The sequence below is a fragment of the Enoplosus armatus genome, chromosome 12 (genome assembly GCF_043641665.1).
Source record: "Enoplosus armatus isolate fEnoArm2 chromosome 12, fEnoArm2.hap1, whole genome shotgun sequence".
Taxonomy (NCBI): domain Eukaryota; kingdom Metazoa; phylum Chordata; class Actinopteri; order Centrarchiformes; family Enoplosidae; genus Enoplosus; species Enoplosus armatus.
Window position 1 is genome coordinate 16,793,047 of NC_092191.1, and position 141,175 is coordinate 16,934,221.

The 141,175-nt window shown below is 41.9% G+C and overlaps 9 protein-coding genes across 15 annotated transcripts; 7 read left to right on the forward strand and 2 right to left on the reverse strand.

The window, feature by feature from the left end:
* The first annotated feature begins 7,154 nt into the window (after positions 1-7,154).
* LOC139294533 (opsin-5-like) lies at positions 7,155-14,050 on the forward strand. The gene is made up of 6 exons (XM_070916445.1): positions 7,155-7,293; positions 9,636-9,841; positions 11,877-11,976; positions 12,992-13,096; positions 13,190-13,413; positions 13,580-14,050. Exons 1-6 carry the CDS (start codon positions 7,155-7,157, stop codon positions 14,048-14,050), a joined length of 1,245 nt encoding a protein of 414 aa, XP_070772546.1.
* Positions 14,051-15,612: 1,562 nt separating this feature from the next.
* vit (vitrin) lies at positions 15,613-34,321 on the forward strand. The gene is made up of 23 exons (XM_070915812.1): positions 15,613-15,682; positions 19,665-19,755; positions 19,995-20,060; positions 20,538-20,694; positions 20,786-20,919; positions 20,996-21,073; positions 21,469-21,654; positions 22,283-22,327; positions 22,729-22,767; positions 22,865-22,915; positions 23,934-23,996; positions 24,535-24,597; positions 26,611-26,685; positions 27,482-27,547; positions 28,010-28,072; positions 28,871-28,933; positions 29,101-29,148; positions 29,791-29,856; positions 30,366-30,513; positions 30,598-30,701; positions 31,532-31,758; positions 31,840-32,353; positions 32,671-34,321. The coding sequence occupies exons 2-23, from the start codon at positions 19,722-19,724 to the stop codon at positions 32,847-32,849; spliced, it is 2,469 nt and encodes an 822-aa protein (XP_070771913.1). The 5' UTR covers positions 15,613-15,682; positions 19,665-19,721; the 3' UTR covers positions 32,850-34,321.
* A 569-nt stretch (positions 34,322-34,890) lies between these two features.
* LOC139294053 (striatin-like) lies at positions 34,891-62,277 on the reverse strand. 2 transcript variants are annotated; one of them, XM_070915825.1, is made up of 17 exons: positions 61,975-62,277; positions 49,902-50,005; positions 47,257-47,330; positions 44,995-45,073; positions 43,944-44,114; positions 42,920-43,055; positions 42,661-42,823; positions 41,677-41,787; positions 40,269-40,412; positions 39,998-40,134; positions 39,162-39,337; positions 38,478-38,525; positions 38,266-38,387; positions 38,002-38,169; positions 37,769-37,909; positions 37,171-37,359; positions 34,891-36,499 (listed from the first exon to the last, which is right to left on the reverse strand). In XM_070915825.1, the coding sequence occupies exons 1-17, from the start codon at positions 62,185-62,187 to the stop codon at positions 36,330-36,332; spliced, it is 2,346 nt and encodes a 781-aa protein (XP_070771926.1). In that variant the 5' UTR covers positions 62,188-62,277; the 3' UTR covers positions 34,891-36,329. The 2 variants fall into 2 exon arrangements, with proteins under 2 accessions (XP_070771926.1, XP_070771927.1); XM_070915826.1 differs by having other exon boundaries at positions 37,757-37,909.
* A 262-nt stretch (positions 62,278-62,539) lies between these two features.
* heatr5b (HEAT repeat containing 5B) lies at positions 62,540-80,590 on the reverse strand. Of its 2 annotated transcripts, none has more exons than XM_070915650.1 (35): positions 80,465-80,590; positions 80,170-80,381; positions 79,346-79,454; positions 79,018-79,167; positions 78,153-78,324; positions 77,889-78,046; positions 77,549-77,798; positions 75,761-75,916; positions 75,373-75,623; positions 75,120-75,231; positions 74,872-75,024; positions 74,680-74,779; positions 74,414-74,523; positions 74,161-74,324; positions 73,838-74,013; positions 73,535-73,640; positions 73,250-73,440; positions 72,862-73,021; positions 72,459-72,648; positions 72,044-72,213; positions 71,811-71,949; positions 71,531-71,710; positions 71,007-71,258; positions 69,897-70,078; positions 69,711-69,779; positions 68,703-68,882; positions 68,363-68,603; positions 67,945-68,181; positions 67,430-67,557; positions 66,472-66,616; positions 65,969-66,235; positions 65,432-65,642; positions 65,182-65,362; positions 64,826-65,039; positions 62,540-63,782 (listed from the first exon to the last, which is right to left on the reverse strand). In XM_070915650.1, exons 1-35 carry the CDS (start codon positions 80,588-80,590, stop codon positions 63,475-63,477), a joined length of 6,150 nt encoding a protein of 2,049 aa, XP_070771751.1. In that variant the 3' UTR covers positions 62,540-63,474. The 2 variants fall into 2 exon arrangements, with proteins under 2 accessions (XP_070771751.1, XP_070771749.1); XM_070915648.1 differs by having other exon boundaries at positions 65,182-65,333; positions 65,418-65,642; positions 71,531-71,751; positions 71,807-71,949.
* Positions 80,591-81,476: 886 nt separating this feature from the next.
* gpatch11 (G patch domain containing 11) lies at positions 81,477-83,908 on the forward strand. 4 transcript variants are annotated; one of them, XM_070916273.1, is made up of 8 exons: positions 81,477-81,578; positions 81,857-82,083; positions 82,172-82,217; positions 82,316-82,432; positions 82,566-82,656; positions 82,855-82,965; positions 83,083-83,164; positions 83,636-83,908. In XM_070916273.1, the coding sequence occupies exons 1-8, from the start codon at positions 81,529-81,531 to the stop codon at positions 83,689-83,691; spliced, it is 780 nt and encodes a 259-aa protein (XP_070772374.1). In that variant the 5' UTR covers positions 81,477-81,528; the 3' UTR covers positions 83,692-83,908. The 4 variants fall into 4 exon arrangements, with proteins under 4 accessions (XP_070772374.1, XP_070772376.1, XP_070772375.1 ...); XM_070916275.1 differs by having other exon boundaries at positions 82,172-82,213; positions 82,318-82,432; XM_070916274.1 differs by having other exon boundaries at positions 82,175-82,217.
* Positions 83,909-84,960: 1,052 nt separating this feature from the next.
* On the forward strand, positions 84,961-92,297 carry eif2ak2 (eukaryotic translation initiation factor 2-alpha kinase 2). 2 transcript variants are annotated; one of them, XM_070915686.1, is made up of 19 exons: positions 84,961-85,136; positions 86,480-86,606; positions 86,729-86,883; positions 86,970-87,093; positions 87,242-87,312; positions 87,412-87,561; positions 87,678-87,810; positions 88,082-88,149; positions 88,235-88,325; positions 88,742-88,773; positions 88,855-88,891; positions 88,986-89,065; positions 89,221-89,343; positions 89,497-89,625; positions 89,877-90,093; positions 90,179-90,322; positions 90,481-90,576; positions 90,673-90,735; positions 91,070-92,297. In XM_070915686.1, exons 1-19 carry the CDS (start codon positions 85,030-85,032, stop codon positions 91,205-91,207), a joined length of 2,085 nt encoding a protein of 694 aa, XP_070771787.1. In that variant the 5' UTR covers positions 84,961-85,029; the 3' UTR covers positions 91,208-92,297. The 2 variants fall into 2 exon arrangements, with proteins under 2 accessions (XP_070771787.1, XP_070771788.1); XM_070915687.1 differs by having other exon boundaries at positions 89,224-89,343.
* A 626-nt stretch (positions 92,298-92,923) lies between these two features.
* On the forward strand, positions 92,924-99,792 carry LOC139294183 (interferon-induced, double-stranded RNA-activated protein kinase-like). The gene is made up of 17 exons (XM_070916007.1): positions 92,924-93,145; positions 93,982-94,117; positions 94,236-94,390; positions 94,474-94,597; positions 94,734-94,807; positions 94,885-95,031; positions 95,174-95,306; positions 95,594-95,658; positions 95,738-95,825; positions 96,185-96,243; positions 96,338-96,457; positions 96,554-96,691; positions 96,777-96,984; positions 97,945-98,088; positions 98,457-98,558; positions 98,716-98,778; positions 99,182-99,792. Exons 1-17 carry the CDS (start codon positions 93,033-93,035, stop codon positions 99,314-99,316), a joined length of 2,004 nt encoding a protein of 667 aa, XP_070772108.1. The 5' UTR covers positions 92,924-93,032; the 3' UTR covers positions 99,317-99,792.
* Positions 99,793-100,409: 617 nt separating this feature from the next.
* On the forward strand, positions 100,410-108,521 carry LOC139294608 (interferon-induced, double-stranded RNA-activated protein kinase-like). The gene is made up of 16 exons (XM_070916531.1): positions 100,410-100,596; positions 101,622-101,748; positions 101,871-102,025; positions 102,112-102,235; positions 102,760-102,818; positions 102,904-102,994; positions 103,174-103,205; positions 103,287-103,323; positions 103,420-103,505; positions 103,609-103,731; positions 103,864-103,995; positions 104,081-104,288; positions 104,944-105,090; positions 105,388-105,489; positions 105,849-105,911; positions 106,247-108,521. The coding sequence occupies exons 1-16, from the start codon at positions 100,490-100,492 to the stop codon at positions 106,379-106,381; spliced, it is 1,728 nt and encodes a 575-aa protein (XP_070772632.1). The 5' UTR covers positions 100,410-100,489; the 3' UTR covers positions 106,382-108,521.
* A 1,067-nt stretch (positions 108,522-109,588) lies between these two features.
* On the forward strand, positions 109,589-114,430 carry LOC139294609 (interferon-induced, double-stranded RNA-activated protein kinase-like). Its single transcript, XM_070916532.1, has 12 exons — positions 109,589-109,698; positions 110,398-110,530; positions 110,674-110,786; positions 110,873-110,981; positions 111,730-111,806; positions 111,927-112,046; positions 112,166-112,294; positions 112,374-112,593; positions 112,679-112,825; positions 113,264-113,365; positions 113,536-113,598; positions 114,149-114,430. The coding sequence occupies exons 1-12, from the start codon at positions 109,589-109,591 to the stop codon at positions 114,284-114,286; spliced, it is 1,461 nt and encodes a 486-aa protein (XP_070772633.1). The 3' UTR covers positions 114,287-114,430.
* The last annotated feature ends 26,745 nt before the right edge of the window (positions 114,431-141,175 follow it).

Genomic DNA, 141,175 nt, shown 5'->3' on the forward strand with positions numbered 1-141,175 from the left:
TTGCACCCAAAGCTCTAGCTGTTAGCATGCTGCTAACACTCTTTAACACGTGTCATGCTGGCAGAGAAGAAGAGATTAACTGTGGTCAGATTAATTACTGGGCTGATGTAATACCAGGGGGCATTATTTATGGGACATGTGCCACTGCGATCCTCAAAGGACGAGTACATTTATTGTATGTTTCCTCACTCTCCTTTCATCACTCAGATTTATGACGGCTCAGATTTTGTATGTGGTGTTACTTTACCGATTAATGGGACAGGTAAATTTTAACTGGATTTCAAAAACGGATTGTGAGGAGAAATGGTGAGACAGATTTGACAGTACAGTATCTATTTGATCTGTTGGCTCATCTGTTCTATCAGAGACAGACACTGTTAACATACAATACCATGTGGCTGGTATTTTACGTGGAATCCAAGATCTTACCAGGTGTCCTACAGCTGGGCGTTGAATGCTTAAGTGAGTCACTATACAAACTGTCTGGTATGTTGTCCAGGTGGTCACGAAAGCGCTTCCTTTTAAGTGAAACCAAGCTCTGGAAGGTTAAACCTTCACATATGGAAATGAAGAACTTGTTCCCCTACATCCACCATGTACTTTGTGGATCTATCCATCTTTTTACATCATCCACATTTATTACCACCTGGCTTGTGTATAGTCCTGCACATATCACTACTAACCAGTTCATATTCAGAAATAAAAAGTGATCTGATAACAACAAGAACTAACAATGCAGCTTTGTATAGCAGCTTACAAAATGCATGTGCATGTTTAAACATATTTTCATGCCTAATCCTATCAAATTGTATTCACTAACCTGACAGTGCACAGTTGCATCCATTCATCTAAATATGGAGATTTCTTTGCACATCATGTGTACATGCTGTGAATTATATATTATTTGAATTTAAATTAGGCTCAATATGTCCTTTGGTTATGATTATTTTTGCATTGTTGTCACTGTTTTGTATTTTTCTAGTGTCTACCTCTGTCACTGCAATGACCTATTTTCTCCACAGGGATCAGAGGACCTTTGTGTGATCAATAAACAGAAATCAAAATGTATTGGGTTTTCCGTGATGCAACACAATGGCCTCATGGTTAGCTTGTTCTGGTTTGCATTTGCTTCCAGATTCCCAAAAGATGAAAGTCAGGTAGACTTAACACTTAACAACAGTTTGATGCTTAATACGCTATTTTTGCTTTCTTGCCAAGAGTTACATGACAAGATCAATACCACTGTCTGTACATAAGATGCTAGCTTAGCTTAGCATAAAAACTGGAAACGGGGAGAATGGCCCTGTCAGAAGATGAAAAAAATCAGCCTACCAGCGCTCACTAATTAATACATTACATCTCATTTATTTAATCTATAAGAAAAACAAAGTGACAAGTTGAGGTTCAACGTGGGGGTTCTGTGCCGGACTATATCTAGGCCTGGCACAGCGAAGTCCTGGAGTCTCTGCTGGTTCTCTGGCAACCGCTTATCATCGGACTGAGCTAGGTGTTTCACAATGTTTCCAGTCTTTTTGCTAAACTAAACTAACCAGCAACTGGCTGTACCTTCATATTTAGATGTACAGCCATCCTCTGTGATCCTCAATGTGAATAAGCACAATGTGTAAATGAATGGACTTTCTAATAGTATGGGTAGGGTGATTCAGTTGGTCTAGTGCATCCACATTTCTATAATGTTCTCTAAGCATTTAGAATTACATCTGAAATTCAGTAATTGATAAACAGAGGCTTTAAAGGGGCCTTGAAGGGGCCACATTCACCCAGCGGTCAGCAGGTCAGCTTGAAAGTTATTTTGTTCCTTCTTAATTAGGCTCTAACAGGCATGTGTCATGGGTCATCAGTTGTAGCAAGAGTGTCATCTTTAAAGATAACAAGTTTTTGCTGAGGGAGAGGATAATGGTGCGGCCCACTAACCTCCTGTCACACACGGCTCAACTCACCGACCCTGATGGGGCTTCAGGACAGCTGAGAACATCTATGTAGTTAACGGGGTCACGCTTTTTAAGGAAATTTGAAATGCTTGTTTGATGTGACTTTGATCCTGACTGACAGTTTCAAGCTTGTTTTCTCCTTTCCGCTATTGTCAGCGGCGCCCATGTGTTACAACACATCGGGCTGGGGGACAGGTGGGCTTCCATCGAGAAGTCCATAGAGATCTGCCGCCTGATAGGTTGTCAGTTTGTCAGGCTCCTGCAGCTGTAGCTACTCAGAGGAGCTAGGTCACTAATCTCCTCAATCCCCAGAAGGCCAGAGGAGAGTATCCAGGGTCCAGTGTCAGAGCACAAACCTTTTACTTAGACCAAGGAGGCTGATGCAAAGAGCTATCCGTACTCTCTCCACTGTGCCAAGCAGGGCCACAAGGCTGTCAGCTACTCCAGGTAAGCTTCAGTGGAAGCAGAAGCCAGAAACAGTCAGTTGGCCAGGCAGGCAGAAAGGGTGTCAATTAAAGATCCTTGGAAATCTCTGAAGGTATGAGTGTGCGCTTTAGTTCTTCTTTGGAAAGGATCCACATTTTCTGCATCTGATTGTGTCCATATCTCAACAGGATGTAGAGTTTCATTTGCGGATTTACGTTTCCGCATCCATATTTTGGGAAAATATCCCCTCATGTCAAAACTGATGTGCAGACCCCTTTGGGAAAGGCGTGTGTTCAACCCTCAATAAGACCTACTTACATAAGTTACCTGCTTAAACAAACAGACTCTGGAGGAGAAATTGCAAACTGGACCCAGTGCCCAAATAAATGTTTGCATGTGGTTCAGGGCCAAAGATCTTGAGCCACAAAACCAATCCACATCGCTCGTTGGGTTCGACACAGAGCCTGTGTTCACTTGCTTTTAAATGAATACTGAACCATTCATCTATTCTTTTCCTGTGGGGTTTATTATGGGGTATTATGCAAAAAGTATTTCAGACAACAGTGCAGCCCCTTTCTCCTGAATATAATAGTTGCAGATAAGACCAATAATACAAAGTGTTCTTTTCCTGTATTGAAGTTCAACAGAATAACAAAACAAAAGCTCTGTAACACCATGCAGTTGTTTTTAAGTATTATTACATTTTAAGTAGTAACACAGCTGCTACACGCTTGCTGTTGCTGTTGTTGAACTGTTTTGGTGCAGGGCGAAGAGAAAAAAAACAGTCCAGTCTTTGTACTTGTGGTAAAGTCACGGCATGAACTGTGGGCTTCACTGAAGAGTTTCAGAAACCTTTGACTTACGAGGAGAATTTCACAAATCTAAGAGATGTGCCATGAATCTCTGGAGTGGGGTTATCACACTGTCCAGGTCATATAAAGTCTAATATCCATATCTCATCCAAATTACATCAGCGGACCCAATAACTCAAAGGAATGTAGACTTTCCTGTAGACTTCAACATCATGCATGTGTAGTATTAATGTATCATCAAGCTTACACAGTAACGTGAAATAACAACACGTCTGTGAACCAATATTTCTCCTAAGAGATTCAAACCCTTTGAGAGGGAGGTGTGAACATGCTGTGGGCAGTCAGAAGTGGTTTATAGGGTTTTGTTACTGGACCTATGCCATCTTCACCTGTACGCCAGCTGGATGCTCCTTTAAATGAGTCTGAAAATAAGCAACAAGTCTCTATTATTGTCTCAATATTATTATTCTAGAATTGTTTTATTCATTAAGTCATCTTATCTGTCTACCCCAAGTCCATCAGTCATAGAGGCAACATATAGAAAAGGCCAGATTTTGACAAACCTCCTTGAACAAAGTTTGTCACAGATTTCCTCTTGACAACTGTAGGCCATGTTGGCCAAAATCCTGTGTCTTTAAATAGCTGCGAACTAAAAGGAAGTATAGAAAAATGTACCGCTGTGAAGGACGTACTTTACCAATATCATGCACAGATTGACCCAAAAAAATGACAGGCAAGCCATTTACCTCCATACTGTGTGGAGCCTTCATACAAGCAGTCCCTGTGTCTCTCGCTTGGTGACAGGGAGAGAGAAAGTGTGTGGACCTTTTTAAGCAGATCCTGTATTGGTCTCTTGACCTGGTGTATGTCCTCCCTGAAGAGAGGCTTTGTTGCCCTCAGACAGCTCGTAGCCTTTAACACACACCTTCATAATAGCATCTGTGTCTGTGATTTTCCATTTGGAAAATTGTGAGCTTTTAACCTCACATCCCAGGCTTCGCTCGACAGAGAGAGAGAGAGAGAGTAATCATCATAAGCCTAATGATACAGTGGTCCACTGTGGCTGCACTGTGATCGCCAAGCTTCACACACACACACACACGTGCCAAAGCATACAGACGAGAGTTAAGCTAATCTTGATTTCATCCTGTAACGTGCTAACACCGGAGCATTGTACAGTGTGCGGTACATGTCACTGCTTTGTACTTAGCTAAGCAAACCATATGTAAAAATGTAGGGATGCTTTTTTCCCTCATCAGAGTATAAATGTCTGGATGACAACAGACTGATTGCAAGATCCTGCCTTCACACACTTGTCTCATGTCTGCCTTTGACAGTCACAGATGTTTTTTGTTGTCCTTAGCACCTGCTGAATGCAGGTTCTTCCTTGGCCTTTGACCTGTTAGCTTAGCAGCAGTGTAATCTCAGTTGCAGCTGTCCTTTGACACTGAAGGCACGACAAGCGCTGCTCACTTGCTGCCTGACATTCAAATCTCACTTTCACTGTAAGAGGATGACATCCCTAACTACTGTAGGTGTGAAGTGATTCATGAAAATGACGCTAACAATCATGCCATGACTTCCCATCCGAAACAAAAACACTTGCAGTAAAGACCAGCACCTTAACATCTGGCACTGTTGGCTATGTTGTGCCTCCAGGTTTCTGCACGATGCCTCCCACAACCATTATCACATTATCCACTTTAACCAGAAGACTCGTACCACAGAGGCATCAGAAAGCCTCCTGTCTCTCTGGGCTGCACACACAGGGATCGCTGCAGAGCTGAAGCTGTGTCGTGTGGCGTCTCTGGATGAAGGCAGGGGTGAGCGATGACTGGGTTCAGTGTTTGCTGCTGGATGGGTGACAGTTGGGGTCAGGGGTTCACTTTCTCCTCAGCTCCATCACTCTCTCCAGACTGGCTTTCAGAGGCTCAAAGAAAGGGCTTGATGAGGAGGACTCAGAAGCACCGAGGCATCTGGCAGCAGCAGCGGCAGCCCTTCCCTCCACATCCTGAGGGCCAGCAGAGCTGCTCTGTGGCGGCCAGAGGAGGGAAACAAGGTGCACACTGTGATCTAAACACAGACTGAGGGGGGCGGTTCAGGTTACCCCTTTCGGTAGGTGTGTTGCCACAGAGAAGCTCACTGTGAAGAGGAGAAGGGTGGAGGAGGGGAGATGTGACGCAATTGTAAGTTTACACAGAACAAAAGGATTTGAATCAATAAAATTGGGTAGTACATGTGTTAGTGAAACCCCCAAACTCTCCCCTAATAAATGGCTTGTTTCTGAGTGTAATACTAAATCATATGGGAGGTGCCAGATACTCTCACACTGACATCAGAGCACAGTCAATTTGTCAGTGCACGCATTAGCTCATACTAACTTAATTATACTTCATACGATACTTCTGGCCTCAGTGTACATTTAGATGAATGTGCTCTACATTTTAGCTAAGTGCAGTCACGCTGGCAGGACGAAAGTCATCACCTGCACGACCCTTTTCTAAATGGAAGTGATTAGTAAAAACTAGAACACGTCTCTGGAGAGGAGGTGCCACTTCATAGTCATTGGTGCAGTAGATTTGTAAGTACAAAGGGATTTTTGTGAATGGTTAGGATGATGTAAATTGTTGCCAGACCATGTACAGTACAGCTTGTACCCCTACACTGTTACACACTGCCTCCATAATCAGACGATATAACGTGACGAGATGTTTCCTCATGTTGGTCTGTAGGGCCGGTGTTTGAATAAACAGTGTTGGTGAGATTTGGAATAGACATTTTGGGAAATACACTTTCTTGCAGAGAGTTAGACGAGAAGATCGATACCAGTCTCATATTTGTACGGTAAATATGAAGCTACAGCCAGCAGCCGATTAACTTAGTTTAGCATGAAGACTGGAAACAGCTAGACTGGCTCTGTCCAAACAGGAAACAAAACCAACCTACTAACACCTTTAAAGCTCCCTAATTAACATGTTATACATTGTTTGTTCAATACATACAAAAAACTGAAGTGTAAAAACAAGAAACCAGTTTTATGGGGAGTTTTGTGTGGGACTATTTCTTGACCTAGTGCAGTAACTTTATGGAGTCTTATCATCACTAATGCAACCATTGCTAGAAAGCAAATTTTGTTACCTTTCGACAGAGCCAGGCTAGCTGTTTCCCCCCATTTCCAGTCTTTGTGCTAGGCTAAGCTAACTTGCTTGTGCATATTATTGTATTTATCAAAATACATTGTAGTAACCCAAGTATCAATGCTTAATTACCTGATAATAAACTGAGCTAAGCTAAAATAACAACAACAACATTTCATGTGCCACAAATGATGAATTATTTAGTTGGAAAGAATGTTTTCATCAATGTTTTTGTTTACTTTTAGATCATTAGTATGTTACAAATGGATTTGGTTGAAAGTTGGACATACTGTATAACTTTAATCCTTATTCTGTGTTTATGTGTTGGTGGAAAAGTTCCACATCCAACTTCCGAGTTGGCCACTAAACAGGAATGTATCCACATAAAATATTCTGGGGAAACCGCAGCAGGAAAATAAATGATTAACAAATATTAGCAATTGCAGAGAAGGCTATTTGTAATTTGATAAATTGTTCAGCATTGGTGCAGGTTTGGACTCTGCTGCTTAAGTCTTGAGACTTTAATTCATTTAAGCTACAAGGAACCCCTCCAAACATTACTTCCATTAGTGGTCTTCATTTCCCTCTTGGCTAGGATTTCCACCCAAAATCTCTATCTGCTTAGTTGTTAAGAAATAGATAGGATTACAGGTGCAATCATTTGGACAGTGAGTGGTGAGGTATTAGTCACTGCGTCTAAGCTGGATTTAAAATGAACTGACCGGTCATCCCTACTAGTGTAACAGTAGTGTCTACTGAAAGCAGAAGAGAGCAGAGCTACTGTAGAGGACAGCAAGGATTCATGCCTTGGCATCGAAACTCAGGCAATGGAAATAACGCTAAAGAGTTTTCCTGTGAAGGTAGTGAATATTCCATGGAGGAATAATAACCTCAGTACTCTGCATACAGACGCTCCTCTGTCCGAACAAGGAGAGACCGTCATTGGAGTCTACCTGTTAGTGTTGGGTGAGTCAACCATCATATACTAGAAGATAATACAACTTGAAATGTAGGCTTGTATGCTGTGTGTATTCCCATATCAAAAACATCCATTGTGCATTATACAATTGAAAAGTACCCCAGATTAATGTCTATGAAATAACATACATGCTTGAAATATTTAGTTTCAAACTTGTTCTGACTTCCATAACTCTGTAGTGCAAAAAATATAACCCCTCAGAAATTGTTTTGTTCCTTTGGCCGAATTCCAGCTAAATGGAGTCACACACAACAAAAACAACTGTTGTTCCTCATGTTTCCAAAGGCCAGTCCGCCGCTGACACAGACAGTTTGGTTTGTGTTGGTGACACTGTTTGGCTGATAGTCCTAGTCAACTAATGCGGTCGAGGGATTTTGTGTAACACAGAGACGGAGTTATAAAAAGACAAGGGAGTCTCTTGGCTTTTTGCCACCGACTCATCTGACTACAGAGTAAAACGATTTGACTCTGAACTTTCTCTTTTCTGCCTGCTATTCCAGTCTCTGTTCTATAATCATTAAGTTTTACTTAGTAGTTCAGCAGCCAACACAATGATAGAGGAACAGTATGATGCAAGACAATAAAACACTCTACTCTAGTCTGTCATACTATGCTCTACTTAACTCTACTCCACTCTTCTGCACTATGCGCTACTCTACTGTGTTCTATTATGCTCAACTGTACTGCACTCTCCTCCACTATACTCCACTCTTTTGACTCTATACCATCCACTCTGTTATACTCGAATCTACTCTATACACTCTTACTACTACACTATACAATACTAAATTATACTTATTTTTTTGTTTATTGAGATATAGCACATAGGGAAATCCACTCTGGGAACAGGAGTTAGTCAGCAGGAATGAAAAAAGGACAAGAAAAAGAAATTTAAAAAAGATAATAGTAACATAAATACACAAATAAAGAGGAAAAGTACAAAATAAAGACAAAAAATAATAATATACAAAAAAGCTTTTTTTCAAAAAGCCCAAATAAATAAAAACAATAACAAGTCCATATACATGTACTTGGCCCATAGTACTAAATAGAAAGGGTTATGTGAAAGGAAATGAGGCCAAGGCAAGGCTAAAGGTTGGGTTTAGTTAAACCCCTGTATGATCTCGATAGCTTTAGACCAGATAATCACAGTATCAACTCTAGCCCCATTAATTCTGGCAGTACACCTTTCAAGTAAACCAACATATGAAAATAAAGTTAACCAGATTCAAACCAATTCTTAATTATGGTTTTGTTAGCAGTAGTTAATATATTATCTGTTTCTCCTGAAACAATAGCAATGTATTCGGATTATACCCAATAAGATAAAGAGCAGGAAGGACTTCAACTATCAATTATAGCTCCAACAGTCTTATTAATATATTCCCAAAAAGGTTTGATAGTAGAACAATACCAAAACATATGTAAGTAGTTTCCTCTACCAGAGCTCGGAAATTTTAATGCATAAGTCACTGCCAATTCCAATCATGGTTGAGCGACTGAAAATCTTTTCCCCAACTTTTTTTTACTGGGAGTGGTTTGGTATCACGAGCAGAAAGTTTGTTACAAACCAAAGTTACCAGTTTGGTAGTAATTGGTGCTACCAAGGGGTGTTGGGGTAGTGTGAGTGCGTGGCAACAAAACTGGTCTGATCTGAGTGAATCAGAGAAGTAACGCGGGAATCCAACCTCCTTGAGTGTACAGTTCAGAATTGATCATGGGTGGTAACTGGCCCACTCTACTGGGTCCTTGTCCCTTTTTAAAAGAAGAGAGATAAGTCCATTTTTTTTTTTTTATCTCTATGGAATGAACCCACCTTGAGTGAGACGTTAACAGAGTCAAGGAGGATAGGACCCACCATGTACCATAACTCAGAGAGCAATTCAGGAGGAATTTCATCCAGGCCGAGAGATTTAGTTTTTGGCATTGAATTAATTAGCATCTTTCTTTTTGTGCTATTTAAGGTAATAGGGGCATCTAGTTGGGAAGACTACATAACTGAGAGAGAAGGTAGGAGTTCAAACACTCCACTATATCGTGACAGTCTTCTGGGGCTTCAGATGTATATATGTTAGAATAAAAAGAGGTGAAGGCATGATTAATGTCAGAGGGAAGTGTACATAAGACACCTTTAACATTTTTGACACAGTCTATGGACATTCTGTAGTATAATAAACGCTTCTCAACTCTACTATACTAAACTTGTATACTCTAATATACTATACAATACTTTACACAAATCTACCATACTCTACTATACTATACTCTGCACAACTCTACTCTGTTCTCAGCTTTTCACTGAATATACTGTATGTTTGACTCTCTGTAGGATGGCTGTCCTGGTTTGGAAACAGTTTAGTGATGTTTGTCCTGTACAGACAGCGGGCCTCGCTTCAGGCAACAGATTTCCTCACTTTAAATCTTGCCATCTCTGATGCCAGCATCTCCGTATTCGGCTACTCCAGAGGGATCCTAGAAATATTCAATATCTTCAGGGATGATGGGTATTTGATCACCTGGATCTGGACCTGCCAGGTAAAAGCCCCACCAACACAATACTTGATTTCACAGTTCAAGAGTCATTTGTTTCCTTATTAATAATATTATGTACACTATGTCCTGCCCTAGTACAATTCCCAGCATTAACAATTAGTCAAATCCCAGGATGGTTGATTTGAAATGGCCTGAATGTGATGGCTGTTGCAAAAAACACATACGTATGCATCTGCTCTCTTGGGCCAATCCCAATTAATGAAGTTCATTAAAGGAATCTGTGGAAGACTTACAATAAAGTTAGTATGCGTGTGTATGTGCAATGGATTATGCTCGTAGCCATGTGGGCTGGAGGTTAAATCTGTAATAAGATTACCACTGTGGAGGCCTTTAAATGGGGGAAACTCTTCGTGTGGCATGGCACCAGTCAACAACCAAACAGGAAACAAATAAGAGCTGTAGAGAGGACATTTGTTGCTAAATGTAACCACATGCTCTCATGTTGCAGAGCTTTGACAAGTAATTTGAATTAAATTAAAAGATGAGTTGTGTGTAATGCCTATGATGTACTGTTCATTTCTTTGTTTTCCTCCTCCCACAGCCTCAGCTTGCAATGAAATAGTTGTCATACTTTAGCTTGGAATTCATCCAGGGTATTTTTCTTGCTCAAGGCTAGCTGTGGTGGAAACCGTGATATCCGTGCTTCAGTGAGTGAACGAAAACAAGCTGGTGTAACCAGAACACTTTCAGTCTCAGAAGCGTAAAACCCCAACATCTGAGCGGGAGAGACATTGTGAATTGAGGTCTGCTGCCTTTTAGCACAGCCACTAAGATGATCTCATCTCTCAGACCTCCAGTCTCAGGTTTTCAGGTGAAGGAGAAATATTGGGATAGCAGTACGCCCCTCTCATTTCACTCTCCCCCGAGAGAGGTGGGCTGAGAGAGGGAGCGTCGGGAGTAAATAAGGGAAACGTAAGAAGTGACAAAAATAGAAGAGGGAAAGAACAGGAAGGTGAAGGAGACAGGCATGTGAGAAGCATTAGCAGATTACTGCATGGAGCATGATGGGACATGAACTGTTGCAAGCTGGGCCAGATCCCTGTGTTTTGCACCCTATGGGACAGGATATTATTGAATATGATAGAGCCTTATGGAACCCTTTGATGTTGCAGAGGGGAATACAGAGAAAGGATTGTCAAAGCAGTGTACAAGCTGTATAAAAAATCCTACAGTTATAGTTCTATGATCCAAAATTCAAGACGTCTTTTCTTATGAGCCAAGACAGAGGCAGAACACTATACTGTGAGATGAACTGGGAGGATCAAATAATATTATATTATATATAGATATTGTATATAAATAATCACATAAATTCAAGGAGCCATCGTCTTAATGCACCTGGTCCTTCATTCTTATAAAAACAGAAAATGTGCAATAGGCTAGTGCTGAATTAAAATCATAGTAGTCTAGACGTTGGCTGTCCAGCCAAATGTGAGGGGAGGGAAAACGTGATGACCGACAGTAATAGGATTAGGACTAAGGAAGATCAAGAAAGTAATCAGTGAGAGACCTTAACTGATCCATGTCACCTGGAAGTGGCACAGCAGGGAGCTGGGTGTAGCACAGTTGGAGCCAGACTGAAACAAAGTAGCATAATTCCCTTTAGCAAGAGCTGTGATTAAAGGATCATCTTTCCAAACAATGGACTGCACGCTAAAAAGCTTCATGGTTTAGTGCATTTGGCAGGCATTGAAATTGATATTAGTGGAAATCAAGGTAAGATCTATGAACAGTTTCCATTTGAATTCGCCATTGCTGAACCTGCGAGTTAAAAAACGTGCAGCTCACGTCAGCTGCTCTGGGTCTGGAGCATATTGGCAAAAAGGGCAAGAAGAGCTCTTCAGCTGTGGCGTCTCTATCTGATAAAGTCCAAAGCAAAACAGACAAAACAGACAAAGGTCTGGGACAATTAGGCAGGCAATGGATTTACGCCCCGAGGCTTCAGTGAGCAAAATGAGCAGACATTCTAAAGATGTCATGTCATGATTCACCAACCCCTCGCTCTGTTTTCTTCCAGGTAGATGGTTTCTTCACCTTGCTCTTCGGCCTTGCAAGCATCAACACCTTGACTGTTATCAGCATCACCAGATACATCAAGGGATGCCACCCAAACAAAGGTCAGATCTAACCTCCCCGAATTCAAGTGAGAGAACCTCAAGGAAGCTTCAGACCAGCGTCACTGTCTGCCTCACATTCCAGCAGCTCTTATCTGACAGAAAAGTGTTTTTTTCAGTGCTTATGAAACCTTATTACCAACTTCAGCTGTGGAAATGACTACCACTTGTCTCCAGCAATTTCATTTACATTTCGCCAGCATGTCATTATGTAATTTGAGGTGACATTTTCTATTTTCAGGTGTAACTGATGCTGAAGAATGTCTTAATTATATGGAAACTAGGTTGAGCAACTGCCTCTGTTGTCAGCATGGGATAAGAGTTTTTACTGCCTTTGTGGTTGTTCCTAAAACACAAGCAATATAAACCTGTGTGTGGGTTTTTTTGGTGGTTAAACTATGAACATTAGTGGTGCAGGTAGGATATCATCAACTGTATTACATGCCAGAGTACAGCTGCAACTGCAAACAGCAAGAGATGTTGCTCTAAATCAGAAAATCCCGAAAATGCAACATGATTTTAGGTCCAAATGAAATGAATTTCGGCCAGTGAAACGTGTGCAGGTATCCAAGCAACAATATAAAGTAATTCAGCATAACAAAACTGAGTTACCCATGGCAACACTGACTGTACTGCCAAACCTCTCTCACTGAAGTGCACTTATCGTATGGTATATAGATATAAGATACGTGAGCAGACCTATTGATTTTCTTTCTTCCTCTGAATACAAAGCTGTGTGGCCTTTGTCAACAGAGGTTCTTTTCAGTTGCAGATGTTTGCAAAGGCTGTTAATATAAGAAAAGACTTCATTGTTCAATAAATGTCACAATCTTGACATTCATAACAAGTCAAAGAAGAAGAAGAATGCTGCATCTTTAAGTGCCTCTCACTTTTTCTGTCCTGTGTTTGCCAAAGTCATGACATTTAACCTTTTCAAACTGCAAACAGTCTGTTCCTTCCTGACTTGGGAATATTCTGCTGTATTCATGTGACGTTTCCTTGTTGTGTGTTTTTGCAGCTTACTGTATCAGCATTAATACCATTGCCGTATCACTCATCTGCATTTGGACTGGAGCGATGTTTTGGTCTGTTGCTCCGCTGCTGGGCTGGGGCAGCTACACAGGTCTGTTCTCACACACTGACCGAACAGAAGAAAGGAATATAAGACTTTATTTTTAAAAGGCTTGATCTGACCTCTGTGTCTTGTGTTCCTTAGATAGAGGTTATGGCACATGCGAGGTGGACTGGTCCAAAGCGAATTACTCCACCATCTACAAGTCCTACATCATCTCCATCCTCATCTTCTGCTTTTTCATCCCTGTGATGATCATGCTCTCCTCCTATATCTGCATTATCAACACGGTGAAAAGCACCAATGCCATGTCAGCTGATGGTTTCGTCACCTCTCGTCAAAGGAAGGTGGAGAGAGATGTCACAAGGGTAGGCAAATAGGAAAAAGTTTATTTCTGAGGTTTTTCTTGGCTAAGACTTGATTGGTAAAGTAAAAAGAGACTCTTCAAAGCTCTACTTAAAAGTGCCCTGTCTGTAATAAACCTCCTTCACATTATTCCAGTCTTGACAATTGTTCCCTCATGCTCCTCTCTAGATTTCCATTGTAATCTGCACAGCTTTCATCATGGCCTGGTCGCCATATGCAGTGGTGTCTATGTGGTCGGCCTGGGGTTTCCATGTGCCAAGCACGACCAGCATCTTCACCCGTCTCTTTGCCAAGTCTGCCAGCTTCTACAACCCGCTCATCTACTTCGGCATGAGCTCCAAGTTTCGCAAGGACGTTGCCGTGCTGCTGCCGTGCACACAAGAGCGCAGGGAGGAGGTGCACCTGCAACAATTTAAAAACATCAAACCCAAGGCTGAGGCCACGCCCCCACCTGCGTCACCTCCTGCCCAGAAGCTGGAGGCAAAATACACAGCGGCAAAGTTGAACCAATCCAGTCCTGACAGCGACTCAGGGGTCAACAGCCCTCCTCAGACGCCTCCATCTGACACACAGGAGGTCTTCCATGTTGACCTGCCCTCCCACATTGAAACATCAGAGTACTGGTGTGACAGGCTCTGAAGACTGTTTCCATTTTACTTGAACCAGTACTTGAATCACAAGGGGAGATTGAGAGTATTTTTTGTATTTTTTGGTCTTACCCATGTTAATAAACGGTATGTGTAACCAATGTTAATAAATTATTTTCTGAAGCTCAAGTGGGATTTCACACCTGTTTTCATTTCCAGCTCACAAAGGCTTTTTTAGCGACTGTTCAATCCAAGTTCAATGCAAAACTGACTCTTGTGTGTCTCCAGCTGATGAAATGTGCAGTAATGTAGCGAGGCAAGAGACGAACGATAGCATCTGGAAACACTGAACCGTCCTCAACTCAACCGAAGCATGTGATGGCACTAAATTCTGCCGTTTCCCCAGCTGCCCCTGAGAGCACTCGTGCCATCACATCTCCCTTATATCTCACATCCCCTGAGCGATGCCAGACTACACTCTGTCAAGTCTGCCTGTAGAAATGTCTCATTTTATATCTCCATTCGCTGAAGCATCATTGTGCCAGTCAACCAAAATCAGGTTGGAGCAAAGCTTTTCATTAGAGGAAGCAGGGTGGCTCTATGTTTACAGCTCCAGTGCAGTGAATTAGGAAAACTTTTCTCTGTTGACAAGCTTTCAAACTAATGGCACTGTTGAAAGAGAAATGAGTAACCCTGAAATAGCGCCTGATCTTCAATGGGCAATTATCTACTTGAGTCATGAATGTTTAATCTAAAAAAAAAAAGAAAAAGTTGAGGTGGTTTCTGCAAAGACCATAATCACACGCACAATGCGCTCTTTTACAGCAGCCCTTAAGACCTCTGAATCAAAATGGCAATCAGCTTCAGCACAACCGTCCATATAGTGCATAATAACAGCAGCTTGTGTGCCAATCTGCATAAACCAACAGGCTCTCCCTGTTAGAGCAGTTGAGGTTGACATATGCGTGTGTGTTAGGAGGGGCTGCGGGGGTGCACATGTAGGCTACTGTAGAGCACAACAGATAAAAGCAACAATCCCCAAAGTGACAGTGGATGTGACTTGAAGTGTCTGTTTGACAAACAGGTGATGATTGGTTTATTTGGTGGAGGAGGAGTGATTGCTCTGGTGAGAGTTTACACTCTCCTCTTGGTTGTTTTATTTTCCAGTCAGATGATAGGATGGCACTGCAGATAACCAGAAACACAGCTCAGTTTTTCTACCTTTCATAGGGGAGAAAAAGATGCAGCCTGAAGTGCCAGTGCAAAGTAAGCCTCTCCTTGGGCATGCTAAGACCTAATGAATACATGTGCTGGCTTCTTCTGTCCTAAAAAAAAAAAAACCTGTCAAACAAACAAAAAGGATGCCTGCACTGCTGTGTTGCTCGGTTCCAGGTCTTTGCATCCTCTCCTGATGGCCCCGGGTTACTGATCCTCTCCTGCCTGGGTGAAAAGCTGGGTGCCTGAAGTGGGACGGGCAAAGAGGAGAAACTCTGGCCCCGTCCCGTTCTCCACTTTTAATGAGCGCTCCGATCATGCAGGAGTAAAAGTCCAGGTGGAGCAGTTCAGCGCTTGCACGCACGCCCGCTGGTCCAACATCGCCTTTCAATGAAAGAGTAAGGATTCGGGAAAAACTGCGCAGGGAATTACTGTCTTTAACGCCTGGAGGACTGTTTCACCTTCTCAGGTAAGTCAACCTTCACTGCTCTACGGAGATGAGGGTTTTGATGAGAGAGCAACAAATTCAGCTCCACATGTAAAGTGTCGATTTTGAGTTTGCTGCTGCGTGGCGTGAATAAATTATCCACTTTTGAAATCGTGCGTAATTGCGCGTAATTGATTGCGTCCAAGCGAATTTTAGTACATTTGATAATCAGGTCTGTTCGGAATTTTAAACAACACTACGCAAGTTGTTTTTTTGGGGGCGTTTTTTACGTTTTATAACTTTCTTGTTTTGCAGTTTATGACTCTGGTTCATTTCAACTGAGCTCGTGAGATTTGACAGGCTGCCCAAATAAGCGCACCGCTGCTTGAATTCAATGTTTGTTTTACTTTCTGTTTATTTTTCTGAATCTTTCCTTTTTTTTCTAGTAAACACCCCCTTCCTCTCTCCCAAAGTGAGGTTTTTAGCTGAATGAATTCAGCCATGTCATGATCATTCATACTGTAGCCTACAAGCTCGTAATTCTGATTATCGAAACGATCTGTGGAAAATGATCCAACTTTTATTTTCTTTCTAAGCTTTTATTTTGAAATGACTCATTTTGCCAGAATAATAAGCAGCAAACCTGAGAAGCGAATTCTTCAGCTTTCTTGTATATTGCGTTTGACATTTCCTTGTGTATTCTTTCTGACATGTCTGTACGTTTTGAAGGAGGCTGATTTAGCACAGGTGGTCTCTAATGTGTCCAGCAGCAGACTACAGGCTGTGGCTTGCGCTGAAGCCAGTGCCAAGAATTAAAGTAATTCAGCCTGTTCTTTGTTCGATAAACAAATACTGTCCCGGGAGCAGCAGCAGCCCAAAAGGCTACAGAATGACCTTGTAGAGACATGTTGGCTTTCCTGTGTGTCTGATCTCTCCCCTGGTTCTGTAGTTGGCTTGTTGTTACAACACTTGGCACATCTAACATGCTTACAGTACATTTCTGACACCTGTGAATGCTGGGATTTAACACTCCCTCGCTCTGGGTGTGTGTAAGTACTGTCTCACTTCGGGCATGCCATCACTCAGGTACACTGCAAAACCAAGTTCAAGGCTGGTCATGACACCCAAATAAGCCTCATTCCCCTTTAGTGCTCACCCTCGTTGCATTTACATTGGCCACCCCAGACAAGGAATGTGGGTGCTGCTGACACGGAGGAAGATTGAAATACAGTCCTTGTGTTCTGCATGGCCCTAAAGTTCACCATTACTGATGGGAAAACTTTTAGAGAGAAAATGGGAAATGATGACATTTTCAGTGTATTATCAGTGCTTATCAGCAACTGCCTTCAAACACTTCTAACACTGTAGTGCAGCAGTCACAGGTGTGTGTGGTCTGCCCATGCTATGAGAACCCATTGTGTGCTGGCCTTTGAAATAGGCACAGATAGCCACTGTACATCCTGTTTGCATTATAGCCACTGTATACCTGTGACACTCCTGCCAGGTGTGATTTTCATCCTGCATTATCAGATTTCTGATGCTTATGCATCAAAAAATGGCCGGGAATTTGCCTGCAGGACCTGAAAATTTCACTGCAACAGCAGACCAAGGGGCTTTACGCGAAACAGCTTGGCCTTGTGTAATCTCAGTTGAGGTTGCTTTGTGCATGTAATCCACATTGTATTAAGAATGTTATCCCAAATTTTAATTGCGCTTTAATTCCTCAAACTATGTGACCTGTCTGAGCTGCTGGGTTGTATAGTGACTGAGGCTCCTGCGCAGAACCTTTCATCTTTTGTTGTGGCTGTGAAAAATGGCTTTGCTTGTTTTTTTGTGCAGTTTCTTATCGTTAATTTGTCAGCAGCACGTTGGCGGTTTGTTTGATTTGTGTCCCCACCCAGCAGAAATGAGGTGCAGGAGATGTCCAGTTTTTTGAGAAATTAAAGCATGATGGCACTGCAGAGGTACCACCCAAGTTTATAAAGATATACAGCACCTCCACAGAATGTCACCCTCACTGTTTGTGATTTATGGTGGTGGTGAGTGATGAGTGTTAAAGCCCTCACATACCGTGGCCTTCTCCAAAGCTATGTGAGCATATGATAAGTTCTCGGTCTCTGTTTATTTTTGATTCTTTAGTTGAATGCGTGTGTGTGTGTGTGTGTGTGTGTGTGTGTGTGAGAGAGAGAGAGAGAGAGAGAGAGAAAGAGAGAGATTGTGTCTCTGCAAGTCCCCTCAGGATCTATTATCTACTGTACAGGAAACTCCCCACAGTGTTTGTCAAAGGATATCATTTGCCCTGTTTTTCATTGCTTGGAGAAGGAGGTATTTAGAGGCTCACACTGAGGACACAAATTAAGATGTCTGAAATTATTGTCATTTTTTTGCACATTTAATTTTTTCCAACAATGATGTCATGCCTCTCTTAAAGAACCCTTCAGAGTCGCTGAACGAAGGCTTATTTTGGAGTATGCATACGCTGAAAGTAGCTCTACTGTACATTGGGGAACATGGTGCCCACGGTTTAGATTTCCTCTCAGGTGTGTGACAGATCGGTTTCGTAGTTTGCATTATCCAGTGAAGTGTGCTGACTCACCTCTCACATGCTGCAGGTCTGTCTCCTGGGCCGTAGACGTGCATATCTGTCCCAGCTTGTTCCCAGCCTCAGCTTTCTTCCCCCGCGAGGACAAATTGTAGCCCTGACTGTGCAGCAGTGATCTACCTGCCTGTCAAAGCACAACACAGTGGAAAAATCATGTCAGTGCTCATGAACGTCAGATAAAAATGTAGAGCTGCATTAGGGAAAGTCCTATCACTGCCAACTGCAGCCATATTCATTTTTACCTCAACATGGTTATGTTTGCGGTGTGTATTCACGCTACAACTGCCATCATTACGTGAGACATCATGCACTTCAGTGTGCAACAAGCTCCGATGATCTTCTAGTCACAAATCCACTTCTCGGATACACGTCAATCTGAACTGCACCACATCTGACCCTGCCTCAGAGGCCACTGTATGCTCACATGGTCAGATTGAACCTGCTGGTGTGTGGCAGCGAGTGACAGACGTGACATCGCTCTCGTGGGAGGTTCAGCATTCCTCTGTTAACAGGGAGGCCTCGGTCATCACCTCCCCAGTAAGGAGCTCCATCTCTCCGCCTCGGCGCAGAGCAGGGACTGGGGCAGCTCTCGCATTTAGTTCATCTTCCAGCCCGTGTAAGACTTTCTCAGGTCACACATTGCAGTTATAGTTTTCACCAGCGTTGTCATTACTACAACAGACCTGCAGTGTCTGGAATGATGTCTTGGCTACCCACTTCTGTTCCTGTTAACACAGGCTTCGACCTTCATTTATGTCTTTACATCTGTATAACTTTTGAATCTGAATGACAGACACAGAGAAATGTTCTGTGTCTACTGTAAACAGACTGTATTTCAAACTGGGATCCAGCTTGATGTGGTTGTTAGTGCCAAACAAAGAAGCCATCTGATTGAGCGCAGTTCCCCATTCCTTACACGTTATATTATGTCTGTGTGTGTGCTCTCTAATTGAGTCTGACTCCATTGATAGAGGGAGGACTCTTACACACAGTTTCATGTCAGAGCCCAGATGTTCGCTGTGGAGCTTCTGATTACTTTCAGCCTTTTGTAACCCCAAATGATTGGAACAAGAAACATTGACCTACGCTGAAATACAATCCTTATTTCATCTGATTGAGTTTAGAAGCAGGCACGACAATGTTACAATAAATGTTTTCAAAATGTTTAATTGGCTTTATGGGCGCTGGATGAATCACTCAGCTCGTTACAGTCTGTCTGCTATTTATCCAAAACATCTCTGGAAAGTGTATCTCAGTGTCACAAGTTTACTCTGTCTTGTTTCCAGCTGACATCACTACACCCTTCACACTCAGAAATGTTGACTAAAGTGTCCAAAGTTACTTTCAGCGGGTAAGCAGGAAGGAGGAAATGGGTTTCAGAAGGTAACAGTGAAATGCTGCTGCTTTTCCTCTCTCTCGAAGGTTGGGAGGTTATACAAGGACACCTGGCTGACCTGCTGAACCAGCACACCACCCATCATGATCAGAGCATCGCTCACTGCCGTCTGCCTCGGTGAGCAACCCGTCTGTCTCTCTGCAAGAGTACGCTGGTTTTAAATATATCATCTTTGACTAGAATGTTTCCTGTTTCCAAAAATACTCTGGGTGCTATCTCCTTCTGAATCAGCTTTCTGTGCATTCACACCATCAAACAGCGGCATCCTCATAGAAGTCTTGTGTGTACAGTAAACACACTGATGATTATGTTACTTTGTCTGCTATTATGTGAAACTCCCTCTGCCTCACCCGCAGCGCTCCTCCTGTCCTGTGCTTGCTGTGTCAAGCCTAACGGATCAAAGAACAAGAAGCCAAAGCAAGGTAGACATCACCGAAAGCAAGCCTGTAATCTCCGTCAGTCCCAGTGTTACTGTCTCCACTGCAGTCTCTTTTCATTCACTTATTCAAAAAATGTTGGACTTCTAAATCATAATGTAAAAGCTTTCAATATTTATTTAAAAGCTGGAAACAAAAATGTAAATCTTATAATAAGATGTAATGATAATTATGATCTTTATTTTTTTTTACATATCTATTGCTTCAACAGCATTTCACTGATTCTATTTTAACGTGAAACGTGCAACTAACATCAGTTAATCATTTGGTCCATAAAATGCCAGTGAATGTGAAAAATGTCTTAAGTCCACAGTGATATCATCAAATTGCTTGTTTTATCTAAGCAAACTCTTCAAAACTTGATATATAAAAGATATTCAATTACTTGATTATCAACATAGTTGTATTTTTCTGTCAATCATCTAATCATTGAATAATTACTTCTTCTTCTTCCCACCACAGTTGTTCCTGCCATAGAGTGTGATGTCAGAGCAGGGAAGATCAATCTCCCAGAGTTCATAGCCAAATGTCCCGCCAACTGTAAAGAGACAAAGCAACAGGTCTATGGGACGGGCGTGTTCGCCTCCATCTCCAGCATCTGCAACGCAGCCATCCACAGGTTAACAGTGGAGTGATAAATGTGACATAAAGCTTATGTCAGATGTCTAATGTATATATAGTTATATCGGATAAAAATGTTGTGTCCACAGTGGCGTCCTCACCAACACAGGAGGGAAGGTGATAGTGAGGAAGATGGCCGGGCAGAACATCTACAAAGGCAGCAACTCCAATGGGGTGCGCTCTCTGTCTCTACCTAAGTGGAGGGAGTCGTTCGTCGTTTCAGGTATTAATGATGAAGTAAACAATGTTACACTATAGAATTAGCCCTCCAGCTAACAACTGACTCTGTTGTGTTTCAGTGGGGAAGCCCAAGAAAGGAGTGATCTATCCATCCACGCTGGACTACGTCCCTTCAAGACCAACCTACGTAAAAACAAGTGAGAGGAGTGTTATTTTTACACTCCCATCATGCATCTTATATATATGTGTTTCACAGTGTTTCACAATGATAGGACAATTGGATTGACTATATTGACTATAAGGCTGTTGAAACAAAGGTTATATGTTAGATGTCTAGACATCTTTGGCCAACAAATCACCAGATCAGTGCGTTCTGAGACAAGATTGAGGCAAGAAAAGGTTACTAGATAGACAGCCCTGCGCTCGACGCTGGCATGTTGAACTACGCTCAGGTTGAATGAGGAGTCGGAGCGCTGCAGTCTGGTGAAGAATGTCAAGAATGCATTACTACACAGCGGTTTTACTGTAGACGCTCTTCCTCCCAGTCCATCTGTCTTGTACATGGCCGCCTTCATCTGTCATCTCCTTTCAGGTCAAAAGGAGGCCAAATCCCCAGCGGCCACCACAGCGCTGCCTACGACTACGGCACCTGAACCCACCACAACGACAACTCCTGAACCCACCACCACCGCACTGGCTCCCACCACCACCACTACACCCCCACCACCACCCACTACTACCAAGGCCAGAGCTGCTGTCCATAAAGTCAGGGATGCAGGTGATTTAAACAAACACACACTTAACTCATACATCATTTTTGCATACATACATGTACAAAAAGCTCATTCTTTCTTCTAAATCAATGGATCCATGTATGTTATGCAGAGGATTGTGTATTTACTTGGATGCAGGATGCTGTTAATGATCCAGTAATACCGATCCACACAGAAGATCCACTGCAGCCAGTGTGCCGCCTAGCCAATATCTAACTAACATTAGCAGCTTCTAACTGGAAATGCTGTTTGCCAGAACAAGCTTTCATTTGTGTGAAACTGAGTGATGAAGACTGCAATTATGACAAATTACAGTTGGTCTGTGATGAAGTTACAGTGCTGTTCGGTTTGCTTGACTGGCTGACTTAACTGTACACTTGATCACCAGACCGTTCATCGCTCTTATTAAATGAAAACATTATCAGACGGTGATCACAGTGAGTCATCTGCCCCGTGTTGAGATAGAAATGCAGCCACAGTGAGTAGACAATGCTGCAGTATCTTAAGGTATGTGTGTAAATGAGATGGGCCGTGTGCCAGACAACCTCCCAGCAGTTTCTCTCTCCTTCATTTTCTGTAACATTATCTCTCCCTTCTCCATATTGGCACCCCATTTGTCTTTCTTCTATCTAGGCAGCAGTCACCCATACCTTGCCTCTGTGGCAGCCGCAAGTTCAAGTAAGTGAAGCAAAGCAAACAGGGGTCCACACTGGTTTTTTTGGGGGGGTGGGGGGGTGGCATGACGGGGTGCGGTGGTGTTGCTTTACACTGGGATGAGCAGGAACATGTGTTTACATCAAGCATGGGGTGCTTCAAATCCCCCCACTGGGAATAGTGTGCATCGGGATTCATCATGTATTCTGTACTAAAGGTGTTGGCGGTCCTGTTTACAAAGCAAGTTTGTCTTTATCAACGGCACAACTTGTGTATTTAATTAGAGAAATCTCGCTTGTTTTAAGCCAAAAACTTAAAACAGTAAGGCCATGACCTGGGCTACTTTTTTATACTAAATCCAAAACTATGTTGAATTATATTTGTCTAAATTTGCCCACACTTTGTTATTCTCAACACTGGAATAGGACAGTCACAGAATGGTCAAGGAAAGAGTCTCGGCCAAGGTAGGTCGATACTCTCACTGATTCTGCAGCTCTTGGAAAGACCTGTACACCACATATAACAATTCAAGTTTAACTAAACCGTGGCATTTCTTCAAAGTATTCAGAGGAAGTGCCTATCCGAATAGATTCCCACAACGTGCCAGCGCAGGTAAACCAAGCTTTAATCCTCCTGATGTGTCTTCTTTCATTCGTCTCAGCATTTGCTCTTTGCTCCATCTTTCTTTTGTACTGATATACCTAAACTCTGCATGGCATCTCTAATCTATATGGGCACAGCTGCTTTAAAAGACTTTCACTCGTCCTCTAACTCAGGGCCGGACCAGATTGTTTTGGAGAAGCCCAACTTCTGTTTTGTTGTCTTTCAAATAAAATACCACTCAATTACGAGGTTCAACTATGTTCACTCTGTATTAGCAAGCATGTGTTACCCTTTTCTCTCCAATATAATATGATGTTTCAGTGGGAATGACTCTTTAACAAAAGTGTACAGCCATGATAGCGGCTCTGTGAGGCTGTCGTCTACTTGGGCATAGCGGTGCTTCGGGCTAAATGCTAACATTGACAATGCTAATATGATGATGTTTAGCAGGTAATGTTTACACACTATAGCACAGCATATAGCACCAATGCAACCATAACCCACCATGAATTTCTTGACCAAATTTAATGGCAAGCCATCCAAAAGTTGAGACATTTCACAAAAACATTATGGTTCAGGGACTGAATTCTCTTGGCAGTCCACCCAGTAGTTGTTGAGGTATTTCAGTGGACTGTCAGACCATCCCTAGGGCCAAATCTGAGAATCTGAGAAATTCCATAGATATGGGAATATTTTCTACTTCAGAAATATTAGTGCTACTGTACTGCTATCCTCAATAATTGTTGAAGGAGAATATCCAGCCTGTTAATCTTGAAGTCATCACTGATCACATTTGCTGCACAGGTCTGATTTATACTTTTGTTCATCAATACTAAAGTGAGTTGTCTCGGCTATCTGACAAGCTGGTATCATTTTCTCTTTTCTCCATTACAAAACGAACACAATGTATCACTGTGAAATACGGTCATCATACAATAGACAGTCTTTTATCTGCCAGTGCAGATAAACAGAAGAATGTTATTTCATGTTGTCTTATAATACATTTGTCTCCAAATCTGGGTCCCAGGCCTGCGTAGACCAGAGGCAGGGTCAGCTATCAGGAGACAGCCATCCTCTCCAGTCGGCCCAGGTCAGCCTCACCATTAACACACACACACACACATACAAGGTGACAACAGGTAGACATAGTGGGACTGACAGGGAATGCGGGTCAAGGGCATTAGGGGGAACTGATGTCTTTGTTGGAACAAGAATCCAGGAGACGTAGGCCGCTGTAAGTCTGACCCTTGTATCCACACCCATAAGCCCCTGTGATCTTCACCCCAGGGTCGCCACTAATCCACTCCATCAAGCATCTCAGCTAACATTCCTTTCACAATAACCGCTGTTCTCTGTCATCAGGCACATCCTCTTATTCACAGTTTCATTTTCCGAGATGAAAAGCGGCAAATGAAGCCGAGTGAAGGCCTGTAAATACGCCCAGCACATATCCCTTTGTTTTTTTGGTTATCATGCTGCGGGGAAAATGCCTTCAACTTCACTCGAAGCAAAACAGCTGGGCTGCATTTGTGGATGGAGCACCCGACCTGAAGCTCTCTTCTGCCCCGCCTTTCTCTCTCCTTTTCCCTCTCTTATTCTATCTGCCTGTTTCTCATTGCTACAAACAGCTTTTAACAGGGTTCAGCCAGCCCCACCCGAGCGAACTCCAACCATGAGCCAGTCCAACCCCGGTAAGTATCTCCAGCCTTGGAGCGGCAGTCCTCAAAACTGCACTAGCAGACACACTCACAGACGTAGATAAGTAGACCGGTCTGATCAAACAGGGGAAAGACTGGGGCAATAAAACCCTGAAATGTTTTATGAAGCAGCACTAATGTTTACCCTCTGTGGGATGCTGTGGTTCAATGTGTGGCCAGTCCTCTGTAAACGACGGGCAGAAACACAATTACAACTTGCTGCTATGGTGGAGTATGGTGATACAGTGTGATATCATTGTTCTAAACTCATCTTGTGTAGTATCTCCACTATCTGGAGACAGCAGCGAACTCTCAACTTTCTCTTTTAGATAAACCCACGATGAGAAACGCGTTCTGTCAGTGCTGTAATAACATCTTATGACAGATCCCATCTGGTCTGGCCTCTTCCGCCCTCCCTTGTAAATGCTTGTAGAGAGTGAGACAGAGGGATGAAAGCAGCAGCAGCAAGTGGCCCAAGTGCTGCTCCCAGAGAGACGCATGACCCAATCCACAGCGCAGCAGGATCTGGGTCCACTCTCCAGCCTGTCAAGAATAGAAAGCTCTCGCCATTCAAACCAGGCTAGGTTTGGCTCGCTGAGGAATGCGCTTCTGTTTTCGCTTCTGTGGAATGCAAAACCATGGATCCCTAAAATAAGACACAACTATATCCATTTAAATGATGGTTGATTGTATGATATGATTTCTAAAACGCAGCGTGAGCAGTTTCAAGCCAGTGCATCATTTGTCTGACTCACCCACTTCTGCTGAGACAGCGTGTAAACTATCTGATCAGTGCAGAGAGGAGCTATTCAGATCAGCAGCTTGTGGATAATAATGAGATACTTTATTGATCCCCTTAGGGAAATTCTTTAAGCTGGAGGTCAGAAGTCAGAGGTCAGAATCAGCTACACAGCAGTGCCCCTGGAGCCGGCAGGGATTCAGGGTTTTTCTCTAGGACACTCCAGCAGGGTGGATGCTTGCAGACATTTATGAGTTGGTTTTCTCCCCACTCGCTTTGCCACTCCGCTGCCCCAAACAGATGCTCGAATTTATTGCTCAGCTTTCTGGAAATGTTACGATCCAGGTCAGCCCACTTGACAACCACAAAGATTCATGAAAAACTCTCAGTAGAAGATGTCTGTGTTGGTGTTAAAATGCAATCAAATCCTGCTCTGACCTTCTGGCCGCAGTGATCACTGAGGTGGCTATGATCTGGAGAGTTAAATTCAATCCTTTTAAAGCACCTGTTTCATCAGAAAAAACAACACTACTGTCTGCTGTACAGCACTGTGCCTTTGACCAGCAGCAGATTAGGCTAATCTCTGCGTCCCACTATCTACACTGTCCCTGGTTTGACACCAACTTTAGAATAATACTCCCACGCTTCGCTGGGCCGCTGGCTGGACTCTCCCAGCCCGTCCCGGTCAACAAAGGCCCTGCTCACTAGCTGCCACTGGATGGGAACCTCAGAGCCCAGGCTGTGTGTTTGTGTAAGCTACCCATCCACCACAGGGAGGGGTTAACTGAAGTGTGTTGTCATGGCTCAGTCAGTTTAGACAGATGTGATGCACTGTTATGGTTTTGCTCAGCTGTTTGGGCTTCTAGTGTTCAATCACATTTCAATTAACCTTGAGCCATGCAAGAGTCTGGCTGATTACACTGTTTTTTTTTGCCACGTTATAAGTTACAACTTTGAGTCTGTGTGAGCAAATTGTGATGCCAAGAGGAGCAAGTGGAAAACAGAAAAATGAGAAACACATTTTCTCAGAGGGCTTCCTCTGTCTCTCTACCCTGCAGGTAGAAAGAGTAAGGCTAACCTTCACTAAAACAACCTCTAGTCGCTCAGTCACCGTCTGTCTGAGTGACTACTGTATATTTAGCGCCTCACTCAAGGCTGAACATCTTGTGCATACCCCACTAATTACGTGGCAGGTTTAGTGGAGGTCACAAGTATGCTCCTCCTTGTTGCTTGTCCTGAACACAGCTTTCTAATTTTCCCCTGCACAGCTTTTCCCAGAAGGGATTGGGCGCCCCCCTCCTTTCCTCGTCCTGATTGGTTCCCTGGTGCTCGACGACCAGCAGGTACCAAATACAAAATAGACCATCCTTCTTTAACAATTCATGAACATATCCTAAATATAATAAAATGGTTTCTGTTAACGTAGTTATTACAGTGTCAGTGCTTCAATCTTTTAATTAATTAATCCAACTATGTGGCCTTATAATACAATACTTATAGTATAATACATTTTTAGACTTTTCGTTTATAGAAACACTTTTGTAAGAGTTAGTTTTGTCTCGTAGCTTACTCTATGGTGATCAATAAATGTGAACCGGAGAAGAGTTGAAAGTCAGTTTTGCAATGATGCACTTCAGGTTGCAAATAAATGACAAGTTATCTTATTTCTGGTCATTCATGGTTCCAAATATGTGTCGTAACTTACCATTAGAATAAGGTGTCAAGTTAAATGTGGGTGACTGTGATTGTATTAACTTAACCTCTACTTCCATGTCAGTCAAAACAACACTAAGTGTCTACAGCCATGCTAGCGGCTCTATGAGACTTATACAAAGCAGTGCTTTGAGCTAAATGCTAACGTCAGCATGCTAACATTTTCACAACATGATGATGTATTAAGAGAGATTCTTCTTATAATACATCCATCTTTCACAATGACAATGCTAACATGCAGGTATGATGTTTACCATGTTCACCATCTTAGTTTACCATGTTAGCATGCTAACATTTGCTAATTATCACTAAATACAAAGTGCAGCAGAGGCTGATGGGACTGTCATTTCTTTAAGGCAACATTAAGCACCCTAAATGTAACACTTGTAGTTGCTGATTCCTCCACCTTCTCTGCTGTACATTCAGATGTTAGTTATGCAGCTCCAGACTCAGGATACACGTGGAGCGAGACGGACGCACCTGAGATTACAGGTAAGTCAACCTCCCTCGAAGGCAACACAACACAACAGTTTGTGCTGCCCCCCTCCATAGCGTAAGGTTGCTACACCTTATATCCATTTGTGTTGCATGTCCAAACACAGCATGCTTGTGTGACTGATACAGTTTGGTATCTGCTGACCATGTATGTGTTGAATTGGCTCCATCTGTAAGTACATGCAACGTGTCTCTCAAGACATTGTGTTAACATGCCATCTGCCTGCCATATGAGAGAAACCTGTGAAGTGTGGAAGAGAGGATCATAGGGCAGGTTTATTGATTGTGCATGCGAGAGAGAGACACTGTGAGGTGATAATTCTGCACAAAGCCGCTGTTTTCACTGGTCTGGGATTGGTCGGGAAGAATATGTGACCAATCCCAACCATGGAAATGTGTGCTTTTCCCTCTGAAGTTCATTGTGGGAATACTAACAGGTTTCACAACATCCTCCTCTAGCTCGGGATCACAGGCCTGATATCTCAGAATATGAGCGCTGGTTTTATAACTTTGGACCGTACCGTAAGTGTATTTCTATTCTATTTATTGGGAACTAACAAGTCCTGGGGTTCAGGTTTAGTATTGTCATATGTAAGGATTGATTGACTGTTTTCTCTCAGTGACACAACACTTCATGCAACTTCCCAGATACATTTTATTTTTCATTTTATTCCCATTTTATTTTCTGGACACAGGACTGCTTTTATTTCCTGTTTCATTTAGTGTTTAAATGAAATGGGTTGTGTCATTGGCATTTTGACTTTTGAGGTGAGATGTCCCTTGGCGTTTCTTTGTCTAACCTGCACATTGCCTTATTGAGTAAGTTATATGGAGAATATACCCTCAAGTAGATAATAAAAGGAATTGAGAGAGTGGTATCGATCTTCTCATCTAACTCTCAACAAGAAAGTGAATTAAGCAAAATTTCCCAAAATGTTGAACTATTTCTTCCTAAGTTCTCTAAAAGGGAAATGTATTTGATTTGTTTTTAGTCACAGCCTTCACACTAAAATATACAAACCATTTACAATATGGCCCATTGACAAGACACAAAGGGGCATGCAAAAAGCCCTCACTTTCAGATTACAGGCCATGGCTCCATTTGTTTGATGACAGCCTCCAAATCTAAGTAGAAGGGACATGGTTTGGAAAAGAGAGTGGCTGTGCCATTTCCGGCGTGCACCACAAAAACACCACCACACATCCAACCCAATGAAACATGGAGCCGGTGGGAGCGGGCTGTGAGGCTATGGTGTCTTTACATTTGTTTCACGTGTCGTGTGTGTCACAGTCCGTCATCACTGATGTCTTTACTTTTAGTGCCTCGCTCCACTGACTCAGATGGCAACCGTAAAATGCCATTGGATACAACCCATACTAGAGGTGAGCAGTGGTTAATATGAGTGGCGCTGAAAAATTAAACACAGTATTTTATTATTTATAAAGAAAGCTTTTTTTGTATCTATAATGATGGGTGATGTTAATTAGTCACTTGCTGCTTTGTGGTAGAAATGTGCTAATGCTGAGCTTGTATGATATCATCTATGCAGTGGAGCCAGTGGATGCCTGGAAACCAGAGGCAAACCTTTATGAATCAGGTGAGATGGCTTGCACTACTCCTTTTTCTGTCCCCAAATGAGCCACTTTGCCAGTAAGTCCTCAGTTCTGACTGTAATAACCAAACCAAACCAAGGCCATCCAGGGAAAAGCATCTGGGTTTCTGCTCAGCCTGTAATTGTAGTGATTTGGGGTCAAAGTCAAATGGCATGGTTGCTTGAAGATAAAATCAGTTCCTGTTTGGCATAGTTTTTGCCACAACAAATACTAGTTATGGTTTGGGATCTCTGGAAAGTGGACAGCTGCAAATGTGACGTGTTCAATGGAAATTTTACCAAACAAACTTTCAGGTTGATGAAGCAAACATAGACCTTTGCCCTTGCTCTGTAGTATGAGAGTAGAAAACTGAGGAAGAAATATTTCCATGACAACACATGATTGATCAAATAATATTGTCAATTTAATTTTTCTGTCCACCATCCCATATGAATTCTGCATAATTTATTAGGATGGAAGTGAGTTTTTTTTATAATTCTGAGATTGCATATGTCAGTGATTATTAAACGACAAAAAGTTCAGTGAAATGTATGAAAAGTGTTCTTTACAGTACAAAGCCTAAAGAGTAGATTTTAACAAGGCAGCAGAATTCTGCTTTAAAGACTTGTGTGTTTCTTGATTTTCAGGCTTCAACGTGAGGGAGCAAGAACCTGTACCCAGAGCACCCGAGCCTGTGTCACAGGGAGACCCAAGTATGTCCCTCATACTTCTTTAAAGCCAAATTATGAATTATCCACAAAGATTTTGACAATCCTGGTGAGAATTGGTGCAGGATGTATTTATTTAAAGGTACCCTGTAGAATTATTTCTGTAAATAAACACAGTTGTGTTTACGTTCAGTGTTTCTCACCGAAACACATTGTATGTTTCCTTGAGGCAGAACAAACGACTTTAATGGATTTCCGTCCTCATAAAACATTTGCAACGACAATTTTTGGAATTGCATTAAATTGCAATGTTTACATACATGTTTGCTAGCTAGCAGTCTTCCCTGACTTTGCTAGCTCATTGAAGACCTAAACGACACTTTCGCAGAAACCAAGCTGGACAAAGAGAAACATCCTTACTGGCCACACAAACCCCCACCGTATTCTATATCCTGTATCTGAGGAGAACCTGTACAGTATGTGTATAAAAGTCTTGTTTCACTCGTGGATTTATTGAATCTGCTGTAACCTTGTGGCGTGTCCTGTGTTTGCAGATTGTAAGGTGGACCTGGCCTTCCTGATGGATGGGAGCTGGAGCATTGGGAAGAGGCGCTTTAAGATCCAGAAAGACTTCCTGTCTGAAGTGGCTCAGGCCATCAATGTGGGTGTGGCTGGACCCATGATGGGCATCATCCAATACGGGTAACCTCCCTGTTCCTGTTGTGCTACTATGTACCATTTTTAGATGAGAAAACATAATGTGATTGCTTGTTGTTTTGTCTAAAGGGATGACCCCGTGACAGAGTTCAGTCTGAAGTCTTACTCCAACTCCAGAGAGGTGAAGTCAGCCATAGATAAGGTTGTGCAGAAGGGAGGCCTCTCCAATGTGGGTGAGTGACCCGCAGTTAGCTGCCAGCTACAGTAAATGCCTACAAACGCAAGTGTGAAAGTGAAAGGGGTGCCATTATCGCATGGTTTACTGCCCAGGCACATTTTCAACATGCAAGGATGGAATTAAATCTAAATCTGCTTCGAGACACTGCTACCTAAATTACAGTCCTGCTTCTGTAAGCTGGTTTTTCCTCGGCTCTGACCAAAAAGCATTTGGTTTGGCATTTTTTTACCAGCCCATGGGGGTCAGCCTTCAGAGGGCGAGTGCTGTTTTTCTGCTTTGCTTGGTGCGTCAGCGTGCATCCACTGCCACTTTATGACTTGCTAAATTTTGCATTCACATACAAATAGTGTTGTTTGTGTTCGCCCAGAAGTGCTCTCTAATCATACAACAGTGTGAGTGGCTGTAAAAGCTTCTATAGTCCCCAACAGAGCCTCTCCTGTTCTGCCATCGTTTAGACCACCAACAAGACAATGACAGGCTAAACGATGGGATATCACTATTTTTAGGATGATATACAGTTAAAGCAATGCATTTTTGACAGAGAGGTGTGTATTTTGATGTACAAAGTACATGGGCTACTATGTAAAGTTTTTATATGGCATACAGTAGTTCTTCTATGAGGTTTCTTCTGTACATACATTGATCCAGTAAGACACACAGCTCAAAGAACACAGCCAAAAAAGTCTCAGTCCACTAAATGTACATAAATGTCCCTCCACTTGTCTTCTCCCAAATGCATTCCTACATTTCAACCACAGACTTGGATATAAAGTGGATGCAGCATCTTTTTAACTGTCTCTCTGCTGCCCCCTGGTGCACTGACAGGAAAGGCCCTCACCTACATCAACAAGCAGTACTTCAGTGAAGCCAATGGAAACCGAGGGGGAGCTCCTAACGTGGCTGTAGTGCTGGTGGATGGCTGGCCCACAGACAAGGTGGAGGAGGCGTCTCGGCTCGCTCGGGAGTCTGGCATCAACATATTCTTCGTCACCATCGAGGGCCCTGATGACAACGAGAAACAAAACCTGGTTGAAACTAACTTTGTTGACAAGGTGGGGTATTGTCTCAGAGGTGTGTCAGTGCTTCATTAAAACGCGCCAGCTTGAAACAAAAATGTGTCCTCCATCCCACAGGCTGTGTGTCGCACAAACGGCTTCTTCTCCCTGCCAGTGACCAGCTGGTTTTCTCTGAGGAAGGCCGTGCAGCCCCTGGTGAAAAGAGTGTGTGACACAGACCGCCTGGTGTGCAGCAAAACCTGCCTCAACGCAAATGACATCGCCTTTGTCATTGACGGCTCCAGCAGTGTGGGAACTGGCAACTTCCGCACGGTGCTGCAGTTTGTGGCCAACATCACGCGGGAGTTTGAGATCTCTGACACCGACACACGGGTCGGAGCAGTGCAGTACACCTACGAGCAGAGGCTGGAGTTTGCCTTCGGCCAGCACAACAACAAGGCCGAGCTGCTGAACGCCATCAAACGCATCAACTACTGGAGCGGCGGGACCAGCACCGGCGCTGCCATCACCTACGCCGCAGAGCAGCTTTTCAGCAAATCCAAACCCAACAAACGCAAGATCATGATTGTCATTACAGATGGGCGCTCCTACGATGACGTCAGGGCACCTGCACTGGCTGTCCATCGCCAAGGTTAGAGGTCAACCACAACAAAATCTGGAAAATAAGGAGATTTTAGGCAGCTATGGTCAAGTCGAGCAGGGATTATGTATTAAAAACATTCTCAAACCTCACTAAATACAATAATATATGCATGATAATAATCTAAAACTTGATTTTTTAAACTCTTAAAAGTTTGTCTGTCATCCAGAATCAATATAATTATACAAAACGTTGGTTTCCTCTGGTTTGTGTGAGTCCACAGCAAGATGTCAGGCAGTGTGTGTTTGATGTGACAGACACATGTGATCTGCTGTGTGTGTAATCTGCCGTCCCTTCCTGTGATCTAGGTGTGATCGCCTACTCCATCGGCATAGCCTGGGCCGCCCAGGATGAGCTGGAGTACATCGCCACAGACCCCGACAAGGAGCACTCCTTCTTTGTGGACGAGTTCGACAACCTCTACAAGTTTGTGCCCAAGATCATCCACAACATCTGCCAGGAGTTCAACTCCCAGCCCAGAAACTGAGGATGGACGGGCGGACTGGGAGGCGTAGAGAGGGACATCTTGATCCTGGGCTGTCTTAACAGAGCACTGATTGCAAATTTACTCACTCTGTTGCCCAGATGGCGGCACTGGATTGGCTGCAGTGCCCCATATTTGAACAGGGAGGGGTTTTGAATTTAGGTGAGGATTGTGGGTTTGGACAAAACTAATCTTAAAGTGAATCAGCATTCGGTCCCAAATATACAGATGGTGCTAATGGTAAAGGGTTTGCATAGACAGTGACATATTGACAGACCATGTATACTGTAGTGCCAGTTGTTCTCTGCCTAAAGAGAACAGAGTATTCCTAATCATTTAATAATGGTACTAATAAGTCACCCTTTATAAAGGGTTTATAACTTGTAACTAGGTTTTTTATTAATGTTAATAAATGATTTACTAATGCTTTATAGATAAGTTATAAGCCATTAATCAGAACAACATTTGGGTTGCCAGGTTGTGAAATATTCCCCTAGATGTTGTTAATCCTCCTCTGGCATGAAGCCTTATTTTTTAGTTCATCATGCAAACCTCTCCAATGCACCATTTGACCATCTGGAAAGGAGCCACAGGTCATCTGGACCAAAATGCATTAATTCGTTAACAACTTTCAGTGTTTGGAAACTGCAGATTTGATGGGATTTAATTTGTCACTACAAGCTTGTAAAAGCACGTGGCATGGAGGAGCCAAAGGGATTTTTCACAACCTGGCAACTCGAAAGTTGTTCTTCAATAAATTATTTATTAACATTAATGAAGCCCTCAAGTACAACTTATAGAACCTTTATAAACAGTTTCTTATTAGGAAGTGGTATCAAAATGATTAACAAACATAAAGCTACCTTACTGGGATATGGTGCTCGCAGAGAAATGTAGATTTAAAGTATGTCTAGCACTTCCTCTTACAGCTTAACCTACTTCATAAACTTAATAATATGGTGCTTTTTATACAATTCTCTGTAAAGAGGTTATACTTTCTCAGAATTGGTGCATTTTGATCTTCCTAATAGGAGAGATTTGATAGTAGGGACATTGTTAAAGTTCCTCTCAGAGACTATGGTGCGGATAGTGCTGTTGGTACGAGTGGTTGTTGAATTGAGGCGTATGTGCAACCAACAAGTGGACGTGAAAGGCAAATCAACAACATGGAACAAAGAAGTGGACTTGTGTGAGAAGTGAGGAAAGAGAAGCTTGTGTATCTCTGTATAGAGTGACAGCAGATCATAAATTTGCTTCTCTGGAATGAAAGCGATTCATTTCATCACTCTCGGTTTTCTAATAGTGTGGCTGCTTCTAACATTGCAGGCATTTCTCAGTTTTGTTGAAAGAGTATTTATGATTTTCTCCCTGTTATGTCCCGTTTGTACATATGCTTATTAAAAGCCTTTCCCTAATAATGTTCAGATTATTGATCAATTATTATTTTTTTTGCAATTTTTAATAAAATAAAGAAAATGAAGAGAACTTAAAGTGGCTGATTTCTCTTTTGTTCATCCACACCCTGCAATTTGTGTCAAAATCACACTAACACTTCTCGGATTCTTAACTCACATGAATCTGAACACACAGACATGATACACATATTTTTAGATTCAATGTGACTCACTCTTTCCAAGGATATCATTATCTCTGTTGTGTCCATTGTGAATAAGCGTCCATAAATCTGCTTATAAATCATAGGTAAAATTATGCCTCTCATAACTTCAGAACTTGCCTGCGAATCATCACGTTTTTAAGTTTTGTTCAGGATCAAAGTAATCCAGTGACAGCTGTCTGTGCATCCATGGGTACATTGCAAATTGACTGCTAATAGCTAATTCGACATAAGTTAAAGTGGTGTGTACAGTGCTGTGGTGCCCACAGCGTAACTCACTGAATCCATGGTAGTTTTCTCCATTTTGTCTAAAAGGGGCCGCACAGTGTCAAACTTTGAAAACCCCTGATCTGCACCGACGACCACATTTGGTATCTGCGAGTTGCAAACAGCTTTCACGTTTGTAAAATGACCAACATCAGAGCCCGGTTAACATTTTACAGCAGGTTTTATTTTGAACATACTTTCATATACAAACCAGTGACTGAGAAAATGGCTCATTTGAAGCTGTACTCTACATGTACAACATCTTGATTGATGTTTTTTTTTGTTACCCAGGATCTTTTCCTCCTCACAGTTTACAGTAAACTGGAATTTGCAGGACATTTCTCTTCCCTCAGTGTTGGATGGTTAACTCATTATTTCAACAGTCCTACAGTACTGCACTAATTTCCTGCTAAACACTGGACTACTGTAAATATCTGGACATGATACATCACATTGTAGTCGAGCATGTCCACACAATTGGGGAAAACTACATACAGTACAAGCCATTCAATTCAAACAAGAGCAAACTGGCCAAAATCAATTAGTTATTCCTAAAATGGACATCTAGAACCAAGTTTGAATTGCAATTATATAACCAAGATGGTTTACTTTGGACACATATGTTTGTAATCTTACTTCTGAAGTGTACAATTACTTGAACCTAACAAACAGGCATTATATTTAATGGTCTGTATCAATCTAACAGCTTTGCCCTGAAATGCACAAAATTGATTCCCCAACCACACTTATCAAAAAGGAGCACTCAATCTCACGCTGCACAGTAAATTTTAAGACTGAATATATATTTTGTTTATTATAAGCATTTGTAATTTTACATCCAATGTTAAAATTGACAACATTGTGACAACCAGCTCCGTTTCTCCGCCGTCCCCTCCCTCCCTGTTCCCCAAAAACAAGCTTGTTAAAATAACATTTTTCAAGACCTTTTTAAAGCAAAGGCACATTTGTCAATACGTGTTTTAAAAAGGAAAATAAAGGCAGGCCAGCAAGCAGAGTCAGTCTGGGAAGCAGAGAAGCAGAAGTGAGAGGCTTCCACGACAGATCCAGCGAGCCTTCAGTACCCCACATTTCTGGAACAACACAACACAAAACCTGACTTGGAGTAAAGGGCCCGGACCTGGTTTGTCTGAGAGGAAAGGTCGAGGGCAAGAGGGATTTGGGATCAGCGTGAAGTCACAGGGGCAGAAGACCGGCTTGAAACCTCATTTCTCCACTCCACACTCTTTAACACTTGTCCTGAGCCTCCTAGCTACGGAGGTTACGTGTTAGTCTGTCTTGGGGGAGGGGGGGGGTGGGGGCGCTGTGGAGGGTCACACCCAGGCCTGCCTGGATGGTAGATGGGGGACTAGAGAGCAGTTCTCCTCCTGGTTGCCCTCCCTGCCGAACATTTCTATGGAGAGTCATGGCCCGTTTGAGGCTAGCGGCTACATAGTCTACCAGTCCGACATGAAACCAGTGGGCTGTGAGAGGTGGGACTGGACCCATGCCTGAAGGTCCTTTCCCTCCTGTGTCTCTATTGGTCCCTGATCATGGGAGGCTGAGTCAGCGAGCGGGGCTGCAGGGAGAGACGCAGCTCCACGTCATACGAACACTTTGGCGAGAGCGTCTGACCCGGCGCTGGCGATGTAGCATTTAGACGGATGAAACGCCACATCGTGGATCGACTCCTCGAACTTCTTTCTGTGAGCCGTGAACTCCTGGATGCAGGTTTTACTCTCCAGGTTCCACAGACGGATAGAGCAGTCGTGACCTGCAGAGGAGATGGTGAGTTACAAGTGGTACGAGGGGAACAGCAATTCAAAAATGTAACTTACTGTGATATGCAAAGGAAGTGCAATAAGTAACTGTGAGCATGAACCAGTTTGTCCTAAAACTTCCATTTGTAGCACATATGGTGTTTGGGAAAACCTTGAAGACGCTTCAGACTTAAAGGTAAAATAAAACCATCCTATGATAGTTCACTTTAAGGGGTAGCTTGTAGTAGCAGTGTTCAGGAAAGTGTGAAAATGAGTCTGGTATATTTGGTTATGGATGAGTATAGAACAAATACAACAAATCAGACTAACCCAGTGTTTAAATTCAGTGACATTGTGCTTTATAAAGCATGTTCCCGGTCCCATTTAGATTATCTGTGACAAAATTAGTCAATTACACCTGCTCACCTACTGCCAAAACAAATAATATTGCTATTGTTACACAAAAACTGTTCACATATTGTACTTCCACATATGAAGATTTTTTTCAAGACTCTGAAAAAAGTATATTTTGTGACGCACAGTGGTTGGAAAAAAACACTCACCATATCAACACTTATATAACTATAACATTATAAAAAAAACAAAACTATTATGCTGATATTCAAAAAGGGGAAACAGCTATGTTAGACGTAGCACAAGGAGACACTTGTTAAGAGGTACTTACTGCCTGACATGAGATAAAGTCCATTGGGGTCTACAGCTAAGCTTGTGACAGCATCCAGGTGAGCCACCATAGAGTGAATCAGCTTCCCGCTGTTGTTGTCAAAGAACTTGATGTGTCTGTCCTCCTGCGCAGTGATGGTGATGGGAAGAGTCGGGTGGCTGAGGACCTTATTGATCTGACAGGGAGCGCCTGGTTAAAAACAGACGAGCACATTAGAAATCACACAGCAGGAGGGGGAATGAATGACATCATTGGCACCAAAAATCAGATCTTTGGAAATATTATGATATGCACCATTAGGTCTTAAAACTGAAGTACTGTATCAGTGACCTACCTGGCAATGAGCTTGAAATTGTTAAACAGAAAAACATGAGGAACTGCTAATGATTTACTTTCCTACAGCTGCCACTAGATGTTACTCAAGAGCCATATTTTGTGATGCCACTTAACTGACTCTACTTCAGCTATACGATTGAATTCAACAAGCGTTATACCTTAATATGTTTTATTATTATTAGCCCAGAAATCAATGGAGCATTTTACTGATCGGAGGTCTAAATGCTGCTTTTTCAAGCAGCCTTTCAGCTGGCAGACCTACCTGGCTCCAAATTAGACTCCAGACTGAGGACCAGCTGCCGCGTCTCCATGTTGAAGAGGCCAATCTGCCCGTTTGTGAAGGATGTGACCAGGTGGGCTGGTTCACTGCACACCAGGTCTACTGAGGAGGGAACTCCTAGGTCTTGTACATGGAAAGACAGATACATTTATGTTATGTTAACATTTCTATTATTTAGAAAAAAAAAAGTCTTGAAACAAGCTTTAAGTCAGTACTTTTGTCTTCGTTGAATACTGCGAGGGCGGGGGAGGTGGTGTTGGCGTCCCACAGTCTCACGGTCCCATCTGCAGAGCAGGAGAGGAGGCGCTGGTGTGCGCTGCTGTACACCAAACCCCAAACTGAGTCGGTGTGTCCACACAACGCTCCGCGCAGCATTGATGGGTCTGTCACAGAAATTACAAGACAACCCAAGTCAGTTACCACAATTAGATTAGATTAGAAAATCATCAGATTCAAACAAAAACACATGACGCTGTTACCGTAGGAGTCATAGGGGTCGATGTTGGGGTTGGGGGTGTTCCAGCACTGTATAGTCCCGTCAACCCCTCCACTGAAACACTGCTCGCCTGTACTGCTCATCACAACACTCAGTACAGCCCCCCTGTGATTCAAATAATGAATTATCAAAACATCTCGTCTGTTAAACCAACACAACAGAGAAATAGTGTTTATTCATGTGCAGTGTTTTTACCTGTGGGCCCTGAAAGTGTAGATGGGTTCCACGTCTAAAGATGCACTCCTGTGGACAAATAACGCGTTCATTAATGTAACGTACAAAACCAAACAGCAGTGCCAACTTAATATACATCGATGATTCAGTTCAAAATCATTGCCGCTAAATTGCACAAAGCCACAAATGGATTTATTTGCTTCCATACCAGTAACTGATTAGTTGCACATACTGTACCATGCTGTTTCATTGTCTTCTTCACAATACCCTCAACTCTAAAGTGACTTCAGCCTCTAAAAATAAACACATCACTACAGACTGTGTGTGGGCTGCAGAGTTGTGACGTGACATAATGAGTCTTGTGGAGCAGAGTGTTGTCAGTTCTTTGTCACATGGGGACAGCTTCCTGTGGCTGAATCGTGTGATAGCGCAGCAACAAAGACGAGCATTCCTCCTTATGGGACTGCAATCAACAACAGAGCTTTTCTTTCTGGTGATGCTCACTCTGCTGCTTCAGGTACAAAGAGACTGAACCAAACACACTGCTGTTTGAGTATTAGTGTCTCTAACAGAGCAGATAAGCGAGGACAGCTAATCGCTACAACATTAAATTTCATTTAGCTCCTTTTGGCTGAGAAGAAAAATGCGACCAACAGCAGAAATTGGTCTGGGTTGTACTGGAAAGGAGTTTGGAGACATTCTTACTTTTTGGCAGGAGCGGTCTTCTGCAGGTTCCACATCTTGAGCGTGTGGTCCTCTGAAGCAGTGACGAGTACGGGCTCCACGGGGTGAAAGGCGAGAGCTCGAATCCCATCAAAATGGCTCCGCAGAGTGAATTTGGGGTTCCATGTTTTTCTCATGGCGTCCTTATTGTTGCCAATCTGAGGAGAGGACATCTAATCAGAACTCAACATCCAATTAACAGTCTTAGCAGCTTTATTACATATAATCAGTAGTGCTAAAATGAGTTGCAGCAGCTTTGTGGAATTACATTAATGGATAAAAAATGGAGTGAAAAGTGAGATTAAAAAGCCCAGAAGGTAGTGTAATATGTTTCTGTAATTATGTGATGCAGTCAGCTACTGTGAACATTTTTTGTAATTAAAAATAACTTTATGACTTTTCTTTAATGCCGTTTCTTCATTAATGCCAGTTCTTTGTATGCCTTGATAAATATCCCTTGACCACTTTTTTCTGTAAAAGCCTGCTATCACACTAAAATCAGCCTAGCTTAAAAAAGCATGCTACAACCCACTCAGGTGTGTTTTTATAGCCATGTGACTTTGACATTACTGTTGTAAAAAAAACAAAAAAACAATCAATTTCAAAGCTGCTTCCCTGACGGTCTATAAAAATAGCTGTTTGAGACACAAATGGCAAGTTCTCAGTGTGTGATGTGACTCGCTACATTAGCTGCAGATTAGAGGAGGACAATGGGATGGCTATTCTTCATGAGGTTACAATGATTACATGACTAGAAAGTTTTCCCCAGTGAAATGGTCCCATGGCTCCTAAAATCCATTCTGCCTCTTCATACTCACATCATATGCCAGACTGTCGGCCTCGTTGGCCACGGTGAGTCCAGCAAGCTCCCCCAGGCCCAGCTCGCTCTCCATGGCCTCGTCTGTGCCCATAATGAACGACTTCCCTGAGGTGGGCGGGAAGGTCAGCGCATCAACTGTGGAAAGAACAAATGAATAAATATACAAGCACTGTAGACACAGTTAGACAAGGATGAAGGGACTGGAAGCCAGTCTAACAAAAGAGTAAACACTTGATTGCTACAATCGACTGGTGATTTTGCTCGAGCACCTTCTTCTGTTCGGTTCCCGTCGTGCTCATTGAACCGGGCCACATTGGGCCGGGATTGAGGGGTGGATGGGGGCTGCATGTGGGACAGATCCTCTGCATCTCTCAGGTTAGCCAGCATGTCCTGCAGCTTGGACCGGTTTGGCCCTGTTTAAAAAGTCAGGCCAACAGTGTTACCAAACAGACAGTGATGGAGAGCAGAGGGGGAAAAAAAATATGAAAATAAAAAAATATTTTATTAGTATATAAGTACAAGCTTAAAAAGAGAACACAGAAGATGGAAGGAAAGCAGCACTGAAAGGAAAGAAAGTAAATTAATAAATGATAATGTAAAAGAAGAAAAAATGACGGGAAGTCAGCACTAGAGTCCTTGTTAGATGAACTGAAGAGGCACGTTTATATCTTTAAGATATGTGAGATGTGGGCTGTGTGGAGAGAGTAACATAACATAGAGCAAGATTTTGTGAGGTCACAGCCCAGGCAGAACCATTTATTTAACCAATTATGGTTGTTGATTTTTTATTTTATTTTTTTAATTCAAGCATTTTAACACATATTGGCCCTGAGAATAAAACCTTTACCCTGGTGCAAAGAAACACAGGCAAAAACTGCCTGAAGAAAATCCCTAACACATCTCCTGATGATTTTCTCCACACACCCACAAAAGTGGTAACGTACCGACACAGCGTGAAGAGAAAAAACAGAAAGTGCAAAAAGTGGTGTCGCAATCAAACGAAGGAGAAAGTGAGAAGAAATGTTGATCTCATGATTCAATCAGTAAAAAAAAGAAAAAACAGAAGCAATACACAACTCATAAATGTAAAGAGCTGTCAGCCACTGAATGAGGCCACGTCTGAAGTGGGCTGTTATTCTGAGAGTAGTAGTATTCAGCTTAGTCACTTCACTGAGTCACTGAAGAAGCCTTTAATTGCTATCAACAGCAGCAAAATGAGTTATTACAGTAGGATCAACACGGCTGACAGATGAGGGTGAAGTTGGTGATCATTACGTTATTATGACTGGAGAAGATACCAATGTCAGAAACAGATGACTGCGGAGACTAGTGCTGATATTTGACAGGTTTGAATATAAATCAAAACAGTCAAACTGGACAGAAAGACATGCATCAAGCGTTACAGTTTGATTGGGAAATAGGAAAATAAAAGGTGACAGGTTTCGTATGTTCAGTGCATTTACAAGAAGACAGCGGAGACATTCGATATGAAATGACAGACAAGAGGAGAGAGCAATGCCAAGTAGAAGGTATAATAAGGAGCAGCTAAAGAAGGAGATGAGATAAAACAGCGAAGATGTTTTGTTTTTGTTTTGAGGCTTTTTGGCTGAACTCAGGAAAGTCAGGCTCTACAGAGAGAGGAGTAGGAGGGAGGCAGCAACGCCTGACAGGACTTACTCTTCACCCCCTTTTTCCCCTTGCGCTCCTTTTTGTACTGCTCCTTGAGTTTGGTTATCAGGCCCGGGTCCACGTCCCAGGCCTCAGAAATGGGGCCTTGCTCGTCCTTCTCTAAACAGGGGGAACAAAACCAGACCAAGAGGCTGTTGAGGAACTGCCCTGGTCGAGGCCCGAGAGGCCTGGCAGGGTGGGTAAGGTGCAGGGACCTCTCTCAGGCTCTCCTGGAGGTTTCTCAAGCCTCCAGGAGAGTAGTAGCCGTTAGGACCTGAGATGAGCATGTTTTCTTTAAGGAGGCCACTTCCACCACAGGGATATCATTATAATCGAGAGCAGCATTCACAGCCATCTTGTTTAATCTTTATAGGATGTCTTTTCTATTGGAAGGAGCGAGAGTAGTGGGAGGGAAGTTAATGCCATATGGGAAATTCTTTCATTTGAACATTTGGATTCTGAGTCATGACAAATCTAAATCATAAAATCCTCACTGTGAAATTGTTAGAATCAAATTGTTGACTCAAGCCCATGTTCAAAAACAAAGAAACACCTCAGCATGACATCAAGCCCAATGAGACTCAAAGGGAATCAGGTTGATTTTACGACACACAGGAGTGGAAGAGACATTGTGGTCACAGGCTAGCTATGGGAACACACAGTGGAAGAGATCACAAACGATGGGTTAAACAGAGAAACTCCAAACATCATGATTTATGACCACAGCATGATATGTGAATGACGAGTACTCCATGAACAGTCACCAAACTATGAGAAAAAGTCAAATTATAAGATTAGAGCATAAAATAATTAGCAATATTTTCAGTGCCTCTGAAACTTGTATTACATTTGTGGACAAAAATGAATCACGCTCAACATTGTGCAAAAGAAAATAAATAAACATTTTCATATTGTAGGTACTTTAACTGTATCTGTGGTGTTTAGATAGTACTTTTCTTCCAACTCTGCTCTCTTGACTGATCCATGACTCACCCCAGTCTGTGCCGTCCCCGTTGCCTCTGGACTCCGGCGAGGTGTCCATCTCGTCAGGGCTGGACAGGAAGTCAAAGCCCTTCAGCGCCTCCTCTGTGTCAGGGTCCTCACTGGTGTCCATACTGGCCGGCAATGTTGACGATGAGGGCTTCTTCCTCAGGATCTGGGGAAAATATTGAGGGCTGTTATTTATAGTACAAAGACAACATCTATTTAACTTAGTGTGAGCGCAGAAGGTGAGGGCAGACTGTCTCCTTACCGTCCTGGATTCCACATGAGTCCTGTCCTTCCCATCGCTATCCTCCTCCTCATCTTCATCACTGAACTCAGCTGCTGCATTCTCGATGAACTTGAAGGCCTCCAGTACAGCGCTAGTGTCAGAGAGCTCAGCTTTCCTGTTGAAGAGCAATGATGCATGCATGCATTACCACACAGTTGCACTAACAATATTTAACTGCTATCACAACTCTTACATTTTCAAGTTAGTGTGGGCTTTTTGTTTCCACCATCACAGCAGCATATTATGCTACAGAAAAAAAACATTATACAGTATCAGAACTGATCCATCACTCTTAGGTGCAACACACATGTAGCAAACGTTGGTGTGTGTTTAAGGCCACTTAACACTGTGTGATTTTGGGCCATTCCAGACAAAAATTCATGGTCGTCTCTTTGTCGTCAATCGATAGCTGTGGTGGTAGATCAGACTGTCAAACACACCCACCGATGGCCGGTTTAGAGCTTTGGCAGCCAAAGACAGGTTGTGACAAAACTGTGACAGTGTCAGCAATTTAAATCCCACTGTGTGACTGACCAACCAATCAGACTATGACATTAAATGACGCAGAAACCACTGGAGAGCTAGCGTTATGCTACTTCAATCAATCAAAATCATTCATCAATCATTTACCTCAATCTCACTTTGTCAAATCTGCATTTCATGTCATGCTCTCTTTGCTCTGGCCACAACCGCCTTCACAACCTCCTCCTTCTCCTCTTCTTCTAGAGGTTTTTCAATGCACAGAAGTAACTGCAGTGTGCACTGTGGCCAAAGCTTGATTATTGCTTTGCTGCATTTTCAAAACAAGAGACCGGCGCAGATGGATGACACTAGTTGACACTCTGCTTCCATCTGTTTTTTTTCTCTCTGTCTATTTTCTATCTGTATATTGGTGCGCAACAAGAGAGTTTATTATTACATCCCGCACAGCATTACACGTAATGAACTTGTAATATTTATTTTATCGCTCAGTCTATAGATAGCTTTAGAGGAGAATACTTACCCTCTGGTGCCCATGCCCTTTGTTGATGTGTCTGTCCCATTGACCAAAGGCTCAGTACTGGTCCGTTCACCCGTCTTCCCGCCTCCGTCCCCGGCTAGTCCTAGCAGCGCTCGGACCCGCTGGGACTTTACATCTAAGATGGTGTCTGTGTAGCCCACCTCCTGCAGGTACCTGGAACAAGGTAAATGAACTTAAACCTGGTTGCCTTTGGTCTAACCCAATTTTAAAAGTGTAATCTATTGTGAAAGGATTACAAACATTAATATGTATAATGTAGTATGGAGGAAGTTTTAGATTAGAAGATGCAGAGACACTGTAAATGAGTCATAATGCTGCAAAGGACCATTAAATTAAGTCTTCTTTACAATACAGGTGACAATAAGTTTATTTACTACAAAGACTTCAATATGATCAGAGATGAGGAAGAGTCGAGTTCTTGTTACTGTCAAAAGTGTCATGTCCTCTGGCAGTTGTCTAGTTGACAGTATCGGCTCTGCTAAGGCAAGATGAGCTACTCATCAAATATTACACCAACCCTGTAGGGATGCAGAAGAAGCTCTAGCAATCTGAGTGGGTGACTGACTGAAAGGGAGGGGTGTCTTAGCACATTATTGATCTGTCCCTTGACACAGAGTCAAGAATAAATTGGCTGCCTCATCAGCCAGCATGTTGGGGCAGATGATCTGTGAGGCTGCCTGATGGCGTCTGGGATTAGAGGCCGGAGGCCGTTTATACAGACTGACTGCAGAGTGGGATGATATGATAACCAAACTTTCCTGAGCCCGCTGGGTACATCGGAGCAAACAAAACAAAACACAGAGCAGGTAATGACTGCTGCTGCCCATGTGAGGGAGCTCTTACCCACAGTTCTTTCTGGGACACAGCACTTCTGGCACAAAAGTATACTTCCTAAAAGCTGTTAGTCCGATACAAGTCAGACTCTGCTATTGCAGAGAAATGTAACTAGGGGCCTGCCAACATCCTGGTATTTCGATAAATTTCTTTTCTGGGTTGAAGCCTGTCACAGAAGGATTAAAGCATGTGGACTTACTGTCTGAGGAGCTGACGGCCTTGTTTCCAGGACAGCTGATTGTTGAGCGATCCAGAGGACTCGTTCTCGTTAGTCTCATCTGGAGGAGAAGAGAAGGACATAAATCAGGGCTCCACAAACAGCACAGCCTCTGACATTATTTCCATTCTGTAAACACGACCAGAACATTCCTGCATCACGGCATCCTGGCAACTACACAAATCCAGCGCTTAGTTGCTTTCAGTCAGTCAACAGTGGATTAGAGTTAAATAGTAGAGGGTTTTGCTTCTCTTTAAATTGTACCAGTGAAATAACACTTCTATTGTAAAAATAACCAAACATTCTTGAAACAGCTGCAAGTACCAACCCAGTCACCTTTTACTGTAGTTCATGGTTGGATTTGGACCCCAGTTATTATTTGTCAACATGTGCAACTTTAATAACTAGCCTCAATCCAAATATTTACACCCCAGTAGGTAATAATTACCTTATTAAAACTGTGTACACAATACTAGAAACAGAGAAGAGATTTAAAACTCATTAGCAACGGCTTGTTCTTGATGCTAAAACAAGACATTTGATATTTAATGATGTATTCCGACACCTCCAAAATGGCTGGTCTCTGCTCCAACCATGTCCCATGACATACTAGAAAGAGCAATGACGTGTGTGTGTGTGTGTGTGTGTGTGTGTGTGTGTGTGTGTGTGTGTGCCTGCAGCATCCAGAACAACACACACTCTTTATGACGGTCTATGGCCCTGACAAAACAAAACAATGATGAGATTCAAAGCTCACTTTGATGCTCAACAATGTCAGCACTTCGCTGGCGAGTCAGCTGGGAATTTGTGTGGGGCAGAGAGACGTGATAATAAGATGGGGCGAGTGTGTCTGTAAGTGGTGTGTGACGAAGGGTTGATTTGGCGGGGCAGAGAGCCTCAAAAAGTGGGTCATGCCTAATTCAGGAGGGTGAGGAGCGGGCAGGTGCGCCACCATACGAGCAACCCCACCCCCCATTCTCCTCATCTCCCCCTCTTCCATACCCTCCACCTAACACCTCTCCCCTTCACCTCTCCTCATGTATCAACACTTCAAGGGCTCGGGTGCTTTGAACAGCCCTCATGAATAGAGATGAGGAGAGGGGAGAGGAAATGTCGCAATCTGACTTAATGACGGCAGAGGACTTGAACATTTAATGACAATAATATAACGAGAAACAGGTAGAGCACTGATACAAGGTTAAAATAAGGTTCTGTAATGGTGAACACTAAAAAGTGAGGGCAACATTTTAGATGTTTGAGTGGATAGAGTAGTGGTATTTAGCCATGCAGAGAGTTTTTAAGATATCTGATGAGGATCATTGTGCTCAAAACCTCACTCAGTTGATAAAATCTCACCACAACGTCAATTCAGTAGCTCTCCGGGAGATTTTTGGTCACATCGCACGATCTTCATTAGCAGGTGGAGTTACCATTGAATTATATTTGTTCAAATGTCCAATATTTCTAAGCTCTTAAGGACCTCCCGCTCGTGTTGGCTGAAACTACGTTATGTTTGGCATTTTTTTTCTCGATTAATTTTCTGTTGACAATACATTTTTCGACTAACTGTTTCTGCTCTATTACATAAAAACAATTCAATGATATCTCCTTCCAGAAATGATGTTACTCTGGATAATCCACAGAACTCACAACTTTCACTTTCTACTAAGGAAATAATCCATTTGACAGCTCTGTGGATTACATAGAATAATACTGTTTCTGTTTCTTCACCACAAATTCAATTAAATTCAACTCCATTGTATCTGGGTGGAGACAGAAATATCCATGGCAGATATCCCCAAACCTGGGCAAATAAAACCAGAACTATCTGCATGGCTGCATGACTAGATACACTAGAGGCAAGTGTGAATCAAGCCTTAATAGTGCAAGTATCTTCATCAGAAATCAAAGTGAATGTACAATTGTTCTCAACCTTTCTTTCTTACATGTACCGTCATGAATGCTCTCAATCTGTACTATTTTTAAAGCAATGTGATCCCATTTGTTATTCATTGACTGTTTAAGTAGCTCAATATTTGTTCAGTACATCCGTAACAAACAACGCCACTCTTTCAGCATTCAGGAAAGGGCACTGAGAAGAAAGCTATTGAGGCCAACAAGATTCAACATGAATGCAGCCTTCGCATGCGTACCAGTCCTGTCACTTGAGGTATGTGAACTCAACAATCACAGTGATTTAGTATGAAGAGGTAGAGTTGGCTGTTTGAGCCACGATAGACTTACCAGAGTCGTAGCTCGGAGGCTTCATGTCACCTTGATTTAACTCTGTCCCATATTTTAACTTGTGGTACTTTGCTCTGGAAGTAAAGAAAAAACAAGTTGGAGGCGGACAAATAAGCAAACAGGGCTGATCAAAAAGGTCTGAGAAGAAGCTATTTAAAAAACTCATTATGCGTGGCATCTGCATAAGCTTTGAAAGTCATCCCAACACAACTTGCTCTACTTCTCACAAACACGATCACTTGTTAGACAGATTCACTTGTCTGCTCAGCTGTAGGGTAGCATGGTCGAAATCAACATTCAAAGGAATATTTTTTAGATAGCATAGGGGGAACAGGGCCGAAACTACTGTAACAATTACTTTTATTATTGATTAAATCACTTTGCTCTATTAGCTGTTAGGAAATGGTGCAAATGCCCATCATAACTTCCCTGGTCCCAAGCTGATATATTCAAAATGCTTGTTTTGTCTGATATTCAAATAAGATAATACATTTACTATCATAGGGGACTAAGAAAACCAGCTGTAACCAGTGATTTTTTTTGCACAAAAAAGACCTATATAAATGACTGATATAAATGGCATACAACAGCAATGGCTTCCGTCTGTTTCGGCCTTTGCAATGCTGAGATGCAATTTCTTCCTCTGTGATCCAGAGGAAGCAACCCCCATCCAAATCAAATTCATTTGAAATTGGGTACATCCTACATTCAGAAAGCCATTTCTGATATTGCTTTCAGATACCCTTGGAGACATGACCTGTTGCTTAGCAACCGGGGAAAGTGATAGTAATCCTGGGTTAAGTGTTGCTCCTGATGCAAAGTCTGCACTGATCTCACTGGAGAAAAGTAGATAAATATACACTACAAACAGCCGGAGGATGATTCCATGCTTAAAAAACCTAATGATGATGTTGTAGGTACAATGTATCTAACCTCTGAGCTGACTGGAGGAACGATACGCACTAACCCATTTGCACACCTGTCTAACTTGGTTGTGTTAAGGCACTCATTAGCCTAGACAATCTCCCATAAGATACCTGCAGCCAGCCTTTTCATTTGTTACTCAATCTTCTAGTCTTCACCTTTACTTATCCAGGGAGGACTTAGCTGACTGCCAGCGCTCATTTCAGCAATGCTTTGCATTCATAGAATTCCACACATTCCCAGCTCACTGTTGTCTAACAGAACCAGTGTCTTCTACTGTCAGCCACAGAGCAGTTAAGCACTTCCTCTGTGGTTATTGTTGAGGGAGGAGAAAGTAACTGCATTGCCTTGCTACACAGAGAGGGAGCCATTAAATCACAACCTGCAAGGGAGTGGTCGAAATGTGAGCAACATCTAATAATTTGATTAATGACAGATGGATAATTCTGGTTTATTACAGCGTCTGACAGGGAAAGAAACACAAGCTGTCAGACGATCAGAGTTGTAAGTTGTAAACAAGAAAACCACTTCATTTAGAGGTCAAACTGAGCGCACCTGAAATGTGGATAATAATCCCTCATCACACAGGAAAACTATGCACACAACTAACAGTATTGTGGCAAAGTTGGACCAGGATATCTGAAACTGGGATGGATGTTTATAACAGATAGTTTGGGTAATCATTTTACACTTACAACTGACGGTCTGACTGCTCGTGTTTCTTGCCCTGTTGGACTTTTTTTCAGCAATAACATTGGTGACTATGTGTTATCATCGATAGGCCAAAACTACAAAATTACGACCCAACTTGTAATAAACTGGAATTATCCTTAAAATTTAGTTAAGCTGAGCTATGAATTGAGTTGAGCTGTGTTGACAGAAACACAAAAAATGAATGATTTACATGTATCCAAAATAAATAAGGACTATTTGCTGCAGTTTTTGGAGAGGGCCTCTGCTTCAGAGTCCGTTTGAAAAACATGTTGGATGGCTTAAAGTCACTTTAATAGAGACGTGTTGAAATCACCAATATATCTCTGTTCTAGGGTGCAGCCATGCGTCAAGGAGGGAGGGAAAAGCAAAGTGCATCACCACCTCTACCACAGGGACCTTTTGTGTGACTGTGACGGGCTAATACACATGAGAATGAGGACAATGTAATTCTCCTGTTTTACTGGAGAAAGAAAGCTGCGACAGAGAGAATTCCTCTCTCCTCCTTTCCCGTCCTTCTACTGAGCACGGTGCAGAGTCATCAGCATCCGACAGCAAACAAAGCCTTCATGCCAACACGAGCTCTCGTCCACAGACATCACACCAGCTGGACTCGGGGGAATCTCTCTGGCACTCTCACTCCATTACTGCTTCTGCTGACACCAGCTGAGACATCGGACTAGTACGCACAGAATATAAACAAGAGGAGGCCGGAAATTCTTTTAAAACGCTAGCAACCTTTTTACACATTATATAAAACCTCTGGAGTAAAGATGTGCAGAGAGCTGCACTCTGGAGTGTGCTAGCTCTGTGCAGGAGCAGCAGATGTTGATTTGTTGACCAATGAGAATCTCCCACTGCCATGTTCTCCTTTTCTATATTTCTTAGAAACAGGAATTTAATTTTAGGAGCGCAAAAAACATGGAAACACTGCAGTTGTTGCAGACTAGCTGAGGTATTTGTGTGTGTTGTGGGTGGGCTGAAGCAGCAGTGGGTGTCAAGGCACTCACCTCTCTTGCTTCAGCGCGTACTCCAGCATTTTGATCCTCCTCACAAGGTCTTTCTTCAAGTTCTCCTGGCCTTTCCTCTCCCCCTGCAGGAAGGCGATTTGGGCCTGAAAACATAAAAATAGGATTGTCAAGTCAAATTTTTAAGTAGTAAGAGATTTACAGCAGTTGCTATAAAAATAGAGACAATGTTTCCGGTGTTTTGGCATCTTACAATATGAGCTAGCTAGCAACAAAGACTTAACTTCAAAGACAACCTCGATGAGGCAACATCTGAGAACAACTACTTCTGTCGAGACTGAAATAGGATGATGTCAAATCAATATGCGTGGCATGATGGGAAAATAAAAAGCCAATCTGTACTATTCTATTTTAATCTAGCCCACACACTCTCCCACGCACAAACCTTTCCCCCTCCCTCCTCTAAAATCCCTTCCCTCTGTACATCACTGTCTCTCTTCAGTAACACGCAGCAGCTGTCGACGCACTCAGTCTGAGTCAGCATTACATTACATTGCTGGGTATCTCTCACACTCACACACACACACACACACACACACACACACACACACACACACACACACACACACACACACACATGCGAGTGTGCACACACACTTACACACATGCTCACTTGTAATGAGAGTGGTAGAGAGTGAAGCGTACAGTACATGAGCTGCAGCAGATACATCAAACAGAGCAGGTCCCACACTAAGCAAGACTGTATATATCTTTCAGCAGGATCAGACATTGTACAATTGTAATCGGCACAATATATTAAGTATAATTAAGTATTCTGCTTTACAAATGGAAAAAAAGGGAAAGGAAAAAGTCAAGACTGATAAAATCATACTATACTGTGATACTCAATCTAAAGGGATCTAAGCTAGGCTAGTTAGCTTTCACAAGGACTGCTTTATCTGCCGGGAATCTTTGGCAATCTCACGATTCAATTCACAATTGATTCTAGATTCAATAAAAAGAAGGGGGGCATTATATTTTGACTCACTCTCCCACTGAGCTGCAAATGAAACATAACAGACACTTAAGCTAACGGATCTTGATCAGGGTCATTATCTGACAAACATAAAAAAAGTAGAGAAGGTGTGTGAGAGTATGCAGCTTTTTTTATTCAAGGTATTTTGGATGTATTTAAGTTAAGTTAACAGCATTAACTTGGAGGGACTTACAGTCTTCTTCCTGATAATAATGTGCGTCCTGAAGGAAAAAAGCAGAGCTGTGTTGTTGTAAATGTTATATCTCGTGGTGTGTTTTTTTCTTCATTTTTGTATGGTAAAGCGGATATAAAAAAGTCATATTCTAGTCTTAACTCACTTATCACCAAATATGTAGTCACTGCCTTGCGGCTGTGTAGGACAATCACCTAAGTTGTGCTATAAACATGAAATAACTTTTGTTCTGGTTAAAGCTTTATATTTTTCCTTAGAGTGTATTGCCTTCTATTACATATAGTCTGAGGAACAGAGAGAAACCAAAACCAAACACAACTAAATCTGTCCACAAAGTGAGTCTGGTATTTTAGGGGTTACAGCAAGAAGAGTTGCCAAACAACTCTAGAGGCTGCTGAAGTCTCTAAAGGCTGCGTTGTTTACAAAAAGGAGGATAAGCACGCTGTTGTTTCCACTTCAGCACTTCATCAAAACTACACTCTCCTTTAAAGTCCATCTCAGTTGTTGAAAATCACCAGCGAGACAATGAGCATAAGAGGCGGATTTAAGTGCCTGTGGTTAGGAGAAGATGAAAGAATAACTGGATTGCAATGTTTAAATCTTATTTTGGATTAACACAAATGGCAAACAAAATCTGAAACGGTAAACAGATACAGAGGAGCGGCAACAAGATGGTAGATCATTGCAAACAAGGATGAGGAAAAGCACCACGAGGCAGACTGTTCCTGTCTAACTTCAATTCCAGTTTTCCCTTGGGAATGATTGAAATTCCACCACCCGTTAAACATCTTAAAGGGAATGAATATTGACTTGATTCCCTGCATTTCACTCGACATGCAGAGGATGGTGCGAGTTTGAGTGGGCCGGATCACAGTTTCACACGGATAGCAAGTAGCGCTGCTGCTGCCTGCAACAATGAGTCATGACAGCACTTCAATCTGCCTCGTATTAATAACAGCATTTCTTACCATCCACAGTGGAACTCATAACAACCTGCCGACTAGAGCTACAGTGCCCTTAGGATTTAGGGTACTGGTCCTCAGTTCGACAGTGTAAACAGCACCGAGTTCAGTTGGCAACAGTTGCATGCTAGCAATTGAAGCTCTGGAAAGGTGGGTCAGCACAGCACATACATCACTCTACCTATTACACCTGCACAGTCTCCAATTCCACATTTACCCTGTTTTATGTGCATCTACCCTCCGCTGGACCTATACTAATGCGTTTGGGATTGACATGATGTTAACAGTATTTAGTATGCATCTGACTTCCCACTTCTCAAAACAGGTTAAACTTTACAAAAAGGCCATTGGTGCATTTATCAGCTCAGTTACGGTAACATGGAGCAGGGCAGACAATGAATAGAGAAAAGTTATTTTCTATCTGATGAAAAATATTGATTTGTCCTAGTAGGTGGGTTGAAAAGAAGGTTTTCGGATGTGACAGGAGGACAAAAGTGGTGCAGATGACGACTAATGAACAAGTTGCTTAAATTCAATAAAGCAGGGATCTGCTTTGGAGGATGGGAGAGGAGGCACATAAAGGAGCACAAATAAGGCATTAGGAAAATATTGCATATGGAAAATTATCAGTTTGGATTGGGCCAGACTGTGCGGCTCCCTAAATAACTTACTCTGGCTAAAGTGGTTCCAATCAAAATATCAATGAGGACCATGGCCTCGGGACATTGAAAGTGTATCACATGCAACTGGACTGCAAAACCTACGAATACCTCATTAGGCTAATTGCAGAGCTATTTTCCATTAAATGTCTCTTGATGTCCAGCTGAACACAGTTGATCTCTCAGTTAAAACAACGCTGAGCAGAAAGGCAGCAAAAAACTAATTAGAGAAAATATCTCACTTATAACACTGAGAGCTAAAGCATGGCCACACAGTAAAGCCCTACCTCAAGAATGTCCAAAACGATGACAAAGTGTAAGAACAGCTTGATAGGTTGTTAACTTGGACTCACTCAACAAATTACCTCACATGTCACAGACAGAGATTGCACATTGACTCATTTTTCACTTTGGATGAAACTGTACATCTGCGTTAATTTATATAGCGAGCAACCATTCACTTCCTTATCCACATGAAGCGCTGGCCCAGGGACCCCCTGGCGTCCTGCAGTGCCAGAGATAGAGAAGAGTGCAGCTCTGTGAATCTCTGGCTCGCCATCTCTCCTCCATCAAACATTAACCTTGGGAGGAATGCAATGAGTCAACTCGGGCCATAAAGAGACACAGGAAGCATTTAATTCCCGGCCTCACACTGCCTGCATTATTGGGCTGCTGGATAAGGGCTCCTTAGTCGTCTGAGTAAGGGACATGTAGCATGGGGCATCCATCTAGAGCGCAGGGCCTTTCAGAGACAGGAAAAGGAGGCAGAAGGGACAGGCTAATAGCTAGAGAGGAAAATAAACACCAGCCACTGGCTTAATTCTTTTGAGCTGAGGTAAAAAAAAGTTGGTCACAATACCTTCTGCTTTTGCATATAGTCAGCCCTAGTTTGGGTGTCAATTTCCTACTCTTAATTAAATTAGGAAAATAAGGAAAAATGGTTCCAGTTCAGCTTCCAGTTCAACTTAATCACAATTTGAGACACATTTGAAGACAGAAACACATAAAAACAAGTTCAGCTCTTGTCAATTATGGTAAGTAACAAGACATTATGTCCCTTTTCAGAGCCATTTAGGTTGATGCCAGTTAAGTTAGTCTAATGTGGTTGTTTCACTACTAATTTCAATCTGAGCAGGAAAACAGTTTTATTCATTTTTTTAGTGTCATCGCACTAGCATGACATTGACAAAGTTACACACACATTGTTGGCAGTGGATTACACAGACAACAGCAGTGAGAGGAAAACAATTCCACCAAATGTTATATGGTCTTTTGAATTTGAATTTTCAGTCAATGGATGTATGATGACTATACCCGATGTCCCCACTATTTATAAATCAGACAAGACCTTAAAGTCTGGGATTTGCGAATTCTGGACATGTTTTCTCCCAGACTTGTTCTGCGTCATCACCAACAACATCTACAACACAATGCGGCTATTTAATCTAGACAGAGTGAACACTGTGAAAAATCCAGTACATCTGAGCGTCAAGACAGAGCTCACTCCATTTGTAAAGGAAATTCACTGGATACTCATACAACCTCAGGGCTTATACACACACACACACACACACACACACACACACACACACACACACACACACACACACACACACACACACACACACACACACACACACACACACACACACACACACACACACACACACTGGCCCTTCGGCCACGGTCAGAGCTGAAGAAGGGAAGGGGCTGGTGTAAATCCAACATTTACAATGCAAACAACCTTTCTTTCAGCGAACACCGGGTTTACTCGCACAGTTACCACAAACCAATGAGCACCATGATGGCCGACCTGATGACTAGCCAAGTACATTCCACACATGCCATTACACTAGTAGCCAGAGACAAAAAAGGCAGCAAAACAACTGAAGCAAGACAGAGTTGCTGGGGACTACTGTAACATGGCTACAGCAGTGTGTTTCCTATTTGTTCACAGATCAACATAACGTCTTTCTGGCTAAAATAGCTCACTTCAGGTAGCTTAAATCTTGAATACTTGTGGCCACTTACAATAACATTTGTCAGTCATAACTGCTGGTACATGTACTCATCACTTCAAAGATTATATTTACACCAAACAACATATTTTAAACGGCTTCTGTCTGTGGTCAGAAAATTCATTATCTTTGTAAGTGAGAATCTGAATGCAAACCTATGATTAACATATAGTAGTCTGTCCTCACAAAATATGCTGTAAGTTGTGTAGACTGTCCATGTCCAATTTTATTTTCATCCCTTTTCTCCCTCAAATACAATGAAATCAATTTAATTAAAGGCATTCAAAGGTGGCTTCACACATACTTCAACGTACTAAATACAGACAGTGAAGCAGTCTCAAGAGATTGTTGCTTCTCTGCTGGATCTGCAGCATCATTTGACGGGGTGGGCAATATGGATGAAATCCTCAATCACAGTTAATGTAATTTTATATCACAATATTGCTATACATCACGATATATGCTAATACATTTTGTGGAAACTGTTAATAGATCATTTGTAGATACCAGGGTTTCTGCAGGCTTCACCAAGTTAAATTCAGGGCTTAAGACCTTTTTAATACCATATAAAATGAAATTTGATACCTGTTTCACTGTCAAACTAGCCAGTATAGTATAAAAAGTATGATGGAAAAGCAATTCTACAGTTTAAAATTATGTATTATTATAACTAATTTCTTTCAGTACTTCATAGCTGAAATGTTTAGTTAATCTAAGTCTGCTAACAACAGCTCACAATCAAATACAAATACATATTTCATAACCAACATTACTGCCTACAGCAGGAAAGAGAAAATACGCAATACTTATTTTATTACCATCTAAGGAACCTGAATTCAAAGCTTTTTGAGACCAGCAGATAACCTGGATATAGATCGTTTTTTGGCAAATCCAAAAATCACAAAATCCAATACTGCCATAAAGCAGACCAGCTCACTGATCTGTAACATTGCCCACATAAATGGTAGAGCTACATTTCTGATGACAGACAAATGTATAATGTAAACATCATTCCACCCACCCTTATTTGCGACGGAGTGATTTGTGACTGTGATTTCTAAAATTAAGGTTGACATCATCCTTCTACCCTCCTAAAGAACTTCAATAACTCCAGTTTCACATCCAGCTGTCTCTTCACCTCCTCCTCAGCTCAAGATGGCGAGGGTAAAACTGGTCGTCTTTCCACAACCACATTCCGTCTCAGAGAGCATCTGAAAAAAGGCTACATACTAATCAGTATGTGCTCGTATTATACAATCATCAGACTGACAGACTGTGGAGTATCAAACAAACTGCTTAGCTTAATCCACTGCTCCATTTTGCTCCTCGTGTGCCACAGAAGCAGTGAGCTACATTGTGAAATGCTGAGGACCTGCAATCACTGGCTGGAGCTCACTCCTTCAAATGCAGACACTGCACATCGATCCACCCTGCTCATGTCCACGGGCACAGATTCAGGATTGCTCTGGAGGGTCAGGGTGAGACAGTGAGCTGCTCAAACTGGGATTTAATAAAGATTTCTGCTCAGTTATCTGGAATGAGCCAAGCTGTGCCTTTCATCTAAAATCGCTCACAGTCAGAGTTGCAGATTTGTTGTTTTCATCCCATCACGAGTTTCCACTTGAGCTCCATTTTACACTTTGCCGTCACACGGCTCACGTCAAGTTGACACTGCAGTGCTACCTCACAGGGGGTGCAAGCAAAGGCAGTGTGTTGGGCTTCTTGAGGACAAGGGTGCTGCATCCCATGTTGGTGCATTAATATTACATAAGGCTCATGGCGCACATGCACACACTCGCATACTGTATGCAGGCAAAGAGCTGACTTTTTCAACGTCAGCATTTTCTCTGACAAATAGGTTGTGTGACTGTAAGGTGTGGTCCTGGCACAACCATGTGGAAAACAACATTTACATCAGCTTCACAAGAGCGAAGAAATGGGAGAAAATCATTTAACAAAGACTATTGTAAAAAGCCTTCAAATTGTAGGTCTGACTACATTCCTTTTATTTATGTAGTAAGAATTCACTAAAAGGAGGCCGGATTTGAACAGCGACATTGTGCTTCATGATTGGCACCTTAACCACTGGGTCACTGGGGCACCCCAATACTTAAGCATTTATATATGATGCAAAAAAGATGTCAAATAAAATTCTATTACTTAGGCCAATACTGGATTAATGTAAACAAAAAATGAAATGAAAGGAAAAGTTTCCCACCAGCTAAATATATGCGTGAATGTAAAAAATAAATCAAAGTCCATATCCACAAAGAACCATGTTGCATGATATATTTAAAATCTATATGTAGATGTAGACATAGTATATCTATAAGTATGACAACAAATATCACTCTAAACATTTACTTGAAAGCAGAAAAACAAAATTATTTTCACCATTTGATCTGGTGAGTACACCAATTTACAACTTGTCGAGGCAACCTCAGATTTACTGTAAAAGTGGGGGAGGCAGGCAACTTTGTGGCACAACCAGGCAGCTGTCCCGCACACCCACGTAGACAGACGAAGGCTGTAAGTGTGAATGGAGGAAGGAGAAGGGAATTAAGAGGCCAACAGGGCAGCTCTACAGCATAGAGAAAGGCTCTCCAACAGAGACAGTAGAGCAAAGCTCAGAGGACCAGGCTTTAGTTAAAAAACAAGGGTCCCTTCAGGTTCTCTCACAGGAAAAACACAAACCCTTTTAAACTACTCATGATGATCTGTACAGTGAACATTTGATATACACTGCAATGACTGTCTTTGTGGTGCTTCTGGTGAGTATTACCACAGTCTGTCTTAACCTCCTAAGACCCAAGTTCTATCTTAATTTCTCTTTGCTATCTTGGCTTATTGGGACCTGATAAGTATAAAAACTAAGCATCATCTGTTGACATGATGTAGGTCCACATACGGGGACAATTTTGAATTTCCATATAAGCAGAATTAAGTATTATGGTATAACCCAAAATGTGATGTCCACGCATGTGGATGCCAGGTCCTAGGAGGTTAAACCTATGACTGAGGATGGAGATGTTTCTTTGTGATCTACACCCTAGTTACGTGAGAAACGATGTGAGCAGTTGTGTAGCATTAGCTTTTATGTGAACTGGTATTCTTTTTTCCTGACCCTGAGGTTTCTGTGTCAATATCTGAGAGCAACATTGAGAAAACCGTACATATATTCTTGGTGAGGAAGCATGTACTTTCCCACTCTGAGGCGCACACTGGGAGGGCAAACAAAAATAACTGCAGCTCGAGGGTGGATGTAGTATCGACTGAGGAATGACGGTGACACCCATTTCTGAATGCCACGGTACATGCATGTGTATGTTTGTGCGTGGTTCAGTCCTTCTTATTGCCGCACCATTGAGCTAAATAAGCCTCAGGCTTTGCCATTAGTAAAAGTAAACATGAGATCACAGTAATAAGTCATCTAACTGAGGCAGGCTAATTCTAGGCTGCTACACAGTTTGCTGCAGCCTTCTCTGACATGGAGAAAGTAATCAAATAACATGAGCCACATAATAATCTTGCTCATGTTAAAAGCTTGTCCTTTAGAAATACAAGAGACATTTCAATCCAGTGAAAATAAGTGGGTCCACGCTTCAGTGTGCACCCACACAGAGCCACCTTACACCCTGAGTCACCTTCAACCTTCTCCTGGTGTCAAATTATGGCTGCTGACAGATACTTCTGGCAAGGAGATACCCAATGGAGCAGGGATTTCCCCATAACTGGAGGGCTGATGAAGCACACTGGAATACTGCCTGGCTTGTACAGGGCGCAACTCGACACAACCTCAGTCATCAGGCCTGGAAAAGATCTGTGCTAATCAGTACGGCAGGGTGCAATTAAATCAATACCACAATATCAATAAGAATTTTTTTTTCTGATAGATATACATTATTATATGGTAAAGGTATGCAAAATAATCAAATCACAGTTCAATACAATTAACTGTTTTACTTACGTCATAAATCTCTGCAGACATGTAAAGCAAAAACTTTTTTGTTCTCCAATTCCAATTTGCTGGACAACAGGAAATTGTAAAACAACTACATAAACACAATGCAATTCCACTGATAATTGCTACATGACTGAATTATCATCCTGCCCAACTGAACAACGCTTTAAAGTCAATGGCAGCATGCTGTGTATACAATGTTTATTAAAAATACACTGACTGGCGTGTGCCACTAATCACACTAAACCCACACAAATTGGGCTAACCCACCACCCAGTTTCAGTGCCAAAAGTAAAGTGACTCTGAGTGTTCAGTCGTTCAACAGGAAATAAATCAAAAACCAAATTGATAATCAATTAATTAGAGCTGAAATAATTAGTCACTTAATCAAATAAAATGAATCAACAACTATTTTAATGATCAAGTAATCATTTAAGTCTTTTTTATTGGTCAGATAAAACAAGACATTTGAAGATGTCACCTTGGAAATTGTGATGACACAATTTTATGACATGAATAATAATAATAATAATATGAACATGAATATGAATGTCTTTGGGTTTTTGACTGTTGGTTAGACAAAACGAGCAATGTGAAGACCTGTAAAGGCCATTTCCACCATTTCTTGACAATTTAAAGAATAAAGAATTAATTGCTTATCTGATAAATAGTTGAATCCCTACTCACTTTCATTACCAAGACAACATACTGACTAGAGCTGTAACCTATCACTAGCCAAGCAAGCTTGATTGAGTCAATCAATTGATTTTCAATGACCACTAAACTGGAGTCTAATCACGAATGACAGCAGCCTATACATTTCACAGAAACGGCACAGCAGCAGGACAAGTTGGACATGTACAGTACAGTTTCTGTGCTGCTGCAGGAGAGAGGAGTGGCTCTGAGCATGACCTAACAGGCTGGCTGGACGACATTCCTACAAGCCCTGGGGTTCGCCTTCCTCCAAAACAGCGACGCAAGACACAGCTTCAACTGTCTTCCATTCAATGTCTACACAACCAGCAAGAAAAAACTAATCCTGAGAGGAGAGTGTTCACTGAGTTGTGAAATTGCTTTATGTACATTCTTAATGGGCTTATATCTGAAACCATATATGTAACCTTCTTAAAAGATGCAAGATAACATGTCAGTTTTGATTCTCTCAGTACAAAACACAAATGTGTGGACATGACGAAGAACATTTCAGCAGCATGTTGCAGAGTGCAGCAAAAAAAACATACAAAAGATGCTGCATGGTATCTTCCATTAAGGCTCTATGCCCACTAGAACGTTTCATTATTCATACATGTCTATTTACGTTCATTTAAGTTACTTTCTATCTTTTCTTCCTCATTGTGGTCCCTTCTACCAATACCTTCTATGGGTAAAAGAACTGTATATGGTTGCAATATGTACACATCCTTCAAGGACAAAACAAGGTTACATACTATGTGGATTTTCAAAATTCCTCCATTATAGTGCAGCACTGGCACAGAAAGATATTAAAAGAGAGACAACAGATAGCCTAACAAAACAGAGAATGAATTCTTGAAACATCTATTCAGATAGGTACTGTGCTACAGTGATTAGAGTGCAATTATGAGTAAGCCAGAAGTTTTAAATTATGTTCTACGCATCCACTAGCCTCACATTTGAGGTTAGGTGCAACAAAACAAGAACTCAAATTGAGCGCGCACTGTTTTGCCGCCACAAACAAACCACCCAATAAGCCATTTAGCAACCTCTCTTTGCTTTGCTGCAGTTGCTGCTGCCTGGCTGATAAGCTTGCTTCATGACAGCAGACAGGAAGCGTAATACACGGGCCAGATGAGTCAAAACCCCACTACACTGAGCAGGGTATACGTCACCGATCTAAAAACAATGCAGTGTCTCCCTCTCGTCTCTTTGTTAGCTGAGGTCAGTCTGTCGATGGAGCTGCCTGTTGTCTCAGTGTTGGCTCTCGTCTATGATCCAACAACTATGGCCGCATAAATGGGTCAAACTGATGGGGGAAAAAATTAATTTTCTTCTAGACGTTGGGCATGGACACAGTAATAAGCTGTAAGAATCTACTACTCAGATCCTGGATAAAAGCATGGTCTGTTGGTGTCCAAAGTAATTTTCCCTGTTGTAGCTAATTAGTAAGTATGACGAGTTTCTCATGCAGGCTGATTATAATAGTTTCTATCTCAAATTAGGATGAGTTAAAACAACAAATATACCAGTTATATGGCTTTGACATCCTGCCAGCCAAAAAAAGCCAACAACTCATTCACCTGTAAATATACAGTAAAATGACTGGAACAGCACTCCTACACAGCACAATCAAATATGGAAAATGAATAAAGGTTGATACATACAGCGAGAAAGTTAAAATTCTAGTTGGACTGGAAACCACAACAAAACAAGGATTTCAGAGTGAACTTGGGCATTTGAGACATTAACTTCTAGTTTAAGCAAACTAACCACCTTCCCAGTTAGTGTCAGGTTTCCCTTTAGAAAATTCTAATTCACAGCAGGATAACCTACTGCTTTCTTATATCTAATAAATAGTTGAATATGTCAGTAGTTTGACCAGGTAAGGGTCAGATTTACTATCAAAAGAGTGGACCAATTAAAAGCATTGCGACCTTTTCCAAAGACAGACACATATAGCAGATAGCATTTTTGATTTTCTCTTCAGGAGTGGCAGTGACATGGCAGCTAGCTTATGATAAGATTCATAAACAAGACATACTAACTCCACAGTCTCTTGTGTTGTGCTGTCAGCACTGACAGCTCTCAAGAGACCAAAGCACTTAAGAAAACTACTACATTTCATCCACGTAATTTTTTCTGGGTTTAGAGATAAAATGCAATACAAATCAAGGCGGTGTGCTATAAGTTACAATTAGCTATATGTAGGCAGGTAGCCGCTATGTTTCTACACAACGTTCTTGCACACACATTAACCACTTTGCTAGTTAATGTAGCTATCGGTTGGTCGTTTGAGTAGAGCTATTTTCCTATAAGGCTACTCTAAAGCCGTTCTTCCAACTCCTAAATGGCAGCAAGAAAGTTTAGTGGTTTCAGTCACAGTAAAGAGGTCGCCAACAGTCGTCGTGCAGTCGGGTCAGGGGGGCGCTGCAGCTCCTTTTAGCTCCTGAGCTAAAGCTAACAGGCTAGCCTGGTAACCAGAACAATCAAACACAGAAACTCAACGCGAGTTAGTAGACAGAAGCAGCACTATGCCCTGGTAGTGCCACAAATATGTGGTCGAGTATACATAAAATGTGGTGGTTTTCACCTGTAATTCGGCCCGCTCCACCTCCCATTGTGCTCTCTCTACTTCAAAACGGGCCCATTCGTGCTGCAGGAAGTGCAAGATCCCCGGGATACTGTACTGCGCCCTAGCCGCCTCCCCAGCGTCGCCATCAGGCAGCGGTCCTTTCCCACCGCCGGGTAAAACAGAGTTGTTATTGTTGTTGAAGAACACGCCGGGCCCCGCCTGTTCGTCCATGGCCGGACTCGGTGGAAAGGTCTGTCCGTTGTCTCACTGATTCGATGTGCTTGGTAGCAACGGAAGGGCAGAAAGCTATCGACTGCGCTCTGTCTCCTCGGCTAGAGGGAATGAACTCACTTTCTGACAGCTAGCTGTCATTGAATGACGTCAGTAACGGCCACGCCCACAGCGTGTTGGCTGGGGGCGCTCGATTCGATTGCCCAGACTTCCCGGAGGAAACACACTCCTTGTTTATTTTATCAGAGAGGTAACATCTGTTATACATTCTGCTACAGATTGTGTGTCAGTATTTATTCCCCAAACTGGGTTCAACCATCAGCTAAAAATGTGTGACTAACTACAGACACAGTGAGGTCAAAGCAACTTTATTCACATTTCAAAGAAAGGAGGGTGGAATATCACTTTGAGCCATTTCAACAAATCTGCCAATTTATGATGACAGCTGATCCTCACCCATTCATGTAGCTATTACACATAGATATGAATCAAAAATTAAAAGCAATACAACAATCTGTATGATATGCAGCACATATAAATGATGTAGTATCCTTCCCAATTATCAGCAGACCAATTAACTGTCAGTGAGAATTCCAGTTTCTGCAATTTAATATTCAGAGTTCAAATAAAATCTCTTTCTGGGCTCAAAATAATGATCAACAGTAATTTCTCAGTTATGTTTAAGAACATGTAGTAGGAATGTTTACAACATAATTTAAGAGCAAAACACCATTTTAAAATAAAAAAACAACCATCAGTAACAACCAGCAGACCCTAAGGCCATATAATAAACCTGCTCCATTAAACAAACATGCATGATTGGAATTTAGAGGAAAAAAATAACTGCCATGCTCATGGTGAAGCAAAATCACAGAGAAAAATGGCACACACCAACTTTTGGAGAGTAAGGGATGATGGCCAGACAAAAGGGACAAGATCAGGAAAAAAGAACCTACTGAAAAAATAAAAATGTAAATTGTCTCCCTTTATAAATGTGCATCAAGTCCAGAAATGATACATTCACACAATCAATATGTTCCTACAGATTTTAAAGTGAGCTTTTTTTTTAAGTGAACATTCAAAGGCTTTTTAATGATATTTACATAAATGCCTTCTTGACTTCAAGAAGAGTTCTCATACATCCAAAACAAAGAATAAATAAATACACTTAAGAAAACTGTAGTTGATACAGACATGACATGTGGTACTCTGTTGACAGAAAACGAACCAAACCAAAGAGGACTACATTAAATTAGTCTGTGAGAGTGTACAGTGCATTTTTTCAGTTCAGAAGAAGCTCGTCTTGAGTTTGATGGTCGGTGCAGCTTGCACAGTCGGCTGAGCTTGCCTGGCTGCAGCTTTGGCTTTGCTGCTGGCCTGGTTGGCCCGTATAGCAGATTCCAGACGGATTTTAAGCTCAGGTGCTGCACCAATTACTATCTTGAAGGCAGCTGGATAGAGGGGGCCAATCCGCATTAAGTTCTGAAGGGCAAAATCATGCAGGCCTTTGGAGACTTGGGGTGCTGAAGAGATGGCATTTTCATCCAAAAGGTAGGAGATTAGAGTTGGTACAAGAAGAGCCAGCAACTGCACCCCTATTAAAACACATAAAAACAATGAGACATTAAAAAAAATCATCACCGACAGCAAAACTAATTAGGACTGGAGTTTAACTGCACTGAACACAAATGGAACTGAGGCCACAAATCCCATCCAATGCTCCTAGACCAGATATATGAGACAGTGATTACCGAAAGGCTCTGGCAGATCAATTCATCACACTGTCAAATGTAGCTCAGAATAAGCCAAATAATAGAATATGCAGCTCAGATACAGTGTGTGAGAGTGTCTTTAATATACCTGTGTGACTATACATACCAAGCTCATTGAGGAATGCTAGGTGTTCAATTTTGGATTAATTATTTATTTGTATGTGCCAGATTTAAGAAATAAACAGACATATACATTAGAGTGAAATGAGGCAATTTTGATGCTGCGTGGCTGGACAACTTATTTACTACTACTGCTTTTCCTTGTCTTACATTACAGCACTGAATGTTGTTGGTCGGACAAAATAAGACTTCTGAAGACGTCACCATGTATTCTGGGAAATTGCGATGCATATTTTTTACTGTTTACTGATATTGCATGGGTCAAAATGGGCGATTAATCATGAAAATAACCGGCAGTTGCAGCCCTAAATATAATAAATCTAAAATAAATCAATCCATTAATATGTAATCAGTTTGAACACCAAACATGGACTAAACTACAATACATCACAGTTTAATATAACTCAAATACAGTGCAGTTTGCTTCACATGGGAAATAAAAACAAGAATAAACAGGAACAAGATAATTGAGGAAACAAAATATTACATTTATAAATTTGAATAAATAATATAGAATATATAATATAGCATAATGTTGAAATCAATAGTAAAAATGAGCGTAAAACAGTGCAGGGATTCTAAATATAACATATAATGCAGTAATGCTCTACTGCCGTGATCTTTGACAGCACACATCCAAAAAGGCACTGAGCTAAATACTTTAAGAGACCTCCTTTAATGGAGCTCAACACTTTAATGGAACAAATACAGCACTTTAGTGGTCCATTAGGTAGAGGAATACTCACGGTTCTGCTCTTCACCCATGCCGACCAGATTCTCCAAGACCTTGATGCCCTCCTGCACAGCCTGCAGCTCGGCAGCAGTCCCTGGCCGACTGCGCTCCACTGCCTTCAGCTTCTCCACCATGAGCGGAGCCAGAGCATGGATGTACGGAGTAGACAGGGCACGGCTGGAGTGCTGAAACACTGACAACAGCAGCTGGTAACACCGCGCCTGAACCTGTGGCAAAAAGAATGAAATCACTCACTTAAATTGGCCACACATGTCTGGAAGGTCTAATGCAACTCTTGATTGGGCATTCAATGTTTGTCCAGGTTGAGATTCTCATGCTTCCGCTGAGTTTGTCTACATAGGTGCTTACCCAGGGATCACTAGAGTTGAGGGCATTTCGGAAGCGGTCCATGCAGCCCCTCTGCAGGACGGTTACTCCTATAAGTTCATCGCTGGCAGACAGCAGGAAAAGTGTGATCGCCGTCAACATACTGACCTCGTCCATGTCAGGCCTGGACTCATCTACAGGAATACACAAACAAGCATGCACACTGTCAGTGAATAATGATGTCATATTGTTTTCTTGTCCACAGAGTTTTTGCGTACCTGGCTGTGAGTGCTCGAGCACAGATGCCAGGCTGCTCCTCACGAGGCCGGTCCACTGTGTCTGCATGCTCTCCACCCGGGCCAGTGGGGAGGTGATGATGGTTTTGATGCCCTGCAGGGCAGCTGACACGGGCACAGGCACCGAGTTGTCAGCAGTCTTAACTGCAGTTTCCCGCAGCACCCCCGTGATTAGGAAGAGTACTGTAGGTAGGATGGTCATGCTTCCTGAAAATGTGAAAAGAAAAAAAATAATTTCATAGTGAATGCCACATTGCTATGCTAATAATATTCATACTTAATTTCGCACAAATGCATATGGCAGTTTATAATAGCATTTGCTCATTGGAGGGCACAAAGACCTCATCACTGAGTATAATTTATCACTAGCATACGCAAACCTGAACAATGCAGGGCAAGCAGGCCAATAGTTCTAAATAAAACATCCAAGTTGCAACAGAGACATCAATGTGTAGCGTGATTGTACAGATTTGTCTTTTTTCATATTTTGCATGGTGTGTGTGTGTGTGGTAGCAGTTTGCCTCGGGCCTCACCAGCAGGAGTGCAGAGCGAGGGCAGTCCTGCCAGGATGGAAACTGTGTGTGCCACCAGGCGTGCACTTTCTTCGGGTAGCCGCCGAGGCCTGTGTGGCACATGGCTGGGCGACTCCTTCACACGTGTATTAAGCTGTGGTAAGTGGCGGACCAGGATGAACACGAGCAGCTCCATGGCTGCAAACACCAGAGACCTGCCAGGGACGAGCTCTCCTGTGTCTCCTCCTTCCCCTAGGCTGGGCTGAGAGTCTTTCTCGCCTTCTTCCTCTTTGCCTAAGCCAAAAAACATGTCCTAGATCAATCAAACAACCACATAATTGAAACAACACTACTATGAATATAAAACTTAACTGACTCAATGTTGTTATTAACACTCTTTGGTTCAGTCATCGTTCCATGAAGCAAATTAGCACTGTGAGTTTTGTGTTTTCAGAATATAACAGTGTTTCATGTGTAATATAATGGAAACAAGGCTGAGCCTGTAGAATGTGCTGGTTCCTTACCCTTGCTGGTCCTCTGTTGCTGCAGATGGTCCTGTGCAGCTCTGATGGTCTCCTGTACGACAGCAGTGACCTGGAGCTGTACAGCAGGAGGATCTCGGGTCAGCAGCAGCCTGTGGAGCACGTTCAGGAGCTCCACTGCCAGCAGCTACAACAGAAATAACGTTTACAGTAATGCCACTGTGAAGCAGAGTATAGTATGTGGTTCTAGTCTGTGACAGAAGACTGTAATGATAGTGCAGCAGCAGCAGCATGCTGTGTCCCAATTTAAGGGGCTGGATCCTCTGAAGTCTACACTTCTAGACAGAATGCGTCATAGGGCCGACAAAGACCTGTCCCATTTCAAAGGCTCCATCAAATGCAGCCGAGAAACACAACCTTCTTTTTTCTGAATTTGTAGGACATAATCTATGTGTCCTTTGAAGCCCTCAGTATCCCATGATCCATTGTGGGGCAAACAATTGTTTAAGGGAGCATTGAAGCGATCCTCGTCACTTTGTAAAGTCAGTAAATATCACATGACCCTGTCGTATTTACCCAATATTTGCACTAAGGTGGTGATCAGTCACTGTTAAATATATCACTTGAACTAGACCAATGAAATAACTACTGCAAGGTGTAAATAACAGAGGCCATGCTTAAAATCCACTGTTTATTATTTGATCTGCCATCAACAAAGCCACCCACGGGAACTCACACTCTGTCAGTTGAATGTGTAATTTCGGTTTATGTAGTGCTTGAATTTCTGTTAACATCTGACAGTAATAACGTTTTTTAATTGCAAATTGAAGTTTTAAAAAACAGCTTCCAAAATCCAAATGAGCAAATCCAAATTCTGTTTCTGTTTAATTCAGTATAACATTTTTAAACAAATTTCAAATTCTAGGATAGTGGTACAAATCTTTCACCACGTCTCTCTAACTTACAAATGTCATTTCGACACTCTGACTTGTGCCTTTACCTGGTCCTCTGCGATATGGGTCTTTGCACATGGAGATTCCAGCAGAGTGAACAGGGCCTGCAGGCAGGACATCACATGTTCAATGGGCTCCTCAGGCCGGGGGAAGCAAAGAAACTCTATACTGACACCTGAGAGACAGAACACAAAAATGCACTTAGGGTGTGTCCACGCTATTCTGTCTTGTTCTATCCGCCACCACCCTTTCACTGTCGGCTGATGCGAGGCGGATTCATGGCTGTAAACAAAAAGCGGCTGCTATGAAAAAGTGTGCCACCTTGCTTCTTGTAAGACAATCCGGTGATTTGTGATATGCTTTTAGAAGAATTCACATATTAGGGGGGATATTTTTTTAGGATATGACACTTCAGTAGGTAAAGGACTGGTGTCTTTTCTCTGTATAATACCTAAAAACCCCAAAACTAATGATACATCTGAATCTTATTGAGGTGTTCATGAGGAACAAAGACACAGTAACATGAATACTATATACAACAAATGTATGTGTGTCTCTTTACCCAACATTAGATGCATCCTGTCTTCGACCGACTCCTCAAAGGTCTTTGTGGTGAAGGAGGCGCCTTGAGGGAGGGCAGGAGCCTTGGAGAGAGCTGAGGGGACCTCTTCTTTCTCTTCACCAACTCCAAACCCAGTGCTGCTCAGCCACAGGGCCACAGCATGCAGGACGGGGGCCCACGAACTGCGATAGTGGAGCCTTGCTGTGTCTATAGTCTCTGGAGTATAAAACGCTCCACCTGAACACAGACAGAATGGACTTGTTTTACTTGAATTGTTTACAAATACACGTGTCCATGCATCTGAAGAGATTTGATGCAGACGTCAAATAAAACAGGGAAAAGTAGAAAACGTTCCATTGGAAATAAAACATTTCAAGATTACATTCTGCATTTGGTAGGCAAATATCTTGTCTTGTACCGTCAGGGGGCAGCTGACTGGAGAACTCAGCAGGCAGAGTGAGCAGAGCGTAGTCTCGCAGCATGGCCAGCCACAGGCGGCTCAGCGAGGGCAGCTCTGGCTGCACCAGAATGATGAGGCTGTCAGGTGGAAGCACATCGGCACCCAGATCGTCCTCATCCTCGTCGTCGTCTCCACTTCGGACTGGTTTGGCAGGCTTAGACTCGGCCTCTTTCTTGATCTTCATCGCCACCACATACACCTGTGAAAGAAAGAAAGCCAGTGTGTACAGTCAGATTTATTATGTGCATCATTTGTAGTATAACAAATACAGGGCAGTGCTGATCAGGATCAGTCTCACCTCAGCCCATGCCTTCAGCACAGCCAGTTTCTCCATCGTGGTGGCACTCTCGCTGTACAGCTGACTGGAAGAGCCCTTCCCAGCCTGCACCTTGTCCAGCGACGATACAAGCAGGTTGTGGACTCGCCGCAGGTCATTGAGGTCACTGACTACGCCACTACCAATCCACGTGCTGCACACCTGTAGTCACAGAGGGGTCAAGGTGATAAATGGTGAAACTAATTGACAGCACCCACGGCCTTTAAGCTATTACTTCTCTTACAAGGCTTGAGAAAAATTGAAAACCCACATTACATAACAGAGCGTTAAAGGTTGATTAAACATTAAAGGGGGTGGGGGTGTCAGAGAACAGTTATTAATAAACAGGACTGATGTATTAGGGCTGCACAAGTGGAGCAGACATTTATAAGATTACATCATTCTGAGGTGAACTGCTGTTAAGAGTGTCAGGCAGCCGAGGGCAGCAGTGTGAGAAGGCTTCTTTAAAGGAATAAATGTGTTATGATGCAAATGCACTCATTCTATTTAGAAGAGAGAAACCCTGAGATCGAGTTTCCGGTCTTCAGAAAGAACAGAAATAGTCTCAGTGGGCAAAAGCCCTAAGCCAGACACACAGAGGGGGGGTGTCAGAGAGAAAGGGTTTTTTTAAGAATACTGCTGACAGGCATGTTTGTTATTTTCCACTGTCACTCATTCTTCACATCAGTCAAATAAGTCAAAGAACAATAAGTCAATTTGACACTGCTGGCTTCTAAGGGGATGATGACTCACTGTGCAGCGGTAATTGGCTGTTATTGCAGTAGCATTGCTACAAAAGCCTCCAACATCATCAAAATATATAAATATATGTAAGGGCTGTTCAGAATGTTAGGCTGTTGGAACGAATGTTACAGTACAAGCAGAGCTGGCTGGCTGCTAGGTGCTAATAGCATCTCTGCATTTCTGCAATGCATAAACAGGACTATGAAGTGAAAGGTATTCAATCAATTAAGCTGGTAAAACACTTACCTGGCAGGCCTTAGCTGTTATGTCAGATGGTGTATCAGGTGAAAAAGCAGGTCTGAGGGCAGCTCCGACCTAAATGCACACATGATCGGTACAAAGTTCACTTCTGCAATTTGTTTCACATTTGCTATGTCACTATTAATCTTGGACTTTTGCCGCATAATGCAATTCGGTGTGTTTTTGACTCACATTGGCCTGGTACTGTTCCAGGATAACATGCCCTGGGAACTCAGGCTCTGGTACGGACGCAAACTTTTTAATGATGTCCTCCAGAGCCTGAAGTCCAGCCATCCTAAGCTGGTTACTGTGGTCTGTGGCCGCCATGAAGGCCATGCGGATGAGGTCAGACAAATGGAGCACCAACTGATCTCCTGGATGAACAGAGATGGGAGGAAAAACAAGGCTTGTGTGAGGCATAGAAATGCACTCATAGTCGTCATAAGGGATGGGGCCTCAGTGAGCCGCCACGTTAAATCAGTCAGAAAGTGGAAGATATAACAGACTTCTGTTCATTTCAGCATTTGCCAGTCATTATTTAATATTTGCTTTAGTAATCCTTTGATGATGGGTTGCACGTCAGCAAGAGGGTACAATTGTTGCCTCCTCCAAGGTCTCTCTGTTTGCTTGTAACACCTTCCTTCCTGAATTGAAGACTAAATGGACACAACAAATCAGTTTTTAGAGTTTCCGTGTGTGCTCACAGTGACTCAAAAGAAATTATATCGACCTTGAGGCTAAGACTTAATTGAGTTTTAGCTGAAGTGCACCTTTCAAGGGATTAGTTGGACACATACAACATGCAGTCCAACCATCCACTCAATCCCAGTCACTAAATTTGGTTTAGCTGCTTCCAGAGCTGCAAAATCACTACACTGTGCTATTACTACTTCCTTATTTCGGAGGTGCTTATATAGATACTGGCTCCTCTATAGGTCACATCCCTCCCACTTTGCTTACTCATCACTAGCTTTGTTCCAATATTACATAAAAGCACACGAATGAGCGTGTCAGCAGCTCACATTTGAGCTGCCTGGAGGTCGCAAAAAGATATATGAATAAAAAAAACCCTCAAATTTACATTTAATTTTCAAGCAACCTCAACAGTCTGTGCTAAACAAACAAGCTGGACTATTGGCTGGCAGAATATCTGTTACTTATGCTCTATGTAAACAGTTTAAATGTTGGTATATGACTAATTGATTTAAAGCACAAACAAGAGATCACAGGTGGCATAAATCAATCACAAATCCTTGACGTGAACTCTGAGCTACTCTGCTCTGGCAGCGCGGTGAATGATACCTTTGGGGTTCTTGGCTTGCGCAGAGCGGGCAGCTGCCAGGTCAAAGTGCGCTTTGTCATTCTCGCACAGCAGGATGATGCGGCACAAGCAGTCCGCGGCAAATACCCGAGTCACCCAGCGCGGCGCCACAGAGGGCTTGGACTTGTCATCATCGCCCAGGCCTGTGAACATGGTGTCATCGTCCATCTCGTCTTTTTTCTCAGAGTCTTCCTCGTCCTTTTCCACCTCGAATACAACGGCTCCTCCTACATCTGAAAGAGGAGACGGACACATTCACGACACAAGGATTTAAAAGAGAAGATTTAGTCCACCACGTCTAGTATTGCCCACTTCACTGTTTGTGCTTGTTTTTGCTTTACTAGAGAGGAATGACTGACACTATGAAAGTTTCTAACATGAAAACAAAACATTTAAACTGATAAGGGATTTAGAAATAAACTTTACTTGACTGCTGTATGATACTCTGTTTTTATGTTGGTTTTTTTTCCTTAAGAGACAGTAAATTGTAACATGATAGATTTACCTGTAGTAGCTGCCAGGACATCCTTGCAGAGTTTCAGCCAATGAGAAAGCTTTTCCACAGCAAGAGATGACAGCATGTGGCCCAGTGTGTCATGGATATCAGAACACAGCTTCCTGTCTGTCTCCCGATCCAGCATGCCAAACAGAACGCCCTCCAGACCGGTCTCTGTGATGTTCAGATCTAAACCAGAGACAAAGTCAACACAGTAAGAATCACAGTGTCTCACTGAGGTATACTGAATAAACAGAATGCTCTTGTCAGGTTCAGAGTTTTTACTCACTGATTGTAGTGCTGTCTCCTGCTCTCTTTGCCAGGCTCATGGCATACTCACAGACCTCTGCAGCCTCTCTCTGAGCGAGCTGTCTCAGGCAGGCCACGGCAGCACGACGCAGCAACAGGTGAGAGCTGCATAGGTGCACCTGCAGGGATCCCATAGTACAGTAGGACATTGGGATTAAGATTAAGACAAACTATAACTACCGTACTTGTAGTCTGAAACTGAATATGTCTTACACAGAGACAGGGCACCAGGCTGGACAGGTTGACATGGCGTGGAGCGAACATGTGCAGCTGCTGCAAACATGAGATGGCAGCTGCCTGCACAAGGGAGTCAGAGTGGTCCTGCATTATGGCACAACCGACCAGGCAGGACGAGCGGATGGTGGAGATAGTGGCTCCATTTCCTAGCAAATCCAATGACACCGATTAGGAAGAGAGAAAAAAAAGAAACTGCATCTTTTTTTACCAGTTTAAGGAAAGATCTCTCAAGTCTGCTTCAGTAACCTGTACTGGGTTAAAATTGATTGCTCTGCCACCTGTTGGCCAGGAAAGGTATATTACATTGACAAGGCTTTAAAAGAAATGCAAGTCAAATGAGAGCGTCTGAGTAATACAGCAAGGTTTGAGGTTTTGCTTCTGCCACAGTTACCCTGTAATTCTGGTCCCACGGTGGTGATGAGAGCTCCCAGGCAGCGGCCCAAACACTGGTGCACCTCTGTGTGAGACGGGGGCACAGTGAGGAGCAGGGTGAGCACCAGGGACAGTGTAGGCTCCACGTAGCCTCTGTACATGGGACCACTAGAATCCACAATCAGAGCCAGAGAGTGCAGAGCCCATGTCTGATTAAAAAAAATGGATGGAGAATATCTGAATTAGTAATGTGTAAAGCATAAATGACGAAAAAAAGCTTAACAAACAAATGTTAATTCAAGGAAAACTATAAAACTATAATCCAGTTTAGACGTTTAGAGTACAGACCACTCCAACTCTCCTATTCTCATTCAGCTATGAATGAATTTTAAAATTAATTTCTCCGGAGTAATACACTTTACCTGGACCTCGTGAGAGGACCCATCCTGGGCCAGAGCCAATAGGATGCTGACACTGGTCTTTAAGTGCTGGCCTGAGCCAATTCCTCCAACGTATCGATGCAGACAGCCGAGAGCCAGTGAATGGCCCGTCCTTGATACTACATCACGGGCCGACTTCAGCCTGAAAACGGAGGAGGAAGAGAGCTATGGATCACATGATTAAAGCCAAAGATGAAGAGGTAAGCTAGATCGATTATGAGGACAATCAAAGACTTAATCTTCTATCTTCCTGAAAACATCTTTGACCTACAATAAAGACCAAGTCTGCCATGATCTTAACAGGAGAAATAACAAAATAAAGAGAGAATAAAGAAAAAAAAACAAGGTAATACAGATATGAAAAGCTTACTTGTCAAAGCTGGTCTGTGCCATTCTGGCGATGAAGGTAGCCTCTCCCACCACCTGAGCCATCCTGCCCAGGGCCTCTCCAGCAGCACACCGCAGGATGGGGTTGGGATTGTCCAATGCTCCCATCACCAGGGCCAGGGCCGACTTACGCACCTCCTCAGGACCCAGAGTACTCTTGTTCTCAGCCAAACCCTTCAGTCAGGAAGGAAGAGACATTATTTCTCAAGACCTGAATAATGAAACTTGATATTCCTGTGTTAAGAGGATATGAAGCAAGTTCTCTCACCTTGAGGGCACTAAGCACTGCAGTAAAGATGTTCAGCTGGACTGCCTGCTGTCGGACTCCTTTAGCCTGTTTTATACACTCTGCAAAGTGGTCTAGCATCTGCAGCCTGAATCATACAAAGTCAGGTATAATTTATTACAAACAAGCATTCCACAAGGAGCTTGCAACAGTGCAACAGTGAGCATTCTGTAAATACATAATAAACTAACAAGAGAACAGACACAGCACAAAAAGATAAGATCATGCAAAATGTTGGCATGTTGCAAATATTACAATCTCCACTGCAACAACTAAACTTCTCACCTGTGTTTGAAGGAGACATGGGGGAAAACCACACCAAACAGAGCCACTGAAGCATCGATGACTGACACACCCAAAGGGAGAGGCCCGGGGATGGCCTCGCCTACAGGGACACGCAGGTAGATTGAGGAGGGATCGTGTTCCAGAGCTCCGCTGCCAGACGCACTGTTGGGCTGCAGCTGTTTAGGAACAATCGCATAGTGGTATCAACAGTGACCAAGACATCAGACAATAATGGATAATGTTAATTGTAGATAGTTGTTGTAGATTGTAGAATGTTGTAGAATATATAGTAATATTATATGATGATTGATGACTTTACTCACCTGATCCTCTATGGACTTGTGGTCTGTCTCCTGTAGCCAGGAACCCATGAGCACACTGTCGTCATAGTGACAGAGAGAGCGCAGCAAGGAGGTGGTAGTGTTGGCCGAGTTGTCAGTCAAAGTGAACTCTGCCACCAGCTCCCTCAGGAGGGCGTTGAAGCTGCCTGCACAAGAAGATTACCGCTTTTAAAAACACCATACATTTCCTCCTTCTTCTTCTTCTGTGAAAAAAAAGCAGAAGTGACTGTGTTACCTTCATAGGTCTTGGGAGGCAATAAAGCCAGGATGTCGTACAACCTGAGCCTCACCATTGCTGCACTTGCTTTCAGGTGAGCACCGTGGACCTTAATGATGGCAGGGACACTGACAGAAGGAGGAAACATTACAATCATTAGAAATAGTTATCACACATGACTAAACTGTGTGTACCAAAGTCCTGGAATCCTGCAACAAAGACAAAAAACCTCTCTGTCTTTGTATCGTCAACACACAATCATACTTCACACTCATCACACTCACTGAGACATCATGGTCATGGCACATTCAATGGGAGTCATCAGTCTACGGATCACGTCCTCTGTAAGCAGCTCGGGACAGTGGGCCACAAAGCTACGCATGGCTACAGAAGAAAGGAACAGGAGTGCTGGTCAGAATTGTGTCTGCTGACATTACGGAGCATGTGCAGGTATACAGGGAGGTGTGGCTCTTTACCACACAGTGCACCGGCTCGGCCCTCCAGGGTGACCTGCCAGGTGAAGGAGTCTCCTCTGGCCTTTTCTGCCTCCAGCTCCTTCTGAGAGCGAGGGAACACATTCCTCCACAGTAGCAGCATCTTGGGAAGGTGATAGCGCACGAGGGAGGGACCTGGGCACAAGCACAATGTTGTCAGTGAGTGAGAGGGAGACGGTATTATTGACCAATCAAAGCAAAGAGATAAGAGAGATGTCTGGGAGACTCACCCAGAGTCATGAGGGCACCCAGCAGCAGCCATCCAGCCTGTGTGCGCTGCAGGGACAGTCGACTATTCTGAGCAGCTGTGCGCAGGAGGTCTTCAGCTATACTCACCACCAACTACAAGAAAAGAACAATTCACAATTTCCATCTTTAAATCCATACAGGGATATCAATGAAGCTGGAACAGAAGGTCAATCAGGGCTAAAATACGTGGAGAGGGACAGTGAAACAATAAGATTACATTCTGAGGCTACTCACCTTGCCCTTGGAGTGGGGGATACCCAGTGGACACTGGTGTACGCCTCCCAGCAGAGCAGCCATCGCAAAGCTGTAGCCGCTCACAGCCTCAGGTGAACTCTTCAGGTTGTTGATTCTCTCTGCACAGCGATCCAGCAGTGGGGTCAACTGATAGGGCAGCGCCACAGCAACACAGCGTAAGCACCATGCAGCCGCCAAACGAGCGGCCATGCTTGGGTGCAGCAGCACTGAGGTCACAGTTTCAAGAAGTCCTGGGGAGGACGACATGGAATATGTTTTAAATTGTGAATTAACCTAAATTCATTCCCTCTGTCTGGATAAATATGGGGTTTATAGAAACTTAAGAGCACTGAAATGAATGTCACATTTGATCTTTTGTGCATCTCACCTATAGAAGGCTCCTGGATGAGTGGTGAAGCTGTGGCACTCAAGCTCTGAACTAGACTGCCCAGCTCTTTTAGGGCACACACCATAACATGCTGACTGGCAGAGACATCAGCTGCCCCTGCCTTGTTCTCCCCACTGATGTCATTCACAACTGCCTCTGGAAAAGCATGTGGCAGAGAAAGAGAAACCAACAAGAAGGGCTTGTCAGCATAAAATGCAAAAATTTTCCAGTTGAACAAGATCAAAAATCCCAAAAAATATAATAATATGTTACTAATTCAGAATGCGTGCAGCATTGATGGATAAGGTGACCTGCACTGAATTGCAACTTCGATTGAGATTTTTCTCAAAACAAGGTCCTTTTTGTCAGATTTACAAAGTTAATTATAACCTGACATGTCACATAAAAAATACACTGTAATAACCTGGCTGGCCACATTAGTCCATGTATTGCTGTCACACATCCTCAACCTGCAAAGGTTTGTAACTACAGCACTAGAATCCTTCAAAATACTGAGGAGCATGCTGCTATATGCCACAAACACAGAGCTCTGGGGATTTTGTTCATACAAAGAAAGGCACAAAACAGGAAACAATGCTTAGAGTTATATTAAAAGGATAAACTTGACAAAATAAAAAAACACTGAATTCTGATTTCAAGTAAATCGCTGAAAAAAGCGTCTGATGAACTTAAATCCTCAGAGCTTTAAAAAGGCAACAGTCAAGACAGATCATACGAAAGGAAAATGTCAATTAAATGACTCTAGGAAGAGATTTAAAGCTGCTTTTTAAACTGTGGCAGTCATGTTGTCTCATACAACTTAGGATAGAGTGAACTGACTGTAGAATACAAAGGGGGACATACACTAGGAGGTCCCACTCCCATCATGTCTCAAGGAAACATTTCCCAAGTTACTTTTAGCATAGATATGTCACAAAGTCAAATTTGAAGAAGTCTCACAGATCCAGCTGGTTGGAAAAGCTACAAGCAGCAAGTATAGTGAAGAGCCCAGGACCGAGTCTTAAGAGACACAGACATTCAACATCGTTGTAACATCAGTATGAACAAAAGAATGTATGTTTGACATAGTTTACATCAGTTTAAAGGTTGCAAAGCAAATCAGAGTAAGAATCATCCTTTTTGAATTAGATAAAGGTGATTATAAAAATGATTGATGTGTTGTTGTAAAGCAGGAAAAAAATGGAAATTTGAAGGAACTGAAGTCAATAAAACCAAATGATGGACAAACTTGCAAATATTATGTCTTGATGCTGTGGGGGGAAATGGCTTGTTCCTACTATGCGTCAGGGAATTTAGTGGCACATGCAGTTTTTCTGCTGGTGTAAGCCAGATGTCAACAGTCAGAAAGAGTTATGTTATCTTCTCCTTAGGGATTGTAATGCAATAACAGAATGTGAATCCACAGGCAAACAGCCATGGAGGCTATGCAATAATGCAAGCATGAGTAACTCAAATGCTGAGCTGGCAATGGATAATGTTTGAGGTTATGTTTGACATTATGATGCTGCTGCTGGTGGTGAAAAAGAAATGTACAGAAAGAGGAGAGTGATCGGAAAGAAGCAAAAGGCAAAAGCAAGAAAGAAAGCAGCAATAGGGAAAGCCATCTCCGCACACAACTAAAGAGAGAAAAGAAAAACCATCTCCTCAAGCGCCAACCATGCAAGAATTTTAGAAACTGAATGAAGGGTGAATTAAAAGTGATAATAATGGATGAGTACTTACTCTGTAATGCTCTGAACCGTGATATTTCCCCCCCATCCTCCTTACCCACAGCCCTCATTTGCTTGCTGATGGCTTGGCAGATTTCTTTGCCGGCTGCAATTTGTGCTTTCTCTCCAAGTAAGCCCCCCAGGGTGGCGCGCAGCATGAAGGAGACACAGCGGCGCGAGTACACAGCCTCAACATGTGTCTGTGTGGCCCGTGGGTGAGAAACCAGGTCCAAAACGTGGGACAGGAATGTGGCAAAGTTGCGCTCCAGCCACTGACCACCAAGTGTAGTCACAAACACAACATAGGCCTGAGGAAGGTGGAAGAAAGATCACGTGTGAAGCGAGTGAATCCGACAATGCAGGCTCAGATTCTGCTTAAGTTTGAGAGTTCACCTCACCTGTGTGACGCCCACCCGCACCTCCCTGCTGACAGAGCCTCCCCCCTTCAACATCTCCCCTCCGCTCTTCAGGAAGCCAGATCCACCACGCAGGAAGCCTGTGGCCATTAGCTCCAGCACCTCCTCCAGAGTGGCCCGCTTCACATTCTGACGCATCACTGAGGAAGAAAAGTATTGAGATTATGACGAACAAAAGTGGTGAGCTAGTCCACTTGATATGAAAGTAGCCATACATAAACTGCACAAATCAACTCTTTAACCTACCAGCTGCTTGTTTGGGCATCAGGGCAGTGGCCATGACTGTCCCCAGCAGTTTGGCCACAGCTACCCGAACACCATAGTTAGATCCTTCCAAGGCTTTGAAACACAAAGTGGCCACATTCTCCAGTTCTGTGGTCCACATGAATACTGCCTCATTCTGCAGCTCCAGCAGGCACTGATCAGACAAGAAGAATAAAGACGGAGTCCTGTTAGTAACATTATGCATGTACAGGAAACATCTCTATATCATTATAGACATACACATGATGCATACAAATGATATGGATGCTTAGTTTATACATATCTTTGCAATATTCTGGCCACACAACTTGTACAATATATAGTATAATTGTCATGTTTTCGAAACAGGAAATCGTCTTTCATAACAGGGAGGAGATTTGCGCAACACATTTGAGTTTCACCATACACGACATGGCAAAAATATGACCATAAGTGGTGGGGTTTTTTTCTAGTGGTGGAAAGTGTTCCTACTGACATGGCTTTGCATTACTCATCTCCCACAGGGAAAAATTGGATTGTTGCCTAAACAATGATCACAAGAAATCATCTGGTCCCTTTATCTTTATGACAGGAGTGCAGTATTGGATACTGCTGGGGGATCCCCCAAAACCCTAACAAATTAAGAACGTGAAAGGTGCTCATTTTTGAGGCAAAGTTTGTTTTTGGGAGAAAAGGTTTGAACATTACACTACGTTGTGTCGTGTCGCTGCTTTGTAAGAACCTTGACAACTATTCAGCAGGATGGGGCATAATAAAGATGTTTCCTTTTGTTTGACCACACCTACTAAATCTAATATACTTTTGTTAACTCCTTAACAGCTCCATTAGACATTTTTCTGAGCCCAACCTTTGCTACCGCACAGCGTACGGCCATGGACCTGTCTGTGAGTAGAGAGCGGGCATTCTTGTAGATATCTCTGTGACATGAGGCTGCAGCTCCACCCAGTCCACTAAGCACCTTCTGCAGGCTGAGAAGGATCTCCCCTCTGCCTTGGGACTAGAGCAACAAAGTAAAGGTGAAAATTAATTAAATTAATTAATCGGTTTCTGAATAATAAATCTCTTTAGTTATCCATTACTGTTCGTATATTCCAAAATACAATTTAACCTAACACATTCCTGCTATAAGAAAAACTGCATTCCACTTCCCACTGTTGTGCTCTTTAAAATCATACCTCTGCACTCTTTAATGCCTTCAATAGATTATTAATGGTGTCTGGAAAGGAGCTTCCCAGCATCCTGCCCATCTTCTCATAAAAAGCTCCAACACATGCCACTGCAGCACTGCAAGAAAAGTTACTGTATGCATTAAAATGAAAGTATAGGTTATAGTTCACTTTAAATTATTTGATTAACAATGCAATAATCAGATGCAAACTCAGAACCATTTAAATGAACCTATAAAATGGATCATCTCTTGAAATTGAACTGTGGGTTTCCTTTTATTCCAGATATTCTCACATTCATTACATTAGTCTCTTTTTGAGAACATTCACACTGGCTTTTATTTTATTGATGATCGATGACAGTAGCATAATAACAGGCATCATGAGTTTGATTTTATCTCAAAGCTCCAAACACATTATTATCTACATTAAAACACTGCAGGAGTAGCACAGTGGCTCTCAGTCCACCTGAGTCTGTACAGAAACAAGCAGATCTGAAAGAATGATGGATAGAAGCCTGCAGGACAACACTGATGCAGCTTCAACGACTGTTAGATTCCATTAATACCAGCAAGAAACGCAACATAATATCTGCTCATGTACACTTAATCCCCCCCTTTTAAACATGAAATGTCATTCTGCAGATTATCATTTGGCTTAACTGCTAATACCCTTGAAGATGGACCTACAGTATAAGCCTGAAATGCTGAAAGCACTGCTAAACAGTTTATATCTCAATGTATAATCTCAAGCAGAATATGTATATACACAATGACTGCATTAAAAAAATAGCCAACTAAAATACACACTGCCGCAATTAAATGAGATCTTACAGTTTTGTTGGCAAGTATGCAGGTGTGTCATCCTTGCTTTTGATGATCTCATTGCATTTATCCAGAGTCTGGAAAACGGTGAAGGTGTCGCCAATGCTGTAGAGGGTAGCAAGGTTTTTGGCCAGCAGTTTTCTTGTTGGCGGTCCGGGGGCACTGCTGATCAGTCCTGTCAGCTGCTCCACCAGCTTCTTCTGCTTCTCCTTCACATCCACCTGCCATTCAAACACACAAGAAAGTCACAAACTGCTTCTAATGAAACCCACTGAGAAACTGATGCCAAAATTTGAATAGTCACCCTGTTTGCTGCCACAAGCACTTTATCCAAGAAGCGAAGCCATTCGAAGATGAAGACAGGCCTCTTTGCTTCAGTGATCTGGGCCAAGGCATCTTCATTGAGCAGCAGACTGTGAGCCAGCTCCATGGCGAGGACCTTTTACCACAGTGCTGTACACCCTCGCCTCTGCAAGGTTATATTAGGGGGTGTGCCTTGTCAGTAGTCTCTTCTCTAATATTCGCCCTTTCATTCAATCAGATTATCAGCTAGAAAGCATTATCACAGCACCTGAGTTACTACAGATCTGTGGACATTTAGCGTTGGCGTCCTTGCAATGACTTTATTAGGTTTGTGAAAGAGACATTTGTTATTATAACATTATAGCTGCTGTCACTGCTTTAGACGTTTTTAAATCCGTGCTTATTTGTCGTATACAATGTAACAAACTAAAATATCAAAGCTGTGTCGCGTTAACACTTTGCTGTTCGGTGTTGACAGCTGCCTGCCTCCAGCTGTTGATAGGCGAGCTGGTTAGCAACCTAAGCTAGCTAACGTTAGTTCCTAAGAGCAACAAGCTAAACTCCGGCTACACACTCTCACCCAAACTGAGCGTTAGCTATCTAATGTCATCTTTTAAAGCACCCAGCTGTTCAAAAACACCTCGGCAACAACATCTTCTGGAAACATTGAATATATTGAGCCAAATCGTTCATCCTACCTGTGTTTCGATAACCCAGGATGAATGACGACGAGTATCGGCGGTGTCGCATTAAAGTTTCTCCGATGTGAAACCAAGGAAATAATGTGCAGAAAATACTGCTTTAACATAAATAAGAAAAACGTGTTTCACATTATGTGTATGATGTTTTTCCAGTTGTCTCTATGCACTCAGAGTAAATGTCTTCTTCCGAATTATTTCTCAAAACAACCGGAAATGTATACTTACTCTGTACCTTGTAGCTACTCGGAATATATGTTTGAACGGACCAAACATCGGCGAAGCAAAATACAAACGCACAACCGGATAATTGAATAAGCACTGTAGCTGTCCTTTTCTATATTTTTTTCTATTTTGCGCCACTACAATGTCTGATGAGGAAGAGGACTATATGTCTGATGCATTTCTCACAAAAATGTAAGCGTTTTGTGTTTCTGCTGTTATTACAAAATAACCTGAGGGTTTTAATATTAAAACCCGAGGGTATCGACATTGTTACTCTGGGAACCATGATGTATGTTAGCTTATTGCCCTGTGGTTTCAAGCCTGTAAAATTAAAGTTAATTCTGGGATTTTTAAAGAAGTGTCAGTTGTGAAGATATAGAAGTGGGAGTTCACAGTCCTTGCTATCATAATAGCTGTCACTGTTGTCTTATCCCAAACCCAAACTTTCTCCATGTTCTTCTGTCTGTCAGACAAGATGTGAAACCAGGTGTCAGCATGGTGAGGCGGGTGAAAGAAGCGATGAAGAAGGAGACACAGCAAAAGGAGACGAACATCAAGAACCGTCAGAAGACCTTCAAGGAGCAGGAGAAGGAAAGTAGAGAGGCAGCTTTACAAAACTCCATTAGCAATGAGAACAAGGGATTTGCACTTCTGCAGAAAATGGGTTACAAAGCTGGCCAAGGCCTCGGGAAGAAAGGCAAGTTTCTACTTAACCGACTTATCTTATTTTCAATCTGTTTTGAATTTGTTGCCTGTATTAATGTGTATCTCTGTTACCTCTTCAGGAGCAGGGAGGGTTGATCCAATTCCTCTAAATGTCAAAACTGGTAGGCTGTACATTTTTAAATTTAGTGTATTAAGTGTATTTGGCAATCCAACAGATGGCTTACAGTATTAATGTACTTTTCTTTGTGTGCTAAATCAGACAGAGGTGGCATTGGAATGGAGGAGGTGAAGAAAAGAAAAGCTGAGGAGGAACTTGAACATTATCAGCAGAAAGTACGAGCCAAACAACAGAATGAGACAAAGTCTCTGGAAGATTTTAGGTGACGTTTGCTGTATATGAGATGCACTATGCCGCTTAACATTGTCCCCTCCTTTAATACAAACGTTTCATATTCTGTGTGTGTGTGTGTGTGTGTGTGTGTGTGTGTGTATTCCTGTGCTTTTTCATTCCAGGTCAAGAGTAAGGACAGAGAGAGAGGAGCGAAAGATTGAAGGAGATCTCAGAAGGAGTCAGCGAGCCTGTGAGCAGCTCGACAGTCAGAAGGTTGGGGAAATTATGGCTTTAGCACAGGCTCATCAGTACATCACAGATCTCAATTCAGTCTCTCTGCAGTGATAATAAATACAAACATGCCAGAAAAATGCATTAAAGCAGAAAACAAAAAACTCACTCTACAACAGTATAGAAACAGCACTTGGGGTTTTCCATGTGTGTGAATCGTTTGGCTGAATTTCTTTTCAGGGCATCACTGTTCCCAGGGAAGACTGGTACTGGCCTAAAGCAGTGGAGACTGATGACGAGGAAGATGGTCTTAAGGAAGAGGAGGAGGAGGAGGAGGAGGAAGAGGACATTGTAGAATTAACTGTTAGTATTTAGTTTACCTTGATAATTCAGTGATATGATGTGATCCTGCCAGTGCACAGTTAATATGCTGGCATATAGTGTGATGAATGTGCCTCTCTGTTACAGTCCTTCGACAAACTACAAATTTTGACATCCTATTTGAGAGGAATCCATTTTTACTGCATATGGTGTGGGACCACCTATAATGGTAAGCGTGATGACAACATGGCTGTTGTTTTATTGTTGATTTTATTGCCTTTTTTGATATGTAATTATTATTATTCTTATTATTAATAATAAGAATAATAACAATAAAGATCGCCGTTATTCATAATAATCATCTTTATTGTCCACAAATGTGGAAACTTGCCTGCGGTTTCACAGGTTGGTTAACACATCGTAAATAATAATAGCCCCCAGGTGCCCCTACCATGTACACATATTAAAAGTTAAAACACTTTCAATAAGACTTCTGTTAACAGTCTCTAAAATGTTCTTGCTTATATCATATGAATTAAATTCCCACATTAGATACAAGCGCTTCATTGTTTATTTTTAAAGAATATATTGTGTTGGCTGTAAAGCTGAAAGTGCAATCAAAAAAGGTTCCTGAATATTGAAACTCCTCTACTGCTTCAGGCTGGAAAATAATGAAAATATATATGTTTATTTTTTACAGACGAAGACGACTTGTGCGCTAACTGTCCCGGGGATACAGCAGCAGACCACGAATGAACATGATAAAAAAACAAGTGCAGTAGTTCCCAGTGAAAAAGCAGGTGTTTAAAACACATGTTTAAACCATGGAAACATTATATGTGTGAGTGCAGATATCATTTCGTCATACTCTTCAGAATTGGAGGAACATTTATGGTGGCAGACTTGAATTTGTCTTTACATTTAGAAATACTGTGGGAAATTTAGGATACCTGTTTATATTATGAAAAGATCTTTGAGACATGTTTTCATTAAATGTTTTAAGAATTAAACCTTGTTATCTTATTTATTGTTTTATTTTAGATACTTATATATATATATATCAATTGTTTAGGGTTTGATTCACTTGACAAAAATGTTAGCCTGTGAGGGGCGCAGATGCCCTCCATACCTACTCATTCACTAGTATACACTAGTCTCTGTTGTCCCTTGATCAAGTTTTCTAACCAACACCTCATTGACTGTGTGACACTTGACACCAGTCGACCTGTCTCCTTTTCTCTGATTCCCCAAGGAGTGTGTGGACTGTTTTGGATAAGAGGAAGATGTTACACAATGTGTCAGTGTTTTATACAAGCAAATCTGCCTCAGCTGAGCTAAGTGCCGATACCAGTGAAATCTGATTTTCCATGGAAGAGAATCCACAGAGTTAAGAGCCGAAGAAATATCAATAAAAAATTTCCAATTTGAGAATTGTAAAATACTTACTGTCACATGGCCTTCCTGACCTCCTTTAGCCTTACAGTATGTTATGCCAATGAGTCTAACATTTTATAGACCAAAAAAGCAACACGGTCCTGTGCAAAATGTGGTCTTACAGTAACTTTGAGCAACACGAGCAAGAAAAAGAATCTACTAATTACCTTGATCATATTGTCATTTGTTAGTGTGGTTGTTACCAAATGATCACACGTATTTGCTGATTTTTAGAATAGCAACATTGATACTTTTATCCATTACTGTAGCTGTGTGATTAAGAGAAAGCTATAGAGTAGAGGATAATTCCACTATACTTCAAGTACAGGCAGTTCAACTCATGGTGTGTGCTGCGTCTTTTCCCTGAATACATTGTGGTCACATTCCCTGAGTTACAGGGTTTAAATCCATCCATTATCTAAGCCCGATTTGTTAACATGGGCGCCGAAAGGAAGCAGGCCTAACCAGTTTTGTTATTTCCGACAGAAATTGAAGGTACCATGTTGTGTGACGTTTACAGAGAAAACGAAACTTTAACTGGGTGAGGCTGAATGAAACAGTGGGCTCAGAAGTGGAAGCAGAGATGAAAACGGAAAAGATTTCATGTTCTCTTATGTTTATATAATTTGAGTTGACATTCCGACTCTTGAGTATTTTATAATGGAACCGGTAAACTGCGTAGCTAAACTCAACGAGTATGCACAGAGAACACGCTCGGTGCTGACATATGAGGACGTCGGATCTGTTGGCCCTGACCACATTAAAACGTGAGTTGAATTAGTTTCCTGGTGGGATTCACGACCTGCAAAGTCATGCGGGAATGTAGGGCCCTGTTCATACCTGGTATTGACATGCGTCCTGGCCGATCCGATCGGTCTGCACATCTGACATTAACGTGTGTCTCCACATGCGGCTCGAGTGACCACTTGTGATCGACTCATGAGACCACAATTGAGAGAAGAATTGGTTTGGAAAAACAACAACATAGATGCCGCCGGAGAGGAGTGTTTCTGGGGGCCGTGCCTCGCTGATTACTGTACAAAAACACAACTTTATTCTCTGTGTTTTGTGAAACTGGATCGTATTTTATGGAGAAAATATGTTCTGTCTTCCGGCTGCTCTGCATCAACTCTCGGTGATTTATGGAGTTTCCTGGAGGACAGATAGCTTTACTTTTTGTAGCTGTCTTTAGCTAATTAGCTCAATTAGTCGTGCATAGCGGTCTATTAGCTGTAACGGTAATAAAGCTTTATTAAACAGTCTCCTTCTGGCGGTCCAAAGCTCTTGTGCTAGCGGTGTCAACACCAACACTCCCCTGGTGCTCTGAGCTCCCAGTCTGGGCAGAGGACCGCTAGCTGCACGGCTAACTGAGCTAACTAACTAATTATCCTCTACAGCTGGATGACATCAGGCACCATGTTTTGTGTGTACTCCATCCACGAGCATATATTATGTCCGTTGTTGTGTCGCATTTTAATGAGCGAGTGAGTAGTTCTTCTGTTTACATGGAGGACGTCAGTTGAGTAGGCGGTCCCTGCTAAAAGAAAGCGGTCATATGCAGCCTAGACCACCTCTGAATGTTATCTATCGGACCTCAGTGCGTTTAGGATTTGAAGAGATCTGGGACGCTAATAGGTTAGACCCTTATTGAATGGGAGGCTAGTATTTTCATATGATTTTTGTTTGTCGATTTCAAAATAGGTTATTCTATATATTTGCTTTAGGCTATTCAGCGTCCCCAGGTATGTTTACCCTACAGCACTGTCTTAGTGATTTGCTTCCTCTAATCAACTGTCACCACGTTTAAACCACACATGCACTTAATTTAACATTGTATACCTTCAACATTGAGTTATACAGTATATTATTTATTGTTTTCTGCACATATTGAAAAACCCCTGTGGAAAACGAGCAATAGGAAATATGGCATGGTATGAGTGTAACATCACTTCAAGAAAGACTGTAGTTCTTGACTGAACTGTGTCTGAAGCATCAAGTTAGATATTGATAAAGAGTGTGCACATTTTAATAATTTTATGCGCACCAACCCCACCAACATCATTTCAAGTCAACTTACCTGCATAACAAATATGTGACAATTCCTCTACAGATTTACCCTAAGAGTGATACTGAATGGTAAGGCATATCCTGATGGTGTGGGGAAGAACAAGAAGGAAGCCAAACAGAATGCAGCTAAAAATGCCCTGAAATGCTTGGAGGAGAAACCAGTTGACTCTGTAAGATTATTATACTATTATTATATTGTTTATTGACTTACTTCATTTTTTATATACTAAAGTAGAGACGACCAATGCACGGCACACGTCTCCTCAACATATATTTGTTGTTTTCTTGACAGACAGAAAATGCAGCAGAAGCTCCTACTGCACCAGTTCATCAGCCAACTATCAGTAACTTCAACTATATCGGTTGGCTGAATGAATATGGTCATAAGAACAGGGTGGCTATAAGGGCTGTGATGTTATCAGGACCGGGACCAAATTATATTACTCAGTAAGTTTCCACAATACATACTAATTCATTCGTAGTTGTTTAGTTACCATTTTAAAAAGCATCAAATAACCTTTGTGTGATATTAGATGCTGTAGCTTTGTGGTTGGTGATAAGGAGTATCCAGCTGCCACCGGGAAAACAAAGAAAGAAGCTAAGGAGGAAGCAGCCAAGCTTGTATATCATGAGATATGTAGCAGTAAAACTACAGAGGTCAGTAGAAATACACACTAGTTTCTTCTGGCTTAATTAAAAAGTGCAGAGGGAAGGAACTAATTGACATGCTTGTCACTGACTTTGTTACACAGTCTGCACTCCAATCGGTGAATCATAATAAAATCCTACTTTTTTTGTTTTCAAGACTCGAGATGAGAAATTCATCTCATCAAGTCAACCAGATGAGGAATTGAATCAAAGTGTGTCGGACATCTGGTGAGCAAAAACGGTGGCCATGCATTGTTTCATTTGGACTTTCATTCTGTTTGGTTGTGACGGGTTTTAATTAGTATATGATTTGTCTTTGTGTTACAGTGATAAGACAAAGTGCTTGACTGTGACAAATACAGACGAAGGTTTTGCAGAGATAAATTTCATAGAAATCATCAACAGCCACTGTCAGAAAACAAAGCGCATCCATGATTTCGTCTTTGAGAAGAGATGCGGTCCACCACATAGACCTCAGTGAGTATGACTGACTGTAAGCTGTATAGACAGTACAGACGCTGGATGAAAACTTGTTAGATATGAGAGAGAAATCTTTACACGACTGTCTGAATATTTCCTCCCTGCCTACGTAGATTTTTCTACAAATTAGTAATCAACAAAAAGGACTACCCTGTGGGTGAGGGTAAGACTGTCAAGGAAGCCAAACAAAATGCAGCTCAGCTGGCCTGGTCTGCTCTTCAAGAACAGTCTGACTGGGACAGCAAGGTATTGAGTATTTCTGTTGTTTTGATATGATAAAATACGGTTTTTAATATGCCACCAAGTAGATTGTTAACAGGCCCACAGCATGTTTCCTTTGCTTTTTACTTAGCCATCAGTTTTCCTGCTCCACATGAAAATGGTTCCCCTTAAGTAAAGTATCACATTAATGTTGTGCTAATATTATTACACTAACGTTGCAGCCCATGCCAGAGATCATCAATTGCTACAAAACATGGTACTATGTAACAGCCGAACTCTTCCTTTGTGCTTTCAGTTGTCTTCCTCATCAGCTGTGTCTGATGGTGCTGCACCAGCCAGGCTGTCCACACCACCAAACACACCGTAAGGCACTGACTGAGGAGCGAATCAGATGGTAAAGTTTGATGTTGAGAATATTCTACTAATGTGTCTCATTGTGTCCTCTAAGGGAGTCCCGTGACTTAAAATCCGAAAGCGTGCCCACAACTACAAGTGACTCAGTTGTTTTCACCAATTCAACGAATCCTCCCAAGGACCAGGTCTGTTGTTTCCTGGTTCACCAGTTTGTAATGCTCAGTCTGTTGCAGAAGTTATATTGAGTTGCTTTAATTTCCCTTTTAGGTTATACCAATTTTACTTAACTGATCTTGATTACTCCAATACATTACCAGAATGCTTTTTACTAATCCCTGAGAGTTATACATGTATTTGATGAGAGAAAAAGTGACAAGTGAAAGTTACAAGACCAAGAGTGTGTCAGTAATTCCAGCGAAGTTAGTCTAGTCCTCAGCACACCTCTTAATCCAATTACATTTTTTCGCATTGCACTCTGAGCTCTTTGAATTATTGAGAAGTAAAGGACAACTTCTTTAGGACCCTTCCCTTAAATACAGGATTTTGAATGTATGTATGCTTTAATATGATTGGCTATATTTTCCTTCTTCCCATTACCAAGATTCAAAGTCCTGATGTGAAGCCCAAAATAAGGTAAGTCATCTTTTGAAGCCCACTGTAAAGCTACAGTATATCATATTTCACTTGATTTTATCATCTTTCTTGTCTTGTCAGACTTGCAGCAAATTTCCTAAATGCCCACAGCAAAGAGGTAAAGTAAGAAGTTATTATTCATGCTAGTTTGTCGTGTTGGTTTTTGTTTAACATTTTAATCTCTATATGATGACTTTATTTTATTCATTAAGGATATAATGGCCAATTTCAATGGCAAGAATACAGCAAATACTCAGAGTGGAAAAACAACAAGCAAGTCAGCAATCTCAAGGTATGGAATATGAAAACATTTAATTACAATATTAGCATGATTTTAGCACTCCTTTGGTTGTTTTTTGTATTCATATTCTATCAGAAAGACATTTTTATATTCATGAAAATTAATATATGTATAGTCATCTTTTTGCCTCAACAATCTAATCCCAGCAGGTTTACATTAGAATTTGACTCCATAGTGTGCCTCGGCAAAGGAGCCTTTGGTCGTGTTTTCAAGGCAAAACAAAAACTGCTGGGGAAGTATTGTGCCATAAAGATTGTCCGCTGCAAAGAGTAAGTCAAATATGAATAATGTTTCATTTGGTTTTCTTTTTTTAAATGAGCACTGTATAGTAGTCTTTTTAAGAAAAAGAAAATCAGTGCCACATGCCGTGCAAAATAAGTTGAAAGTTAACTGAGCTGTGTTCTTGTTCTCCTCTGGATCAGAAAAGCTCTACGAGAGGTGAAAACATTGTCAGACCTCCATCACAGCAATATTGTTCGATACTACACATGTTGGGTGGATGATTCAGGATACCAATGGGACAGTGTAGCTGACAGTTGCAGCACTTCACAGTAAGCCACATCCACATGTTAAAGTCCTTACGATTGCTGATATATTCGCAGGTGTGTGTGTGGTAAATTAGCCTAATAAATTGACAAAAATCGGCCCAAAAAAACAACCCTGTAACGTTAATACCCGAGAAAGTCGGGGAGGGTCTCATTTTTTAAGTGACGTAACAATCCGTTCACACATGTAAATTGTTACATATCGTACCTTTTAACAGGTATGTCATTTCACAGTTTCTCTGTTCTTACTCTTCTAGGTCGACAGATAATTCATCGATAAAGTACCTCTATATTCAGATGGAGTTGTGTGACACCAAAACACTTAGAGTGTGGATAGACGAGAAGAATACTCAGAATGTGAAGAAATCTCTGCGAAACTCCAAGAGAAGAGAAGAAAGTCTAACTATTGCTCAGCAAATAGTCAGTGGGGTCGAATACATTCACTCCAAGATGCTCATCCACAGAGACCTGAAGGTGAGACGAAGTGAATAAAATCATCATTTATTACATCACATCAGTCGTGAAGCTAAGTGTTTGTTTATTTCTTTCCTGTGGTTAGCCTGCCAACATCATGTTTGGACTGGATGGAAAAGTGAAGATTGGAGACTTTGGTCTGGTCACTGCTGATAATGATGACGATGCTGAGAACGTGATCGAGAGAACAGTGTACAAAGGAACCCCATCTTACATGGCTCCTGAGCAAGTGAGATGGTCTATACTGACATTAACTTTAGATTCTGTATTATTGAATATTGGTTGTCAAAGGGAGACATTAGAGGTTCCCTGTGGAGATTTTAACCACTGCTGGTGTTCTACAGCTCAAGTGCCTTTTGTTGACATTGTGTTCTTGTTTTATGACAGAGGAGTAGGAGGATTTATGACCGAAAAGTGGACATATTTGCTTTGGGGTTGATATATTTTGAGCTCCTTTGGAACCTCGGCCACGAAAAGAAAGCAGTGAGTTGTTCAGTCTAAAACCATGCTATATATGTCAATATGAACTGTTTCCTAATATACTTTTTACTTTCCCTTTTATCACTGCATAACTTCCAGATTTGGGATGATGCCAGAGACCAGAAACTCCCTCAAGGATTTTCACACAATTTTACTCTGGAGGTAGACCAGCAATCTTTCTTTTACTTGACTCATGAAACAGTATTTTCCCTCAGGGTGGCAGTCCTTTGTGATGGTCACTAGCAGGGCAGTAGTGAGGCTGAGGTATAGGGGTTTGCACTGATGAGGAGCCAAAACAGGAATGTTGATGTTTTGTACAATGTAATAAAAATGTCAAATACCAAGCAGGACAGATGACAGTTTGGAGAAAAGGTTGACTTTGTTAGGTTGTCCAAGTAACGTCAGCGTGAGGCAAATACAGTTGAGTGGAGCCTCAAAGACACTGGCAGCATTTATTGATAGTATGGAGGTCACAATAGCTGTTTTTTTGTCGCAGGTCCGAATTATAAAGTCAATGCTGTGTGGGAAGCCAGAAGACCGACCTGAAGCAAGTAAACTGAAGATGGACTTGGAAGAGTGCAGCCGTACACTTAAGACAGCTAAAGATATGGCTCGCGAGAGTAAGACTGTCTGATTATTACAAGGAAATCCTCAGGCAGCTATCACAAGCATTCTTATTTATTCAGCACAGTATTCCATAATACTTTAAAATGCTAAGGGGAGTGTCTCTGTTAATAACTGTTTTCATGAACTGATAACTGACAAAATCCTAATTATGTGGTACTTGATGGGAAAAGGCACATAACTCCATGCATTTTATAATCAGAGAATGCAACATTATTTACTTTTAACAAAGAAATCATGTCCTAAGTAATTATTTGAACTGGTATTGAAGTAATGTATTCTATACTGGAAATGGCTCAATGTGTTTAAAGTGATGTCACAGCACACCCTTTGCTTTGTAGTGAATAGGCTGAATTGGAAAATAAAACATGTGCGACGAGGGTGTAATGGTCATTCATCTTCTGTGAAGTTTGTATAAATTCTGTCGTATTTCGTACAACTGGTGAATTTTAGTGGGTGCTGCTGAATGATGTGGAGTCCTCTACTGATGGTCTGCTTTGTTTTTACATTCCAATGAGTACCAAATGCTTGTACTTGATGTTTCTGTCATTGATTCCAAGACAACTGTGTTCAGATATGAAGACTCAGCATTGGAGACATTAGACATAATAATATGATTATTTTCTTTCAATATCAAACTGTACTTTACCTCTAAGCCATGTGTGCAAATTTGCTTGTAGATTTGGCCGTGGTCTGTTCTCTGAAAACAACATATTCTGTCTGTAATTATCTGTGGAAGTTAAGTTTGTGACTCAGCTTCAAAAACTTAATATGATTCAAGCTTAAGCTCTTGGGGAAAACCAGTGAAGTCTACCACTGTTGCAACAGCTATGTTGAGGAAATGTCAAGAGAAACTATCCCAAATGCCTCAGCCCCTACCATCTCCATGAGCTGTAAACATGTTAATGAACACCACTCACAGTTTCTATGAATATTTAATATACCAGTGGATCCTATGGATGAGACCACAAGTGGCTGCATTTGCCGTATATTTTAAGTATTTAAGTGTGTGTCACATTTTCTGGGTGTGTGCACTGTGGAGACACCGGCTGTGTTGTTGGCACTGCATTGGGCTCAAGACAATAAACCAGGAAAATATGCTCTGACTCTGTTTCTGTTCTCAGGAAATGACTGCACTGACTACAGCTGATCACACTAGTCAAGATATTTTATTTAAGGTGTTAAAGGTTAATTTCAGAATGATACAGCAAGGTATATTAGTGGGTAGGACATATAGACAAATGTAATAGGTTGAAACTCTTACGAACTGACTTCTTGAAGTAGCATGACAACAATGACTCTGAGGACCTGGACCCACCCCCACAGCCAGGTACAGCTAGCCATGGCACATGGGGTCACAGTCACTGGCCACAGTAGGAGCCCAGCCCTGGGGAGACTGTGGGGGCCTCGGACCAGAAATGAACCTTATCTTTAACATGCACGAGGTGCCCCTTTCTAAAATGTTGCCCCTACCCGAGACATGGTGAGTACACCACTGCACACGTGAATGAAACTCTGCACAAACTGGAACAAAACAATAGCCGCAGTTATTAGTCATCAATGATGACTTATGATGAACGACATATTTCCGCAATTTTGCCAGCAGTCGTTTACAGATATGTTGATTGTTCTGATGAGTAAAACCACGTAACGTTACGTAAGAAACGTTTACAGGAAATTGAAACTCAAAGGTACCAGAAGTCCGATGAATCGAAACAGAGCTAAGGGAGGACGAGGAGCAGAAAGAAGGTCGGAAGGGGAGAGAGACAGGTATTGTGAGCTTTGTACTTTGTACTCACAGGTTTGTGTAATTTGAGGCAGCTTCGTCATTTACGATGGACAATGGAAACTACGTAGCTAGACTAGGCGAGTTTGCAAGGCGAAAAGGGGGAAAATCTGAGCTGCACTATGAGGACCTTGGCTCAACTGGCCCTGACCATAATAAGACGTGAGTTGGATCTGTTTTATATGTCTTTGTATATCATTCTGCCATGGTCGTGCTCCACTAACATGGGTGTGCGTTTGGGTGAGAGTCTTTTCCAAAGGGTGTCATGGTCATGGATGACAATTAGGGTGCTGGTGGTGGTTCAATATCAAGGTAATACCCACAGAAAAAGCTAATCAATGAAGTCATCGATACTTTTTAGGAGGAGGCCTGTTCATCAGAAAACCTCTAAAATACCATGAAACTACTTGTTGGTTAGAGACAACCAACTAAATGCAGAACAAGTGTATCCAAAAAGAGAAAACTTCGGGTTGACAGAGACCTCAAACATCGGTCCATAAGGACTTGTCACAACTTTTTATTTACAGCACAAAAGATGATTTAATTTATTTTTCAGAGATGGGTCAATGGACAAAGCATAAGCTGTACAAAGCCACACTGTTTTTTAAAGAACAAAGTGAGTTGATAAAGTCCTATAATCGCAGCAGATAACATGGCTGGAATGACCCGCTCACAAGCTCTGGATCAGTTAGGACCTGTGGTCTATAAAATCTTTATTTGTGAAGTAGGAAAATGTGATAGAGGGAGTTGCATAAAATTGAAATACTCGAGTACAAGTACCCCAAGTACAAGTTCTTCAAAGTTGTACTTAAGTACAGTGTTTGAATAAATGTACTTGTTACAATTTTAGCCTATGAATGTAATCATTAGTGTGAATATTCTGGTGGTCCAACAGCAATCATAGCATAACTGATTATTACCTCCTAGAGGCAAACTATGGTAGTGTGCACATCAAGTCAACTTGCCTGTATATCAAATATGTGACAATTCCTCTACAGATTCATCCAGAGGGCAGTACTAAATGGCAAAGTCTATCCCGAGGGTGTGGGGAAGAACAAGAAGGATGCCAAACAGAACGCAGCTAAAAATGCCCTGAAATGCTTGAAGAATGAACATCAGGACTCAGCTGACTCGGTGAGATTATTGTTCCTCTTTGCTTAACTAGAGCATGTTGGATTGTAGGTATTTAAAAGTAAAAAGACTAGTTCATGGCATATGTCTCCTTGAAGTATATTTGTTATCACCTTCACAGACAGAAAATGCAACAGAAGGTCCTCCTGCATCAGTTCATCAGACAAGTATCAGCAGCATCAACTATATATGTTGGCTCAATGAATATGGTCAGAAGAAGAGAGTGACTATAAGGGCTGTGGAGTCAACAAGACTGGGGCCACATGATGCTACTCCGTAAGCCTCCTTACTGCATCCAAATTCTTAGCTATTTTGTCACAATTTACAAATGCATTAAATAAAGGTTTTCTTGATATTAGATGCTGTAGCTTTGTGGTTGGTGATCAGGAGTATCCAGCGGTCACTGGGGAAACAAAGAGGGAAGCTAAGGAGAAAGCAGCCAAGCTTGTATATGATGTGATATGTGGCAGTAAAACTACAGACGTAAGTAATACACACTAGTTTCTCCTGGCTTAATCATAGAACCTAAAAACCTATTGTACTGTAAAGTGTCACATACTCATCGGGCCACAGTCCACTGTGTGAACCATGTCAACATTTTACTTTTTGTATTGTCAAGACTGCAGATGAGAATTACAACATTACATCAACTCAACAAAAGGAGGAATTAAATCAAAATCTTTTTGGTATCTGGTGAGTAAATCACAATGGCAATGCATTGTTTCATTGTCATGTCTTCATTAGTGTGAAATGCAACTTGTTTGTTACAGTAATGAGACAAGAAGCCTCAATGTGAACTCTGACAACAGCTCTACAGGGACAAATTACATAGGAATTGTCAACCACTACTGTCAGAAAACAAATAGCTCCCATGCATTTATTGAAGAGAGTCGATGTGGCCCACCTCATAACCCTCAGTGAGTATGAACCTGAACCTCTTTAACATGAATAGACACTGCAGACACTATGATAGCTCTCGATTGATGTTCAGTTGTAAACAATATTAAAATGTTAACACAGTGATCTAAACAATTTCTTCCTTTTCAAAACACAACACAGATTCCTCTACAAATTAGTAATCAACAAACGGGACTACCCTGTGGGTGAGGGTAAGACTGTCAAGGAAGCCAAACAAAATGCAGCTCAGCTGGCCTGGTCTGCTCTTCAAGAACAGTCCGACTGGGACAGCAAGGTATTTAATATGTGCTGCCTTTACATCATCAAAGAAACACTCAGTTGCCAGTTTATTAGGTACACCTAGTTAAAGATAATGCAGTCTAACACCAACATGAAGGTTATAATGTTCAGGTGTTGTGCCACCATGTTGAGGAAAGATTACACCAGTAGTTAGTGATATTTTTAATATTAACAAGTGGCAGCAGATCTCAAACCCAGCTACTTTTAAATACATTTGAGTCACTGAGGTGAAATTTTACATGCCACATTGTAACAATTAACCACTTTCTTTGTGAATTGTAGGTGTCCCTCGGGTCAACAGTGTCTGAAGATGATGCACCTACCAGGTTCTCAACACCATCTTCACTGTAAGGCACTTATTGACACTAGTAGTAAAACAGATTGTAGAGCTTAATAATGAAAAGGCCTCTTATTATATTATCCTAGGCAGTCCCTCGCAACGCCACAAAGTATGTCAACGGGTACAAGTGGCTCCGGGATATTCACTAATTCATTGAACTCTTCCACGGATCAGGTCTGCACTTTTCATCGCAATCTTAAAAACTGATATTTAAGAAAAATACACCCTCTTATGTTCCGCTTACTCTGTATGTGGAGACGCCAACAAAATAGTAGTAGTGCTATAAGAGCAAGAAAGTTAAATTTGGAGGGAGTCACTCCAAAAAATAGTAAATGTCTAAGTAAATAAATGCTGTATGTCCTAGTTCAAAAAATAGTAAATGTCTAAGTAAATAAATGCTGTATGTCCTAGTTCAAAAAATAGTAAATGTCTAAGTAAATAAATGCTGTATGTCCTAGTTCTTAAAGAGTGTACAACTCTAATCAGAGCAGGGTTCAACATTTTAAATCAGTTTTATTCTGTTATTCTCCAAGCATGCTGTCAAAGACAAGAATATGGGAAAGAGTCAGAATGAGACCTGGAACCAACCAAGGTATGAAAAAAAAAAAAACATTCATTAGCAATGTAGCATGTGTGTTTTATACTGATACAGTCTTAACTCTCTCTCTTGGCATTGATCTCAACAGGTTTACTTCAGACTTTGATCCCATGGAGTGTCTTGGCAGTGGAGCCTTTGGTTTTGTTTACAAAGCAAGAAATAAAGTGCTGGACAAATATTATGCTGTAAAGATTGTCCGCTGTCAAGAGTAAGTCAGCAGTAGGAAGCTTCCAGTGGGCATTGCAGCTTATGCAGTATTTGTGCAAGTACTTTGTTTACTGATTCATTTCCTTGTTCTCCTTAGGATCAGGAAATCTCTTCGAGAGGTGGGGGCATTATCAGACCTCCACCACCGTAATATCATTCGGTACTACACATTTTGGATAGAGGATTCAGGATACCAAGGGGACATTTCAACTGACAGTTCTTACAGCTCTTCTCAGTAAGTCACATGCAATTAACTTAAGTCTTAACTTTTTATTTCAAGTTAGAGTTATTAAATCATTTCTCTCTTCTTACTTTTCTAGGTCTTCTATCGATGATTCACTGACAAAGTACCTCTATATTCAGATGGAGTTATGTGACACCAAAACACTGAGAGGGTGGATAGACGAGAAGAACGCTCAGTCTCTGCAAGACTCCAAGAGAAGAGAAGAAAGTCTACACCTTGCTCAACAAATAATTAGTGGAGTCGAATATATTCACTCCAAGGGGCTCATCCACAGGGACCTTAAGGTGAGATCAGACTCTACTGTGTGTGGCTGAGACAAAGCTAAATGTTTGTAACTTCAGGTGTACAAGCACTTGATATGTCCTCTAGTTTACCGTGACGAATCCCCACCAGCACCCAGAGACAGATCCTTGCACACACCAGTAGTGAGAGGGCAAGATGTACCAGTATATTGTTCTGATGCTCACTGGTACAGAGTACCAGCAACACATACTAGACTTTTGCCCCTCACCGCTATTTACCAATGAACGCATGGTTATTCTAAGTTCTCGGTCAGATCCTGCACCAACAGGCTCCGAGAGGTGGTGGAAATGTGCTGCTCTCCCACTGTTTGAAGTGCAGTATATAGTTCAGTACTTAGTTCAGTTTAGACTTTTGTCCTTGTGACCAAAATTCTCTATTAGTTAAGATTCAGATTCAAAGATTAAAAAAACACTTTATTGTCTATCACATAATGATGAAACAACATAAAAACATACACCCGTGAAAGATTGCATTAAAACACAGACAATTCCATGAATAAATAAGAGCAAGTGTGCAAAGCTGCATTAAAAACAAAAGTAGTGGCAGTCTATTTGGCTTTGTTTAAAATGAATGTTGCAGTGGGAATGAAAGAGTTTTTCGAAGTTCTCTTTTTAGCCAGAGGTGCCCTGAAGCGGCTGCCTGACGGGAGTAGCTGAAAGGAGTGGTGAAGGGGGTGTGAAGGGTCCTTAGTGATGGAGTCTGCCATTATAGCACAGTACTGATGTGGAGACAGCAGACAGGGTTGGGCAGATGGTTTTGATTGACGAGGTCTTCCATTCAGGCAGGAAGTGGACGTTAAACCCATAAAAATTGCTGAATCAATATATTTCTGCCTTGTAAATGATTGTGACATACATTCATGGTGTGTAAAGTCTATTAATTATTTCTAGACTTATTATGTTGAAGTGATTTTAAAGTAATAATTGCTTTTCAATGGTAAGCCTGCCAACATCCTGTTTGGACTGGAGGAAGAAGAAGTAGTGAAGATTGGGGACTTTGGTCTGGTCACCACAGATGATGATGATGGCTCTTTGATGGACAGAACAGTGGACAGTGGAACCCCAACTTACATGGCTCCTGAACAAGTGAGATGGGCTTTATTGACAATAACATTTAATTCTGTATCATTGTTTTAACAAATATGTTCTTCTAATGGGCTTAGTTTGGTAGATTACACGTATGACTACCACGCATAACAGTGCTCCCGGATTTCCTGAAGCTCAGCCTCACGTGTCTTTCCTGTTGGCAGTGAGAGCAGTGAGATCAAACGTGTTACAACAGAATATTATTTTAAAATTCAATTGCAATTTAAGCAGTGTAAACTGAGCTGAAATCAGAAGCTTAATTCACTTCAGGAGCAGAACTAGTTAATCTTTTATGATGATTAATGAAAGGATAACATCAGGCAGCTGAAGGTGCCTTTCGTCAATACTGTGATTTTATTCTATCACAGAAGAGGGAGAGGAACTATGACCGAAGAGTGGACATATTTGCTCTGGGGTTGATATACTTGGAACTCCTTTGGAAAGTCTCTCTTGGCCATGAAAGAGCAGAGGTGAGCCTTTCATAAACAGAACCTAACATTGTGTGGTATTGTTGAACTTACTAAAGCTTGATTTTCTTGTATGTAGTTGTTTAACAAAGCAGAATTATTAGTACATTTCAGGCTAACTAACATGTTCTTTCATCTTTTATCACTGCATGAATTCCAGGTTTTGCTTAATGCCAGACGCCAGAGGTTCCCCACACAGTTTTCACTGACTTTTCCTCAAGAGGTAGCTCACCATATTCTTATTATCCAACTGATTTACTAGCCACATGAAACAGTGTTTCCCACAGGGTGCCAGTTAATCATGATGGTGGCCAACAGAGTAGCAGGGAGGCTGACATACAGGGGTTTGCACTGTCACAACAGCCTCAAAGGATGAGGAGTAAAAACAGGACTGCTGCTGTGTGTATGTGAATATTGTCAAATATCAAGCAGCACAGATAACAGTGTTTAGAGAAGACTGAGAAATCTCAGTTTCCAAAGATTTACAGTGGTCAGTGTCCTGAGCAAAGTGCTTATGTTGGAAATACTGTGGAGTGGAGCTTCAGCAATATTGTAGTATGACAGCATTTATTATTGTTAGTACAGAGATCTCAGTCGCAGTTATTTTGTTTGGTTTTTTTTTGCAGAACCAAATCATCAAGGCAATGCTGTGTGAGAAGCCCGAAGGCCGACCTGAAGCAAGTAAACTGAAGGCGGAGCTGGAAAAGTGGGCTCAGACAGCCAACGCACAAAATTTGCATCACAGGAATCAAACTGTCTGATTATCACAAGGAGCTGTGATAAGTCATTGGAGTGTATGGATATCTGTCTCTTCTGATGTCTGTGATTTAATGAAATGATTTGATAAACTGATATTAATATGATGTTATTAGTGGTTAATGTACTGCACTTATATAGTTTGGGGTTCTGTATTTTGCCGAAGGACACTTCAACATGCAGACAGGAGGTCAAATCAATAACCATGCAGTTAAGGAACAACCTAAAAATGGGATGTAATATTATGGGTTTCATAATCATAGAATGAAACATTGCATTTTATCGTCACTGTAAAAAGTAACTTTTGCCATAATTCACATCTGTCCAGCCTTTAAATAATCATGACCTGGGTGATTTCTGTGTCAGCGGTTGACATTTTATTATATGCTGGAAATGGTTAAATGTATTGAAAGTGGTGTCACATTACAGCCTTTACTTTGTACTGAACATGTTAAGTTCAATAAAATAATGGTTAGCTGGGGTAGCGTGGTCATTCATCTAGACACCAAATGTGCACACACACACGCACACACATACTAGCCAGAGGGAAATTTGGACAGACATCTGATTTCCCAAGGTGGGGCTCTTTTGTTTGGTTTTGTTTTGGGGATTTTTTGCGTTCATTAATAATTGAAAACAATAATGAGAAATAATGACAATTATTAGGACAGAATTCAGGGATAGATTGATGAATCAGTCCATTTACATTGAATACAGTGTTTCCCCGACGCTGTTCGGCGGACACGTTCAAGAGGTTACTAACAGGAGCTGAATTATCCGCAGAGGTTTCTTCTTCTCCAAAACTCTTTCGTTTGTATGATAATTTAAGATCCAGACGTCCGATGACTAAAATCTATGACGCCATTGACAGGCGACCAAATGTCCGTAATCTAGGTTTGAAAAGTGTTGGAAACATTTGGGATAATGTAAGTACACAACTCAGCAACATCTATAACAGGTCTAGTAGTTTTTAAACATTTTAATGCGTTAAAAAGTTACATGTTCACTTTTGATATTTCAGGGAGGTGCCATTGTTGTGTGACGTTTACAGAGAAAACGAAACTGACTGTGGATCAGGATGAACGAAGACATGAAGCAGAGATGAAAACGGAAAAGATGTCATGTTCTCTTATGTTTATTTAATTTGAGTTGACATTCCGACTCTTGAGTATTTTATAATGGAACCGGTAAACTGCGTAGCTAAACTCAACGAGTATGCACAGAGAACACGCTCGGTGCTGACATATGAGGACGTCGGATCTGTTGGCCCTGACCACATTAAAACGTGAGTTGAATCAGTTTCCTGGTGGGATTCACGAACTGCAAAGTCACGCGGGAATGTAGGATTTGAAGAGATCTGGGACGCTAATAGGTTAGACCCTTATTGAATGGGAGGCTAGTATTTTCACATGGTTTTTGTTTGTCGATTTCAAAATAGGTTATTCTATATGTTGCTTTCGGCTATTCAGCGTCCCCAGGTATGTTTACCCTACAGCACTGTCTCAGTGATTTGTTTCCACCAATCAACTCACTTTGTCAGCTGTCACCACGTTTAAACCACACATGCACTTGCATGTGCAGCATTAAGTTAACATTGTATACCTTCAACATTGAGTTGATATACTATTTATTGTTTTCTGCACATATTGAAAACAAGTAAACACACATGGAAAAAACATTTATATAATAGTAATACACATATCACAGTATTGTTCACATATAATAAAATAAATGACTTTATGCTAGACATTGTTTCCTGATGGGGGCCTAAGGGGATCCAACACCATGTCAAGTTAATAACTTCACTTTTAGGGATGTTAATCAAGTGTGCGGATTCATGTCCTTGTAATGCAAACCCCATCACACCACAGCATTTTGTTTCTGGTATACATTCTATGTAATGTGTTCATGCAGTAAGGTCAATGAGCTGAGGTGTAAGCCCATGAAGGGTATTGGATTTCCTGATTATAAGTTTACTGTGTAATTCACCCACTTTGTTTTTGGTACTGGCTGAAGCAGTCTTGGTGTTAATTGAACACCATATAAATAGTCTGTTGGGGGGGGGGGTTGCTACAGGGGGAGGAGAGAGAGTGTGAGAAGAGGCTGTGCTGCCATTCACATGCTGTTAGTTTGAGTTGCAATGAGCTCATTTTCTTTGTATTTTTTTTTAGTTGCATGTAACATGAAGAGCACTTTAAATAAATATGCACCTTTGGGAACTCTTCATGACTGCTCAGTCTACCTACCTACCACCTTCCTTGCCATTTGACCCAAACTATCTTACAACAATGTTTTATAATTTCTTCTCAGATTTACCATAAGAGTGATACTGAATAGTAAGGCATATCCTGATGGTGTGGGGAAGAACAAGAAGGAAGCCAAACAGAATGCAGCTAAAAATGCCCTGAAATGCTTGGAGGAGAAACCAGTTGACTCTGTAAGATTATTATACTATTATTATATTGTTTATTGACTTACTGCATTTTTTATATACTAAAGTAGAGACGACCAATTCACAGCACACGTCTCCTCAACATATATTTGTTGTTTTCTTGACAGACAGAAAATGCAGCAGAAGCTCCTACTGCACCAGTTCATCAGCCAACTATCAGTGACTTCAACTATATCGGTTGGCTGAATGAATATGGTCATAAGAACAGGGTGGCTATAAGGGCTGTGGTGTCATCAAGACCGGGACCAAATTATATTACTCAGTAAGTTTCCACAATACATACTAATTCATTCGTAGTTGTTTAGTTACCATTTAAAAAAGCATCAAATGATGTTTGTGTGATATTAGATGCTGTAGCTTTGTGGTTGGTGATAAGGAGTATCCAGCTGCCACCGGGAAAACAAAGAAAGAAGCTAAGGAGGAAGCAGCCAAGCTTGTATATCATGAGATATATACTACAGAGACTACAGAGGTCAGTAGAAATACACACTAGTTTCTTCTGGCTTAATTAAAGTAGTAGAAAAGTGCAGAGTGAAGGAAGGAGTTGAACTGTAATATTTTCATGAATGTTTGAGTAGATTTTGTTACACAGTCTGCACTCCAATCAGTGAATCATAATAAAATCCACACATATAACCATATTATTTAATCCATTAATTCTAAAGTTAGGACAGAGATGAGCATTACAGTCACTACCCACACTGTCCCTTTCAAATGTAATTTTGCGTACCATATGTACCATGGTTGTGTGTGCAAAAACACTCACAATGGGTGATTGATCATAGTGACATTTAGTGTGTATTCACCTTGTTTTTGCTTCTTTTGAACATCTGTGGTTTAACATCATTAAATATGAAAATGGTTCCCCTTAAGTAAAGTACCACATTAATGTTGTGCTAATATTATTACACTAACGTTGCAGCCCATGCCAGAGATCATCAATTGCTACAAAACATGGTACTATGTAACAGCCAAACTCTTCCTTTGTGCTTTCAGTTGTCAGCTGTGTCTGATGGTGCTGCACCAGCCAGGCTGTCCACACCACCAAACACACCGTAAGGCACTGACTGAGGAGCGCAATAGATGGTAAAGTTTGATGTTGAGAATATTCTACTAATGTGTCTCATTGTGTCCTCTAAGGGAGTCCCGTGACTTAGAATCCGAAAGCGTGCCCACAACTACAAGTGACTCAGTTGTTTTCACCAATTCAACGAATCCTCCCAAGGACCAGGTCTGTTATTTCCTATGTAAACCTCTAGTACTGTCATGGTTCACCGGTTTGTACCATCTTAGGTGGCACAGATTCAATGGTCCTACGTTGTTCTTCACATTTCAGTGAACAAATTGATATATGATAGACCTGTATGCATTAATATGATTGGCTATATTTTCCTTCTTCCCATTACACAGATTCGAAGTCCTGATGTGAGGCCCAAAATAAGGTAAGTCATCTTTTGAAACCCACTGTAAAGCTACAGTATATCATATTTCACTTGATTTTATCATATTTCTTGTCTTGTTAGACTTGCAGCAAATTTCCTAAATGCCCAGAGCAAAGAGGTAAAGTAAGAAGTTATTATTCATGCTAGTTTGTCTTGTTGTGTTTTTGTTTAACATTTTAATCTCTATATGATGACTTTTATTTTATTCATTAAGGATATGATGGCCAATTTCAATGGCAAGAATACAGCAAATACTCAGAGTGGAAAAACAACAAGCAAGTCAGTAATCTCAATTATTTTGTGTTTTATGTATTAATATTCTATCAGAAAGACATTTTTATGTTTATAAAAATTCATATATGTATAGTCGCCTTTTTGCCTCAACAATACTTGTTAATCTCAGCAGGTTTACATTAGAATTTGACTCCATAGTGTTCCTCGGCAAAGGAGGCTTTGGTCGTGTTTTCAAGGCAAAAGAAAAACTGCTGGGGAAGTATTGTGCCATAAAGATCGTCCGCTGCAAAGAGTGAGTCAAGTTTGTTTAATTTGGTTTCCTTTTTTTAAATGAGCGCTGTATAGTAGTTTTTTTAAGAAAAAAATGTTATTTGTTCATGAAGTTTCATTAACTGAGCTGTGTTCTTGTTCTCCTCTGGATCAGAAAATCTCTACGAGAGGTGAAAATATTGTCAGACCTCCATCACGTCAATATCCTTCGATACTACACATGTTGGTTGGAGGATTCAGGATACCAAGGGGACATTTCAACTGACAGTTCTTACAGCTCTTCTCAGTAAGTCACATGCAATTAACTTAAGTCTTAACTTTTTATTTCAAGTTAGAGTTATTAAATCATTTCTCTCTTCTTACTTTTCTAGGTCTTCTATCGATGATTCATTGACAAAGTACCTCTATATTCAGATGGAGTTATGTGACACCAAAACACTGAGAGGGTGGATAGACGAGAAGAACGCTCAGTCTCTGCAAGACTCCAAGAGAAGAGAAGAAAGTCTACACCTTGCTCAACAAATAATTAGTGGAGTCGAATATATTCACTCCAAGGGGCTCATCCACAGGGACCTTAAGGTGAGATCAGACTCTACAGTGTGTGGCTGAGACAAAGCTAAATGTTTGTAACTTCAGGTGTACAAGCACTTGATATGTGCTCTGGTTTACCCTGACGAGGCCCTGCCAGCACCCTGAGACAGATCCTTGCTCTTACCACCCAATCAGGCGATAGTATTCCCAGCCAGCAGTTCTTCAATGAAAAGTTTGCCTGAAAAACTCGTCAGTCATCCTTCTCATCATACTGGTCACACTGCTAGTGGGACGGTAAGCCGTCACTGTCTCCCTCCCCGTCACTGTCTCCCTCCCATTCACAGGACTGGTGGATAGAGCAAGCAGACTCAGTGTATGCTGGTGTATGTTGCCACCGTTAGTGCTCCTCCCGGGGGAGCACTGGGCTCAATTGTCAAGATGTCCTCTCCACCTCAGCGAGAGGACACCAGAGGGTGATAAAGATGTCGCTGTGTCTGTACGTGGTCGACTGAGGAAGGAAGCCAAAAGGCAGGCTGGCCACAGCCTTATAGGACATGCTGCCACCTGATTGGGCAGTGAGTGCCAGGATTTTGTCTCACGGTGGTGAGGCAGTGCAAACCAGTAGTGAAGCCTGTGAGAGAAATGTCTATGAATTATTTCTAGACTTATTATGTTAAAGTAATAATTGCTTTTCAATGGTTAGCCTGCCAACATCATGTTTGGACTGGATGGAAAAGTGAAGATTGGGGACTTTGGTCTGGTCACTGCTGAGAATGATGATGATGATGCTGAGAACCTGATGGAGAGAACCGTGTACAAAGGAACCCGGTCTTACATGGCTCCTGAACAAGTGAGATGGTCTATACTGACATTAACTATTAATTCTTGTGTATTATTGTGTAACAAATAAGCTGGGCTTAATTAGGTAGACTACCTATAATGCGTCCGGATTTCCTGAAGCTCATTCTCTGTCTTTACTGTTGGGAGTGAGAGCTGTAAGATCAGAAAGTTTACATCAAATGTGTTACAACAGAACATTATTTTAAAATGTATTTGCATATTGAAGCAGTAAAAACTGAGCTGAAAGCTGAAGCTTCATTGACCTCATGGTGCCTTTTGTCAATACTGTGATTTTATTCTATCACAGAAGAGGGAGAGGAACTATGACCGAAGAGTGGACATATTTGCTCTGGGGTTGATATACTTGGAACTCCTTTGGAAAGTCTCTACTGGCCATGAAACAGTGGATGTGAGTCTTTCATTAACAGAACGTAACATTGTGTGTTATTATTAAAGTTTGACAAATGACTTGCCACGACAATGTTACCACATTATATAGGTCTAAGTCTATTATATACAAATAAGAAACCAGCAAGTATACAAGTTGATTTCTTTTCAGTATAGTGTGTTGCAAAAGCAATGTACTGTAGATAAAAGATAAGCTGGAACTTTATTCTTCATCTTTTAATCTGTCTTGTTCCATTTCTCTTGTATTTATTTTTGTATATTTCTTTAATTTAGCATTCATCAGAGCAAAATTTGAATTATTGGTAAATTTCGGGCTAACTAACATGTTCTTTCATCCTTTTATCACTACATGAATTCCAGGTTTTGAAAGATGCCAGACTTCAGAAGTTTCCCAAAGGGTTTTCACTGACTTTTCCTCAAGAGGTAGATCACCATATTCTTATTATCCAACTGCTTTACTAGCCACATGAAACAGTATTTCCAACAGGGTGCCTGCCTCAGCCTCAAAGGATGAGGAGTAAAAACAGGACTGCTGCTGTCTGTATGTGAATGTAATATCAAGCAGCACAGATAACAGTGTTTTGAGAAGACTGAGAAATCTCAGTTTCCAAAGATTTACAGTGGTCAGTGTCCTGAGCAAAGTGCTTATGTTGGAAATACTGTGGAGTGGAGCTTCAGCAATATTGTAGTATGACAGCATTCATTATTGTTAGTACAGAGATCTCAGTCGCAGTTATTTTATTTTGTTTTTTTTGCAGAACCAAATCATAAAGGCAATGCTGTGTGAGAAGCCCGAAGGCCGACCTGAAGCAAGTAAACTGAAGGCGGAGCTGGAAAAGTGGGCTCAGACAGCCAACACACAAAATTTGCATCACAGGAATCAAACTGTGTGATTATCACATCACATGAGACAGATATCCATACGCTCTTGTGATTTAATTAAATTGTTGTGGTTATATAGCCGATACCCCCTACAGGCAAGGACATGTTATCTAGAGGCGGCTGACTGATGCCCTATGACCTTGGTACATACGCAGCTAAACATGGAGTTAGAGCCTGCTTAAGAAACCTAAGTTGAATGGCTTCAGACCAGTGTCCTGTGAAGGTACAGAGACGGGGCCGGATAAACAACCAAGTGTATGTGCTGCAGTTTTTAGGTGGATCTGGTTGTACCTCACATAGTCTGAGGGAGACTTGAGACTGGGTTCAAGAGCCTTGCCTGGTTTAATGAGGCTGCATCGAGCCTCTTCTATCCCCATACCATCACTTCAGCAACAACTCAAATTCAACCCAAGACAAATCAATTCCATTTGTCCCATAGCATCAAATAGTTAAAATGACAATGTTCCATTGAGCATCAAGTATCAAACTTAAAATTGTTCAATTTAACATTGAGCAACTCTGCATCACTTTAGCAATTTAGCTTCAAATAATGACCCTTACAATGCCTACAATGCCTATTTTAAGGAGTTTCTTACCTTAGTAGTGAGGCTGTCGTAGGCGGCTTTCAGAGAAGAGACCAACACCAGGAACTATAATTCAATTGCAGAGTGTCCAATCTGTTTTTATTTAAGGCATAACAAATCTTACGATATAGGCGATCAAGTCCTCTATGCAAAAAGAATAAAGCTTTTAGTAATGCTCTGTCAACTAGCTTAAACAATTCTCTACCTTTACCTCGACCAAGAACAGTTGGAATTCACCTCCTCTTCTGCTATTTGTGTGTTACTGTTTTGCAAGGGCACTGTTGCTGCATCCTGGGTTTAGTGCTGCCCAAGACGTTTAAATAAATACAAACAAGCCAGAGCGTTTTTTCCCCCGTGTACCAGAATGATAATGGTTTCAGCCAGACCTTTCTCTGGTGCTGGCACAGTGTGGAGATAGAGATAGATACATAAGGCTCAACCCATCTACGTCAAATGTGAAGCGCGTCATTAGATAGATAAAGTTACTTACAAGCCGTTATTTAGCTCGCTTTAACTATTTTGGATCATTTATGAAGCACATGGGTCAAAAGACTTTGATGTCAGTTGCACCCGGAGACCTCTCCATCCACATATGGAGGGTAACATCACAGAATGTCAGCGAGAGGGGCATATTGCAACCTTTAGCATGAAAGTCGCACAGGTGTTGAGTGGGGGTTGACAGCTCAGCAGTTTGCACTTCAGCAAGAAGTGAGAATCAACTGTGGAGTTCTTTTTTAATTCTTCCTTTTTCATTGTTTGAATATTGTCCTTTTTGTCTTCTATGTATTTCATGTAGCTGGATCTCTCAACAAAATGATATACTTTGATATACTGTTAGTAGGAAAATGGTTATCATACTGCACTTATATAGCACTTGTTTAGATCAAAGCACTTCACAAGGCCTCACATTCACACACTCACACCCCTTTGTCACTGGATGGCAGTTTGGGTGTTCTGTATTTTGCTCAAGGACACTACAACATGCAGACAGGAGATCAACTCATGAACCCTGTGAATGATGAACAACCTAAAAGGGAGATCTAATATTATGGGTTTCATAATCATGGAATGAATTCAAATTTTATCATGATTTTAAATATTTACACCTGTCTTATTTTCTTATTTGTTAGGATCCCCATTAGTCCACTGTCCACTGCTGTCTAGCTTTTGTTCTAAATAATCACGTGCCGGGTTATGTCTGAGTCCACAGTTGATATTTTATTCTATGTTGGATAAGGTTAAATGTATTTTAAGTGGTGTCACATTACAGCCATTGTTTTATACTGAACATGTTAAGTTTGAAAATAGAATAACGGTTATCCATCAAAATGGTCCTTTTTACTTTGTATGTAGACAACCTAGCAGACCGCTCTACATGTGGCGTGCAGCTTCAGTTAGTACAAAGGTTATTTTAGAGTCCCTGCTACAGGTGTTCAACACCAAGCTACGTTCATCATGCTAAGCATAAAGCAGTGTAAGAGTCAGTGTAACTCAAAAGCCAATAAGTATTATAAGCCGGTACTGTACAATTTCCCCCTGGCGATCAATAAAGTATTTCTGATTCTGATTTCTGATTCTGATTCTGTAATAGTCATTTTTATTATTTGGGGTGGTTGTTTTTTTTTTTTATAACAGTTGTGAATCCAAGCTGACTACAGCTGCTGTCCTCTACAAACTTTCCAGAGCCTTCTGGAGCCCACAAGTAGTGAGCATTTGATACTGAAGATATCCTTTTTGGCACATACCTTTAATCCTAAACAGGAACAATTTGCAAAAGTCAGCAGGGCATCACCGGACAACTTATCAGCGTGTGTCAGGCTAATTACATGTTACAAAAAGGATACCTGATCTGGGAAAATCTAGAAAGCAGAAACTTCCCTAATGGTTCTCACTCAATTTTACCCCAAGAGATACATGAACCTTCTTTTCATTTTACTTTTGACATAAATCGGATGGTAACAAAGGTAAACATGGTTCTCTGAATGAAGAGGTTTATGAATATTGTATCACTGCAAGCAGGTTGTAGCTTCAAGATACAGAGTTGATACACATTCTTTTCTAAATTGAACAAAACTTAATTATTAACTTAAAATAATTTAGGGGACAACATGAGTTCAGAAGGTTTATAATAAATTGGATTGGCTGGTTAGTGGATGCTCACTGATGGTTTATAACTGCTTAGCCTGATGGTTTCTTTTACAGAAGCTATTGGTAGATCAGTAGGATGTGATGAACAAATATAATTTTTGCCCAGACCTTAAAATAATGAGTTGGATCAATGTCCAACTTAAGTGTTCACCAAGTCTTCAAATTAAGTTTATTTAGAGCAACATTAACTCGTTGTTCTTTCAGTAAAGTTGGTAAAGAAAAGCAAAACTCATCCGGCTCTGGGTGGGTTGTTAATACACGTGCTGAGGAGTTAATTCCAGGAGGTTGCTCCATGATTGCAGATTTGTACTTGAGAGATTCAACCAAGTCAGAGTCACCAGCGACACTCCACACCAGCAGATGGCGGTAATGCGCCATCTCGTTGTTCGGAGGCAATTGAGCGATGAACTTTGACCGGACTTTGGCGAATATGAGCGAAATTTGAACTGTGGCCCCTGCAGTACACTCAGGGTTGTATTGTTCGCGATGGGAAAGAAGAAAAACCACGCGGCTGAACTAAAGGCGTACGCACGGAGGGCAAACTTGGTGCTGAAGTATGAGCACGCTGTCTCTGAGGGGCCCGGCCATATTAAAAGGTGAGTGGCTGTTTGCAACAACTCAACAGTCCCACACTCTCCCCGTAGACAGCTCTAGCGAGGTGGCTGCACGGTTTCAAGTTAACCAGACACTTTCCAAAGTGCATGGGCGTAGTCCTTCCTTTATGTGAAGGACATGCACTCTCCAAAGTCCTTTATGTGAAGACTTTCTTTGTCTCTTTCAAACCCGGAACATATAATTCTCGCCCTTGCGTGCATGTCCATGTTTGTCTTCGGGTGAAGGGGCTCACTGCCCCCTGTTGGCCAGAGACAGCCATGACAGTGTGGCCGTCAGCACGCACATGTGACTCTACTGTCGCTGGTAAACAATGGCAGGTGGTAGTGTAATAACGACTGTATGTAATAATAAACTTAATTCTCCAAAAGTCTCTGAAAGTCCAAATAATGTTGTGGGATTACTCCTTACATACAGTACATATATATCTTACCACAGTGTACTGTACAGCTTGATAAGCAACATACATTCGTGTAACTTAAGTAATAACCCAAAAATATAACGTCTGCAGTAACTAAGGTTATATATCAATAGCTGGTACTTGGGCACATATTTGACCCTCTGAACATCACATGTTGAATATCTCCATACACATGTGTATACATGTGTACACACACAGACACACACACACACACACACACACATATACATATATATACCTATAACTGTAGGTTTTCCTACAGATTCTGCAAGAGGGCTGTGATCAATGGTGAAGTCTTTCCCATTGGTGTGGGGAGTAACGAAAAGGAAGCCAAGCAGAATGCAGCTAAAAGTGCCCTGAGAGGTATAAGCGAGAAGGAGAATCAGAGACCAGTGGTAAGATTCTTCTTTGTGAAATGGTACATGTTGGATTGTGTAATCCAATTTGAAAGGCCATATACAGAGTGTTGTTTGGTTCGTTTGTCCTGACAAATGGCAGTAGTTGCTCAAGTGTGTATTTGTTTTTGGGGGTTTTTCAGACAGAAAATGCTGCAAAAAATCCTACGGCACCAGTTCATCAGACAATTGTCACTAAACTCAACGATTTAAGGGTGGTGGAGTCAACAAGACTGGTACCAAATAATCCTACACAGTAAGTTTCCACACTGCATCCATATACTTTATTTAGTTGTTTAGTCTCTATTTTACAAGCATTAAGTAAAGTTTGTGTGATATTAGATGCTGTAGCTTCGTGGTTGGTGATAAGGAGTATCCAGCTGCCACCGGGAAAACAAAGAAAGAAGCTAAGGAGGAAGCAGCCAAGATATGTAGCAGTAAAACTACAGAGGTCAGTAGGAATACACACTGGTGTTTCTTGGCGTAACTGATGATTTATAAAATTGCAGAAATTGTAGGCCCTGAGGTGCTTGTCATTAAGGGTGGAAATAGGATTATGATGTTGTTGTGGATTTTTTGAATAAAAAATGTGACTCTGAATGTGATGGGTTCAAATTTGAGTCAAGACTGACATTCTCCTTAAAAGGCATAGTACTGTATTTTGAGTTAAACATGGAGCTATTAGTAAATGGTGTCTGTCCCAGGATTTGATGGCTGATTTGGTGTTTCAGACAATTCTTCTCTTTATAAGAGCATGCAGTTTTATGTGGTCCTGGCCAGTTATTGGTAGAAAAAAAATCAGTGGAGGAGTTTTGCATTACTACAGTATGGGACTGATTGTTTAGAACAAAAAAGAGATTTTTGGTCATTTTTTATTGATAAATGAACAATTTGATACGTCTCTGAAAATGTTAACCTATATTACTTCAAATTACGAAGGAACAAAATCCTGTTGTGAAGCCCAAAAGACGGTAAGTCACCGTGAGACTAAAGCTACAGTACATAATATTTCACAAAAAATGCACATTATTGCTGCTAATCATTTTTCATGTCTTGTTAGTAATGCAGCAAATTTCCAAAGCGCCTGTCAAAGCAGCAGTAAGGTACAAGTAGCCTGTTGGGGAGTTGAATCATATGAATGAGTTGGTAGTTTTTTGTACAATGTAAGCTCTATATCCTGATCTATTTTGTTTTTCAAGGATGCAATGACTCCTGGAAAACTGAATACAGGAAACAGTGCCAGTGAGATGACATCGACCCAGCAAGAAATCTCGAGGTATGGAAAGTTAAAACATTAATCTGCAATATTAGCATGTATTTTCCGCTGTGTTTAGTTTGTGTGTTTGTCTGCTCTAACAATTGATATACAATGAAGGCATTTGTTTTGTTTCAACAGGTTTACATCAGAATTTGACTCCATAGTGTGCCTCGGCAAAGGAGCCTTTGGTCATGTGTTCAAGGCAAAAGAAAAACTGACGGAGAAGAATTATGCCATAAAGATTGTCCGCTGTAAAGAGTAGGTCAAATATTCAGTGATGCTTCATGTCTTTATGCTTTTCATAGTATGATATATTAATTACAGATGTAGTGCTAAATAAGTTTAAGTTTGAGCTATTTTCTTCTCCTCTGGATCAGAAAAGCTCTACGAGAGGTGAAAGCATTATCAGACCTCCATCACAGCAATATTCTTCGATACTACACATGTTGGGTGGAGGATTCAGGATACCAATGGGACAGTGTAGCTGACAGTTGCAGCACTTCACAGTAAGCCACATCCCCATGTTAAAGTCCTTACTTACTGGAGGGACATCATTTCTTCATTTGTCTTTTCTTACTTTTCTAGGTCTTCTATCGATAATTCATCGATAAAGTACCTCTATATTCAGATGGAGTTGTGTGACACCAAAACACTTAGAGTGTGGATAGACGAGAAGAATACTCAGAATGTGAAGAAATCTCTGCGAAACTCCAAGAGAAGAGAAGAAAGTCTAACTATTGCTCAGCAAATAGTCAGTGGGGTCGAATACATTCACTCCAAGATGCTCATCCACAGAGACCTGAAGGTGAGACGAAGTGAAGAAAATCATCATTTATTACATCACATCAGTCGTGAAGCTAAGTGTTTGCTTATATCTTTCCTGTGGTTAGCCTGCCAACATCATGTTTGGACTGGATGAAAAAGTGAAGATTGGAGACTTTGGTCTGGTCACTGCTGCTGATGATGATGACAATGATGAGAACCTGATGGAGAGAACAGTGTACAAAGGAACCCCATCTTACATGGCTCCTGAGCAAGTGAGATGGTCTATGCTGACATTAACTTTAGATTCTGTATTATTGAATATTGGTTGTCAGAGGGAGACATTAGAGGTTCCCTGTGGAGATTTTAACCACTAGTGGGATTTCATTCGCGGTGCTGACAGCATTGAAATTGTGATGGTACACCTTGTGTGAGTGTGTTGCCATGCTTCATTGCTACTTCAAAGAAACAAGAAGAACCTATTTTGTAACGCATGTTATGTCAGTTGTGCCCATTTTTAGGTCAGATTTAATGTAATATAATGTGTCTACAAACAACAACATCTTCAGACATCAGATTGGCTTCATTAACTATTGGATTATTTGCATACTGTGACAAGAGAATAACTTATTATGTTGAATAAATAGTGATTAAGTAGAGACAATGACTTACCTCACGCCTTTTGTTAATATTGTGTTCTTGTCTTACAACAGAAGAGCCAGAAGACTTATGACCAAAGAGTTGATATATTTGCTTTGGGGTTGATTTACTTCGAACTTCTTTGGAAAGTTTCCAGTGTTCATGAAAGGGGAGAGGTGAGTTGTTCCGTCACAATCCAAAATTGTGCTTAGTGTGTCATTATCATTGTTAAGCTGCTATGTTAATTTTTTTTGTAAAGGTACCAGACATTGTTATCAGATACCTTATCAAGTGTGTCAAGCTAGTTACAGGTTCTTTCTCCCTTTTATCTCTGCATGACTTCCAGGTTTGGGGCGATGTCAGAGGACAGAAATTTCCCAAAGGGTTTTCAGACAATTTTCCCCAAGAGGTACATCACTTTGTACATTCTGTCAATGTACTTGCAATATGGATCAGTCAGTCAATGTTTACATTTAGTTTACTGTAGTAACCAGGTTACTGAGAGAAACTGGGCGACACAGGTAGAACACTATAGTTACCTGGTTACTGTAAATCCAGGTGTACACAGTCAAATGTTCAACGGTGGACACAGACTTAAAGTGGCAATGATGGGAAAACAAATTATTTGGACTTCTAAAGGCTACTTAGTGTGTAGGACTTTGGATGGAGTTATTTTAAATGCAAAGACGAATCGCTGCGCGTAATCATCTCTCCTCTCATCCAGACACTCCACTCATGCACATGCTTACTTGTAAATAAATACATAATAAATAAATTACCCAAATACATGGCAGAGAAATCGGCGTTCTCTAGGAAAATTCTACCTGGGAAACCAGGTTTCTCTAATCCCCTACCCCACTTATGGAAATCAAATGCTGCCGAGTGCAGTAATAATGACGTTTGGTAGAATTTCTTAATGCAATATAGATCCCAGTAGCTGTTCTTTTTTTATGTTGCAGTTATTCATAATAAGGCCAATGCTGTGTGTGAAACCAGGAGACCGACCCGAAGCAGGAAAGCTCAAGACAGACTTGGAAGAGTTCACTCAGAGACTCAAAACTCAAGAAATTGTACGACGCGGCAGCAGGACTGTGTGATTATCAAAAGAAGAAATGAAAATCATCAAAAATCATTGCAATCTGTTTTATATCATACATGAAGATAAAGATCTGTCTGTTTTAATAACTGGAAACGATCTCCAGTGTATGTTAGATACTGTGCAATACTGCATGCAACTTTTGGACAAGTGAAACAATTCAATCATCATTAACAAAATAAACTTTTTGAAGAAATGATCATTCAAAACGGATGTGTATATTGGTTCAGTTTGGGAAGATGTAAAACAACAGTTTGCACACTGTATACTGTGTTGTCCTTTGTGGTGTGACCTGTGGGGGGAGCTGTGGCTCTGTGTAGCTCAGGATGTTCAGAGTGTGGCTGCAGACTCCAGGCCTCCTCAGCCTGTGGGTGAGAAAGGTTTATTCACAGTGAGAGGGCCGAAAACCAGAGGGAGCTGTGTGACATTTAATCATGCCTCCGGCGCATGCTTGATGATTAGCATCTCTGTGGAAAACAACAGTAACAAGTGCCAAATGCAGGGTCCCACACAATCACCTGGCCGCGGTGCACACAGCCACAAAAGCCCCGGTAATCAGCACAAATCAGCTTCTGTGGCTCAGTGTGTTAACTCAACGATCGCCACACTGCAAAGCGCCCTTAGATTTGCTTAGTGCCCGAGGATAGAGGCCATACTGTAGGTGGATGGACTGTCTTCATGTACATTGAATACCTTTCCGGCCTTTTAGTCATGGCCCTACCTCACAGACTCACTGTAAAAATCTGGTGGTTACAGAAGCTAAAAGGAGGCTAAAAGCTGCTGAAAGATCCAGGATTACCTTTTCCTCCCTGTAGAGAACACAGGATATTTTGAACCTTGCATGTGGATATTCCCCTCAGATCTTTGGAAGTCTTGTTAGGATCCCCAGAAGGTCCCTCTGAATTAAAGATTTAATTTGCAGCTTTCCTTGATAGATTGATAGATTTTTTTTTGTGCCACTTCCAGGCAGCACAACCAACTGAAAACACAACACTGACATATTATCTCCTTAAGAAGTTGATAACAGTTGCTTATTAACACATCCAGCAGCTATGGAGTAACGTTAGCATTTATTGAGTTTGTCATGTTTGTGTCTATGTGATAAATATACACACACACAGTCATTTTTAATATAGAACCACAGTACTGGTATTTCATGTTACGCCCAAGATAAAGTGTGCCCGGTTTTGTTGCTACACTTATGGGATAGTAAAAATTAAATTCATTATGATTAAATGTTATTTAACTACAAACTGTAGTTATTTAACTACAGCTGTATTTTTCTTTTTCACTTGATATCTACTACATGAGAAAACTATCATTCTTCCCTTGACATTTACACCACCAAAACAATGCACTCATTTTAGCAGTATCTAAGATAAGAAACCTGGTATGTTTCCAATCTTCCACAGCTGTCACGCTTGTGCGAGCAGGGTTATTGGATGTATTGAGGTCACTTCCTCTGAGAGCAGTGTGGGCACTGAAGCAGTGCTCTAGTCAGTGGCCTGGACCATGTAGCCGGGGGGAAAATGGACTCACCAGTCAGGAGCACAGCAGCGGAGTGTCTCCCCAAAGTCCCAGGGGTCGGAGCAAACGATTACTGTAAGCGTAGCCTCGTTGCAGAAGCAGCAACCAGGGTTTGTTCTGCTCTGTGTGTTTTAGGAATCCACCTTGCTGCAAAGACAAAACTCATCAAAATCGAAATGACAGTTGAGGATGCACGTGAGCTGTCAGATAGTGTTGTCATCTTCCCTGCCTGTACATATATTTCAGAAGTTTCTGTTAAGTTATAGCCCACTTAACCTCTGGTGAACTCCAGCTAACTGGAGCATGGCTGCATGCTGCCTCGCTGGAGGCCCCACTTGGCTTTAACTCTGGACTTTCCACTTCTCCAGAACCACATCCTGCCACTGTCCACTCCACTTAAGGAACACTGTGTGTTGTTTAAAGGGCCATAACAGTGGTTTTGCATGAGTTTCAGAGCTCTAATCTGTTTTTTTTTCTCATGTTCAGGTTGCTTTTGGTGTCCATTAATTTCCATACAGTATAAAAATGATTGAGAAGACTCCTGAAACTAGTTTGAACTGTGTAACTTCCATCATCATTGTGTCATAATGCAGTTTCAGTCTGTACTGTGTTATCTTACTAAGATAACATGACTTCAGTCATGAATCAATATTACTAAATTAACAACGGATCAAATGACTACATGTTATGTGAAAAGGGTGATGAAGCCACCTCAGCTCTACAGATTGTTTCAACATCTTTCAGTTCATTGTTTTGGTCGATACGCAGCAGGCAGCTGTTTTCAGTGAAAAAAGCTCTGATAAACACACTGTCCACGGCCGTGTGACACCCTCTAGCCTTAGACCTTTAGACTTAACATTCCTGGTAGTGGAGTTGTATTAAATGGGGTCAAAAATATAAAGTCCCTGCTGTAGTAAAGTTACAGTACAACCCATTTAACTATATATCAAATAGGGACATAGCTATCATTGAGAACACTGAGGTCATGTCCTCAACATGGTGAGTATTTTATAGGGTAATTCCAGTGTTTATAGACTCAAAAAACTAGTAGAATCCCTGGCAGTGCGGAGAACAAAGCAAAGAGAAACAAGCTTTGGGAAATAAAATGTATAGAAAACATAGCTGAATTAATACATTTAAATAAGTAAAATATTTTAAAGATGTTATCGCTTGTTGTTTTCACTTTTCAGAGGGGGGACTTGGACTCATGACCTTAGTATTTGTAAACTGCCATTTTCATGGCAAAAAAAGTAATAATTTACACAAAATTATATTGTATTGTATGTTCTGTAAGGCATAAATTTACAATCTGTGAACACTTCACATTGTGCTCCGCACAGACTACGCCAGGTTAAACTACAGGAGAATGTTTCACCTGATATAGTTTGCAGTGTTTTTCTTCCCCCTAGAGATTATGTTGAATATAGGACAAAAAGTTGTGCTGTCACTTTTCCCTTTCAAGCCATTACAATCAAGTTCAAGCTGTGTATCCGAGCTCCCATTTTAAAGAAAAAAAACACCTTGTGTTCACTCACATCCACCTGATTCAGCTCCAGTCAGCAGATCAGATCCTCTTCACAACGCCTACAGTACATCCTCCCCCAAGCTCATGTACTCTAGTTACATAAAGCTCATTTCATGTGAGAACTCCCAGCTGGTCTGCATTAAATGCACTGTAAATCAGAGACAACAGACTTGGCAAACTTTGCTCCACATCAGCCAAATCTTCACTCATATATTACAATATTCATTCTCACTTCTTTTATTTTCTCCTCAAAAGTACCACCTCACCGTCTCCTGAGAGTAGGCCTCTCAGACAGAAGAAATAATATTTTCACATCACACGATTTCTTTGGTTAGCTGTTGTTGTTTATCACTGCTGGAGAGACTGTGGCAGCGGCTGCCACTCTGCCTTTTCTTCTCATACTCCTGTCCTGGTTCGTCTTGTCAATCTAACTTATGTAAACAAATTTCCCTCTACTGTAAGGTATGTTTACTCTAATATATCTGGAATTCATCTCTGAGGTAATGAAACCAGGGAAGATGCACCATTTTAAGCAAGAAAATATCACTTTCACTCCTTAAAAGTACAATTCTTCACTAGATCCAAGAAAAATGTTACAAAACAGCTTAAGCTCAAATTTGATGAGTTCCCCAGCCATTGTTCCATAAAGAAATATTCTGTTAAATCTTCTCCAAAGAAAGTAGTATTTTTTAATCAAGATTTCTGGTGGAGTTTATGTGAAATGGATCTTACCGTGTTGGTGTGTTTTGTTTAGTTGAATTGGCACATGTGGGTAAAAGCGTGGTATGTGTCTGAGTGTGTGTGCAGTTGTCTTGGATTGCTCTGTGTGGCAGCCGAAGGAGCTGTCAGAACAACTTGACTTACACTGCCATGTGTCACTTTGTGAGGGCTGTTAATTAACTACAAATGATATTGCATTCTCTCTGTTGACGGCCTGCCAACGCTGTCAATTGGCAAAGCCAGAAAAAGTCGTTTGTCAACTTCTTGCCCCCTCAACATGCTGCCACACCCCGCAGCTTTAAAGGTCAAGGGCACGAGGGCTGACTCACCTGGTAAATCTTTAATAAGTCAAAGAGTCGGCCCCATCTGGAGTTCAGCAGTTCACCGCAGAGCAGCAGGGGAGGTGGCAGCATGTCAGGAGGATCCTCTGAAAGCTTCTGCATCCAGTTATTCCCCTGTTTTCTTTTGCAAAAACGACACCTTCTGACAGCCCAGCTGTTGTGCTGATTTCATGCCCACAGAAAAGACGTGTGTGAGGTGATGCAATCATGATGTTTGTGTGGAATTCTCAGGAGGAATATGAAAAGAAAAAAAAAAGAAAGGCACTTAAAAGGGTACCATGGTGCTCTGTGAGTAAATCTAAACGGCACCCTTGGTGTCAGAGTTTATGTCTTTATATGTGACAGGTGTTAGAGCTGAAGGTTACAATATGTACCCACTGCAACCACCCACACTAATGTTGTTTACTGCTTGACGGATCCTTCCAAATCAAAGACGGAGACATCCGAACATCCTCCTCATTGCTGTCATAAATATATCATAACCGTGGTAAATACTAGGCATCAGGCAGTTCTCCAAATGACTGTGAATTTGCTTATTTGCTTTTAAATGATTGTGAAGGAGGTGTCTACTTCTACACCTGCACCTGCACACTGAAGCTAGGAGATAGGATTCATGCTCCATGTGCTATTAAATGCTCTATGGTGAAGTGTTTATAGTCTAGAAATTAGAATATTCAGCACCGGCGGAATCAAGCAAGGTGACTTCATTGCATAATTTAAATGATAAGTGACAGTAAATTCAGGTAGTGTGATAGCAGTGGTGATTAGCTGAGCCCAAAGCACTCTGGTCTTTTAACAAGGTTGCAGAGAAATAAGACAGAAAAAGCCAAGCTCATCAAACTGGCAGATGAATAGAAAGATAGTGTGAATCGACAGGAATGAATCACTTTTGTAATGTTTGCGGATTCATGGTTGCCTCTTTGTGTCAGTAGTAATTACACAGGCACCTATGGGAGAGGCAGGGAGGGAGATGAAAGCGCTGTGAAACCAGGACATGAACAAAGCCAGAAACAGAAAGAGGGGGCCAACGCTTGAACACCACGCCATGACAGACAGCCTTTGGGGCTGTTTTATTCAGCTGCCAGGAGCTTTTTAGGATTCGTTTTATCTGCTCTGCCTTCCCACCCACCCACACGCCCACCCCTCTGGATGGTGCTCCAGATGATTTGTGTCCAGTTTGGCTTCACTCGAGCCAACACAGCCTCTAAAAGCAGACACACTTTGCCTCCTTCTCTGCAATCAGCTCGCCTGTCTTGTGTTTGAGAGCTGTTAAACCTCTTTTCTGCCTGAGTGGGTTTGTTCGCGTTTAAGTGAAAGGTCACTTCAGGTTGTACGTTTCAAAGATGAATTCAAAATATATTTTAATACTTACAATTTGATCTTTTCATCTGGATTTTCCTTTTCTTGGAGTTCTGTGACTGGTGAGAGGAAGAAATCATTGCTTAAACATGTTGAGATATCATAGTCCATGAATGAAAGAGCCCGCCACAAAAGGTGGGATTAGATGGAGGAGGCAAAACCACCAGCAATTACCATCATTCAATCACATAATTAACTCTTTTTGCTACGAATATCTTTTCATCCCTTTCGAATTAAGTTAATCTTTGAACTTTGTGGATCTTCCTCATAAATTTGAGCTAATTGTTTGTTGTAGGTGAAAGAGGACTAAGCATCTACAGCCATGCTTATAATGATAATGCTAACATGATGATGCTAAGTAGGTATAATGTCAGTCATCTTAGTTTAGCGTGTTAACATGCTAACATTTGCTTCATAGCACTAAACACAGGTTAGTGATATTTGAGCCTCAGTTGTAGTATTTAGAGTCATAAACCAAAGTCAATGACCCAAATTTCACAAATTCACTTAAAACCATAAATGCCAACCTGCTGGTGGCACTAGAGGGAAAGCCATCAAAGTCATCAGATTCCTCCTCTGGGAACCACAAATATCTGTACAAAATGTAATGCCAGTTAATTTCATAGTTGTGAGATATTTCAGCCTGGACCAGTTGTGGACCTACAGACCGACCTTGCCATTCCTAGAGGCGTGCAGCTAGCATGACTAAAAACACGTTATAATTAATTCATTACAGGGGTCAGGGAGTGGGGGTTGATCACAGCTCCATTCATCGAAGATGCTGTCCTTGACACCTGTATTGATCCTTATGAGAAAGAAGCCTATTCTGTCTGGTACCTCCAAAAAATCAATGCCAGTCAAAGTCAGTGAATCCTTTTGTAGGGCAAAATTCAGTAGGTCAGCAGTTAACAAACGGACAGGTAGTGCCGGATTACAAATTGTATTGCAGGTTTTCATTCTAAGTCAGTGATGGAAGAAATACTCAGATCTTTTATTTAAGTAAGAGTACATTAGTAATATCCTTACAGTACCAACAGTAAAAGTACTTGTTATGCAGAATGGCCCATTTCAGAATAATGCATATTGGATTATAATTACTGATGCATTAAAGTTATAATATGCAACATTTCCGCATTAAAATGTTTAACAACGACTAGACCTATGTTATATATTTTGTTGAGTTGTGTACTTACAAAAATAACTTATTGAACGCCACATAACGTTAGCTACAGTAATGTACGGGGAGTTGACTCATCTAATGCCAAGTTAACATTACGTTAGCTAACTATTTCATTAGAATAACAAAGCGTGAATAAATGTGACTAAATCAAACATGAATAAAACTTTAATACATTTCCGCGTCCTGCCTGAGTCACATCAGATAGATTTTCATTGGAATGATGGTTGTTTAACAATGAAGACAACAACTCCCATGATCCCACGCCACACAACGTCATCAAACTACATCTTTTGTTATTGTTTTGATTGAGAGACCCTAATGTGTACATCACTTTAATGTTGCAGCTGGTTAAGTTGGGGCAAATTTTTATGACTTTATGTACTGCGGGGTAGCTTGTGAATTTCTCCCTTGGGATCAATAAAGTCTTATTTTAACCAATAATAATACGTCATAATTTATTTGTTGATTATATTGTGTATTATTAATCTGAATTTGCAAGGTAGCCTAACTAGTAGCTAAAGTTATCAAATAAATGTTGTGGAGTAAAAAGTACAATAATTGCTTCTGAACTCTGGTGGAGTAGCAGAAAATAGAAATACTCAAGTACAGTACTTGAGTAAAATGAAGATTAAGATAGATTTTATTAATCCCACCGCGGGGAAATTTACAAGTAACAGCAGCAAAGACAGAAAGGTGCAGAAACACACAGCAGACAAGCACTGTGTTAATAATAATTAGTTAAGTAAATGTACTTAGTTACTTTCCACCACTTTTCTTAATATATTCTCAGTGTGTGATTCAATTCACATATTTAAGCAATTGTTTGCTTGATGTAATGAATATTTGGGTGTTTTCAAAGCTTGTATTAATGCTGCTGGTGCACTGACACAATACAATCACTCCAAACATTTTTGCTGGATTTAAAACTCTCTATATACTGTATGTAACCTGATAAGACGTCCTTTTAAAAGCCCCTGTAGGGATAAACACGGTTGAATCAAATTCAATACACGGCACATCTGGGCTCTCAGAAATCCTTTTAGGGATGGTTGAAAGTCCCCATTGCTGGCACTCGGCTCCTGTGTTCTTCATCAGACCCAAATTTGTGGCATTACACTCAGAGAGCCATCTCATAAATGGATTTCTTGTTGTGTGTGAAGCCTCATAGGGGAATCGGTGCACCATGTGGCCATCTGTCTTCGTACTTCCAGCCTCCTGAGCCACTTTCCCAGAAATCAACACCCTGTGGTCTGAGTCACCCTCGCCATCCTGTCGTCTGCATTTATTTATTTTTTTTTTTCATCGAGCTATGTAAGCACTATCAAGTGTTTTTTCCCTATGAGCGCATGCTGTGCTCTGTCATTAGAGGCCTGTCATTCTGCAGAGAACATTACACATAATGCTGTCCCTAAGAGCTTTTTCACTGCTGTACATTATCTCCAGTGAAGGACATATGAAAGCATGGGTGGGAAATGCATGCACCTTCTTTCAATGCTGAGATTGAAAGCCATTGCTCCATTTCTTTATATATATACATATACACATATTTTTCAGGGACTAGTGCATCTGTGTATTCTTTAGCACGTTAGCACAGCATTCTTTTTATGACAGCTCTGTGCATGATTAGATCTCAAGGCTCTTGAGGTGTGGGTGGCAGATGTTCAGTAGGTGGCTGAGGCTGTGAAAAGATGATGGTTCTCTTATTTAGATAGTATATGCTGAAGCCTTCACTTATTTGTGTTGTTTAACTGTTTTATTTCATTTCAAATGTTGTAGAATCCAATGGAAACACCAATTCATAAACCCAAATGAATACATCCTTTGTGCTGATGCAACAAGTATACACAAAAGAGCCCAATTAATAATTGATTTTTTGAAGGAATAGTTCGACATTTTGGGAAATGCTTATTGGTTTTCTTGCTGAGAAGCAGATGAGAAGATTGATACCACTCTGTACAATAACTATGTTGCGAGGGCCAGCAGCCAGTTAGCTTAGCTTAGTCCAAAGGTAACAAAATCAATGTGCCAGCACCTCGAAGGCTTTTGTACATGAAGTCAAAAACTAATGATGAACAATATACAATGTATACACATATAAATATAAACAAATATACACAAACTGTATAATGTATATTAGATACTAACAAACTATCTCTTAACTATAAATATGCCATAAACTTCATATTTATACATCTATATTCATTGTTACACTTGTCACTCTTGGACCTTCATATACAAAACCACTGCAAAATGTAAAAACAGAATGACACATACCAAGACAAAACACATTCTGTGTCTCAGTGGCAGAGTCACTAGAGATGGACCTGGATTTCATCAGATGTTTTAATTTCCAATCATGAATACATATTAATACTGATATTATGATATTATCACTCCATCAGTGACTGCCCTTCTCAGCACCTGGCCACGTTTCTCTCCCATCTGCCGGCTGCCTGGGAGGACAATGACTGGCCTCACACGCCAGTGAAGTCACCGGCCAAATTGGCCAACTCCATTTGGAGCCACAGACCAACTTGGCCTCCCTGTGGAGTGGCACTTGGATATTTGGTGTGCTCACTGTTCTGCTGCTAATTGTGTGGCAGCAAAGGCCACTCTGGCAAATGAGTTACCTCCATCACTCCATTGTGTTTTCCTGCTTTGCCAGTGACAGCGCCAGCCTGATGGGACAAGGCCAGGGCACGCAAAAACACATTTGGACTGCATGGCTTTTGTCAGTCTTTTGTGCGTTTTTTTGGCATGGTTATATGTCACTTTGACACATGTAGCATTCAGTAAAACATCTGGTAATTAGACAAATGTTCAATTAAGTGCACCATAGTAATTGCATTACATAAACATTATATTCTGAATAATTTTCAGTCTAGAAAAACACCTGGATTTACCCCTGGTTGCTTTAAGTTCACACACATTTTGACTAACTAATGTGTCCTCTAGGGGTCACTGTTGTATCAGGCTACATCCCACTGTAAGCCCTGATGGAGGAGGGAAGTGGCATGGCTGTCTACCACCCTATCTGTGTTTGTGTTCTCACTTTGTTAGACAATGGCATTATATTCTTATCAAATCTAACCTCTACCTGGAGAAAGAGACGGATTGCATGGCACTAACCCTCCTGCAGCAAATTAAAACAGAATCCCGTTATAGAAAAGCAGATAACACTCCCACAATTCAATACCACCAATTTATGACAAAAACAGGAAATATGGTACATGTTGACTGCAGGATATACATCATTTCTGGGTGGAATAATTGAACGTTTCTCTATGAGGAGAGTCCATTAATCGATACCATGCGTGATTTTGAATGATAGCCGCTCTGCTAATAGAACTGACAAGCTCATTTGAATTATGGCTGAATTACTGGAGGAATGTTGATCCCAGCGAGAACAATAGGTCTGATCCCAGTCCAGGGAACATAGCAGTCTTTTAAGCATATGTAATTAGTTAGAGGTTACATATGTTGTCTATGTTTCAGAAACAAAGCTAGGAGCTTTCATATAATGCATAATGTGCTGCATAATTTCCTTGGCCTTGCCCTGATTCTTTTATTGCATCGTTCTCCTCAAAATCTTTGATTGGCCTGCCCTTCACATCTCACCCCCACTCGTTTCACTACCAGTTAAACCCACTCGCTCCTCAGGTATTTGAATATGGAGACCATCTTTCACCGTGTTATTGGCCTCCTTCTCCCCTCCCGTCCTTCATTACAAATGATCTCTCAGCACTAATGAGTACATGTCTAAAAATACCCTCCTTGTCCAGAGAGCTAGATGTGTTGTGGTGCGTATTGGGCTTTAACAGATGTTAATGGTTATGGAACATCAGAGTGGTGTAATGAATAGAGGCACAGCTACTCCGACTTCATTTAGAGAGAATATTTTAATATTCAACATGCATCCGCACCCACCCACTGAAATTCCGCAGCCATGCATTCAGTTTAGACACCCCCCCACACCCCTCCTGGCTACCTTTTTAACATACCGGTGGTGTTCTCTGTTGCCATGGTAACACCGCATGACCTTTCTTGGGAGGTCGAGCTCATGTCAGTGTGTTGCTCGAAAGATTTCATTCCAGCTCTCCACCCATTGGTGGTCTTTGCAGTTGGAAACGTTCTCCGGTTTGATGGATGAGGGAAATGTTCCAACTGGACTTGTCTCAGAGTGAAAGAAAACGTAAGGTGATGGATGGAGCCGTCACCACCCTCGTCTAATTAACTGACAGGGTCCCCTCATTGCCCGCATGAAGGTCCAATGACTCAATTCATGGAGAAATGTGTGGGCATGGCCATGTTTGCTTTTGCCATCCTTCTCAACAGGGGAAAGAAAGAAGCATACTTGAATCAAGTTTATCTTCACTTGAAACAGTTTGGCAGTTAATATTGGAGATGTGACAAACCGCTACTGTAGGCCAGTATTTATTCAGTAACTTTAGTTGTGGATATTTCCATTCATTTGCTTAAAACAAATGTTAGAGGTTCAACTTGTTGCTCAACTTGAAATGCTTAGTAGTACAGAAATAGTTTTGGGGAAATATGTTTCTTGTGTTGAAAAGTATTTCCTCTTTGAATAGTTTTTCCCATATCGCTGCTCTCTTTCTTGGTGTTAGGGTTCAATTTAGGTTAATGTGAGGTTATGATTAGTCGTCAAGATGACTGGTTTGTGATGATGCAGCTAAATTGGGTTCAGGCTAAGCACCAAAGATGGAGACAGGTTTGGGTTAGGGTTAAGGTTGGGCTCAGGCCTGCAGCAAGGAGGCTTTTTAGTCTAGTTTAGCACAAACCAGCCTGGTTCTCACCAACACCACTGAACACATTGTATTTGTTTGTTACAAAACTGTAAAAAAGGCTGTGATTTAAGGGGGAGTTACGTGCTGGAACTATTTCATGACTAACAACAGTGGGGCACGGTGACTTCCTAAAGTCTTGTGACCTTGAGGTTTGTAGGAAACACGCTTGAACCGCAGACGCAGCACATAAATGCTGTGTGAATCGATAAACCGTGTTCACTGTTTGTGAAGAAATAATTTCAGCACATAATTACAAATCAACAGTCCTACATTTCTGTTTGTTTACGGATTAAAGAAATTAGATAAAAAGTGTTAATTAATGAGATGTTGAGGTGATGGTTGGCCAACTTGGAGAGAGCCATGCTAACTGTTCCCCCTGCCTCCAGTCTTTATGCTAAGCTAGGTTTATCGCTAATGTGGTTCCAGACCTAACCAAATCTCTCTTCAGTGATTCAAATACAGTAGGTTTGATGTTATGCTATGTTTTTCTGCCAGAGAGAGTCAACCAATCAGAGCTTTGTACATGAGATTAAGAATATCATCTTCCTGCATAGCTTGAAAGCTACGTAGCTATATCCATGAAAAATAGTGACAAAAAAATGGGTACTGTACTTAATGCACAGACGTGAGACTGGTAACGGTCTTCTAATCTAACTCCTCTCAGAAAGTGTTCCTTCAAAAAAAGTAAAGGGTTGTCCTTTTCGGCCAGAGAGAGAGAAGGCAAATGAATAACATTGGAACATTCAACTAAACACCTGCTGTGGACAAACTAGTCATGCCTTTGTCTGAATCAGGCGCAGTTGATGAGTATCTAGACTTTCCACGGGCAGACAGCAGTAATGCCAATTTACAAACCTGGACATTAAACAGTGATGCACGATGACTGTGTGGCCACATGGGGAGAAACTCTCTGGATGATTTCATCAGGTCCATGAGTTCATTATGACCAGATCAGAAGTGCCAACCCAGCAAAATGTTTGCAGCATGAGAGTCAGCTGTAAGCGGGACCCCACACCCTTTCCTCCCTCCGTGAGAAACTGAGGGGAGACGTTGAGAGCAGATCTCCCCCTGTTCCTGCCCAAGGGTTTGAGTCTAATTCAGACAAGATGTTCTATGTTCAACAGCCTCCTTTTCTCATTTGCGGTGCAGATCTAGATGAAAAGGTGGCGAGCGGCAGGAGCAGACCTCTCGGGAGGGGTTTCATTAGATATTACAATCTAAGCTTCCTCCAAGGCCAGGGTCAAAGATGGCTCCTATTTGCACCTTATTTCATGGCCAGGAAGATAATCGACCCACGCAGAGTCCATCTGGTTCACATGGAGGTCTTGTTTAGGAATGGCCTTTGTAGCACGCAATGCCGCACAGCTCGCACAGCCCCAAAATGAGAGGCAAATAAGGACTGTGAGAAAGGAAACAAAGAACGATAGAAAGTAACTTCAACTTCAGAAATGTAACCATATGAAATCAAAATTAATTTCTCTCAGCTTAGTGGGCTTAGGTTTGCAGACTGCAACATGTGACAATCTCATGAGTTTCCAGGCCCCGACTATCAGTGAGTCTGTTGTCTTTGTACAGTCTTGCTGAGCGTGATAATGCCAGTGTATCCTCCTCTTCTGTCCTCATGGTCTGCTTTGTGTCCTTCACAGGCGGTAATCAGATACAGTGGACTGATTGTGGAACAAACGACCCGGGGCAGTCCAGCTGCACAGGAGTACGGTTTCAACCCTTAAATGATGATGTCACCCTCTCCCATGTGACAGGGCTCAGTTTCACTGTCAGATCAATTATTCACAGCGTTTAATTGGATCAGCTGAATCCAGATCGCTCGGGGGATCCATTTCCAGTAACAGCAGCTGCAAATAAACCCTGAGCCAGCACACAAGACATAAGGCTCCAGATCAATATCCGCAGACTACAGCACACCTCACTGACTTTATAAAAACTACCCAAATGACATGCACAAGTTTCCTTCAATGGAGGGAAATAATCCATATGTTAAGGAATACATTTCCTTTATTAGATTAATCTTGGCTGCTCCACAATCTAACATAGGAGCGGGAGTGGAGGTGATGACCTCAGAGTGTTGGGTGAAGGCCAGTCTGTGATGATGCTGCATTCATTAATCACACAGTCGTGTACAGTGGCGTTCGCAGCCTCTTAGTCATCAGATATTCCCCTGGCCTCTGCTCCGCACCCACCTCCAACTCATTACAGGCCTCCCAGTCAAAGGTGGCCTTTGTGCGGGGGGTTGGGGGGTTGACCGAGACAGTCCTACTCCCCCCATTACTACTGGGTTTCAGGATACATAGTGTAGAGAGCCTTCCATTCACAAGGCAGGGATCAAAACACAAGGCCTATATCTCTGTGGAAAAGGAGAAAGAGCAGCCCATTCATCTTCAAGGTCTCGGGAAAGTTGCTTTTCCAATTAAACGCAGTCATCTCGGTTTTCACATGAAACCCACAGTGTTTATCTTGTCCTTTTTCAAATGTTACAATCTATTTATTCAGCGTTTGTTTAATTTGTTTTATACCTGACTCAATCTTATCAATGTGCATACTCCAATGGAAGCAAATAAACTGTAAGTAAGTAATCCAATGTACATATCACTGAATGGTCATGTTAGTCACTGAGGCCTTGCTAATTGAAAGGATTTATGTGGCCCAAGGTACCCATGATCATGAAATTACCCTGAAGGCATGAATATGTCCCTTTCATTCCCTCCATGTATGCAGTCTTATGCCACCTATAGAGGCAGCACTCACAAAGTCCTGAGTGTCTTGGCAGATTTTCAGACATGTTCTTGAGTAACAAGGTAACACAAATGAGCCTAGCTGTGACTCCAATCATGCCATATCCTTTGACTGGAGAACATTGCCTTCTTTGACCGTCATAGACTCGCCATCAGCTGGCACCTCACCGCTCAGCCTCAGGCGTCCACAGAAATAGCCTCAAATGAAGGCTTATTGCCCTCGTTGACCTGTAAAACACTAGCAGGAAATCTGTGAAGCCGTAAACCTCTTTTTATGTATACATCTTTATGACTACAAATCTAGGGGTTTGAGTGGTTCCCTCTAACATTAGCATTGTTCCAAAAGGGAGCTAAACATGATTAAAAATCAATGGGATTTCTGCATGGTTTAGAGCGAGCACAGAGAGTGCTGATCAATTTTTCCAAGAGTCTAATTCTATTAATCATATGTGCTGAGGGGGTGAGGGCCGCCTCAGTATACAACCAGAAGCTCCACGGGGCACAATGACCTTGTGACTGGTGACCTTTCCTGTGTTTCTCTTCAACCTGAGGGGACATGCTGTGGAGACTCAGCTAATCGGCTTTGTTCACCACTCAACTACAGCTCTAATAAGCCTATTGATCTGGATAAGCATTGATCCAGTGTTCAGGCTGGAGCCAGGCTAGGTTAGCGGGTTGTGTGGGTAAATGGTGAGGGGTGACTGGTTTGGATTTGCCATTTAACAATCAGGCCTTTCCTTTTCCTTCAAAATGGTATTTAGGTTATTTTTAGGGAACAAAGCATATAGTTCTCTATGAGGATTATCTTAGCTTTACTCTTAGCTAGCTTGGAAAAATATCGCCATATAAATGCGTAACATCACACACAGTGCATTATATATATTACGCCTTGTATCCATGTCATTGTGCCTGTCTATCTGTATGCAAGTGAGGACATCCCTGTGATATACAGCTCACAGTGTATGGCTTTCACATTACTGAAGATGCTGAGGACGGTAGGCGTGGGACAGTTTACATATTCAATATATGTATACGATGAAAGGGGCATTATGTTAGGTCAGCAGAGACACCCCTGTGGAATTTACTGGCTGGCTCTGCGATAATAAAGCGACGTCTGAAATGCTGTGTTTGTCAGAAGCTGCTATTCATTCATGTTATGAAATATGTGATTCAATTTTGCGCTTGACTCGTCACAGTATGCAGCATAATTTTTGGTAAGTCATATGGGACATTATATATGGAAGGGTGGACTTGTGCTGGTGTTGCAATATTACGGTGTGAACATTTTCCTGGGTTCATGAGTACATGCGCTGAGTTGCTTAGATTTTTAGCTACACCAATGGAATGGCTATAGTGATGGTAATCTTGCTATGTTAGTCGGTTGCTCTATCCACCACTTTATATCTTAACAACTATTGTATGAATTGCTGTGAAATTTGGTACAGACATTTATGGTCCCCAGAGGATGAATCCTACTGACTTTGGTGAACCACCGACTTTTCATCTAGTGCCACCATGAGGTTGACAGTTTTGATTTTTAGTGAAGTATCTCAACAGCTATTACATGGATTGCCATGACATTTGGTACAGATAGCAATGGTTCCTGGAATGAATCTTAATGACTTTGGTGATCCCCTGACTTTTCCTCTAGTGCCACCAGCTGGTCAAACTTTTCTATTCAGTGAAACATCTCAACATCTGCTGGTTGGATTGCAACAAAATTGTATACAGACATTCTGATTAATTTGTTGATGCCCTGACCTTTTCTCTACCACGAGGTTGACATTTGTGGTTTTGTGTGAAATGTCTCTGCAACATTTAGATGGCTTGCCATAAAATGTGGTGCAGACATTCATGTTCCCCTCAGGATGAGTTGTAATAACTTTGGTGATCTCTTCCATATAGCTTCATCATCAGGTCAGAATTTCACTGATGGGCCTTTACTTTTTAAGACCAAATACCTGTGAAACTGATGCCATTCCCATCAGCCTCAGCTGTACTTTGTACTTAGTGCTAATTTAGCATGTTAGCATTGTCATTGTGAGTATATAAGCATAGTGTTTAGCTCATGCCGAAATACAGCCTCACAGAACTGCTAGCATGTCTGTACACTCGCAAAAAGTAGAGGCCACACTGAATAGTTGCTTGATGCTGTGCTGAGAGAGTTGGTGAAGTCATGACTAACGTTAAACATGACATGACTAATGTTAAAAATGTGCTGCCTATTTCTGACCACTTACATAAACATTTTCTGTTGTGCCCTGAGCCCTGATAAGTCTATTTCAAAGCATCCTGCCAGAAAAGGCTCTGGGACTGGGCTGCTGTCAGTGCTGCGCACAAATCCAGGGAGAATCCTCAGAAAACAGAATGACTCAGAGACTGATTGGCCGGGGAAATGAATTTCCTCTGAAAACCATCTCAACGGAACCACACCTTGTTTACTCATGGCTGTGCTCCCCTCTCCTGACCAGCATTCAGAGGGAAGATGATTGCTGCATCACATACTGTAACTCAGTCATCATCATAGCTCTGATGTTAACAGCACTTCCCCAGACAAAAAAAAACAGCACTCAAGTCTTTCGTAACAAACATGACCTGACAGGAGTAAAGGCTGAGATAAGAGAGCGAGGGTAGTCAGAGCTGACATTGGGTTAAATACATTCGAGTTGCAAGTGAATTAGGGCAAAAAGGGAGCTCGAATGGAACAGACAAGCCTCGGTTCCTCCAGGGCGATTATGAGACCAGCCTTTACAGTGAAATGATTCTTCATTCTGATGTTTTCATGAAACATTTCTATTTCTGGACTCCACCCCCCCCACACCCCCTTGCTAACCAAGCACACAAACATCAGAACATACTCAGCGCATTGGACATCACTCCGAGGGTTATTGTGGGTGGCAGATGTAGTCAGCCAAACATGCAAAGAGTGCATAGGAGTGTGCTCCTCTGATTCGGGGACACTCTCACACAAGAACATGCATGCATGCACAAAGTGAAAGTACAAGACAGTGGAGGCACTTTCTGAATCAGTGAGATTGAGAGAAGCAGATTTTTTTTGTGCAAAAGCAGATGTCCTTTACCTTTTGTAAATTCATTGTATACACACACACACACACACACACACACACACACACACACACACGCCCTGGCACACAGTACAATCCTTTTCCTGGTGTTCACATGAAAGACTGTAATCAGGGTTGAGTAACATTTGCATTGCGTAATTCTTCTTTGTTTTCTGTGGGACCAATGTGGAAACTGTACTGAACAAAAAGTCATACAACAGCTATGTCTAATTCCCACTCCCATCTCCCACAAAGCACAACAAACCCCCCCCACCCCCCCCACACACACACACACACACACACACTCTCTCTCTCTTGGCCCTGTGGCAACAAATACTTCATGTTCGCCTTCTCTTACATAGTGAGATCATCAGTCCGTGTGTGTATATGCGTTGCAAATATTCTTAGCTCCCCCAGCCAAGTCTGCCCTGCCCCCGTCAGACAGCAAAACGCTTGCATGTGTAATTTTTGGCCCGGAGGGTTGACGAACAAAAAGTAACAGTTGGTGTGCATGTGTGCGCCGTCGACTTGTGCCAACATGTTTTCTGTTTCTCTTATTTGTGGATGTGTGTGAGCCTAGAATGCTTTGTGTTTCTGGACAGCAAATCTCTGAGTGCTCTCTAGCCACCGCCTCTGAGCAGGGTCAGAGGTCGCGGCGCATATTGTCCCAATATGGAAACCGCTCTTCCAGCTCTGCAGCACAAAGGCTAGCCACACTGAGCTCTTTGTCACGACTGCCAGAGACCCAAGTCAGGTCAACAACACAGCCTCTAAACCAATTAACAAAGGGTTTTTCTTTTGTGTCCAAATACACACATATAAGCATGCAATTTCTACACATGTTGCGGTAAAAATATAAAAATACCCCTCTCTCACTCTTTTGTGTGTCTGTAATCTTTAAAATAGCATTAGAAATATCTGGCTCAGCTCCAGCTGTTATGAGACAGGAAAAGAGAGGAGTTGCTAGGAAGAGGGTGGGGGGGTGCATAAAAGGATGGAAATGGAGGGAGAGCCACAGAGGAGGAGGGGTATCTGCTGTAAAATCCTGTTATGCAACCCCTTTTCTGTGGCTGGCGTATTGCATCTGTTAAAAATGGAGGAGAAAAACAGCTTTGCAATTAGCGCTCGGTGTCCTGAGGGTGCTGGTCTCCCCCAATCACATCGCTCTGTCCTGCCATCCCCAGTGTGCGTGTTGCTAAGCAGATGATGTGACTTGGGAACACACACTGCTATTCTTACAGTGTCGGCGTGGAGCAGACACACTGATAGCAATGCTCTGACTCTGCCTGCATGCGCGTTGGTGTTTACTGAAACAGGCCAGTCTTGCAAATTAAACCAAGCTGGGTTGTTGTTTTCTCTGCCTCGGCTGCTCCCACAAGCGCTGTGAGAGTCGGAGATTTGGCCGAAGCTTTAAGCCCCTTGTTTCTTACATTTTTGGGCACATTCAAGGTTTACAGCAACTTGGGGTGGGGTCTCCATACATGGTGCTTCCTCTGTGGTGAGCGGGGTGTTTATGGGTCTGGCCCTGTTTCCTGACTCTCAGATAAGGACCACCCACCAAGACCTCATCACTCCAAATCCGTCAGCAGTTAATGAGGCCTGGGGAGGCTCAAACATTCTTATAGTGGAGCAGTGATGTAATTACTCAGCATTTATCAAAGTCTCCAGTAACATGATCTCTAAGCAAATCATAAACAGTGTTATATTATAGCAGAGAAATGCATCCTTTAGCTTGACACCTTGTTAACATAGCATTTTATATACTGCGGTAACCATTTTCATAAATACAACATGGAAGCATGCGTCCCCTCAGGGCAAGCAGTTAAGAGGGGCAAAATATGTCAGGTTCAGACAACCTAGCTCAGGCAAGGCCTTTTATCTTCATTGTTCCACTAATTGTTATAGAGTTCTTTTCAGAGGTTAATCCGAGCTGAAACTAGGCGGGTGTGTAATCAGAGCCCGAAAAGATTGGATGTTGAGGTTGTGAAATTAGGTCAGGCAGCACTAAAATGATGCCTCACAGAAGCACTCAAGAGAAGGAAAATGCTCTATCTGCTGGTTGTATAAAAAGAAAGAGGACGCAGAGGCTGTATTTCATTGTTCCACAGCTAATGGTCTCCATCCCTAGTGTGAATGGAAGGTATTTGTGCGAGAGTGTGATGCATTATTTAAGAGTAAACACGGTGGAGACAGAGAGGCCCAGCGGTGGTGAGGTAGTATTGATTGTGACAGGCCAGAGGAGACATGCACACCTCTCTTAAGTGTCTGGGGCTTCTCACAATGCCCCCACAAATCAACTTTTATTGCTCCGGCTTTGGAGTCTCCACAGTCAGCAGCCTATCAGGCAAAGCAGCTTAACAGAGATAGCCTGCGGCAGTCCCACAGTGGGCCTTAACGCTATCAATCGATCATTCATCACTAGTCCCCTAAGAAACAAAAACAAGCAGCCAAAAGACAACCAGGGGAGGGGGGCGGCTGAACTGGACTGTGTCACACAGCTCTTGGCTGGGTGGAAAAACCCTGTCAGGTTTTATTTGGGAACAGTCCACGTCCTGTTCTGTGCAGCACAAATTGAAACATTTGAGGAGGAGAGGGAGAAGAAAAGTAATGAGAAAAACTTTCTGAAAGAGGTCGAATGAAATGTGGCCCCGCGGTGCCCCTCTCCCCTCCCCACTCCCTCCCTCCTCCAGCCCTCCTGCACATTCCTCTCCCCTCAGCAGATCTGGCATGCCCCACAGGAGGCGGCGGCAGCAGCAGCACAGTAATCTTTTCAAAAGGGCGGATTTGAGCGGCTGCCAGGGCAGCCGGCCAACTATTTCTCATTTGGAGCTGGCCTGGAGATGACCCTCCTGTTGGAGCCCCACTCTCAGGAAAAACAAAAACGCCAGCACCGAGTAAGGGAGCGCCTTGGCAACGCTGGAGAGCCGGGAACAGACTAGCAAAAGGAAAACAGGGAAACCGCAAGCCTGCTCTCAGGAACATCTGCACCGCCTTCCTGTGTAAAAAGAAAAAAAAATCAACTTAATACTGTCTGCATGAGCCCAAGGGACTTAACAAAAACATGGGAGGGCTGTGTTTCATTCTTTTTTTTAACTCTGTCTGTATGTCTTTTTTCCCTTTGTCCATTTCCCTCTCTGTCTAACAATTTCCCAAGCCCAACAACCCCCCCATCCTCTCTTCCCTCTCCGCAGCCCTCCACTGAGCCCTGGCCTCTTGCACTTTCTGTGGAAGCCCACCCTTGGCTTGGGAGGAGCTGGTCTGGGTCCCTGTTATGCTTGCTCAATGATGGATGGACAGGAAAACTAAGAATCCAAGTCCAGCATTCCTGCTTTTACAGTGGGGTGAGCGGGTGGAGGGAAAAGCAGGAGAATTCCTCAGCGTCTTTGTAATCACTATATGTTTGACAGCAACTGCAGTGACCTTCATCCAAACTTGTGGTCGACCCCCAGACAATAGTGCCCAGTAATCATCTGGGTGTTTCTTGCAAAAGTAACAGAAAAAAAGGCAGCTTCCAGAAAAAGTGAAAGAGAGAAAAAGAAGGACGCAACATGTGGAAATGTTTGGAGGCTTACAGGCTTTGTGAGTCAGACCTAAGACATCAAATTCCACATGCTGGGTTCAGATATCGTGTCTGTATGCAATGTTTACTGCCACACTCAGTCCTTACTTGGCCACTGGGCCAATAAGACGCCCCTGTGGCCAGCTTTAGGGAGGGAGCAGGGGATGACAACAAAGAAAGCCCTTATGTTTTCTCTCTAACAACCCCCCCACCCCGACGCACATACACACCACTCCAAAAAAACGCTCCAGTAAAAACTCATCACACATCTGCCAGATCCGCTGAGGCCTGCCTCCAATTATCCGCCCACCACGCTGGAATCCCAGGAAGGCTCTGTCCGGCAGAGCGTTTGATGTTGCCACGCAACATTTGACAGAGAACAGGGCGGCTTTGAAAATCAGAGTGTAACTTGCCTGCCAAGTTTGACGTGAAGAAAGAGGGGATGGCAGTGGTGGTGGTGGTGGAGGAAGGGGGATGGTGTTGGGGGGTAGACAAGGAAAATGCCACTAGATGGAAAGCAGCTGCAGACGGCTGGGAAACATTGCTTTAAATGGGCCCAAATGTAGCGGAGCCCTTCCAAACCTCGGCCAAGTGGTCAGCATTTACCCTTCTGGGGCCTTTTGCTGATGTGTACAAAGAACTGAAGAGCAAGTTGCGAAAGAACTTGTGCATGCCAAAAACGTATTTGAAGCGGTGAAGCAGTGTAAAAGTGCTGTTGACATACAGGATTAATATCACCAATTTTATGCACTAAGTTGAATTGTTTTGTGTTGGGCACAGTGTAATGATCCACATCATTAAATGATTTCTTCTAATAAGGTTTTAGCAATAAGATCCTAATCATTTCTGTTACTGAGAGGGAAGCTGGACCGGCTCCATCTGAATCATCTTTCACACTAATTATGATTTCAGAGCACAATGATGAATGTAAAGTGAAACCACGGCTGAACGCTGTGAACATCTCCGAGGCAAATGAGGTCACTCCAGCTCCAGTTTGTTTGGAGTCTTTTCCCATTACAGTATCAACACGGTGATCTGGAAAGGTGACACCTGGGAGGCATGACTGTCATGAGAAGCGGCGGCAACGCTTCGCATAACGACTCGGCCACACCTCCAACACAAAGGAAAACAAGTACAGTAGAGGAGCTGCATTCTTTCCCACGATTACTGGTAGAGCCAAGTAAGGCGAGCTGGATTAGTTATGGTGCAAACAAACGCCATCATGCGCACACACAAACACAGGCCCACCTCAACCTTTCACTGCTGTCAGGTTAAAATGTTATACCTTTTAGAGTGTCCGTCCCAGGCAGTGAAGCGATTTGGATTTTTAGATGTTAAATAATTTGTTCGAAATGAAACTTCAAACGATAATAACCCAAAACTGAAGCTCCACACAGACACACCTGTTCCCCAGGCTGTTTGAAGAGTTAACAGTGATGATGGCAGATAATGTACGTCTCACCCTTACTGATCTGAGTTCCACCAGCTGTAGGCAAATGAGGATTACTCGAGTCAACTCTCCAACGTTCAAACAAGCTCAGCAAGCTTTCACTACTTTGTTTAGTATAATCACCTGCAACTGACGAGTCCGGAAATAAAATGCTCGTGAGTTACACAACTACACAGTCTCGGTTGTAGCGTGATATTGGCTTATAATAAGGCAAGGTCAGATCACATGGTGTAAGAATATCATTCATGACTTGCACAAAACAGCAACTGGAAACTGAGCGATGACACACACACACCCCCGCTGTTGTCTCCTGCAGGATAGTGGCAGTAGTGATACATGACGATCCCCTGACTCTTTGTCTCGCTCCATTTAAGCTGCAGATAGTGTTACACACTCTCTTCCGGACCAGAAAAGATCACATTGTCCTCTTTGACGGGCTGGGCCGCGTTATCCGTTCAAACAGGTCCAATTCACCACTGCACTCACATAGACCGCGGCCTGTTGGCCGGAGACGGCACCTATAACACATGCAACATGTGACTCACGCAGTGGTACGCTGAATGCATTAACATGGAGTGTAACACAAAGAAGTGGGCTTGGACACAGGCGGCCTCGTTTTCCAGAAGCAAGTAGGGTAGTGATGTAGAGCTGCAACTAATGATTATTTTCATTTTCAATGAATCCATTAATGCTTTGTCTCAAACATTTCATAAAATAGTGAAAATAGTCCGAGTGACCGCTTCAAATGTGTTGTTTTGTCTGACTAACAGTTCAAAACCCAAATATTTTCCATTTACAATTTTATAAAACAGACAAGCAGAAAATACTCTTACCTACCTTAAATACATTTAAGGAGGTGGAACCAGCAAATGATTGGCATTTTTGCTTGAAATGTCACTCAAATGAAAAATGTCTTATCAATATAGCTGCTGATTAACTGGCTGTTTAGTGACTATTTGATTAATCATCTAATTGTTGCATCTCTATAGTGACGTATCGTACCTTTGAGTGTCATAAACATACATTTTGTATTACTTGTTTGCGTTCCGCCTACATCCTCTCACTGTGGTGGAAGCGATTTGTGCGTCGTGAGGGGCTTTCTCTTAGCTGAAAGAGAAATAAATAAATAAAGTAAGTAAGCAAATCATGTTTGAAAGGATTTACCCAAAGGGCATCAGCTGACTGTCTACAGCTGCTTTTGGCCCCTCGAGTGGTCTCCATGGCAACAGTCCTTCCAAATCTGGCCACTGCCAGCCTCGCTCCATCATAACAACTAATCCCATTGATGCGTCTCTGGAATGCGTTGGCCTGTTTCTAGGGGAAACCTGAGGCCATTTGTGCAGCTGCTCGGCGCTGAGTGAATGTACAGTTTCAGTGTTGACTTCACCACACAGAAAACACAAAGGTGAGCCTCTGACAGTCTTACTGGCTTACTAGAGAATATCGGAAAACTGTCTCTTTAAAGATTTTACTGCTGCCCTTCAGTCTTCAGGTTTTTAAATATTGCTCGTCAATCATTTATAAAATGCATAACTCAGTGAGCACAGACGCCAGTGCCCCACATAAATCACACCCTGCAAGATGATGTTTGAAGATGAAAATGTGTGTTTAAGCCTTCGCATGTTGTCACTATTGGCTTTTCTAAGGGCTTAAAAGCAATTTAGCGCCAATCCAGCTGCATCTCAATCATTTGACACTAAGCTTTTCACTCATTAAGATGTAATTGCTGTTGTCAAGCAAACTGGTACGTCATTGGTCAAAAATTAATTACTTCCCTGTGTAAAGCAGCCTCTCAATAATAAGTCAGCGTGTAAATAAAGACTGAAGGGGGCCTTAAAGTCAGACTAGTCAGGGCGAGGTACATACTACGCATCCACAAAAGGATGAGTGACAAATTAGTGAGCCTCATGAGAGAAAACTTACATCAAAGCAATTCAAAGATGGTTTGTTTGACGGCTGCGACACATAGTCATTTCTGTGTGTACAATTAATGAAGCCTGCTTCAGATCTCTGGGGAGAGCACATTAAACTCTGTTGCCCCTTTTTCAGTGCACGCTATGTGATTGCAGCATGAGGCTAAGGTAAATATGTGTCGCTAGGATTCCCTTTGGGAGCGATGAAGTCAATCCTACGTTTAGGAGTTTATTCATGGCGTGTGGAGCTTGGCAATGATTCTGTCTGCTTACATGAGAGGCAGACAGAGAGGGCCTGATATGGCTGCTCTCAGCTCGCTCTAAAAGCATCTCTGGAAACTTAAGTCGTAATATTGAGTTACTCTAATCAACTACTTCATGTTATTGATCTTGTTTCCCTCACTGGCTGCTCGAGCAGTGAATGGATGTGCAGAGAACAGTATGGTCTTTGTGTGAAGCCCCCCCGACTCAACCTCCCTCCATCCACCGTGGCTAGTAACCCAAGCTTCGAAGTCACGAGCTCCCCTCCTTCCCCCTCTAAGCAGGTAACAAGACCAGCTGTTGCCATGGTTACAAGCCACAACCAGTCTCAAGATATGAGGTGGGGGGGGGGGGGGTTCCAATCACAAGGACGACTCTATCACATCCAGCATCAGCTCGGCTGCACACAGCCAATCTCTTTCTCAGCGCAACATTTCTGCAACACAAGATTTAATCATCTCACTGCCATTCTGCTAAACGCCATACATCAAGGGAAAGGGGGGGGGGCCTAAACACGGCTCAGAATACCATGATTAACAGCCGGTAGTGGAGAGCAAAGCCTCCGCTACCAGTCACTGTGAGTCAGCTGTAGATGCACACAGGCCATCTGGCTGCTAACTCAGTAGCAATGCTATCAGCCAAAAAGAGAAAAAATGTAAAGGGCGTCATGACGTGATGAGTACGCAGCAGTTTCACAAGATAGTGGTTTGTTTTTTCCCTGTTTAATCTTTTTTTCCCCAATTGCCTCAGCACCTTCATATGTGTTTATATACTATATCTCTATTATTATAACGAAAGAACAAGAAAAATACCGTAAATATCAATAACTATCTTTATTTTAACAATTTATAAGCAATATACAACCAATTGAGAAACCGTTATAATATACTCTATGTCCCCTGCACAATTCACCTAACCCCAACTCTGTTAGGCTGTTGCCATGGCAACTGGGAGAGTGAGCCAGCTTTGAAATGTGATTCCTCCATGAAATTACAATGAATACTATTCACATGGATTCCTCATCGCCACCACGGCGTGTGACGAGAATACGCATCGGCCTGTATAGCTGATCTATATTGAGGGTGTAACATAAGAGGCGGGATGTATGAATTCCTGTCAGCTAATTAATCCAGGTGTTTGCATTTTACTTGGTCATAGTTGGAGTATCCTCCACCCACCCTCAGCCAGCAGCCCTCAATCTCCTTAACACTTAAACGTAAAATATCATAGAAATAGATGAGGCATTATTAAAAATTAATCAACTCTAAGCCGGCCCTTCTGATTATAATTTATTCAACCGCACAATTAGCATCGGTTAATTAGCACTGGTAACATACCTCCATCAATCCAAATAACAACAATACCGCAGATTCTCTTTGAAATGCAAAACCACTGGAAATGCTTTGTCCTGAACATGAAAGACATTTAGACAGCAAAATAATAAATTCCCCACAATGCTTGTCTCATCAGTATCATCATTATTCTTGTGAATAAGGAGCTCGAGCAGTCGCTTGTCGACGTGCATGAGGGATGGATCACTTCCACTCCCAACCCACGCTTCCTCATGCATAAATTCTCATTTGTTCCTGCATTAGGGTCATTCTGCAGTAATTGTTTGTTTTACTTCTGATGATTGAATAACAACCTCGCGGCGGCGCCATGCTGTGTTTACCACATGTTGCTATGGTTCATGGGCTCCTTTAATTGGATTTTCTTGTTTCCTGGGAAACAAGGTAACCCACTGTATTGCTCAGCAACCTTACCAATTTACCCTGTGTGTGTTAAGATGCACGCTGATGGGTTTGTATTTCAGAGTCGTCTAGCTGTTCCTAAATATAACTAAATGAGGCACTGGAGTGCAGAAAATCAAAATTCACCAGAGGAAATGGAGCCCCATATTTGTGACACGGAGCTGCTTGTACAAGGCCGTTTCCATGCATTTAAAATTAGCTGTGCAGTGGGTGAATTCGAGCAAGAGCATGGGGTGAGTGTTTGTATGCAGGGGGACAGGAGAGTGCTGTGTCCATGTGAACTGATGGGTGAATCATTACGAAGATAACACACAAGCTGTTAGCTTTTTGCTGGCGATGGTCAGGGCAGAGAGAGAAAGCGCTGTGACGAGTGGCATGTAATTACCATGGCTCACTGCCTCGACTCGGCTGGACACTCACGCAGCCCTCCACATAAACAACTGCAACAAACAGCAACAAGAACGCTAAAACGTCCTTGAGTTTGTCACTCTGGCTGCAAGCGGTCCTCTATCAGAAGCTTCCAGACTCTTGGTCCACTCGATGCCTGAGTGACTAATCGCTTTAGAGGAGCGGGGACCAGCAGAGCCCAGGGGCAGTTCTGCAGTTCTCGAGTTTGAAGGGGGGGGGGGGCAGGGGGGCACAAGGATAGTGTGGAGCGAGAGTGACAGAGAGGCTCTGAGAAAT

Bases quoted from the DNA above. Each gene is read 5' to 3' on its own strand.
- LOC139294533 (XM_070916445.1), top strand. From the start codon at position 7,155: ATGGAAATAACGCTAAAGAGTTTTCCTGTGAAGGTAGTGAATATTCCA. The intron at 7,294-9,635 runs GTGAGTCAACCA...GACTCTCTGTAG, and splicing joins AGTCTACCTGTTAGTGTTGG to GATGGCTGTCCTGGTTTGGA. The intron at 13,097-13,189 runs GTCTGTTCTCAC...TGTGTTCCTTAG, and splicing joins GGGCTGGGGCAGCTACACAG to ATAGAGGTTATGGCACATGC.
- vit (XM_070915812.1), top strand. From the start codon at position 19,722: ATGATCAGAGCATCGCTCACTGCCGTCTGCCTCG. The intron at 20,061-20,537 runs GTAGACATCACC...TTCCCACCACAG, and splicing joins GAACAAGAAGCCAAAGCAAG to TTGTTCCTGCCATAGAGTGT. The intron at 20,920-20,995 runs GTATTAATGATG...GTTGTGTTTCAG, and splicing joins GGAGTCGTTCGTCGTTTCAG to TGGGGAAGCCCAAGAAAGGA.
- LOC139294053 (XM_070915826.1), bottom strand. From the start codon at position 62,187: ATGGACGAACAGGCGGGGCCCGGCGTGTTCTTCAACAACAATAACAAC. The intron at 45,074-47,256 runs GTAAGTCTATCG...CTTCTCCTCCAG, and splicing joins GCCTCCGAGCTACGACTCTG to ATGAGACTAACGAGAACGAG. The intron at 42,824-42,919 runs GTAAGGAGACAG...TATTTTCCCCAG, and splicing joins CTCATGTGGAATCCAGGACG to ATCCTGAGGAAGAAGCCCTC.
- heatr5b (XM_070915648.1), bottom strand. From the start codon at position 80,590: ATGGAGCTGGCTCACAGTCTGCTGCTCAATGAAGATGCCTTGGCCCAG. The intron at 80,382-80,464 runs GTGACTATTCAA...TTTGAATGGCAG, and splicing joins TGCTTGTGGCAGCAAACAGG to GTGGATGTGAAGGAGAAGCA. The intron at 65,643-65,968 runs GTGAGGCCCGAG...TCACATTTTCAG, and splicing joins CTCGCTCTGCACTCCTGCTG to GAAGCATGACCATCCTACCT.
- gpatch11 (XM_070916273.1), top strand. From the start codon at position 81,529: ATGTCTGATGAGGAAGAGGACTATATGTCTGATGCATTTCTCACAAAA. The intron at 81,579-81,856 runs GTAAGCGTTTTG...TCTGTCTGTCAG, and splicing joins GATGCATTTCTCACAAAAAT to ACAAGATGTGAAACCAGGTG. The intron at 82,084-82,171 runs GCAAGTTTCTAC...TTACCTCTTCAG, and splicing joins CCAAGGCCTCGGGAAGAAAG to GAGCAGGGAGGGTTGATCCA.
- eif2ak2 (XM_070915686.1), top strand. From the start codon at position 85,030: ATGGAACCGGTAAACTGCGTAGCTAAACTCAACGAGTATGCACAGAGA. The intron at 87,094-87,241 runs GTCAGTAGAAAT...TTTGTTTTCAAG, and splicing joins GTAGCAGTAAAACTACAGAG to ACTCGAGATGAGAAATTCAT. The intron at 87,313-87,411 runs GTGAGCAAAAAC...TTTGTGTTACAG, and splicing joins CAAAGTGTGTCGGACATCTG to TGATAAGACAAAGTGCTTGA.
- LOC139294183 (XM_070916007.1), top strand. From the start codon at position 93,033: ATGGACAATGGAAACTACGTAGCTAGACTAGGCGAGTTTGCAAGGCGA. The intron at 94,598-94,733 runs GTAAGTAATACA...TGTATTGTCAAG, and splicing joins GTGGCAGTAAAACTACAGAC to ACTGCAGATGAGAATTACAA. The intron at 95,307-95,593 runs GTATTTAATATG...TGTGAATTGTAG, and splicing joins AGTCCGACTGGGACAGCAAG to GTGTCCCTCGGGTCAACAGT.
- LOC139294608 (XM_070916531.1), top strand. From the start codon at position 100,490: ATGGAACCGGTAAACTGCGTAGCTAAACTCAACGAGTATGCACAGAGA. The intron at 102,995-103,173 runs GTCTGTTATTTC...CCCATTACACAG, and splicing joins CGAATCCTCCCAAGGACCAG to ATTCGAAGTCCTGATGTGAG. The intron at 105,490-105,848 runs GTGAGTCTTTCA...CATGAATTCCAG, and splicing joins CTGGCCATGAAACAGTGGAT to GTTTTGAAAGATGCCAGACT.
- LOC139294609 (XM_070916532.1), top strand. From the start codon at position 109,589: ATGGGAAAGAAGAAAAACCACGCGGCTGAACTAAAGGCGTACGCACGG. The intron at 110,787-110,872 runs GTAAGTTTCCAC...GTGTGATATTAG, and splicing joins GTACCAAATAATCCTACACA to ATGCTGTAGCTTCGTGGTTG. The intron at 112,047-112,165 runs GTAGGTCAAATA...CCTCTGGATCAG, and splicing joins AAGATTGTCCGCTGTAAAGA to AAAAGCTCTACGAGAGGTGA.